Source organism: Hemiscyllium ocellatum, chromosome 5 (genome assembly GCF_020745735.1).
Source record: "Hemiscyllium ocellatum isolate sHemOce1 chromosome 5, sHemOce1.pat.X.cur, whole genome shotgun sequence".
Classification (NCBI taxonomy): Eukaryota; Metazoa; Chordata; class Chondrichthyes; order Orectolobiformes; family Hemiscylliidae; genus Hemiscyllium; species Hemiscyllium ocellatum.
The window spans coordinates 139,475,803-139,597,698 of record NC_083405.1 but is presented as its reverse complement, the minus strand read 5'-3'; the positions used below and the strand labels follow the sequence as shown (position 1 = coordinate 139,597,698).

At 45.2% G+C, this 121,896-nt stretch overlaps 1 protein-coding gene across 5 annotated transcripts; it reads right to left on the bottom strand.

The window, feature by feature from the left end:
* Positions 1 to 13,112: 13,112 nt before the first annotated feature.
* LOC132815902 (protein rapunzel-like) lies at positions 13,113 to 64,363 on the bottom strand. 5 transcript variants are annotated; one of them, XM_060825271.1, is made up of 4 exons: positions 64,305 to 64,363; positions 56,679 to 56,748; positions 32,982 to 33,078; positions 13,113 to 14,521 (listed from the first exon to the last, which is right to left on the bottom strand). In XM_060825271.1, the coding sequence occupies exon 4, from the start codon at positions 14,470 to 14,472 to the stop codon at positions 13,288 to 13,290; it is 1,185 nt and encodes a 394-aa protein (XP_060681254.1). In that variant the 5' UTR covers positions 14,473 to 14,521; positions 32,982 to 33,078; positions 56,679 to 56,748; positions 64,305 to 64,363; the 3' UTR covers positions 13,113 to 13,287. The 5 variants fall into 5 exon arrangements, with proteins under 5 accessions (XP_060681254.1, XP_060681252.1, XP_060681253.1 ...); XM_060825269.1 differs by having other exon boundaries at positions 56,679 to 56,751; positions 64,305 to 64,355; XM_060825270.1 differs by lacking the exon at positions 64,305 to 64,363 and adding an exon at positions 63,625 to 63,693.
* Between the last annotated feature and the right edge of the window lie 57,533 nt (positions 64,364 to 121,896).

Genomic DNA, 121,896 nt, shown 5'->3' with positions numbered 1-121,896 from the left:
TGAAATATTCATTAGTATCGCGCCCATCTCTTGTCATTCCACAAATACATGACATCATTGATCTATCCTTCTCCTTAACCTTATCTGCTGAGGCTATCTCATATCCCTTTCAGCCATCCTGATTTCCCTCTTAAGAATGTTCCATACTCTATATACTCTTCAAGAGATTCACTTCATCCCGGTGTCTATACCTAATATATAACCCCGTCTTATTCTGACAGAGCCTCAATATCTTTATTCATCCATTATTCCCTCCTCTTACCAGCCTTCCCCTTCATCTAATAGGAACATAAAATCTCTGAACTCTCATTATCTCACTTTTTAAAATCTTTCACTTGCCAGTTATCCCTTTACCTGTAAACATTCCATGACTGAATTTTAAAACTCCTTGCTGCATAGGCATGAAGACACAAGGATAGGGTGCAGAGCAAGATAAATACAAGACCAGAACCTTTGGGAACCTTGGTCTACTCCAATCAACTTTTGAAAGTTCCTGTCTCATACCATCAAAATTTGCCTTACTCCAATTAAGAACTTGAACTTCTTTACAAGACCTACCTTTTCCATAGCTATTTTAAACCTAATAGAAATATGATCACTCATCCCAAAGTGCTCCTCACTAATAGATTAGATTACTTACAGTGTGGAAACAGGCCCTTCGGCCCAACAAGTCCACACCAACCCACCGAAGCACAACCCATCCATACCCCTTACCTAACACTACGGGCAATTTAGCATGGCCAATTCACCTGACCCGCACTTCTTTGGACTGTGGGAGGAAACCGGAGCACCCGGAGGAAACCCACGCAGACACAGGGAGAACGTGCAAACTCCACACAGTCAGTCGCCTGAGGCGGGAATCGAACCCAGGTCCCTGGCGCTGTGAGGCAGCAGTGCTAACCACTGTGCCACCGTGCCGCCCTTCAGTCATTTGCCCTGCCTTATCTTCTAAATGGTCCAGTGATAATGTCACTGGCCTATTAAACTAGAGTTGCAGACCAATTTTCTGGGAACGTGTTCAAATTCCACCAAGAATTAAAAATCTAATGATGATTATTAAACGATGGTCAGAAGTGTGCCTCAGGTTCACAAGCATCCTTTAGGGAAAATGTGGAGATGCTGATGTTGGACTGGGTAGACAAAATTAAAAATGCCACAATACCAGGTTATAGTTGAACAGGGTTATTTGGAAATACAAGCTTTGGGAGTCCTGCTCCTTCCTCAGGTAGCGAGTGATATGCGTGATCTTCTCGGAGATCCTTGCACTTTGAGACAGCAGTTTGTGATGTCAGTGATGTGGAGGTGCCAGTGATGGACTGAGGTGAACAAAGTTAAAAATCACACAACAGAGGGATCCAAGATGGCAGCGAACTGAAAGGTCTGCCCTATGAGCTCTGCACCACAACTCAGGCGAAGTGGTGCTTTTACCCTCTCCACCTAAGGTATTTTGGAAAAATCTGATAATTAAATATAGGTGGAATCGTTATTAACCCTTTCTTTAGCAAGGGAAGATGACGAGAAGGTTCGGGTAAATCTCAACACATAGGACATCCCCCCATAGCATCGGACACGGCCCCAACTATGACTGTGACCACAGCCGCAGCCTCCTCTGCAACTCCAATGGAATCACTCACCCAACAGAGTGAGTTTGGTGCAGAGTTCATGAAGCTCCAGGAGATGATCGAGGCGTTGGTCGAGGAAGTTGCACCACACTTGAACCAATCTCGGCCTTACTCCACAAGCATGACCAGGAGCTGGAAGGAGTCAGAAAGCGAGTAGAGGAGGTCAGACGGCGGACTGCAGCATCAGAGACCGTGACTGAGTCCCTGACAGGGTGGATCCAGGCCCTCGAGAAGCAAGTCCGAGCCGTAACAGAGCAGGTCGATAACCTCGAAAACAGAGGTTGGAGGAATGTGTTATTGGCCTGCCGAAGGAAGTGGAAACCAGTGGCAGTAAGTTTTGTTTAACACTGGCTGCTGCGATTTCTTGGTTGGGAGGCCAAGATAGGCCAGGTGAAGGTCAACAGAGTTCACTGGGTTGCGGTGTGCAGGCCCCATTCGGGTCAGTGCCCCTGCCCATTCCTAATGTGATTCCAATGCTGCAGGGAGAAGCAGAGAGTAATGGAAGCTTTAAGATTGCAGGGGAAGAATCCACAGGCTTCAATCTTCAAACTATCCAAGGAAGTCCTTTGATGAGATAGAGTCATTTAGGTGTACAGAACACAAACAGATCCTTCGGTCTAACCCCTCCATGCTTGGCAGATATCTCAACCCAATCTAGTCCCACCTGCCAGCACCTGGCCTATTTTCCTCCAAACTCTTGCTTTTCATATACCCATCTAGATATCTTTTAAATGTTGCAATTGTACCAGCCTCCACCACTTCCTCTGGAAGCTTATTCCACACATGCACTATCCTCTGCAAGAAAATGTTGCCCCTTAGGTCTCTTATATTTTTTCCCTCTCACACGAAACCTATGCCCTCTAGTTCTGGACTCTCCCACCCCAGGGAAAAGACTTTGCCTATTTACCCTATCCATGTCCCTCATAATTTTGTAAACCTCTATAAGATCACCCCTCAGCCTCCGACGCTCCAGGGAAAACAGCCCCAGTCTGTTCAGCCTCTCCCTGTTGCTCAAATACTCCAGCCCTGGCAACATCCTTGTAAATCTTTTCTGAATCCTTTCAACTTTCATAACATCTTTCCGATAGGAAGGAGACCAGAATCGCATGCAATGTTCCAACACTGACCTAACCCATGTCCTGTACAGCCGCAACATGACCTCCCAACTCCTGTACTCAATACTCTTTCCAATAAAGGAAAGCATACCAAACACCGACTTCACTATCCTATCTACCTGTGACTCACTTTCAAGGAGCTGTGAACCTGCACTCCAAGGTCTCTTTGTTCAGCAACATTCCCTAGGACCTTACCATTAAGTGTATACGTCCTGCTAAGATTTGCTTTCCCAAAATGCAGCACCTCGCATTTATCTAAATTAAACTCCATCTGTCACTCCTCAGTCCATTGGCTCATCTGATCAAGCCCTTCCTGATGAAGGGCTTTTGCCTGAAACATTGATTTTCCTGCTCCTCAGATGCTGCATGACCTGCTGTGCTTTTCCAGGACCACTCTGATCTAAACTCTCATCTGATCAAGATTCCGTTGTAATCCGAGGTAACCTCCTTCGCTGTCCACTACACCTCCGATTTTGGTGTCATCTGCAAACTTACTAACTAAACTCTTAAGCTCACATCCAAATCACTTATGTATAGTGAAGAGAAGACTGAGGGACCTCGGTATTCAGTAATCTGTAAGGTACCCAGCAGTGCTTTGTTTAATTATGATGGGTCTGTATGCTTATTTGATTCTTCGGATAAAGCAAAAAATGTTCTGGACACTTTGAAATAGTCCAGAATATGGACAATAATTTTTAAAATCTCTTTTGCACTTCTTTTGTAAAGAAAGTCTTTTCTTTTTCCAATGTTAATTGGGGTTATTGTATAGTTGGGGATGGATGGAGTGCTCCCTCCTAACTTCTTAGTTAATTTTACCTTTCTTTTTGTTTCTATTGCTTTAGTTGGAGTGTGGCTCAAACTGGAAGGAGCTATTTGTGTTTGGTTTAGTTTTTTGATTTTTCATAGATGTGGTTTTTGAAAGTTCTGTTAGTTTGTTAGGTGTAGTAGTTTTAGTGTGTATAGTTTGTCGGCTGTATGAATCAATCTTCAGTTATACTCAGCAACGTGTAAATTGAGTTCTTCCTCTCGGGAGTTTAAAGGTTGTTGTAGAGGGTCATGGCTGATTGTGGTCTCAAATGATGTGCCTGCAACATTAAGGAGAGTCACTCGCCAATCAAGAGGAAAAAGGTACTCTCGATTCTTAAAAAGAGAGGGTTCATGGTGCCCTGTTGCAGGAACCTCATCTTGATGATGAGGAGCATCTGAAATTGCAGCAGGATGAGTTTGATTGGGTGTCTTTTTCATTCTTCAACACTAGGAGTGGTGGGGTGGCCATCCCCTTTTGGAAGAATCTTCCATTTAAAATACAAGATCATGTTAAAGATGAGCCTGGGCAGTTTGTAATTCTTAAAGCCCCAGTATATGGTGAAGAGTATGATATTAAATTCCTGATAGACGCAATCTCCAAATTAATTGCCCTTGCATCACGGCATATGATTATAGGGGAGTTTTTAATTGTCTCATGGCTCCAACAGTGGATAGAATGCCCAAAGACCTCCCCCCACTCCTTACGGGACTTACGAGACTTACGGATACATCTCGTAACTCGTCTATTCTCTGGGAGACTACTAAGGTTTATGCTAGGGGGATAATTATCTCATACTCTGCCAGTCGGAAGTGAAGGTAGAGCAACAGTGCCTCCTTGAGGCACAACTGCAGACAGCTGAGATGGCATATTTTGATAGGCCATCGATGGGTAAGTTGCAGCAGGTCACAGCTCTTCAGTCCATTTTGAATTCCATGCTCACACAGATGGAGAGGGAGGAACTTTCCTTTGGGAGACAAAGATTGTTTGAGCAAGGTGAGAGGCCAGGCAGATATCTGACATAACTGACTAGGAAAAAGGACACCCCCCACCCCAATCTATTACCTCAATCAGGGGAGGGCTTGGAACTCTTACTTGTGATTCTAAATAGATCAATGCTGCATTTCAGAGCTTTTACTCCCAGTTATACCAGTCAGAAGGCTGTGAGGACAGATGGGCTAAGATGGAGCCGTTTTTTAAGAACCTGGATCTTTCAGGAGTGACCTCTGAAGAGTGTCTCTCCTTACTGGCCCTTTAGCAGTGCAAGAGGTACAGGAGGTGGTGAACAGCTTCAAAGTGGAAAGGCACCGGCCCTGATGGTGTCCCTGGTGAATTCTACAAAGTATTTATAAATGTATGGTCAGGCCCGATGCCAGTCATGTACAAGTACTCGTACAATCATGATTGCCTCCTCCATGCATGAGAGAGACTAATATCTCTGTCATCCTCAAGAAAGAGAAGATCCCCGAGGACTGTGCTTCTTGTAGACCCATCTCGCTTTTAAATTCTGATTTTAAAATTTTGTCCAAGACTCTCGCATTAAGGCTGGAAATTGTGCTGCCTTCATTGTCAAAAATGACCATAAGATCTAGGAATGGAAGTAAGGCCATTCAGCCCATCGAGTCCACTCCGCCATTCAATCATGGCTGATTGGCATTTCAACTCCACTTACCCACACTCTCCCCGTAGCCTTAATTCCTTGCGAGATCAAGAATTATCAGTCTCTGCCTTGAAGACATTCAATGTCCCGGCCTCCACTGCACTCCATGGCAGTGAATTCCACAGGCCCACCACGCTCTGGCTGAAGAAATGTCTCCTCATTTCTGTTCTAAATTGACCTCCTCTAATTCTAAGGCCTAGACTCCCTGTCTAATGGAAACAAATTCCCAGCATCACCCTTTCTAAGCCATGCATTATCTTGTAAGTTTCTATTAGATCTCCCCTCAACCTTCTGAACTCTAATGAATACAATCCCAGGCTCCTCAGCTGTTCATTGACTAGACGGGTTTTATAAAGGGCCGCAGATTCTCTACCAATGTTAGGAGATTACTTAACATGGTCCAAGCGTGTCAGCAGTGATCAGTTCAGGGATTAGTGATCTCTTTGGATGCAGAGAAGGCATATGATCGAGTGAAATAGCCATATCTTTTTTACACCCTGGAACAGTTTGGTTTAGGTGAAGTCTTTATTAGGAGGGTAAGGGTCCTTTCTAGTGGTCCTCTGGCTGTGGTTCCACCAATGGAGTAAGATCCATTTTAGTATATAATGGGGCAGTCAGCAAGGTTGTCCCCTCTCACCTCAACGTTTTACATTGTCTCTGTCAGCAGCTCAATCACCAATCTGGAAGGATCCTAACAAAACTGCCCCAGAAGTGGGATCAAAGATACATAGAACACATTATACATGGATGACATTCGTATTTTTCTGTCAAACCCAGTAGTTTCTGTACCCCATTTGATACAATGTGTAAATTTATTTGACTCCTTTTCAGGCTATAAGATTAATTTTTCCACATCGGAGTCTCTGCCTATGGGAAGTCTTCGAGGAATATCTGATGTTGAGGGTGAATCATGGTTTCCCTTTAAGTGGTCACGGGGTCGGGAGGGGGGGAGTTTCTTTATTTAGGTATTTTTGTTATTCCCGTCTTCGCTCAATTATTTAAGACTAATTTTATCCCATTACTTGACAAGATTAAACAAGATCTTCAAAGATGGGAGGTTCTTCCAGTATCTTGGTTGGGCCGAATAGCCTTATTAAAATGAATGTCCTTTCTCATTTGCTATACCTTATGCGAATGCTTCACTTGTTTTTTTTTCCCCCAGGCAAATATTTCAGAGACTTAATGGCTGGTTTAGCGCTTTTATCTGGCACAATAGGCAGTTCCTTATTAAACTCATCAGATTGCAAGCAAGTGACCCAAGAAATGGGGATCATGGACCTCCCTGATATCAAAACATTTCAACTAAGCTGCCTTTTATCTTTTGTGAATGACTGGGCTTGTGAAAACCCAACATCAATATGGTTGGATATTGAATCCTCCCGGGCATAGTGTCCTCTTTTTGGCCTGTTGTTTTTAGATAAAATGAGGACAGTTGTGAAGTGCTGACATAATCCAATAATTATTAATACTGTCAAAGTGTGGAGAGCAATGTAGCAGCGTGAGGGTAATATGTCTAAAACTTCTTTTCTCACCGTTATAGTTGGTATGCCAAGGTTCCGGCCGGGAATAATGGACCCAGGGTAGCTAGGGGAGTTTCCTGTTTGAATGACTTATTTGAGGGCAGAACATTGATGTCCTTTGACCAAATGAGCCACATGGATGGATTATCTAGCAGAGACCTAATCATTCTTTTCAGATTAGGGACTTTATTCAAGAAGGAAACACGCTCTTGACTGACTCCTACAGATCGGAGACAGAGAAGGAGGTGCTCCATGCCAAGAGCACTCTCTCAGTTAGTACACTTTATCATCTCTTGGAGATAGTCCCTCAGATGATATTGAGTGACTATGAGAGCTCGGAGTGAGATTTCCTCTGAGAGGCATGGGAGGATACTTGTGAAAGTGCGAGAAAGATTTTGATTTATAATGCAACTGAAGATTCTTCAGAGGGTCCATCTGTCCAGAGACTGTTTATTGTTATAATTTTATATAAAAAAAATCTTTTCTCAATAAATTTTTTTTTAAAACCGCACAACACCTAGTTATAGGCCAACAGGTTCATTTGGAAGTACAAATGTTCAGGTGCTGCTCCTTTGTCAGGTAACTTGGGTCTTGAGCTACCTGATGAAGGAGGAGCAATCCAAAAGCTTGTACTTCCAAGTACACCTGTTGGACTATAACCTGGTGTTGTGTGATTTTGTACTTTATCCTTTAGGGAAGAAAATCTGTCAACCTTACCTGGTCAGGCTACATGTTACTCCAAAGCTACAGCGATAAGAGTGACCCTTAACTATCCTCTGAAATAGACCAGCAATAACTCAGTTTAAAGACAATTTGGCATAGCCTCACTCACTGCAGCCCATGTCCAATTTAAAAGAATTACAGAAGTGCTGTATTTGCAGACAGGTGATGGAGGAGGGGTGGAATCACTGTACAAATATATATTTGATGGTGGGGGCCAGTAGAAGGTGAGAGGGAGAAAGGAGTGAAAGGAAAATTGATATTAGTTGAGAACTTTGATTGGAAAATGAATATAAGGAATGGACCTCACTGGTAGTGAAGGACATTCTGATATTCTCAGAGGAGAGTTCTGAAGTACTCCCGTAATGACCAGGATGTCACATGTCACAGCAGGAACAGCCTCACATTCTCCCTGGTGGCGTTGAAACTGTCATAGCAATAACACAAGTAAGTGCTAAGATCACTGTTAAGGCATTAAGATTAAGGAGATGAGCAAATACAAAGTTTAGATAGATTAGCCGCAGTAACTTAAACTTCAGCTCTTACTCCATAGGAACAGGTGTAGGCCATTCAGCCCATCGAAACTGCTCCACCAGTTATAGAATCATACAGCACAGAAACTGACCTTCGATATAACGCGTCCATGCTGCCCAGGCTTCTCAATCTAAACTAATCCCACTCACCTTTGTTTGGCCAATGTCCTTCTAAACCTTTCCTATTCATGTACTTAGCCAAATGCCTTTTAAATGTTGCAACTGTACCTATATCTACCACTTCCCCAGGCAGTTCATTCCATACACAAACCACCATTTGTGTAAAAACGCTGCCGTTCACAATCCTTTAAAATGTGGACCCTTTGGCCCAACACGTTCACACCCACTCTCTGAAGAGTAACCCACCCAGACTTATTCCCCATCTCTATTATCCTATATTTACCCCTGACTAATGCACGTCATCTGCACATCCCCTGAACACTATGGGAATTTAGCATGGCTAATTCACCTAATCTGCACATCTTTGGACTGTGGAAGGAAACTGGAGCACCCAGAGGGAACCCGCATGGACACTGGGGAAACATGAAAACTCCACATGCACAGTCGCCCAAGGCTGGAATTGAACACAGCTGGTTAGATCACAGCTGGAGTACTGTGTGCAGTTCCGATCACCACATTATAGGAGGGATCTGATTACACTGGAGGGGTTGCAGAGGAGGTTCACCAGGGTGTTGCCTGGGATGGGGCATTTCAGAGATGAAGAGACGCTGGATAAGCTCAGGTTATTTTCTTTGGAGTGTAGAGGCTGTGGGGGACCTGTTAGAGGTGTACAAACCTGATGGCCTCTTCCAAACTGTACGTTTCTATGGATGGAGAAACAGTTAATATTTCCCAGAACAATTTGGTTAAATCTGAACTGCCCTCTGAGATGGCACAGAGAACCCCTCAGCAATTAAGGAGGGACAACAAATCTAGACCTTGTCAGTGACACCCATATCCCATGATAGAGCAAAAGAAAGTGACTGAAGATGTAGTGTACACAATGGGGATTAGTAATCATTGCAAAGCCTGTTGTCTGAATGAGTTTATTCAGCAAATCACAGTGAACAATCACAACTAACTTTATTTCAACAGTTCCAAGCACGTTTCTGAAGTTTGGATGATAATATTTCATTTGAAAGAGTACAAGAGATCGTAGTTTAATCCACTGAGTGTCCCTGTCACTGAGGGAACTTTAACATTGCAGACTAATTAACAGAGATCAGATTATTGCAGATCCATTAATCATAAATGAAAGCATCACCATTGTCTAAATTAGTTATTGCAATCATAGAGACAGAGTAAATAAGAAAAGGACAAGGCCATTCACCCTTCAAGCCTGCTTCACTATTGAGTATGGTCATGGCTGATTATCCGACTCAGTCCCCTGTTCCCAATTTCTTCTCATACCCTTAGATCCCTTTAGCCCTAACAACTATATCTAACTCCTTTTTGAAACATTCAGTGTTTTAGCTCAAACGCTTTCTGCGTTAGAGAATTTCTCAGGCTCCCCACTTTTCACCCCATTGCATCCTAAATGGTGTCCCCAGTGTCCTAAGTCTGTGACCCCTGGTCCATGACTCCCTGGTCATCAGACCCATCCTTCCTGTGTTTATTCTGTCTAGTCCTGTTAGAATCTTGTAGTTTTCAATGGGATCCCCCTCATTCTTCAAAATACCAGTCAATACAGAAAAATAAACCAAAGATCTGTCGGGGGTGGACGTCAGAAATGAAAACAAATTTCTAGAAAAACTCAGCAGGTGTGATAGCATCTGAGGAGAGAAACCAGAGTTAACATTTTAGGTCCAGTGACCTTGCTTCAGGACTGGCAGTATCTTAAAAAAAGGTGGTACATATGCTGAAGACGGGGGGTGGAGGAAAGGTGGGAGAGGATAGATGCAGACAGAGCACGGAGGGAGAGAAACACAGGCAAGCACAGGGAAAAAACTGTAAGCCAAGAAAGAAGAAAAATTGATAATGGGGACCATAACTGGGTGAAAATGAGTGTGATGGGTGAGTAAAAGACATGGAAGATGATGTTCAGGCTGTAGAATTATTGAACTCGATATTGAGTCCTACAGGCTGCCCAAGTGGAAAATGAGATGCTGTTGTTCCAGCCTGTACTGAACCTCACTGGAACCCTGCAGCAAACCCGGGAAAGAATGTAGGCCGAACCGGTCCAGTCTCTCTTCAGATATCAGTCCTGCCATCGTAGGAATCAGAAACCCCAGGAGGGGCAGCCAGCATCACGGAGAAGATGGGGTGAGGGTCCTGTGACAGTGTCACTGAGAGGAGGGGGTGGGGTCCCTGTGACGGTGTCACTGAGAGGAGGGGAGTGGGGTCCCTGTGACGGTGTCACTGAGAGAAGGGGGTGGGGGTCCTGTGACAGTGTCACTGAGAGGAGGGGGTGGGGGTCCTGTGACAGTGTCACTGAGGGGAGGGGAGTGGGGTCCCTGTGACGGTGTCACTGAGAGGAGGGTGTGGGGACTCTGTGACGGTCGGTGTCACTGAGAGAAGGGGAGTGGGGGTCCCTGTGACAGTGTCACTGAGAGAAGGGGGTGGGGGTCCTGTGACAGTGTCACTGAGAGGAGGGGGTGGGGGTCCTGTGACAGTGTCACTGAGAGGAGGGGAGTGGGGTCCCTGTGACGGTGTCACTGAGAGGAGGGTGAGGGTCCTGTGACAGTGTCACTGAGAGGAGGGGAGTGGGGTCCCTGTGACAGTGTCACTGAGAGAAGGGGGTGGGGGTCCTGTGACAGTGTCACTGAGAGGAGGGGGTGGGGGTCCTGTGACAGTGTCACTGAGAGGAGGGGAGTGGGGTCCCTGTGACGGTCGGTGTCACTGAGAGGAGGGGTTGGGGGTCCTGTGACAGTGTCACTGAGAGGAGGGGGTGGGGACCCTGTGAAGGTGTCACCAAGAGGAGGGGGTGGGGACCCTGAGACAGTGTCACTGAGAGGAGGGTGTGGGGACCCTGTGACAGTGTCACTGAGAGGAGGGGGTTGGAGACCCTGTGACAGTGTCACTGAGAGGAGGGGATGGGGGTCTTGTGACAGTGTCGCTGAGAGGAGGGGAGTGGGGTCCCTGTGACGGTGTCACTGAGAGGAGGGCGGGTGGGGGTCCTGTGACAGTCAGTGTCATTGAGAGGAGGGGGTGGGGACCCTGTGACAGTGTCACTGACAGGAGAGTGTGGGGACCCTGTGATGGTGTCACCGAGAGGAGGGGGTGGGGACCCTGTCACAGTATCACCGAGAGGAGGGGGTGGGGACCCTGTCACAGTATCACCGAGAGGAGGGGGTGGGGACCCTGTAACAGTGTCAGTGAGAGGAGAGGATGGGGACCCTTTGACAGTGTCACTGAGAGGAAGGGGTGGGGACCCTGTCACAGTATCACCGAGAGGAGGGGGTGGGGACCCTGTCACAGTATCACCGAGAGAAGGGGGTGGGGACCCTTTGACAGTGTCACTGAGAGGAAGGGGTGAGAAGCCTAGTAGATGAGCAGAGAGACTGAATGCGGACCTGAGTGGGACTGGGGCAAAAACAGGAATAGGATTTCTCTCATCTATCCTTAAGAACAAATGGAATTTAAGAAGAAGATTTTCTATTCTGTTAATGTACGCCTGGGAAGCCGAGGCTCATGGTTATCCCATTCCTGAAATCCGAGATGCACCTCATACACTGAGTGAATATGAACAGCAAGTGCCTCTGACTGGAGCAGTGTGAGCCCTTCGGAGACAGGAGCAGCCAGGTGGACCATGGGGCTTTCACCAGATGGAAGAATTGTGGGTCATACATTTCAGGATGCGGTCACCCCCTCCCTCACTCTTCCAGCTTAAGGAAATGTCAGGACAGGGTTAATAGGTGACTGCCAGAAGAAGGGGAAGGTGAGGACTGCAGATGCTGGCGATCAGAGCTGAAAATGTGTTGCTGGAAAAGCGCAGCAGGTCAGGCAGCATCCAAGGAGCTTCGGAGACAGGAGCAGCCAGGTGGACCATGGGGCTTTCACCAGATGGAAGAATTGTGGGTCATACATTTCAGGATGCGGTCACCCCCTCCCTCACTCTTCCAGCTTAAGGAAATGTCAGGACAGGGTTAATAGGTGACTGCCAGAAGAAGGGGAAGGTGAGGACTGCAGATGCTGGCGATCAGAGCTGAAAATGTGTTGCTGGAAAAGCGCAGCAGGTCAGGCAGCATCCAAGGAGCAGGAGAATCGATGTTTCGGGCATGAGCCCTTCCTCATTCCTGAAGAAGGGCTCATGCCCGAAACATCGATTCTCCTGCTCCTTGGTTGCTGCCTGACCTGTTGCGCTTTTCCAGCAACACATTTTCAGACAGAAGAAGGGGATCAGGCACATCAGGAGGGAATTCCCCAAGTGTAGTTCAAATGCAAACCAAAATGGTGAGTGATGGTTCATTAGTAGAGCCCAGCCAGAGCCAATGCCATGGCAAGTAGACATAGGTCCTGCAAGTAGACATAGGGAGTTAGGTTGGAAATTGGAAGGCACATCTTCAAAGATAGTAACCTCTGGAGCATGGCAACTTAACAAATTGTTCAGATGAAGAGTTGAGATGGGATTGGAGGTTAAAATGTGAGTAAGTGAGCCTGGAAGGCAGAGAAATTGTAGGCGAGAGAAGAAAGAAGTGAGTTTAACAAGCTAAATGGAATATATTTTAATACAAAGTGTCTGAGGCATGTAGCAGTGACCTGAGGGCACAGACAGGCACATGAGAGGATTATGTCATACCTGTAACTGAGACCTGGCTGAAAGATGGACATGACTGGCAGCTCAACATTACTGGTTATAGGGCACATTCCTGATGAAGGGCTTATGCCTGAAATGTTGACTTTCCTGCTTCTTAGACACTGGCTGACCTGCTGTGCTTTTCCAGTTCCACATTTTTTGACTCTGATCTCCAGCATCTGCAGTCTTCACTTTCTCCTGGTTATTGGGCATTCCAACAAGATAGAGAGTGGGACAGAAGAGGAAGGGAGTTTCACAATATTGATCAAAGAATCAATTATCACAATGAGGAGGGAATGCCATCTTGGAAAGATCATCAAATTGAGCCATATATCTTTTTACCAATAACACAAAGGGACAAAATGAACAAACACTCTGTTAGGCATTTAATATTCAGGGATAGATAAATGGTCAAATGTGTAATCAAACTTCAGAGAATAACTTCAGAATTCATTGGTTTGTGGTGAAATAGGTGGCAATGAATTATCAAGTAATGTATCCAAAATCAATCCCTCATGCCCTGAAGCACAGCAGCATCAACTCAGGGGAGGAGGAACTGGAAAACTCAGGAGGATGTTTATGTGGAATGGACACACAGGGTGACACCAGAATAATTTTCCCAGAAATGACAACTTGCAGGAATGTTACTGTGGTTCCACAGACCATTGTAGCGTCTCACTACATGTACAACATGCCCAGAGGGAAGGTGTTTGTCCACATGTTCTGCAACAGCTTTTGCATCAGACCAGCCATCTTTCCCCTCCATTAACTGCTTTATGTGACTTTCATTAATTGGTTTTGGATCAATTACATAGGAGACAACAGCATTAACCCCATTGTGTCTGAAAAAGTGAAACCGATTGGGGCCAATGACACAGTGACTGCCGAAGCCACTGACAGGGTTATAGACCCGTACAGACCATTTAACCCAGTCATATTTCTTTGTTAAATCATTGAGAATGTAACTTACACATTCACTGTTATCTCTTCCACCCTTTTCATTTATCATTTTCTCAACATCTATTTCTGCCTGCTCAGCAAACTCATTGATGCACCGATCTATCATGGATTTCATTTTATTCTCTACTTTGTCCATTTTCTCATTCCACTCTCTCTTTAATGCCTCTACATCAGTCCCAGTGATAGCGGAGTGACCCACCAGCGCAATCAGGCCAATGCAGAAGAGCTCTTTGAGACTGCAGCAGAGTTTTTCCATCAAACGCCGGTTCCTCTGGTCATATTCCATGGCAGTTTCCAGAATGGGTTTACCAAAGATGGCAGAATACCCCATCACAGCATCATAGAGTGTGTGAAGGTTCTGGTCACCTTTAGTCTCATTGAAGTGTGTGAGGAATTCTTCTTTCTCCTTCTCCCGGTATTCCGGTTTTGTGTTCAGGATGTCCATGTACTTCCTGAATTGGTTTCTCAGATTCTCCTCAATGGGGAAGTACTGATTATTAACTGTACTTTGTTCAATAGCCTGAAGCACTTGCTGAATCTGACCTGAAATGACATCCAGCTGGTTCCTGACTATCTGGAACTGCTCCTTCATATATCTCAGCTCCTCACTCTCCACATTACCCATAGCAAGTTTAACAATTGCTGCTGCTACACCAAAAACAGCTCCTACTGCTCCAGCAGCAGAGGCGAATTTTTCGAAACTCTCAACAACTGACATCGTATTTCTCACTGCAACCATTGCAGTTGCAACCTCGGTGCTGGCTTTTGCCAGTTCCAGGGAATCTACTGCTGGTCCTGCCATACTGATGGGCTGAGCACTGTATTTGGATGGTCGTTTCCTTCAGTTGTCCCTGAAAAAAAATGGATTAAAGTTTATTTATGACTCCACAATGCATCAGGGAGAGTGAAAACTTTAAGAACTGGGAGTACAATGGGCCATTCAGCCCCTTGAATCTGCTCCACCTTTTAAATGAACACAGCTGACTTCATTCTCAGCCTCAACTTCACTTTCCTGCCTGCTCTCCATAACGATACATCCCATTAATAAATAAAAAATTATCTGTCCCCTCCTTAAATTTACCAAGGTCCCAGCATCCACCACACTCGGGGGGGGAGGGAATTCCACAGAATCATGACCCTTTGAGCAAAGTAATTCCTCCCTATCTCAGTTTTAAATCTGCTACCCCTTATCCTAAAGCTATCACCTCATATTCTAGATAGCCATGTGAGGAAATATCCTCTCTGCAGCGACTTTGTCAATCCCCTTTGTCAATCCCTTATAGACCTCAGTGAGATCGCCTCTCATTCTTCTAAACTCCAGAGAGAACGGGCCTAAACTGCTCAATATCGCTGCATGATTGAAAACTCCTGACGTCTGGAATCAATCTAGTGACCCTTCTCTGAACTGCCTCCAATGTTCCTCAAATAAAGGGACCAAACTCTCCACAATGCTTCAGATGCAGTCTCAGTAATACCTTGTACATTGCAGCAACACTTCCCTACTTACACACTCCATTCCTTTAACAATAAATGGCAACATTCCGTTGGCCTTCCTTATTACCTGCTGAAGCTGAATCCCAGTAGGAAGGTTATGGAATGCTTTGCCTGCTACAGTAGTAGATTCGCCAAGTTTAAGTGCATTTAAGTCGTCATTGGACAGGCAGATGGACGTACATGGAATAGTGTAGGTTAGATGGGCTTCAGATTAGTATGACTGGGCGGCGCAGCATTGAGGGCCGAAGGGCCTGTACTGCGCTGTAATGTACTGGCTTTGTGCATGGGAAGTCATGTCTTACAAACTTGATTGAGTGTTTTGAAGAAACAAAGAGGATTGATGAGGGAAGAGCAGTAGATGTGATCTATATGGACTTCAGTAAGGTGTTCGACAAGGTTCCCCATGGGAGACTGATTAGCATGGTTAGATCTCATGGAATACAGAAAGAACGAGCTATTTGGATCCAGAACTGGCTCAAAGGTAGAAGATAGAGGATGGTTGTGGAGGGTTGTTTCTCAGACTGGAGGCCATATAGATCAGTGCTGGGTCCACTACTATTCGTCAGTTGACACCAAAATTGGAGGTGTAGCAGATAGCAAAGAAGGTTACCTCAGATTACAACAGGATCTTGACCAGATGGGCCAGTGGGCTGAGGAGTGGGAGATGGAGTTTGATTTAGATAAATGCAAGGTGCTGCATTTGGGAAACCAAATCTTAGCAGGACTTATACACTTAATGGTAAGGTCCTGGGGAGTGTTGCTGAACAAAGAAACCTTGGAGTGCAGGTTCATAACTTCTTGAAAGTAGAGTCACAGGTAGATATGATAGTGAAGAACGCATTTGGTATGCTTTCCTTTATTGTTCAGAGTATTGAGTACAGGAGTTGGGAGGTCACGTAGCGGCTGTACAGGACATTGGTTAAGCCACTGTTGGAATATAGCGTGCAATTCTGCTCTCCTTCCTATCGGAAAGATGTTGTGAAACTTGAAAGGGTTCAGAAAAGATTAACAAGGATGTTGCCAGGATTGGAGGATTTGAGCTACAGGGAGAGTTTGAATAGGCTGGGGCTGTTTTACCTGGAGTGTTGGAGGCTGAGGAGTGACTTTATAGAAATTTATAAAATCATGAAGGGCATGGATAGGGTAAATAGACAAGGTCTTTTCCCTGGGGTCGGGAAGTCCAGAATTAGAGGGCATAGGTTTAGAGTGAGAAGGGAAAGATATAAAAGGGACCTAAGGGGCAACTTTTTCATGCAGAGGGTGGTACGTGTAGGCCAGAGGAAGTGGTGGAGGCTGGTACAATTGCAACATTTAAAAGGCATCTGAATGGGTATATGAATAGGAAGGGTTTGGAGGGATATGGGCCAGGTGCTGGCAAGTGGGACTAGATTGTTTTGGGATAGCTGGTCGGCATGGACCAGTAGGACTGGAAGGGTATTTTCTGTCTCTATGACTTGATGACCCTGCCAAGCCCCTTAAGAATCCTGTATGTTTCAATGACATCACCACTCATTCTTCTAAACTCCAGTTAGTAAAGTCCCGACCTGATAGAGTCCCAATCTCCCATTCCAGGGATCATCCTCGTGAACCTTCTCTGAACTACCTCCAATGAAATAGTATTTTTCCCTAAATAAGGGGACCACAAGTGCTCACAGTATTCCAATTGTGTTCTCACCAGCACCTTGTAGAGTGCAGGAAGAGTTTCTGAAACTTATACCGTACCCACTTGATAGAAAGGCCAACATTCCATTTGCTTCAGTAAGGTGTTTGATAAGGTTCCCCATGGTAGGCTGGTGAAGAAAGTGAAGGACAAAGACAAAGAACAAAGAAAATTGAAAGCCCAGGAACGGGCCCTTCGGCCCTCCAAGCCTGAGCCGATCCAAATGTACTGTCTGCACCTGTCAGTCAATTCCTAAGCATCTGTATCCCTCTGCTCCCCACCTACTCATGCATCATGTCCAGACGCATCTTAGATGAATCTCCCGTGCCTGCCTCTACCACCTCTGCTGGCAACGTGTTCCAGACACCCACCACCCTCTGTGTGAAGTACTTGCCGCGTGTATCCCCCTTAAACTTTCCACCTCTCACCTTGAAAGCGTGACCTCTCGTTGTTGAATCCTTCACCCTAGGAAAAAGCTTCTCTCTATCCACCCTGTCTATACCCTTCATGATTTTGTAAACCTCAATCAGGTACCCCCTCAATCTCGTTTTTTCTTGTGAAAATAAATCTAACCTACTCAACCTCTCTTCATAGCTAGCACCTCCCATACCAGGTAACTTCCTCGTAAACCTTCTCTGCATTCTCTCCAAAGCGTCCACATCCTTTTGGTAATGTGGTGACCAGAATTGTACACAGTATTCTAAATGCGGCCAAACCAATGTCTTGTACAATTTTAACATGGCTAACCAGCTCTTATACTCAATACCCCGTCCGATGAAGGCAAACATACTGTATGCCTTCTTGACCACTCTATCCACCTGTGCAGCAACCTTCAGGGTACAATGGACCTGTACTCCCAGATCTCTCTGCCCATCAACTTTTCCCAAGGCTCTTCTGTTCATTGTGTAATTCACTCTCGAATTAGACTCGCCTAAATGCATCACCTCACATTTGTCTGGATTGACAGCAATCTGCCACTTTTCCGCCCAACCCTCTAGTCTATCTATATCCTCCCTCTGGGGTCAGTATTCGAGAAACCCCTTCATCTACTACTCTCTGTCTCCTGTTGATCAACCAGCTCTTTATCCACCTAGCTAGAACACCCTGCAAACCATGTGACTTCACTTTCTCTATTAGTCTACAATGGGGAACCTTATCAAAAGCCTTACTAAACTCCATGTATATGACATCAACAGCCCTTCCTTCATCTATCAATTTGATCACTTCCTCAAAGAACTCTATTAAGTTGGTAAGGCATGATCTCCCCTGCACAAAACCATGTTGCCTATCACTGATAAGCTCATTCTTTTCTAAATATAAAGAGATCCTATCTCTCAGTGCCCTCTCAAGCAACTTCCCCACCACCGACATCAGGCTCACTGGTCTGTACTTACCCTGAATATCCCTACTACCCTTCTTGTGCAGAGGGACAACATGAGCGACCTTTCAGTCTTCCGGCACCTCACCTGTATTTAAGGATGCCTCAAAGATATCTGTCAGGGCCCCAGCTATTTCCTCTTTCGCCTCCCTCAGCAACCTGGGATAGATCCCATCTTGTCCACCTTAATAACCTCTCACATCCCCAACACATCTTCCCTACTTATGCCAGCGTGATCCAGACTAATCAAACTTCTGTCTCTAATCTCAAGATTCATCATGTTCCTCTCCTCAGTGAACACTGATACAAAGTAATCATTCAGAATCTCACCCATTCTCTCAGATTTGGCACACAGCCTTCCTTCATTATCTTTTAGTGGACCAATCCTTTCTCTAGTTACCCGTTTGCTCCTCATATAAGAATAAAGGCTTTGGCATTTTCCTTTATTCTGCTCACTAAAACTATTTCATTACCCCTTTAGCCTTGTCCTAAGACTTGTCCTACTCTTCCAATATTCTTCCAGGGCCCGTTCTGTTCTTAGCTGCCTGGACCTTATGTACGCTTCCCTTTTCCTCATGGCTCCTCGTACAATTTCTCCTGTCATCCATGGTTCACGAATCTCGCCCTTCCTAACCTTTGCTTTCAGCGGGACATGCCTATACTGCACAACTTTAATCTATCTTTGAAAGCCTCCCACATCTCAAATGTGGACTTCCCTTCAAATAGCTGTGTCCAATCCACATTTCCCAGCTCCTGCCTAATTTTGATATAATTGGTCTTGGCCCAGTTTACTACTCTTCCCTTAGGACCTCTCTCATCTTTGTCCTCGAGTATTCTAAAACTTACAGAATTGTGGTTACTGTTCTCAAAGAAATCCCCACCACAACTTCTACCACCTGGCCTGGCACGTTCCCCAGTACCAGGTCCAATATGGCCCCTTCCCTCGTCGGACTATTGACATACGCTCTAGAAAACTCTCCTGGATGTTTCTTACAAATTCTACTCCATCCAGGTCTCTGACGCTACGTGTATCCCAGTCAATGTTGGAAAAATTAAAGTCTCCCATCACCACTACCCTATTGCTTCTAAATCTATTCATAATCTGTTTACCTATTTGTTCTTCTAACTCACACTCACTGTTGGGAGGTCTGTAATACAACCCCAATAATGTAACTGCACCCTTCTTATTTCTCAGCTCCACCCATAATGCCTCACTACCCAAGACTGCCATAGTGTCCTCCTTTAGCACAGCCGTTATATCGTCCCTGACCAGCAATGCAACTCCTCCCCCCCTTTTACTTCCCTCCCTGTCCTGTCTGAAGCGTCTATGTCCTGGAACATTTAATTGCCAATCATCATGCCCTTCCTTCAATCATCTGAAGTCAGCATGAGGTCCAGGATATTCTCACTAGATGGAGAACTGGCTGGGCAACAGAAAACAGAGAGTAGTAGTAGAAGGGAGCTTCTCAAAATGGAGACCTCTAACCAGTGATGTCCATAGGGATCCATGCTGGGACCACTGTTGATTGTGATATACATAAATGATTTGGAGGAAGGTGTAGATTGCATCATTAGCAAGTTTGCAGATGACACTAAGATTGGTGGAGTAGCAGATAGTGAAGGGGACTGTCAGAGAACACAGCAGAATATAGACAGATTGGAGAGTTGGGCAGAGAAATGGCAGATGGAGTTCAATCCAGACAAATGCGAGTTAATGCATTTTGGAATTTCAGAGTGAACTATACAGTAAATGGAAAACCCGTAGGGAAAATTGATGTACAGAAAGATCTGGGTGTTCAGGTCCATTGTTCCCTGAAGGTGACAACGCAGGTCAGTAGAATGGTTAAGGAGGCATATGGCATGTCTTCCTTCATCGGACAGGGTATTGAATACAAGAGTTGATGTCATGTTATAAGAGTACAGGTCATATTATAGTTGTATGAGACTTTGGTTCGGCCACATTTGGAATACTGCATACAGTTCTGGTTGCCACAATACCGAAAGGAGGTGGATGCTTTGGAGAAGAGGTTCACCAGGATGCTGCTGGTAAGGAGAGTGCCAGCTATGAGGAGAGGTTGAGTAGATTAGGATTGTTTTCATTAGAAAGAAGGAGGAGGTTGACAGGGGACCTGATTGAGGCCTACAAAACCATGAGAGATATAGACAGGGAGGATAGCAAGAAACATTTTCCCAGAGTGGAGGACTCAATTACAAGGGGTCACGAGTTCAATGTGAAGGGGAGAGGTTTAGGCAAGATATGCTTGGAAATTTCTTTATGCAGAGGGTGGTGGGTACCTGGAATGCATTGCCAGTGGAGGTGGTAGGGATGGGAACAACAGCATCAATCTAAGATGTGTCTAGACAGATACATGAATGGACAGGGAGCAAAGGGATGCTGAGCCTTAGAAAGTAGGCGGCAGATTTACATAGAGGATCTGGATTGGCACAGGCCTGGAGGGCTGAAGGGTCTGTTCCTTGGTGAACGTGGTGGGTGAACTTGCAGCATGGGTTGGTACCTGGGACTTCGATGTTGTGGCCATTTTGGAGACATGGGTAGAGCAGGGACAGGAATGGTTATTGCAGGTTCCAGGATTTAGATGTTTCAGTAAGACAGAGAAAATGGTAAAAGGGGGTGGAGTTGTGCGGCATTGTTGGTCAAGGACAGTATTACATTTGCAGAAAGGATGTTTGTGGACTCGTCAACTGAGGTAGTATGTGCCGAGGTTAGAAACAGGAAAGGAGAGGTTACCCTATTGGGAATTTTCTTTCGGCCTCCAAATAGTTCCAGAGATGTAGAGGAAAGGATAGCAAAGATGATTCTTGGTAGGAGTGAGAGAGACAGGGTAGTTGTCATGGGGGATTTCAACTTTCCAAATATTGACTGGGAATGGGTCAGTTTTTGTCCTGTGTGTGCAGGAGGGCTTCCTGACACAGTATATAGACAGGCCAGCAAGAGTGAAGCCACATTAGATTTGGTACTGGGTAATGAGCCAGGTGTTAGACTTGGAAGTAGGTAAGCACTTTGGTGATAGCGATCACAATTCTGTTATGTTTACTTTTGTGATAGAAAGGGATAGGAGTATACCACTGGGCAAGAGTTACAGCTGGGAGAAAGGCAATTATGATGCAATGAGGCAAGATTTAGGAAGCATAGGATGGGGAAGGAAACTGCAGGGGATGGGCACATTAGAAATGTGGAGCTTATTCAAGGAAAAGCTCCTGTGTGACCTAGATATGTATGCACCTGTCAGGCAGGGAGGAAGCTGTAGAATGCGGGAGGCGTGGTTTACGAAGGAGAGTGCAGGTTCATAGCTCCTTGAAAGTGGAGTCGCAGAGAGATAGGATAGTGAAGAAGGTGCTTGGTATGCTGTCCTTTATTGGTCAGAATATTGAGTACAGGAGTTTGGATGTCATGTTGCGGCTGTACAGGACATTGGTCAGGCCACTGTTGGAATATTGTGTGCAATTCTGGTCTCCTTCCTATCAGAAAGATGTTGTGAAAGGGTTTGGAGGGATATGGGCCAGGTGCTGGCAAGTGGGACTAGATTGGGTTGGGATATCTGATCGGCATGGACGGGTTGGACTGGAGGGTCTGTTTCCATGCTGTACATCTCTATGACTCTATGACTCTAAGTGGAATCTCTGGTCAAGAGGAAGAAGAAGGTTTATGTTAGGATGAGATGTGAAGGCTCAGTTAGGGTGCTTGAGGGTTACAAGATAGTCAGGAAAGACCTAAAGAAAGAGCTCAGAAGAGCCAGGAGGAGACATGAGAAGTTGTTGGTGGATAGGATCAGGGTAAACCCTAAGGCTTTCTATAGGTATTTAAGGAATAAAAGAATGACGAGAGTAAGATTAGGGCCAAACAAGGATAACAGTGGGAAGTTGTGTGTGGAGTCATAGGAGATAGGGAAAGCACTTAATGAATATTTTTTGACAGTATTCACTCTCGAAAACGACAATGTTGTCGAGAAGAACACTGAGGTACAGGTTACTAGACTAGGTGTAATTGAGGTTCACAAGGAAGAGGTATTAGAAATCCTGCAGAGTGTGAAAATAGATAAGTCCCCTGGACTGGATGGGATTTGTCCGAGGATCCTCTGGGAAGCCAAGGAGGAGATTGCCGAGCTTTTGGCATTGATTTTTAAATTTGTCTACAGGAATAGTGCCAGAAGACTGGAGGATCGCAAATATGGTTCCCCTGTTTAAGAAGGGGAGTAGTGACAACCCAGGTAACTATAGACCAGTGAGCCTTACTTCAGTTGTGGGTAAAGTACTGGAAAAGGTTACAAGAGAAAAGATTTATAACCATCTAGAAAAGAATAATTTGATTAGGGATAGTCAGCACGGTTTTGTGAAGGGTAGGTCATGCCTCACAAACCTTATTGCGTTCTTTGAGAAGGTGACCAAACAGGTAGATGAGAGTAAACCGGTTGATGTGGTGTATATGGATTTCAGCAAGGCGTTCGATAAGGTTGCCCACAGTAGGCTATTGTACAAAATGCGGAAGAATGGGATTGTGGGAGAGACAGCAGTTTGGATCAGTAATTGGCTTGCTGAAAGAAGACAGAGGGTGGTGGTTGATGGGAACTGTTCATCCTGGAGTCCAGTTACCAGTGGTGCACCGCAAGGGTCAGTGTTGGGTCCACTGCTGTTCGTCATTTTTATAAACAACCTGGATGAGGGTGTAGAAGGGTGGGTTAGTAAATTTGCTAACAACACCTAAGGTCGGTGGAGTTGTGGACGAAGGATGTTGTAGGTTATAGAGAGACATAGATAAGCTGCAGAGCTGGGCTAAGAGGTGGCAAATGCAGTTTAATGCGGACAAGTATGAGGTGATTCACTTTGGTCGGAGTAACCGGAATGCAAAATACTGGGCTAATGGTAAGATTCTTGGTAGTGTAGATGAGCAGAGAGATCTCGGTGTCCAGGTACACAGATCCTTGAAAGTTGCCACCCAGGTTGACAGGGTTGTTAAGAAGGCATACAATGTTTTAGCTTTTATTAATAGAGGGATCGAGTTCCGGAACCATGAGGTTATGCTGCAGCTGTACAAAACTCTGGTGCAGCCACACTTGGAGTACTGTGTACAGTTCTGGTCACCGCATTACAAGAAGGATGTGGAAACTTTGGAAAGGGGCAGAGGAGATTTACCAGGATGTTGCCTGGTATGGAAGGAAGGTCTTATGAGGAAAGGCTGAGGGATTTGAGGCTGTTTTCGTTAGATAGAAGAAGGTTAAGAGGTGGCTTAATAGAGACATATAAGATAATCAGAGGGTTAGATAGGGTGGACAGGGAGAGCCTTTTTCCAAGTATGGTGATGGTGAGCACGAGGGGGCATAGCTTTAAATTGAGGGGTGATAGATATCGAACAGATGTCAAAGGTAGTTTCTTTACTCAGAGAGTAGTAAGGGTATGGAATGCTTGGCCTGCAACGGTAGTAGATTTGTCAATTTTAAGTACATTTAAGTCGTCATTGGACAAGCATGTGGACGAACATGGAATAGTGTAGGTTAGATGGGCTTCAGATTGGTATGACAGGTCGGCGCAACATCGAGGGCCGAAGGGCCTGTTCCTCTGCTGTCATATTCTTTGTTCATTGCCTACCCTATTACCTGCTGAACTTGGATGTTCGCTTTTTGTGATTCATGGATGAGGATTCCCTAATGCCTCTGTTCTGCAGCTTTCTGCAGTCTGTATCCATTTAAACAGGATGGCTCAATGGTTAGCACTGTTGCCTCACAACACCAGGGTCCTAGGTTCGATTCCAGCCTCAAGCAACTGTCTTTGTGGTGTTTGCACATTCTTCCTGTCTCTGTGTGGGTGTACTCTGGTTTCCTCCCACAGTCCAAAGATGTGCAGGTTAGGTGAATTGGCCATGCTAAATTGCCCACAGTGTTAGGTCCATTATTCAGAGGGAAATGGGTCTGGGTGGTTACTCTTTGGAGGGTCGGCGTGGACTTGTTGGGCCAGAGAGCCTGTTTCCACACTGTAGGGAATCTAATCTAATCTCAATAACATTCAGTTCCTCTGTTCTTCCTACCAAGTGCATAACCACACATCGTCCCACATTATATTCCATCTGCCAAGATTTTGCTCACTCGTCCAACCTGCCAATATCCCTCTGCAGACCCCTCCTGTGTCATCTGCAAACTTGGCTACGGTACATTCACTTTCCTCATGCCAGTCAATAAGACAATTGTGGTCCCAGCACTGATCCTTGGGGTACTCTACCAGTTTCTGATTACCATCTGGAAAATGCACCCATTATTCCAACTCTGTTTTCTATTCATTAGCCAGTCATCTCCACGCTAATGTACAATCCCCAGCGCTGAATATTCTTCTCTTGTTAAGGAGCCTAATGTGTGGCATCTTTGAAAATCCAAATGTTATCACATTCCCTGTTTCCCCTTTATATATCCTGTTCCTCACCAGCTCAAAGAATTCTTGTAAATCTGTCGGGGTAGATAGATTGTAGAATTGAGGGGTTGGCTTATGAGGAGAGATTGAAGAGACTGGGACTGTACTCATTGGAATTCAGAAGAATGAGGGGGGATCTTACAGAAACACATAAAATTCTGAAGGGAATAAATACGAAAGGAGCAGGGAGGTTGTTTCCACTGGTGGGTGAAACTAGAACTAGGGGGCATAACCTGGAAATAAGGAGGAACAGATTTAGGACTGAACTGAGGAGGAACTTCTTCACCCAGAGGGTTGTTAATCTCTGGACTTGCCTGCCCAGTGATGCCGTTGAGACTACCTCACTGAATGTTTTTAAGGTGAAGATAGATTTTTGAACATTAAAGAAATTAAGGGTTATGGCTTGTGGCAGGTAAATGGAGCTGAGGCCACAAAAAGATCAGCCATGATCTGATTGAATGGTGGAGGGGGCTTGAGGGGCCAAATGGCCTCTTTATGTTCTTCCATATGATTTCCCCTTCATGAAGCTGTGCTGACTGTGCTTGATCATAATTTGATCCTGCTCTTTGAGCCTGCTCCACCACTCATCACGATCATGGCTGATCATCCAACTCACTAGCCTAATCCTGCTTTCTCCCCATAGCCTTTCATCCCATTCATTCCAAGTGCTATATTTAGCTGACTCTTGAATACATTCAATGTTTTGGCATCAACTCCTTCCTGTGGTAATGAATTCCACAGGCTCACCACTCTTTGGGTGAAAAGATGTCTCCTTATCTCTGTCCTAAATGGTCCACCCCGAATCCTCAGACTGTGACCCCGAGTTCTGGACGCACCCACAATTGGGAACATCCTCCCTGCATCTACCCTATATAGTCCTGTTGGCATTTTATAAAACTCTGTGAGATCCCCTTCACTCATCTGAAAACATCCGAACCATATGTCAGTCCCACCTTCCCCGTAATCAGCCTGAGAAACCTTTAATGCACTCCCTCAAGAGCAAGAGCATCCTTCCTCAGAAAAGGAGACAATACTCGAGGTATGGCCTCACCAAGGCCCTGTGTAACTGCAACCACACATCCCCGCTCCTGTCCTTGAAACCTCTCACATGAAGACCAACATCCCATTTGCCTTCTTTACCACCTGCTGCACCTGCACGCTGACCTTCAGTGAGTGGTGCACAAGGTCACCCAGGTCCCACTGCACACTCCCCTCTCCCAGTGTACACCCATTCAGGTCGGAATCTGCCTTCTTGTTTTTACTTCCAAAGTGAATAACCTCACACTTATCCAAATTATACTGTCATTGATTTGCGCACTTACCCAACCTGTCCAGATCATGCTGAAGGATCTCTACATCCTCATCACAGTTCACCCTCCCACCCAACTTGGTATCATCTGCCATCTTTGAGATGTTACATTTTGTTCCCTCATCCAAATCATTAATATATATTGTGAATAGCTGGGGTCCCAGCCCTGATCCCTGTGGCATCCCACTAGTTACTGCCTGCCAATTTGAAAAGGACCCACTAATTCCTAATCTTTATTTCCTCTCTGCCAACCAATTTCTATCCATGTCAATGCACTTCCCCTAATCCCACACACTTTAATATTGCTCAATAATTTCTCATGCGGGACTTTTCAAATGATTTCTGAAAGTTCAAATATATAACATCGACTCGGTCCCTCTTGTCAACTCTACTAGTTACATCTTCATTGAATTCCAACAGATTTGTCAAGCATGATTTCCTCTTCATAAATCTTCGTGGCCTCTGTCTGATTCTGCCACTGCTTTATAGTTGCTTCTCTATTACATCCTTGGTAATGGATTTGAGAATTATCCCCACAACTGATGTTAGGCTTACTAATCTATAATTCCCTGATTTCTCACTTCCTCCCTTTTTGAATATTGAAGTAACATTAGCTATCTATGTTTTTCTAAATGCTCTCTTATAATAGATTCTACCTTTTTGCCAATAACAGATACCAAATCAATTGGCCTAGAGTTAGTTATATTTTGTCTTCTTTTCTTTTTAACTGAATGTGTTATTGTTGTTTATTTGTCTAATTATGGTGGACTGACACTTTAAGCAGGAGAAGGTGAGGATTGCAGATGCTGGAGATCAGAGTCAAGAATGGGGTGCTGGAAAAGCACAGCAGGTCAGGCAGCATCTGAGAAGCAGGCTGCTGCTCACTTTAAGCGTCACAGGCTCATATAGTATAGAAACAGACCCTTTTGCCCACAATGTCTTTGCTGAGTGATACCAAACTACATTAATCCCATTTACCTGCATGACTTCATCCATAGCCTGGCATTTTAAATGCTAATTCAGATGCTGTCCCTGTCCTGAATGTGTTTGACGAGCTTTACTCTGTGATTAATCCGTGTTGTACCTATGGGAGAGTTTGATGGGGATTGTGTAGAAAGAGCTTAACTTTTAGTTCAAAAGAGTAGAGAAAGCTTTTCTAGCTAACCCTGTGCTGGACTGGTCTGTTAAATGTTTGATGGGGACAGAGTAGAGAGAGCTTTAGCTGCAAATGTGTTGCTGGTCAAAGCACAGCAGGCCAGGCAGCATCTCAGGAACATTTTTTACTCTTTTAGAGAGAGCTTTACTTTGTATTTAACCCTGTGGTGTACAGGTCTGGGAGTTTTACTGTGTCTGAATTGTCTGTTATTAAATTAGAGCGTGCTGAAACTGAGCAGACAGTGAGGCAATGGCCCCGTGCTATTCTTGCTGGGTTTTTAATCCAGATAATGTTCCAGGGACGTGGGGTCGAGTCCTGCCATAGAAGATGGAGGAATTTGAATTCAATTTTTTAAAAAATCTGGGATTAAGTGTCTAATGATCATGAATCCATTGTCAGAAGAACCCATCTGGTTCAGCAATGTCCTTTAGGAAAGGAAACTGGCCTACCTGTGAGTCCAGACCCACAGCAATGTGGTTGACTCCTCGTTGCCCTCTGGGCAGTAAATGCTGGTCTACCCAGGACACCCACACCCTGAGAATGAAGAAAGATAAAAACACTTTATTTGTGAACAGGCCCTCACTGGGGGTAGAGACTGAGCATGGAGCCACTGTGTTTCAGACAGGTCCTGGGAGGTTGGGACTGAGTGCAACACGATTCATTCCTGAACATGTGCAGAGGGGGCTGCCTGACAGAGAGGAGGGGGGTTGTGCAGATGGGAGAGGCACAGAGTGGGGAGGGTCAGGGGTACAGAGGGAAGGGGAGGGGGTGAAGAGGTCATAACAGGGCTGGTGAGGGGGACACAGAGCAAGGCAGTCTCCAGACAAAATCACTCCTTTCAAAGTGAGGGGTATCCCGGCCAGATGACAAATTTCAGATCACTGGGCGATTAAGAGAAACACACACACATTCTTTCAGTTGTTCTGGAAACGGTGGCTATGTAATTGCAGTAATGATGTGGTCACATGGGGGTGGCTTTCCCCAGTCTGATGGTGACAGGACACAGGACTGAGAATCAAACCATAATCAAACATCGCAAGGTGCTGACCATTTCAAAACAAAGTACAACACTGAGCCTCACTGTGCAATGAGGCAGACTTGATAAGGGAGCTTAAGATAAAGGAACCCTTAAGGAGCAGTGATCATAATATGATTGAATTTACTCTGCAATTTGAGATGGAGAAGATAGAATCAGTGGTGATGGTATGCTATCTGAATAAATACAACTCCAGAGGCATGAGGGAGGAGCTGGGTAGAATTGACTGAGAGAGGAGCCCAGCAGGAAAGACAGTGGAACAGCAATGGCAGGAGTTTCCGGGGGTACTTCAGGAGACACAGCAGGGATTCATCCCGAGGAAAAGGAAGCATGGTACAGGGAGGATGAGGCAACCGTGGCTGACTAGGGAAGTTCAGGGTCAGCATAAAAACAAAAGGGAAAGCAGATAATGTGGTGAAGGGCAGTGGGAACCCAGAGGATTGGGAAGCTTACAAAGATCAACAGAGGGCAACAAAACAAGAAATAAGGAGGAAGAAGATTAAATATGAGGGTAAGCTAGTCAGTAATGTCAAGGAAGACTATAAGAGTTTCTTTCAACATAAAAAGGGCAAAAAGAGGAGCAAAAGTGGACATTGGACTGCTGGAAAATGCTGCTGGAGACATAGTTGGGAACACAGAAATGCTTGAGGAACTGAATACTCATTGCATCAGTCTTTATGATGGAAGATCTGAGTAATATCCTAAAGATTCATGGGAGTGAGGGGCAGAGCTGAGTCTAGTGCCATCACCAAGGAGAAAGTGCTAGAAAAACTGAATGGCCTGAAGGTGGATAAATCACCTGGACCAGATGGACTCCACTCCAGAGTTCTCAGGGAGATAACTGAAGAGATAGTGGAGGCATTGATGGTGATCTTTCAGGAATTGCTCGAATCAGGGAAGGTCCCAGATGGCTGGAAAATTGTTAATTTGACAAGGTGCTGTGCAGGAGTCTACTGAGTAAGATAAGGGCCCATGGTATCAGAAGCAAGATGCTGGCATGGATAGAGGATTGGCCTTCTGGCAGAAAGCAGAGAGTGGGGATAAAAGGGTGCTTCTCAGGATGGCAGCTAGTGACAAGTGATGTTCCACAAGGCTCAGTTTTGGGACCACAACATTTTACTTTTTACATTAATGATCTGAATGATGGAACTAAGGGCATTCTGGCTAAGTTTGCAGACAATACAAAGGTAGGTAGAGGGACAGGTAGCACTGAGGAGGCAGGGAAGCTGCAGAAGAATTTGTACAGGTTAGGAGAGTGGGCAAAGAAACTGCAGATGGAGTACAACGTGAGAAAGTAGTTTGGGAAGAAGAATAGAGGCATGGACTATAGTTTTAATGGGGAGAAAATTCAAGTCTGAAGTGAAAAGAGACTTGGGAGTTCTAATCCAAGATTCTCTCAAGGTAAATTTGCAGGTTGAGTCAGTAGTTAGGAAGGCAAGCGCTATGATGGCTTTTGTTTTGAAAAGACTTGAATGTAAAAGCAGGGAAGTACTTCTGAGGCTCTGTAAGGCTCTGGTCAGACCACATTTGGAATATTGTGTGCAGTTTTGGGCCCCATATCTCAGGAAGGATATAAATGGTCCTGGAGTGTGTTCAGAGGAGGTTCACGAGAATGGTCCCAGGAATGAAAAGCTTCAAATATGAGGAACTTTTGAGGACTCTGGGTCTATACTTGATGGAATTTATCAGGAAGTGTGGGGGGGGGGGGGGGGGGGGGGGCGGAATCAATGACACGGGCTGTGGGGACCATGTCATTGAGCATATTTAAGACTGAGATAGGTTCTTGATTGTCGAGGGGACCAATGGTTACGGGCAGAATGGGGTTATGAAATTTACCAGCCAAGATTGAATGGCAGAACAGACTTGATGGGCTGAATGGCCTAATTTCTGCTCCAATGTCTTGTGGTCTAATGAGGACAGAACAGGTCAGTCAAAGGCTCAACAGCTTCAGTCTTCATAATATTTAATGTTTGTGCTCCCCCAGTCCGGGATGTCAGAGAAGCAGTTTGATCATTTCACAGCGGTGCAGGGTTGGAGAGGGCTGGTGGAGAGGTAGAGCTGGATGTCATCAGTGTAGAGTGACAAATAGCAGCCATACTTTGGGATGGTGATGTCAAGGAGCAGCCTGGAGATGAGGAATGAGAGAGGGATAAGGGTGAATCAAGAAGGAACATCAGAGAGAAGGATCTGGAAGCTCAATGCTTTCTAGACTCATGGTCTGTCACCAGAATCATAGAATCCCTACAGTGTGGAAAGAGGCCATTCAGCCCATTGAGCCTGCCCTGAGCTTCTGAAGAGCATTCCACCCAGATCCAGCCCCTAAGCTATCCCTATAACTGTTGAAGAAATTTCCCAGACTCAGACCTTTAGCATTGACAAAACTTCACTTTATGATAATGGGAGGCAGACACTTTTCCTGAAGACGGACCAGTGCTCTCTCCAAAGCAGTATAGATCACTACAGAATAATATAGTATACGTTGTTAGTCACTTACAAACCACAAGATATGACACAGCCTACATGACTATAGACCATGTACACATCAAGCTCAGGCCTTGAGCATAGATTCTAGGGAATTAGCTACCACTGCTTTCTGGGTTGTGTTTTAAGAGCAACTTCTGTTGTCTGCTGGGGCCTTGTAGTTTTGCTTGCAGAGAAGGGGAAGTCAGCAAAGCAAGGAGCTAGAAGCTAAAAACAGCTTCCACAATAACCCACCCAGCCCGCACATCCCTGAGCACACGAGCAGTGGGTCCAGAATGGCCGTGGAGTAAAACATTTCAACCGGAGCTTGTCCATTCCGATTGTTCTTTTTCTTTCTTTTCTTGTTTTCCTTTTTGTATTCCTATTTTTCTTCTCTTCTGGCCTCAGATGACTGAGAAAGGGACAGAGACCTCAATCATGATGAAGCATCTTCTCAGCCTGGTGTAGTGTCCTCCTGGTCCAGCATGGCCTCAGCGTGTTCTCCCGGTCTCAAGGGAATTCCACAGCGATGTCCCAGCCTCATGAACCTGGTGGTGCAGCTTGACATGGCCTGGGACTGGTGTCGGGTACAGTCTGGAAATTCGGTGTCAGTGTGCTGTGTTGGCAGGGTGTTGTTCTGAACTTTTATTTCTGCAATGCTGGATATTTTATTTCTCTATGTTCTAAGATCTGGTAACTGAAGAAGCTTAACATGGGTACCTTTATACCAAAGTTGGCACTGTAAGTGGCAACTTATTAACTTTTCACATTGAGTACATGTGACAATAAAACAAATTCAATTCAATTTAGCATGGCCAGTCTACCTAACCTGCACACCTTTGGATTGTGGGAGGAAACCAGAGCACCTTGAGGAAATCCACGCAGACACGGGGAGAACATGCAAACTCCACACAGACAGTCATGAAAATGTACAGTACGTCCATGCCGACCAGGTATCCCAACCTAATTTAGTCCCATTTGCCGGCACCCGGCCCATATCCCTCTGCACACCTTCTGTTCATTTACCCATCCAGATGCCTTTTAAATGTTGCAATTGCACTAACCTCCACCACTTCCTCTGGAGGCTCACTCCATATACATACCACCCTCTGCATGAAAACATTGTCCCTTTCGTCTCTTTTATATCTTTCCCCTCTCACCCTAAACCTATGCTGTCTCGTTCTGGACTCCTCCACCCCAGGGAAAAGACTTTGTCTATTTACCCTATCCATGCCCTTCATGATTTTGTAAACTTCTATAAGATCACCCCTCAGCCTCCGACGCTCTAGGAAAAACAGCCCCAGCCTGTTCAGCCTCTCCCGATAGCTCAAATTCTCCAACCCTGGCAACATCCTTGTCAATCTTTTCTGAACCCTCTCAAATTTCATAACAGCTGGAATCGAACCTGGGGTCCCTGACGCTGTGTGACAGGACCACCAGCATTTACTCTGTTAGCGCTTATCTTTTACACATAGCGAAAGAAACATTTTCAGTCTAGTTTTATATTTTTGGCTGATTTCCTCTTATACTCATTTCTGTACTAATTTTTCTCTCTTTCGCAATTTTTGTTTTTCTATGTCTGCCCCTGCATCTCTACTGACTGATCCCTTAACCTCATCTGGCTAACTCTGCTTTCAGAGTTGCCCTTGCTTAAATTTAAAATACTAGTCTTGTATCCACACTTCTCTCCCTGAAAGTGTACATGAAAATAAACCATATTTTTGTTGCTGCTTTCAATAAGTTTTTGTTTTAAAATACAAACCTTAATTAATAATTAAAATCGACCATTTTGTTGCAGGATTCCTTTAGCCATTACAAAGCCCTTCAAGTGTCTCTGGGTTAATTATATCCAACCCTGAATGTAGCTTCGTTTGCTGTGAAATCACCAATTCATAAAGTCACTTCAGGATACTTCAAAACACTAGGTTTTAACCAGGGGAGTATTCTAGATCCAACCATCTTCAGCTGCTTCATCAATGACCTTCCCTCCATCATAAGGTCAGAAGTGGGGATGTGCACACAATGATAAGCACTGTTTGTGACTCCTCACATACTGAAGCAGGCTGTGTCCAAATGCAGCAAGACCTGAACAACATCCAGGCTTTGGGCTGACAAGTGGAAAGTAACATTCCCATCACACAAATGCTCGACACTGACTGTCTCCAACAAGAGAGAATCTAACCCCCGTCTCTTGACAGTCAATGACGTTACCATCATTGAATTACCCCACTATTGATATCCTGGAAGTTACTATTGACCAGAAACTCTACCGGACATGCCATATAATAACATAGTTACTGAGGTTGATCATGTAAAGATTCTATTTCAGACGGACATATGGACTCAAATGAGAGGGAATCACATAATTGAACAGATTGATAAACTGAATTAAATATACAACCTGTTCCTTTTTGAACTCCAGTGGACGCAGTTGATCAGTTCTGTGGAGCTTCTCTTGTCGGCACTCTCCAAGACTGCTCTTCTGTCTATAGCACTGACTGCAGAACAGAGAGATAGAGCACAGTCTTTTTATACCTTTTTGGATAAATGCAAATAGGAAAGGAATTACATGTCTGCTTCAATATATTTTTAGCTGAAAATGTGTTGCTGGAAAAGCGAAGCAGGTCAGGCAGCATCCAAGGAGCAGGAGAATCGACGCTTCGGGCATGAGCCCTTCTTCTTCTTCCTCCTCAACATATTTTTAACCTATTTATGCAGGTGTGAGATATCAATGTTTCTAAGATATCTGAACTCTATATCCACTGTACAAATTCAAACTGAGTCACGTGTATTCTAATATATTATTGATATGTTAATCAATTTCTCAGTTTCTCAGAATGTATCAGATCTACTGATAAATAGCAATTACTTTAATCATTCACTTTGAAGAACAATTAAACAAAGTTCTTCCACAACAATCTTCACATTCTCTCAATACAGCATTAGAGAATAATCCGAAGAACAACACACATGATTTTCTTAATGCCAAAGAGCAGAAATCTCTGATCTGTGGATATTTTCCCAGGGTAGACACCATTCCCTCTCACTCAGGGTCATGTCTGTTTCAATCCCTTTCAATCAGATGCTGGTCATGCATGAACAGTTATCAAGCACAAAAAGCAACAAGCAAGCCCATGGGAAAGTGGGAATGGTCAGTGCTCCCAGAGTGCAGATGGTCAGTATTCCTGGAGCACGGATGGTCAGTGATCCCGGAGCAAGGATGGTCAGTGATCCCAGATTGGGGATGGTCACCGAGCCCGGAGTGCAGATGGTCAGTATTCCTGGAGCGCGGATGGTCAGTGTTCCCAGAGCGGGGATGGTCAGTGATCCCAGAGTGGGGATGGTCAGTACTCCCAGAGTGGGGATGGTCAGTGATCCCAGAGTGGGGATGGTCAGAGATCATGGAGCATGGATGGTCAGTGATCCCAGGGTGGGGATGGTCAATGATCCCAAAGTGGTGATGGTAATTAATCCCGGCAAGGGGATGGTAAGTGACCCTGATTGGGGATGGTCGCCGAACCTGGAGCGGGGATGGTCTGTGATTCCAGAGCATAAATTGTCAGTGATCGCGGAATGGGGATGGTCAGTGATCCCGGAACCGGCATGGTCAGTGATCCTGGACCCAGGGTGGTCACCGAACCCGGAGTGGGGATGGTCAGTGATCCCGGAGCGGGAATAGTCAGTGATCTGGAGGGTGGATGGTCAGTGATCCCAAAGAGGGGATGGTCACTGCTTCTGGAGCAGGAATAGTCAGTGATCTGGAGGGTGGATGGTCAGTGATCCCAAAGAGGTGATGGTCAGTGATCCCAAAGTGGGAATAGTCAGTGATCCGGAGAGTGGATGATCATTGATCCCAAAGAGGGATGGTCAGTGCTCCTGGAGCGGGGTTCGTCACCGAAACTGGAGTGGGGATGGTCACTGAGCCCAGAGTGTGGGGATTGTCAGTGATCCCCGAGCAGGGATGGTCAGTGATTCCAGAGTGTGGGGATTGTCAGTAACCCCAGAGCAGGGATGGTCAGTGATCCCAGAGTGTGGGGATTGTCAGCGATCCCAGAGCAGGGATGGTCAGTGATCCCAGAGTGTTGGGATTGTCAGTGATCCCAGAGCAGGGATGGTCAGTGATCCCAGAGCAGGGATGGTCAGTGATCCCAGAGTGTGGGAATTGTCAGTAATCCCAGAATGTGGGGATTGTCAGTAATCCCAGAGCAGGGATGGTCAGTGATCCCAGAGCGGTGATGGTCACTGAGCCCAGAGTGTGGGGATTGTCAGTGATCTCCGAGCAGGGATGGTCAGTGATTCCAGAGTGTGGGGATTGTCAGTAACCCCAGAGCAGGGATGGTCAGTGATCCCAGAGTGTGGGGATTGTCAGCGATCCCAGAGCAGGGATGGTCAGTGATCCCAGAGTGTTGGGATTGTCAGTAACCCCAGAGCAGGGATGGTCAGTGATCCCAGAGTGTGGGGATTGTCAGTAACCCCAGAGCAGGGATGGTCAGTGATCCCAGAGTGTGGGGATTGTCAGTGATCCCAGAGCAGGGATGGTCAGTGATCCCAGAGTGTTGGGATTGTCAGTAATCCCAAAGAGGGGATGTTCAGTGATCCTGGAGCCGGGATGGTCAGTGATTCTGGTACGGGGATGGTCACCAAGCCAGAAGCGGGAATCGTCAGTGATTCCGGAGTGGGGATAGTCAGTGATCCTGGAGCAGGGATGGTCAGTGATCCCGGAGCAGGGATGGTCAGTGATCCTGGAGCAGGGATGGTCAGTGATCCCAGAGTGGGGATGGTCACTGAGCCTGGAGTAGGGATGGTCATGGATCCCAGAGTGGGGATGGGCAGTGATGTTGGAGTGGGGATGGTCAGTGATGCTGGAGTGGGAATGATCAGTGATCCCAGAGCGGGGATGGGCAGTGATGCTGAAGTGGGGATTGTCAGTGATCCCGGAGTGGGAATGGGCAGTGATCCCGGACTGGGGCTGGGCAGTGATTCCAGAGCGTAGATGGTCAGTGACCCTGGAGTGATGATAGAAAAGCACAGTAGGTCCGGCAGCGTCCCGGAGAGGGGATGGTCAGGGATTCCGGAGTGGGGATGGGCAGTGATTCCGGAGTGGGGATGGGTTGTGATCCCAGATCTAGGATAGGCAGTAATCTGGGATTATGGATTAGCGTGGTGCTGGAAAAACAGAGAAGGTCGGGCAGCATCCTGGAGCAGGGATGGTCAGTGATTCCAGATTGGGGATTGGCAGTAATCCCGGTGCGCGGATTGACAGTGATCCCAGAGTGGGGATGCCAAGTGATCCGGCAGTTGGGATGGTCAGTGATCCCGGAGGGGCGATGGTCAGTGATTCCGGAGCAGGGATGGTCACCGAGCCCGGAGCGCGGATGGTCAGTAATCCCGGAGCAGGGGTGGTCAGTGATCCCGGAGCAGGGATAGTCAGTGATCCAGGAGTGGGAATGGGCAGTGATCCCGGAGTGGGGATGGGCAGTGATTCCAGAGCGTAGATGGTCAGTGATCCTGGAGTGATGATGGAAAAGCACAGTAGGTCAGGCAGCGTCCCGGAGAGGGGATGGTCAGTGATCCCGGAGTGGGGCAGGTCACTGATTCCGGAGTGGGGATGGGTTGTGATCCCAGATCTGGGATAGGCAGTAATCTGGGATTCTAGACTAGAGTGGTGCTTGTAACACAGAGAAGGTCGGGCAGCATCCTGGAGCGGGAATGGTCAGTGATTCCAGATTGGAGATTGGCAGTAATCCCAGTGCGCGGATGGGTTATGATCCCAGAGTGGGGATGCCAAGTGATCCGGCAGTTTGGATAGTTAGTGATCCTGGAGGGCAATGGTCAGTGATTCCGGAGCAGGGATAGTCACCGAGCCCGGAGCAGAGATGGTCAGTGATCCTGGAACGGGGATGGTCAGTGATCCTGCAGCTGGGATGGTCAGCGATTCCGGAGTGGGGATGGTCTGTGATTCCAGAGCATAAATTGTCAGTGATCCCGGAATGGGGATGGTCAGTGATCCTGGAACCGGCATGGTCAGTGATCCTGGGGCCCAGGATGGTCACCGAACCCGAACTGGGGATGGTCAGTGATCCCAGAGCAGGAATAGTCAGTGATCCGGAGGGTGGATGGTCAGTGATCCCAGAGGGGCGACGGTCAGTGATTCCGGAGCAGGGATGGTCACCAAGCCCGGAGTGGGGACGGTCAATGATCCTGGACCGGGGATGGTCAGTGATCCTGGAGCGGGGATGGTCAGTGATTCCGGAGTAGGGATGGTCAGCGATTCCAGAGTGGGGATGGTCAGCGATTCCAGAGCGGAAGTGGTCACTGATCCCAGAGTGTGAATGGTCAGTGTTCCCGCAGTGGGGATGGTAATTAATCCCAGCGAGGGGATGGTAAGTGACCCTGATCGGGGATGGTCACTGAAACTGGAGCGGGGATGGTCTGTGATTCCAGAGCATAAATTGTCAGTGATCCCAGAATGGGGATGGTCAGTGATCCCGGAACCGGGATAGTCAGTGATCCTGGACCCAAGATGGTCACCGAACCCAGAGTAGGGATGGTCAGTGATCCCAGAGCGGGAATATTCAGTGATCCTGAGGGTGGATGGTCAGTGATCCCAAAGAGGTGATGGTCAGTGATTCCGAAGTGGGAATAGTCAGTGATCCGGAGGGTGGATAATCATTGACCCCAAAGAGGGATGGTCAGTGCTCCTGGAACGGGGATCGTCACTGAAACTGGAGTGGGGATGGTCACTGAGCCCAGAGCGTGGGGATTGTCAGTGATCCCCGAGCAGGAATGGTCAGTGATCCCAGAGTGTGGGAATGGTCAGTGATCCCGGAGTGGGGATGGTCAGTGATCCCAGAGTGTGGGGAATGTTTAGATTAGATTACTTACAGTGTGGAAACAGGCCCTTCGGCCCAACAAGTCCACACCGACCCGCCGAAGCGCAACCCACCCATACCCCTACATTTACCCCTTACCTAACACTAGGGGCAATTTAGCATGGCCAATTCACCTGACCCGCACATCTTTGTGTGGGAGGAAACCGGAGCACCCGGAGGAAACCCACGCAGACAGGGGGAGAATGTGCAAACTCCACACAGTCAGTCGCCTGAGGCGGGAATTGAACCCAGGTCCCTGGCGCTGTGAGGCAGCAGTGCTAACCACTGTGCCACCGTGCTGCCCGAATGTCAGTAATCCCAGAGCAGGGATGATCAGTGATCCCAGAGTGTGGGGATTGTCAGTAATCCCAGAGCGGTGATGGTCACTGAGCCCAGAGTGTGGGGATTGTCAGTGATCTCCGAGCAGGGATGGTCAGTGATCCCAGAGTGTGGGGATTGTCAGTAACCCCAGAGCAGGGATGGTCAGTGATCCCAGAGTGTGGGGATTGTCAGCGATCCCAGAGCAGGGATGGTCAGTGATCCCAGAGCAGGGATGGTCAGTAACCCCAGAGTGTTGGGATTGTCAGTAATCCCAAAGAGGGGATGTTCAGTGATCCTGGAGCCGGGATGGTCAGTGATTCTGGTACGGGGATGGTCACCAAGCCAGAAGCGGGAATCGTCAGTGATTCCGGAGTGGGGATAGTCAGTGATCCTGGAGCAGGGATGGTCAGTGATCCCGGAGCAGGGATGGTCAGTGATCCCGGAGCGGGGATAGTCAGTGATCCTGAAGCAGGGATGGTCAGTGATCCCGGAGCAGGGATGGTCAGTGATCCCGGAGCGGGGATAGTCAGTGATCCCAGAGTGGGGATGGTCACTGAGCCTGGAGTAGGGATGGTCATGGATCCCAGAGTGGGGATGGGCAGTGATGTTGGAGTGGGGATGGTCAGTGATGCTGGAGTGGGGATGATCAGTGATCCCAGAGCAGGGATGGGCAGTGATGCTGAAGTGGGGATTGTCAGTGATCCCGGAGTGGGAATGGGCAGTGATCCCGGACTGGGGCTGGGCAGTGATTCCAGAGCGCAGATGGTGTTAGGAAGCATTATTAAGGTTAGGTTGTGTTCAGAAACTTTATTGTTAGGTAGTGCTCACGTAAGGTAGTATTAGCAAGTCTGGAAATTGTTAGCTTCACTAGACAACAGTAAGCCATTATGTTACACTAAGAACAGACTGAAGAGCTGATGGCATAATGAGGCCCCAGGGAGGGTGAACAGATAACAGGACATTGAAACCGTGTTAGATTGCACGTAGCTCATACTGAGGTAACCGAATGTTATCAGTTTTGGGACCAATCCCATAAGAGTATACCGCTTCCTACCAAATAAGGATGTAGCACTGGGATGCGAGGGGCTAAAAGCTAGACAAAGAGAACAATAGATCAGAAGGCGCTTTCTCCAGTGAGCTGTAAACATCTCACTGTATTTTTGTGTACGTCTCTCTCTCAGTAAACAGCTTATATTTTGAATCAGATCCAGTGTTTCTCTCCTTCAAACGAACACGGGGACGGTAGCTCCGTCCTAACAGTTTTGGTGACCCCGAACGTGTGGAGGGAGTGGAGACACGCCTGTTGGCAGGGATTGAGAGGTCGCCGAACGGCCGGCCACTTCTAATCAGGCTCGGAGGCGCCTTTTTCAAAAAAGATCTCCAGTAGGGATTTGAGTACGCTAAATTCTTATTTGCTCGGCGTCTCACAACTCTTTGCCAACCAAAATTGTGGGCTTGGCGGCCCGAGAGAGAGTCGGACCATTTATTTATGAAGAAAAGTCCCCTAGGTGGAGGGTCATCCCGGCCGTGCGGTTTCTGAAAGTCCTAGGGGTGGTGAGTATTATTGTTTTCAAAAAAAGTCCTCTAGGTGGGCACTGAAAGTCCTAGAGGTGGGTAGTGTTTTAAAAAAAAAGTCCTCTAGGTGGGCACTGAAATTCCTAGAGGTGGTTAGTGTTTTAAAGAGAAAAAGCCCCCTAGGTGGGCGCTGAAAGTATTGTGATGGGTAAAGCTTAAGCTTCCCTCCGCGCAAAACGAAGTCGGGTTAAGCGTAGGCTTTCCCCCGCGCAAAACGAAGTCGGGTTAAGCGTAGGCTTCCCCCCTGCACTAAGGACTGGGGAGTAAAATATATACTTCCCTTGACCGGAGGACGAGCGCTGATCGGGACTGGTTTTGTCAGGAGTCAAGGTGGTGCATTCGTGCGCCCGACACCCAGGAGTTCCGTGGTGGAGAGAGATCCAAAAGACAGAGGACTGGGGACAGTGACAGACACAGATTTACGGACAGAGCGACTGTGTGTGTGTGTATGTGTGTACAAGTATTGTGGTGTTTGTAAAAGTGTGTGGGAGAAGAAGAGTTTGTGTGTGGAAGTCTGTGAGAGAAGTTTGCATTGTTGCCCTAGAGAGAGAGAGAGAGAGAGTGAATGCTGATGTGCCGGCAGTGTGTTTGTGTGAAAGAGAGAGACTGGCTGAAGGCATTCTCAGCTAACAAGCTGTTTAACACTTTGTGCTTTGGCTTGAATTCATCTGTTTGGTAATAGTTTTATGTTTAAAACTTGTTGTCTGTCATTTGATTCAGTGTGCTATTTTTGATTATAATTTCATGAATGCTTAACGTGATTTTCTTTCAGGATAGAATTTTAATAGATATTGAGAGAGGGAGAAAAGATTAGGTGGTATCTGATAAGGTTGATCCCCATTTTTTTTTGGGAGAAATTTTTATGTTTAAATGAAAGTATTAAAGGGTGGACAGGAGGAAAATTTATTTTTGACAACAGCTTACAGTGGGAAACGACGGAGATAGTGACAAAGAAAGATAGAAACAGAAACAAGGGGGGGACAGGCTTTTAAATCAACTATGCAAGTGAAAGAGTAATGAGGTGTTATGAAAGAAGACCCCAGAGGGCAGGAGAGGCAGAAAAGAGTTTTTGGATCTCGGCAAAGAATAAAAAAAATGTAAGGAATACTAGATTTATTGTACTCCGAGGAGTACAGGTGGGGATTGCGAGGAATCTCTCATTTCCATGACCCTAAGATTATGCATTTTTTGAAAAAGCCTGATGAGATGCGGTTTATGCACTTTGTATAAACCTTCTTGTAAATACAGATATACATAATGTACATATTTAGAATAACAAATGATGTGAATACCAAGCAAAACTTATTACTATTTGTATTGGCAATTTTTGTGAATTTGAATATGTTCTAGTAGAAAAAGAGTTTTCCATCCAACTCTTCCAATGTTCTTATAAATATAGAAGAGACAGCAGGTAATCGTGCTCAAAATTTATCACACCAGGTAACACGTCGCAAAACAAATTAATATTCAAAAAAAATCTTGTTTAGAGTGCATCTTATTGGATAGGGTCCAAAAAGCTTGAAATATCTATATTGTAGGAATAAAGACAATAATGCAACTAAATTAATATGGAATTTAGTAATCTGGGATGAAATACAAACTGATTTTAATAATTAGTGTTCTAAATTACTAATTGTTGATTCAATTTCAATATAAAATATTAAAGCTGCAGTCACTGCAGATAAGGATTATAAGCGAAGCAATTTCTAGTCCAGAGACTAGAGTATTCGTATTGTGAGATTTGGCTATAGCTCAGACGCTCTATTTTGCGTGAGTAAAGTTTTTAAAACATTACAAGACAAAAAAAAACTTTGATCTTTGGTATAATTCCTGAACCTATAAAGTTCCCTTTTATTCCTCCCTGTGTCAATTCATAGCAAGTACAATTTCCAAATAAATTGTGAATATGTTTTAATGTATAAATACTGCATGGTCTGGGCAGTCATTGACTTCCAAATTTATTTCTCTCTCTGGTTTCCATTGCCACCGGGGTGGAATTGCTTGTGGTTTATAATGATTTTTTTTTCAAGGGGTTTCTGTTTGCACAGCCGGCAGTTTGATTGCTTTTCTCAAGTGGGTGTGAATTTCTGTGATTTTTTTTCTCTCAATGGACTGCGGCAGCCAGGTGTGTGTGTGTTTTTTTTCTATTGGACGAGGAACTCCCATTCAGCAATGGAGGGCTCTGATTGGCTAGGGAACTCCCATTGAGTTTAATTCACAGTTGTATAAACGACATTGAGATATTTTTAAAATTATAACAATATAGAGCCAAAATATGTAGTGCCCTGGACCCAGTATTATGTTGACAGTGACTTCATGGTCAAGTTGCAGACAGAGTTAATTTTTCTTTTAACCAAAATAACAAACTGAAGCTTCAGAACAAACAGAGATAGATAAAGCAAAAGGGAAGGTGAAGGAGACTAAGGGAAGAGGAACCAAGAGAAGGACGGATAGAAGGATTGCGAGAAATAAGGGTTAGGGGTAAGGGGATTCACAAAGGACTGTGCAAAAAGAGAGAGAGCGCGAGTATAGCTAGCAAAACATTTAACCCTTTGTGATTGAATGCACATTGGTTTGTTGGTGATTGAATGAGTAAGTTTTGTTTCTAGAGCTTGAGTTCCAGGACTGCTGTTTAAAGTGATTTCGTTTTATGTTAACTTAACATGATTTAGATGCATCTGTTTGCTTGGTGATTGAATTCTTGTTTTTTGTTTCTAGAGCTTGAGTTCCGGGACTGCTGTTTAAAGTGATTTCTTTTTATGTGAGCTTAACATGATTTTTTAAGGCTAATAACTTCTGTTCTTTTATGAGTCATGACTCCCTAACTACTTTTCTTACTAACCTCTTTTATTTTTACATAAAAGCAATATATGAAGGACAGTCGAAGTTTCGTTCGACAGTGGGTAATTGTAAAAAATGAAAGTTTCCATGGTTATTATCTGTGACCTTGGATTTGACCATTGTGCATGCGTTAGAAGTTTTTAACTTGAATTGACAAATTGTTGTAAGACAGCTCTGATTATTTTTACGACCTAAAGTATTTTAATTGAGTAATGATTGACCAGCAGTACTTAAGAAAACTACTTTTGGATCTAAAATGGGGAACTAAAACTGAGTGATCACAATGGTCTTCAAAATTGGTAACTGTATGCATTTTACATTTTGAAAATTGAATACTGGATAAATGGACGTAAATATAAATATGCTTACAAGTTAGTTACAGGCATTAAAGTAAGACAAGCATGAATTGGTAAATTGGTGTTTAAGGATATGGGAATCTAAGGACATTGCAATATTTCTTAGAAGAAAGGAAAATGGAAGAACGTAATGATTTGTCCCCTTTGGAAAGTACCGATAGAAAACGAGGAGATAAGGTGAGTGTGTGTTCCCCTCACTAGTGGGGAGGTCGGAACATATAAGAGGAAATAACGGTCTTGGTTGAGAATTTGATAGGATTTTCAGAACAGATTAATCTATGATAAAAACCCAGTATGTATATGTGGGCTGGTTTAATGTCTACTTTAAATATACTATTTACTAGGAAAAAAAAAGGAAACTTATATGGGGATACTGGAGCGCTCGTCTGTTGAAGGCATGGTGTTACGGAAAGTGAAACCTGCTGCTGTTCTTTCCTCCCTCCCTCTCCAGATGGTTTTCTACTTCAATGCGTTTTGTTATTTTTTCTATTTTCTCGATCTTTTGTTTGTGTTAACAAGACATTTGCACCATCCGGAGTTGTTCGCAGTTTATCAAAATAATCAAACAGCATTTTTTTTTTCTCTCTCAATTTAATATTTAGTTTTGTTGGTGAAGTTTAGTAGGTCTCTATGTCTGTCTTTTCTAAGACCTGCAGGCATGCATTTTTTACATGATCATCGTGCTACAGCTTTAGCCTCAGTAATCAATGATTTTGAGATGCCAATATTCTGCCATCGGTTTTGCTTAGATTCTGAGCTGAGCTTATTGCGTGGAATGGGTGTTGAAGCTCTATCTGTTCAAGCTTCGCACTCTACAGTGAATGACATCATTATGGTATCAATTTTGCTAAATGGTTTATTTGCACAAGGTTGATTCGAAATTTAGTTCTAGAGGGAAATGGGATTTTCTGAAGAGGAATAAATTTTAAGTCTTAAGGATGCCTGGATGATAGAGTAATATTATATTTTTGTATTACAAAGTCTGGATTTAAATTTCTGGTTGTTATATAGTACTTTTCACAGCTATTCACTAACAGGAGGGATTCAGTCCTGGTCACACAAATTTTGTGCCAATTCCTAATACAACTGTGGTCAAACACCTAATTTTAATTCCACAATTCCAAACCTGGTTATGACGGTTCTAGGAAAGATGAGATAAGAAATCAGATAGATTTTTCCATATTGGTAATATAACACTGTGTACTAAAATGTTGCATTTATATTCCTACAGACTTCAAGTCAAGCACTTTCTCTTCATTTTTTCAATTATGCAGATCTGATGGTGGCTAAAACCTTTTTAATACTTTGAACAGGTCTTCGTTAATAAGCATCTGGACACATACCTAGTAGGCTGTACAAAGACAGCTATGATTAACTTTAGCCTTTTCATTCACTAAATTTTAGTTGTGGTTAAGAGTAAGAGACTTATTCCCCTTGTTCATTATTAAGTACTGGATATGAATTTAGTACAAGATTTCAAAAAACTGGAAGATGACCCTACCCCTGTTGATGGAGGAGCTTATGGGTCTGTAATTAATTTGTGAATGGATAATGGGTATGGGTTACAGTACAAATACCAGACACTAATCTCTTCTGAGATTCAACAACAGATCACAGGTGAATCTTGCCTAGTTTAGTAAATTAGGACTATCTTTCAGAAAGGAAGTGTATTTGCAGTTTTTTGAGAAGATATGTAGCTCAGGTTCTAAGTTTAATCACTGAGCTGAAAGGTTTGTTCTTGAACATTTTGTCATCACGCATTGTTAGGAGGGGCACAGAAAGTGTTTGTAAAGACAGAAAGGGCGAGTGACAGGAGCAGAACGCGTAAATGATGGTAGCTGCGGTTGATGAGGTAATTAGGGGAAGAATGCAGCCAAAAGTGAGCAACCGGAGCAGCGAGTGATAGCATGTAGGGCAGGGAAGAAAGGGAGTAGGGAGAGACATGGAGGAGCATTTGATAGAGAGTTTGAGCGACAGGGGCAGAGACGAAGGTCTCCACAGGCAGGATGCCATTATTGTGGAAGGATAGGGCATTTTAGAGGAACAGGAGAGGACCGGTTAAACTAATCTACCTCATAGCGTGCAAAGAAGGAATTGCAGCGGCTGTCAGCCTGGCCCCAGACCAAGCTGAGTTTTGAAATCAACAGAAGAGGTGGGAAGTATAAAATGGAAGCTGTGGAAATCGTACAAATGCATTTATGGATTGAATTTAAATTTGTCTTACTAAATTAGATCTAGCAATGTTCTATCAGTGCCACAGTTAAACTTTCAGATATGTTTCATGTCAATAAATGCCAATAATTTTCTATGAGTGATTCTGTGGTATTTGAGCAATTATTATAGCTATGTTTAAAGTCAATTTTAACATTGGAAGTCAAGTTTTGGGAAACTTTATAGGCTTAGAAATTGAGCAGGATAAGTTGGAATTGACTTTGAGACAACAGCCTTAAGCTTGTTTGCATTCTGATAAATTCTGCTGGGTCATCACAGAAAGGTGGTTTTGTATCTGAAAGAAGAAAGTTGTTAGCTTGTTTGACCAGTTCAGTTGGGTGTGCAGCCAGTTTTGATGTGTTGGAAATAGGTACTATAATGAAATACGCTATAATTGAGGATGTTTAAGGACCTGTACTGCACTGTATTTTTCGATGTTCTATGTTCTAATATTCAGAGATGTTTGAAGTAGGAACAGAATCATGATAATGCACACGCTAATTGTATAGACGACAAATGAGAAAAGGTTTTGGGGCGCATCCTGGACTAGTTGTTAATCAGCAGTTTGCACCAGGAACGTTTCCAGTTTTGGTTCTAGGTGGTTAAACAGAAGAGTGAATGACTTGAAGGTTGAAGGTTCAACTCTTAGCACATGGTAGTAACGACCAGATTAGGTTCAGATCAAAAAAATGGAGTCTGAAAGATAAAGTCATCGGGATGTTTATTTTAGTGACAACATTTAAAAGAAACAGTTTGAATAGTGAGATAACCGTGGAGAATGTTTTAAAACCAGTTGAACAGAGAGCAAGGTAATATAGTCTGACTGAAGAAAATACATTTAGATTTGAGCTTTCAAGAATAAATTGACTAAAGCAAAAGCAACAGAAGGAAAATAAAGGAATGAGAAAGTGGCATTTGGAATGATAAAATCAAGAATATAATGTAGTATAAAAGCATAGTCAAAACAGATGAGGTAATCTTAAGGTGAAAAGTGGTCATTTTTTTTACTTAAACATCGCCAGTACTTTTATTATCATTAAATATTTTCGCTGTGCTGTTGCAGAGGAAAGTGTAATGATGATCTGTTAGAGCTCTTATAAAGGATAGTGATGGCTACACTTGTGGAATAATCCATGAAAAAACTGTATTTGAAAGGAAAGTTGTGTTCAGGAGTTAGTCCATTTAAAAATGAGATGAGGATTGGAGGTCACTGTTTCAAAGGCCACAGATCTGAACATTTTTTTCGTCCTTATGGAAAATGGGGAACCTTTGGAACTGTTCTGCAAAATGTGGTGTTAAATATAGATTCTGTATCAGCAGGGAGGGAAATCTTCTGTGCCGTACTTTTCTATTTGGGTCCTAAGATACGTGGGATTACACAGTAAATGGATCCTCCATCGCCTGAATAGCTGAGCATTTGGGAACCATTATCAGGATTGGAGACAGTCAGCATAGATTTATGAAAGGGAAGTCAAGCTTGACAAATTTACTGGAATGTTTTGAGGATGTAAATAATGAGGTTACCGAAAGGGAGCCAGTGGAGGTGGTTTATTGGGAATTTCTGAAGACTTTTAACAAAGTCTCATTAAGGGATTAGTGCGTAAAATTAAAGAATGTGGGAATAGATTTAGTTTATTGAGGTGGATATAAAATTGGTTGGCAAGTGGAAAGATTAGGAAGAAACAGGTTATTTACTGAATGGGAGGCTGGGAAAGAGGGACAGTATCAAACAACACTGGCCCGGATGGCAAGCTCACTAAAACCTTGATAAAACTCCGAGCCTTAGCCACTGAGCTGAAGCAACAGCCGGGGGTAAAAAACCCAGTGATAGATTGGCTGAATAGCACATTCGGTAGATGGGGAACTGTGCTGGGACAGCTGGCCCTTGGTTTATGCATCTCTGTTGCTATCTTTATTACCTGTGGTTGTTGTTGTATACCATGTATCAGGACGCTTGTGACACGAACGATCGACCATGCCCTGACGGGAAAGGATAACCCCCACCCGCATACCAGGCAGCGGCGCTGGAGGAGCCTGTGATGGGGGCACCCCATGGAAAGATTACGGGATCGGTATCAGAGGGAATGGAGGAGATATGCCTGAGAGAGAAGCACGGGACAACTTATGATTTTACTTTATAACTGTATCTCTCATTTCTAATCCTTCCCATATTAGGGCCTCAGAATGTGAGGGCTGAGGTGCAGAGACCCCCTAGTTGTGTATTTTTTTCTCTCTCTCTTTCCCGTTCAAATTGACAACAGGTAAATTTGTGCTTTTATGCTGCAGTTAGAGATTGTGAAGTGCTATATGCCTCGAGACTCAAGAGACTATTGTTCACTCAAGAGATTCCTAGCCATCATCTGGTATTCCTAAATGGCTTCGATTGGTCTCGACGGCCACTGTTCACAATGATAAGCCAGTGACCACTGCCCGTGTCCGTACTTGACAGCTGTAAAATGGATGTGGGTTTTTATTGGTCAAGTGAAGGTGACTGGTTAGCCAATGACGGGTAAGATTCCTCGAGTGAGGGACAACCTAAGACAGGCACAGTCGTGCATTGACCTTCAGAATAATGGCCTGTGGTCATGTGGTTTTAGCAGATGCCTGGCCTTTGTATCCGTGTCGGGAATCTGGTCAAGTTTCTGGCTTGCAAAGCAGCTTGATATAAGGAAAATCGTGGACCCAGCAGTTTGACATTGTATTCACTGTATTTTTGACAAAGGAAAATGCCAGTTTTGTGTCATCTTCCAGAACCGACTTAACAACAAACCTTTGGGAAGGAAGGAGAGCTCATTGAATCCTATTGCAAAAAGATTTGACACTATGTCAGTAGTTTGAAAATTTATTTTAAGATGTCATGGTGTAATACGACCGAGTTTACTGGGAGGTTGTACAATTGGGTGTTCTTTGGACAGCAAACCTTCATTCTGCAGGCGTCCTAACTCATCCACTTTGTGTTTTCCTCTGGTTCTCTTTGCTTTTGTTATCATACTCAGTAATCATTTTGTTGGTTTTGAGGTGGCTTTTTGTATATGTTTACAACTTTTGAGTGCTTATGTCTGTTATGTATTATTTCACTGCTTCTCGTGCCTTAACGATTGTATGCGAACTGGAGAGGCGCATAGAGTAGGGATTTTGCGGCGCGGAATGCTTTGTGTAGTTGTATGCTGCTTAGGGACTCCTATCCCCTATAACTATGTCTCCCTAGAGTCAGACAAGCCCGGTTTAGCTAAATGGTCGGTCTTGCAAAGGAGCGACGGAGGGGCGCTCACCGACCATCCGGGTCCTGACTGCTGCGCGCGAATTGCTGTATGTTGTGTGGCCTCGTCTGAGGCCAAGGGAGGGAGTGTTAGGAAGCATTATTAAGGTTAGGTTGTGTTCAGAAACTTTATTGTTAGGTAGTGCTCACGTAAGGTAGTATTAGCAAGTCTGGAAATTGTTAGCTTCACTAGACAACAGTAAGCCATTATGTTACACTAAGAACAGACTGAAGAGCTGATGGCATAATGAGGCCCCAGGGAGGGTGAACAGATAACAGGACATTGAAACCGTGTTAGATTGCACGTAGCTCATACTGAGGTAACCGAATGTTATCAGTTTTGGGACCAATCCCATAAGAGTATACCACTTCCTACCAAATAAGGATGTAGCACTGGGATGCGAGGGGCTAAAAGCTAGACAGAGAGAACAATAGATCAGAAGGCGCTTTCTCCAGTGAGCTGTAAACATCTCACTGTATTTTTGTGTACGTCTCTCTCTCAGTAAACAGCTTATATTTTGAATCAGATCCAGTGTTTCTCTCCTTCAAACGAACACGGGGACGGTAGCTCCGTCCTAACAATGGTCAGTGACTATCCTCACTCCGGGATCACTGACCATTCCCGCTCCAGGCTTGGTGACCATCCCCGTACCAGAATCACTGACCATCCCGGCTCTGGGATCACTGAATATCCCCTCTTTGGGATCACTGACCATCCACCCTCCGGATCACTGATTATTCCTGCTCCAGGATCACTGACCATGCCCACTCCGGGTTCGGTGACTATCCTGGGTCCAGGATCACTGACCATCCCGGTTCCGGAATCACCGACCATCGCCCCTCCGGGATCACTGACAATTTATGCTCTGGAATCACAGACCATCCCCACTCCGGGTTTGGTGACCATCCTGAGTCCAGGATCACTGACCATCCTGGTTCCGGGATCACTGATAATTTATGCTCTGGAATCCCAGACCATTCCCGCTCCAGGTTCGCTGACCATCCTTGATCAGGGTCACTTACCACCCCCTTGCCAGGATTAATTACCATCCCCACTGCGGGAACACTGACCCTTCACACTCTGGGATCAGTGACCATCCCTGCTCTGGGATCACGGACCAACTCCGCTCCGGAATCGCTGACCATCCCCACTCCGGAATCACTGACCATCCCGGCTCCGGGCTCGGTGGCCATCCCTGCTCCGGAAGCACTGACCATCGCCCCTCCGGGATCACTGACCATCCCAACTGCCGGATCACATGGCATCCCCACTCTGGGATCACTGTCCATCCGCACACCGGGATTACTGCCAATCCCCAATCTGGAATCACTGACCATCCCCGTTCCAGGATGCTGCCTGACCTTCTCTGTTTTTCCAGCACCACTCTAATCTAGAATCCCAGATTACTGCCTATCCCAGCTCTGGGATCACAACCCATCCCCACTGCGGAATCACTGCCCATCCCCACTCCGGAATCAGTGACCATCCCCACTCCAGGATCACTGACCATCCCCACTTTGCGATCACTGACCATCCCCTCTCCGGGACGCTGCCAGACCTACTGTGCTTTTCCATCATCACTCCAGGATCACTGACCATCTACGCCCTGGAATCACTGACCATTCCCAATCTGGATAGTCAGTGATCCTGGAGCAGGGATGGTCAGTGATCCCGGAGCGGGGATAGTCAGTGATCCCAAAGTGGGGATGGTCACTGAGCCTGGAGTAGGGATGGTCATGGATCCCAGAGTGGGGATGGGCAGTGATGTTGGAGTGGGGATGGTCAGTGATCCCCGAGTGGGGATGGTCAGTGATCCCGGAGTGGGGATGGGCAGTGAGGCTGGAGTGGGGATTGTCAGTGATCCCGGAGTGGGAATGGGTAGTGATCCCAGAGTGGGAATGGGCAGTGATTCCAGAGCGTAGATGGTCAGTGATTCTGGAGTGATGATGGAAAAGCACAGTAGGTCAGGCAGCATCCCGGAGATGGGATGGTCAGTGATCCCGGAATGGGGACGGTCACTGATTCCGGAGTGGGGATGGGTTGTGATCCCAGATCTGGGATGGGCAGTAATCTGGGATTCTAGACTAGAGTGGTGCTGGAAAAACAGAGAAGGTCGGGCAGCATTCTGGAGCAGGGATGGTCAGTGATTCCAGATTGGAGATTGGCAGTAATCCCGGTGCGCGGATGGGTTGTGATCGCAGAGTGGGGATGCCAAGTGATCCAGCAGTTGGGTTGGTCAGTGATCCCGGAGGGGCAATGGCCAGTGATTCCGGAGCAGGGATGGTCACTGAGCCCGGAGCGGGGATGGTCAGTGATCCTGGAACGGGGATGATCAGCGAACCTGGAGCGGGAATGGTCAGCGATTCCGGATTGGGGATTGTCTGTGATTCCAGAGCATAAATTGTCAGTGATCCCGGAATGGAGATGGTCAGTGATCCCGAAACCGGCATGATCGGTGATCCTGGACCCAGGATGGTCACTGAACCCGGACTGGGGATAGTCAGTGATCCCAGAGCAGGAATAGTCAGTGATCCGGAGGGTGGATGGTCAATGATCCTGGAGGGGCGATGGTCAGTGATTCCGGAGCAAGGATGGTCACCGAGCCCGGCGTGGGGACGGTCAGTGATCCTGGACCGGGATGGTCGGTGATCGTGGAGCGGGGATGGTCAGCGATTCCGGAGTGGGGATGGTCAGCGATTCCAGAGCGGATTTGGTCAGTGATTCCGGAGTGGGTATGGTCAGTGATCCCAGAGCGGAAGTGGTCACTGATCCCAGAGTGTGAATGGTCAGTGTTCCCGCAGTGGGGATGGTAATTAATCCCAGCGAGGGGATGGTAAGTGACCCTGATCGGGGATGGTCACTGAAACTGGAGCGGGGATGGTCTGTGATTCCAGAGCATAAATTGTCAATGATCCCGGAATGGGGATGGTCAGTGATCCTGGACCCAGGATAGTCACCGAACCCGGAGTGGGGATGGTCAGTGATCCCGGAGCGGGAATATTCAGTGATCCGGAGGGTGGATGGTCAGTGATCCCAAAGAGGGGATGGTCTGTGCTCCTGGAGCAGGAATAGTCAGTGATTCCGGAGTGTGGATGGTCAGTGATCCCAGAGCGGAAGTGGTCACTGATCCCAGAGTGTGAATGGTCAGTGTTCCCGCAGTGGGGATGGTAATTAATCCCAGCGAGGGGATGGTAAGTGACCCTGATCGGGGACGGTCACTGAAACTGGAGCGGGGATGGTCTGTGATTCCAGAGCATAAATTGTCAGTGATCCTGGAGTGGGAATGGTCCGTGATCCCAAAGAGGGGATGGTCAGTGCTCCTGGATCGGGAATAGTCAGTGATCCGGAGGGGGGATGGTCAGTGATCCCGGAGTGGAAATAGTCAGTGATCCGGAGGGTGGATAATCATTGATCCCAAAGAGGGATGGTCAGTGCTCCTGGAGTGGGGATCGTCATCGAAACTGGAGTGGGGATGGTCACTGAGCCCAGAGTGTGGGGATTGTCAGTGATCCCCGAGCAGGGATGGTCAGTGATTCCAGAGTGTGGGGATAGTCAGTCACCGCAGAGCAGGGATGGTCAGTGATTCCAGAGTGTGGGGATTGTCAGTAATGCCAGAATGTGGGGATTGTCAGTGTTCCCCGAGCAGGGATGGTCAGTGATTCCAGAGTGTGGGGGTTGTCAGTAATCCCAGAGCAGGGATGGTCAATGATCCCAGAGTGGGGATTGTCAGTATTCCCCGAGCAGGGATGGTCAGTGATTCCAGAGTGTGGGGATTGTCAGTAATCCCAAAGCATGGATGGTCAGTGATCCCAGAGTGTGGGGATTGTCAGTAATCCCAGAGCAGGGATAGTCAGTGATCCCAGAGTGCGGATGGTCTGTGATCCCAGAACAGGGATGGTCAGTGATCCCAGAGCGGGAATGGTCAGTGATCGAGGAGTGGGTATGAGCAGTAATCCCGGAGTGGGGATGGGTTGTGATCCCAGATCTGGCATGGGCAGTAATCTGGGATTCTAGGTTAGAATGGTGCTGGAAAAGCAGAGAAGGTCGGGCAGCATCCTGGATCGGGGATGGCCAAGTGATTCCAGAGCATAGATGGTCAGTGATTCCAGATTGGGAATGGTCAGTGATTCCAGAGCATAGATGGTCAGTGATTCCAGATTGGGAATGGTCAGTGATTCCAGAGCGTAGATGGTCAGTGATCCTGGAGTGATGATGGAAAAGCACAGTAGGTCAGGCAGCGTCCCGGAGAGGGGATGGTCAGTGATCCCGGAGTGGGGATGGTCACTGATTCCGGAGTGGGGATGGTCTGTGATTTCAGAGTGGAGGGATTGACAGTAATCTCAGAGCAGGGATTGTCTGTGATCCCAGAGTGGGGATTGTCAGTGATCCCGGTGTGGGAATGGGCAGTGATCCCAGAGTGGGGATGAGCAGTGATCCCAGAGTGGGGGGATTGTCAGTAATCCCAGAGCAGGCATGGTCTGTGATCCCAGAGTGGGAATGGTCAGTGATGCTGGAGTGGGGTTTGTCAGTGATCCTGGTGTGGGAATGGGCAGTGATCCCGGAGTGGGAATGGTCACTGATTCCGGAGTGGGGATGGGCAGTGATGTTGGAGTGGGGATGGTCAGTGATCCAGAGGGTGGATGGTCAGTGATCCTGGAGCAGGGATGGTCAGTGATTCCGGAGCGGGGATGGTCAGTGATTCTGCTACGGGGATGGTCACCAAGCCTGGAGCGGGAATGGTCAGTGATCCCAGAGCACGGATGGTCAGTGATCCTGGAGTAGGGATAGTCAGTAATCCCGGAGCAGGGTTGGTCAGTGATCCCGGAACTGGGATAGTTAGTGATCCCAGAGTGGGGATGGTCACTGAGACTGGAGTAGGGATGGTCATGGATCCTGGAGTGGGGATGGGCAGTGATGTTGGAGTGGGGATGGTCAGTGATGCTGGAGTGGTGATGGTCAGTGATCCCGGAGTGGGTATGGTCAGTGATCCCGGAGTGGGGATGGGCAGTGATGCTGGAGTGGGGATGGGCAGTGATTCCAGAGCGTAGATGGTCAGTGACCCTGGGGTGATGATGGAAAAGCACAGTAGGTCAGGCAGCGTCCCGGAGAGGGGATGGTCAGTGATTCCGGAGTGGGGAAAGTCACTGATTCTGGAGTGGGGATGGTCAGTGCTCCTGGAGCAGGAATAATCAGTGATCCGGAGGGTGCATGGTCAGTGATTCCAAAGAGGGATGGTCAGCGCTCCTGGAGCGGGGATCGTCACCGAAACTGGAGTAGGGATGGTCACTGAGCCCAGAGTGTGGGGATTGTCAGTGATCCCAGAGTGTGGGGATGATCTGTGTTCCCAGAGTGGGGATGGTCAGTGATCCCAGAGTGGGGAATTGTCAGTAATCCCAGAGCAGGGATGGTCTGTGATCCCAGAGTGGGAATGGTCAGTGATGCTGGAGTGGGGATGGGCAGTGATCCCGGTGTGGGAATGGGCAGTGATCCCAGAGTGGGGATGGGCAGTGATCCCGAAGTGGGTATGAGCAGCGATCCCTGAGTGGGGATTGTCAGTGATCCCGGAGTGGGGATGGGCAGTGATCCCAGTGTGGGAATAGGCAGTGATCCCGGAGTGTGGATGGGTTGTGATCACAGATCTGGGATGGGCAGTAATCTGGGATCCTAGATTAGAGTGGTGCTGGAAAAACAGAGAAGGTCGGGCAGCATCCCAGAGCGGGGATGGTCAGTGATTCCAGATTGGGGATTGGCAGTAATCCCGGTGTGCGGATGGACAGTGATCCCAGGATGGGGATGCCAAGTGATCCGGCAGTTGGGATGGCCAGTGATCCCGGAGGGGCAATGATCAGTGATTCCGGAGCAGGGATGGTCACTGAGTCCGGAGCGGGGATGGTCAGTGCTCCTGGAACGTGGATGGTCAGTGATCCTGGAGCAGGGATGGTCAGCGATTCTGGAGTGGGGATCGTCTGTGATTCCAGAGCATAAATTGTCAGTGATCCCGGAATGCGGATGGTCAGTGATCCTGGAACCGGGATGGTCAGTGATCCTGGGGCCCCGGATGGTCACCGAACCCGGACTGGGGATGGTCAGTGATCCCGGAGCGGGAATAGTCAGTGATCCGGAGGTTGGATGGTCAGTGATCCCGGAGGGGCAATGGTCACTGAGCCTGGTGTAGGGATGGTCAGTGATGCTGGAGTGGCGATGGGCAGTGATGCTGGAGTGGGGATGGGCAGTGATGCTGGAGTGGGGATTGTCAGTGATCCCGGTGCAGGAATGGGCAGTGATTCCGGAGTGGGGATGGGCAGTGATTCCGGAGTGGGGATGGGTTGTGATCCCAGATCTGGGATAGGCAGTAATCTGGGATTCTAGATTAGAGTGGTGCTGGAAAAACAGAGAAGGTCAGGCAGTATCCTGGAGCGGGGATGGTCAGTGATTCCAGGATGGGGATGCCAAGTGATCCGGCAGTTGGGATGGCCAGTGATCCCGGAGGGGCAATGATCAGTGATTCCGGAGCAGGGATGGTCACTGAGCCCAGAGCGGGGATGGTCAGTGCTCCTGGAACGTGGATGGTCAGTGATCCTGGAGCAGGGATGGTCAGCGATTCTGGAGTGGGGATCGTCTGTGATTCCAGAGCATAAATTGTCAGTGATCCCGGAATGCGGATGGTCAGTGATCCTGGAACCGGGATGGTCAGTGATCCTTGGGCCCAGGATGGTCACCGAACCCGGACTGGGGATGGTCAGTGATCCCGGAGCAGGAATAGTCAGTGATCCGGAGGTTGGATGGTCAGTGATCCCGGAGGGGCAATGGTCACTGAGCCTGGTGTAGGGATGGTCAGTGATGCTGGAGTGGCGATGATCAGTGATACTGGAGTGGGGATGGGCAGTGATGCTGGAGTGAGGATTCTCAGTGATCCCGGAGTGGGAATGGGCAGTGATCCCAGATCTGGGATGGGCAGTAATCTGGGATTCTAGGTTAGAGTGGTGCTGGAAAAGCAGAGAAGATCGGGCAGCATCCCAGAGTGGGGATGGTCAGTGTCCCCACAGTGGGGATGGTCAAGTGATTCCAGAGTGTAGATGGTCAATGGTTCTGGAGTAGGGATGGTCACTGATCCTGGAGTAGGGATGGTGACCAAACATGGAGCAGGAATCGTCAGTGATCCCGGAGTAGGCATGGTCAGTGATCCTGGTGCGGGGATGTCAGTGATCCCAGAGCGGGGATGGTCAGTGATCCCAGAGTAGAGATGGTCAATGATCCTTGTGCGGGGATAGTCAGTGTTCCTGGTGCGGGGATACTCAGTGATCCCGGAGCAAGGATGGTCAGTGATTCCAGAGCGTGGATGGTCAGTGATCCTGAAGCATGGATGGTCAGTGATCCCAAAGCAGGGATAGTCAATGATCCCGGAGTGGGGGTGGTCAGTGATCCCGGAGAGGGGCTGGTCAGTGATCCTAAAGCTTGGATGGTCAGTGATCCCGAAGCGGGGATGGTCAGTAATCCTGGAGTGGGGATGGTCAGTGATCCTGGAGTGGGGATGGTCAGTGATCCTGAAGTGGGGATAGTCAGTGATCCCAGAGTGGGGATGGTCAGTAATCCTGGAGTGGTGATGGTCAGTGATCCTGAAGCATGGATGGTCAGTGATCCCGAAGTGATGATAGTCAGTGATCCCGGAGTGGGGATGGTCAGTGATCCCGAAGTGGGGATAGTCAGTGATCCCGGAGTGGGGATGGTCACCAAGCCTGAAGCAGGGATGGTTAGTCATCCCGGAGTGGGGATGATCACTGAGCCGGGAGTGGGAACAATGCCCACCAGACCCAGAGGAACGATGGTTACTGGTTGGGAATCGTTGGAGCGCGGTCAGACCATGTGGAAGACCTTTAAGAAAGACTGTAATGTCGATATTTTGAGCTTTATTTCTTGTCTACCAAACTTATACTCTTTTATGTATATCTGTAATGTCGTGTAACTTCGTTCCTTATTATTTTCTATGATTTTCTATTTTCTCTATCTCAGTACTTTGTACCTAAAATGGTGCCGTGTGTTGACAACATTGTGCACCTTTCACTGTACTCCTGTTTAGATTAGATTACTTACAGTATGGAAACAGGCCCTTCGGCCCAACAAGTCCACACCGACCCGCCGAAGTGCAACCCACCCATACCCCTACATTTACCCCTTACCTAACACTACGGGCAATTTAGCATGGCCAATTCACCTGACCAGCACATCTTTGTGACTGTGGGAGGAAACCGGAGCACCCGGAGAAAACCCACGCAGACACGGGGAGAATGTGCAAACTCCACACAGTCAGTCGCCTGAGGCGGGAATTGAACCCAGGTCCCTGGCGCTGTGAGGCAGCAGTGCTAACCACTGTGCCACCGTGCCACCCCCGTGTTCTTGTGTAATTTGAGTTCACCTGACAATAAACATACCGGTAGTTCTAATTCTCGTGACCATAACATAATCAAGTTCAAAGTTTGAAAGCAAAAGGCATGAATCAACTCCTGGAAATGTTGATGTAGGTAAGGTCAACTGTAACAAGATGAGACAGAGACTGTCCACGGTAAACTGAGAACTGAAAACACAGATTGCCAACTTGGCCAGACAGCAAGGGATGCTAGGTACCTTGGCGAAGTAAAACTCTGAAATCACAAATCCCACTCACCAGATGCAGTGCACAGTTCGTCTGGATAGACACTCCCAACAACTTATCCCTGACAGAAAGGCACCGGGTCCTGCTATACAAGAAACAAACAGTAGCATATCATCCAAATGATTGACAATGTTTCAGACTATTAAGTTAAAAATCACACAACACCAAGTTATCGACCAACAGGTTTTTTTGGAATCACTACGTCGTGCTTCCACCTAATGAAAGAGCTGCACTCCGAAAGCTAGTGCTTCCACATAAACCTGTTGGACTATAGCCTGGTGTTGTGTGATTTTTAACCCTGGTTTACTTGCATACGTACTGATAATGAGACGTAGTTGAGCACGGGATGTGATTGAACTTGAACTGAATAGAATTAGGTTCATTGTCACATGTATTCACATGAGTACAGTGAAAAATTTACAAGTCTACACTTACAGTGACATTTTAGATACAAAGATACCTAGGCGCAGATTCTTCAGGACAAATTCATCAGGAAAAAGATGAGAAAATAAAGAAATAAAATGTCTAGCATTACAGACCTTCAAAAATACTAAATCATACCAATAAGTCAGAACAATAAAGAGATGAAATGTTCAGATTATTATCATTGAAACAGATGATGTATATTGTTTTTTTTCCTCTATTTCCTAAGTAACCTCAGTTCTTAAATTACTCCGTTCTTACACTGGATTAAAATCTGCTTCGGCAGCACTAGATGGTAAAGACGATTGTATTACCCTGGTGAAAGCTGGCTGAGCTAAGGTCAATGTTGATGTTCTCTCTCCTGACGTTCCTGCTTCATGTACTGATGTTGCCTCTGGAGTGTCAGCTCCTCTGGTTCAAGTCTCCCTTTTAAATACTGTTCAAAAATTCCCAAATGCATGGGCTCACTGTCATTTACTATGTCAGCAAGATAACTGACATGTCAATTCCTGCAATGTAGTTAGAGCAGTTTGATACCGCAATGTAATTTACATACTTTAGTTCCTCCGTGTACATTTGTTTCTGTTCGAGGAAAAGGTGTTATGTAAGGCAGTATCAGATATTGTAGTTTTCCAATTGACTGATAAATCCCATCAAGTCTACACTGCCTCCCCAAAGAGTAACCCACTCAGACCCATTCCCCTACACTATTGTCCGAGATTTAGATTAGATTAAATTACTTACAGTGTGGAAACAGGCCCTTCGACCCAACAAGTCCACACTGACCCTCTGAACAGCAACCCACCCAGACCCATTCCCCTACATTTACCTCTTCATCTAACACTACGGGCAATTTAGTATGGTCAATTCACCTAATGTGCACATTCTTGGACTGTGGGAGGAAACTGGAGCACCCGGAGGAAACCCACGCAGATATGGGAGAATATGCAAACTCCACACAGACAGTTGCCCAAGATGGGAATTGACCCCGGGTCCTGATGCTGTGAGGCAGCAGTGCTAACCACTGAGCCACCGTGCCATTGATGAGTGCATGTCAGGTGTCAACATCCAGATCTAAGGCAAAAGTGGCCCCACCATCCAAACAGAGTTAAAGATGTTGGAATATAATTTGAAGACCAAGTCATTATCTAAAGCAATATTTGTCTCTCAACTGGCCATACCAAAAACAGAATCTTATAATATTAAAGTCCATTTAACCCAATCACTTTCCCCCCATGATTCCATGCCCTTTCCTTTCCCCATAAAATTTCAAGTTGCTGTTTTTCTAAATATTCATCCACCTCTTAAAAATAAAACTGGCGTGCATTCTTCTGCAACGGTTTAACAACACTCCACCTAAACCTAATTCCGCTAACCTCACATTGACCGTGTATATTGAAGTAATAATCTTGTCTAAGAATTGACCCTCCCCCAGTTCTTTGTTCCAAAATCCTTCATTTTTCATACAAATTGTGATAGTTTGGAAGAAGGATTGGTGATAACAGTCTTTCCTTTGTGAAAATACCTTATCAAATTATCTCAATGTCAGGAATACCAATAGGTGGGCAGTGAAGAAGATTATCTAAGATTACAAAGGGAACTTGATCGATTTGGTCATTGGGTGAGAAGTGGAAGAGAGAGTTTAATTTGGACAAATGTGAGATATTGTATTTGGTAAAGCAAACCAAGACAGGACTTATACAATTAAAAACAGAGCCTTGGTTAGTGTTGTAGGACAGAGAGCCCTAGGGGTTCTAATAGAATCATAGAGATGTCCAGCATGGAGACAGACCCTTCGGTCCAATCCGTCCATGCCGACCAGATATCCCAACCCAATCTAGTCCCACCTGCCAGCGCCCGGCCCATATCCCTCCAAACCCTTCCTATTCATATACCCATCCAAATGCCTCTTAAATGTTGCAATTGTACCAGCCTCCACCACTTCCTCTGGCAGTTCATTCCATACATGCACCACCCCACCCTCTGCGTGAAAAAGTTGCCCCTTAGGTCTCTTTTATATCTTTCTCCTCTCACCCTAAACCTATGCCCTCTAGTTCTGGACTCCCCGACTCCAGGGAAAAGTCTTTGTCCACTTATCCTATCCATGCTCCTCATAATTTTGTAAACCTCTGTAAGGTCACCACTCAGCCTCCGAAGCTCCAGGGAAAACAGCCCCAGCCTGTTCAACCTCTCCCTGTAGCTCAGATCCTCCAATCCTGGCAACATCCCTGTAAATCTTTTCTGAACCCTTTTAAGTTTCACAACATCCCTCCGATAGGAAGGAGACCAGAATTGCACACAATATTCCAACAGTGGCCTAACCAATGTCCTGTACAGCCGCAACATGACCTCCCAACTGCTGTACTTAACACTTTGACCAATAAAGGAAAGCATACCAAACACCTTCTTCACTATCCTATCTACCTGCGACTCCACTTTCAAGGAGTTATGAACCTGCACTCAAAGGTCTCTTTGTTCAGCAACACTCCCTAGTACCTTACCATTAAGTGTATAAGTCCTGCTAAGATTTGCTTTCCCAAAATGCAGCACCTCCGATTTATCTGAATTAAACTCCATCTGCCACTTCTCAGCCCATTGGCCCATCTGGTCCAGATCCTGTTGTAATCTGAGGTAACCCTCTTCGCTGTCCACTACACCTCCAATTTTGGTGTCATCTGCAAACTTACTAACTGTACCTCTTATGCTTGCATCCAAATCACTTATGTAAATGACAAAAAGTAGAGGGCCCAGCACCGATCCTTGTGGCACTCCACTGGTCACAGGCCTCCAGTCTGAAAAACAACTCTCCACCACCACCCTCTATCTTCTACTTTTGAGCCAGTTCCGTAACCAAATGGCTAGTTCGCCCTGTATTCCATGAGATCTAACCTTATTAATCAGTCTACCATGGAGAACCTTGTCAAACGCCTTACTGACGTCCATATAGATCACATCCAGTGCTCTGCCCTCATCAATCTTCTTTGTTACTTCTTCAAATAACTCAATCAAGTTTGTGAGACATGATTTCCCACATGACTCTTTAAAGTTTGTGTCCAGATCAGAGCGGTGTTGGAAAAACACAGCAGGTCAAGCAGCATCCGAGGAGCAGGAAAATCGGTGTTCCGAGCAAAAGCCCTTCATCAGGAAAGGCCTTAAGGTGAGGGGAGAGATTTAAAAAGGACAGGAGGGCTGTCTTTTTACAAAGAGGGTGGTTTATGTACGGAATGAATCAGACAGACTCCCCCTCTGTATGAGTCCTCTGTCCCCAGAAGAGGGGAACTCCCACAAACAAACCCCAACCCCAATCTGTGCTGCATCTATGGCTGAACCAGCAATTTCATTCGAGACTGCCGGGCACCTAAGACCTGAACCTGGCAATAGGAAGGAGCCAACACCCAGGGTACCATCCTGGCAGCAACAGCTGGAGTGAGAACAGGCTGTGGCTTATACATGGAGGATGACAGGGACAACCCTGTAATGGATATAGCACCAAGTGTACAAGCTGCCACACCGTGGCCAATCAGGAACAGCTCCTGATGCTGTGAAACACCTGACTGCACACAAGGGGACAACCCCCCACCCTTCTACACCCTACATATGGCACATATTTCTCTCGTTGTACTTTTTGTGATTTCTTGGGAACACTGTAGAGATGTGTTCACTTGTCGTTGCTGGTAGAACAGAATGACAATGAGTTCACAGGCAGTTTCTGGGGAGGTTTACCAGGATGTTGCCTGATATGGTAGGAAGATCGTATGAGGAAAGGCTGAGGCACTTGGGGCTCTTTTCATTGGAGAAAAGAAGATTTAGGGGGGACTTGACCTGCCCTTCACAAAACCATGCTGACTATCCTTGATCACATTATTCCTATCCAGATGTTCATAAATCCTATCCCTTACAATTCTCTCTAAGACTTTGCCCACAACAGAAGTGAGACTCACCGGCCTATAGTTACTAGGGTTATCCCTACTCCCCTTCTTGAACAAGGGAACCATATTTGCTATCCTCCAGTCTTCTGGCACTATTCTTGTAGACAACGAGGACATAAAAATCAAGGCCAATGGCTCTGCAATCTCCTCCCTTGCTTCCCAGAGAATCCTAGGATAAATGCCATCAGGCCCAGGAGTCTTATCTATTTTCACCCTTTCCAGAATTTCCAACACCTCTTCCTTACATACCTCAAAGCCATCCATTCTAATTAATTGTGACTCAATATTCACATCGGCAACAATGTCCTGTTCCTGAGTGAATACTGACGAAAAGTATTCATTCAGTGTCTCCCCAATCTCTTCAGCCTCCACACGCAACTTGCCACTACTATCCTTGACTGCACCTATACCTACCCTAGTCATTTTATTCCTGACATACCTATAGAAAGTCTTTGGGTTTTCCCTAATCCTAGCAACTAAGGACTTTTCATGTGCTGCTCTTAGCTCTCTCTTCAGATCCTTCCTGGCTATCTTATAACTCTCAATCGCCCGAATTGAACCTTCATGCCTCATCTTTACATAGGCCGCCTTCTTCCCTTTAACAAGGGATTCCAATTCCTTATTAAACCACGGCTCCCCTACACGACCCTTTCCTCCCTGCCTGACTGTTACATACTTATCAAGGACACTCAATAGTTGCTCCTTGAACAAGCTCCACATATCGATTGCGCCCTTCCCTTGAAGCCTACTTTTCCAAGCCACGCATCCTAAGTCATGCCTCACTGCATCATAATTTCCCTGCCCCCAGCTATAACACTTGCCCTGCAGTGCACACTTATCCCTCTTCATCACTAGAGTAAAAGTCACCAAATTGTGGTCACTGTCCCCAAAGTGCTCACCTACCTCCAATTCTAACACCTGGCCTGGTTCGTTACCCAGAACCAAATCCAGTATAGCCTCCCCTCTTGTTGGCCTGTCTACATATTGTGTCAGGAAACCCTCCTGCACACATTGGACAAACACCGACCCACCTAACGTACTCGAGCTATAGCTTTCCAGTCAATATTTGGAAAGTTAAAGTCCCCCATAACAACCACCCTATTACTTTCACTCTTCTCTTGAATCATCCTCGCAATCCTTTCTTCTACGTCTCTAGGACTATTAGGAGGCCTGTAGAAAATTCCTAACAGGGTGACCTCACCTTTGCTATTTCTAACCTCAGCCCAAACTACCTCAGATGGCGAGTCTTCATCCATCGTCCTTTCCACCGCTGTAATACTATCTTTGACAAGCAATGCCACACCTCCCCCTCTTTTACCTCTACCTCTGACCCTACTAAAACATTTAAACCCTGGAACCTGCAACAGCCAATCCTGTCCCTGTTCTACCCATGTCTCCGTAATAGCCACAATATCAAAATCCCAGGTACCAACCCACGCAGCAAGTTCACCTACCTTATTTTGTATACTTCTTGCATTGAAGTATACACACTTCAAGCCACTTTCCTGATTACAGGCACCCTCCTTCAAGATTGATGCCATGTTCCTAACCTCCCTACACTCCAGGTCCTGCACCCTAAAGCTACAGTCTAGGTTCCCATGCCCCTGCAGAGTTAGTTTAAACCCCCCCAAAGAGCACTAGCAAACCTCCCCCCAAGGATACTGGTGCCCTTAGGTTCAGGTGTAGACCATCCTGTTTATAGAGGTCCCACCTTCCCCAGAAAGAACCCCAGTTATCCAGATACCGGAATCCCTCCCTCCTGCACCATCCCTGTAGCCACGCATTTAACTGTTCTCTCTCCCTATTCCTTGACTCTCTATCACGTGGCACGGGTAACAAACCAGAGACAACTCTGTTTGTTCTAACTCTGAGCTTCCAACCTAGCTCCCTGAAAGCTTGCCTAACATCCTCATCCCTCTTCCTACCTATGTCGTTGGTGCCAATGTGGACCACGACTTCGGGCTGCTCCCCCTCCCCCTTAAGGACCCAGAAAACACGATCAGAGACGTCACATACCCTTGCACCTGGGAGGCAACATACCAAACGTGAGTCTCTCTCGCCCCCACAAAACCGCCTATCTGTGCCCCGAACTATCGAGTCCCCAATAACTATCGCTCTGCACTTCTCCACCCTTCCCTTCTGAGCAATGGGGACAGGCTCCGTGACAGAGTCCTGAACCCCATTGCTTACCCCTGGTAAGTCCCCCCCCCCACAAGTATCCAAAACAGTATACTTGTTCTTGAGGGGAACGGCCGCAGGGGGTCCCTGCACTGGCTGCTTCCTCCCAGTCCCCCTCACTGTCATCCATCTGTCTGCAATCTTTGGAGTTACTACTTCCCTAAAGCTCCGATCTATGACCCCCTCTGCCTCCCGAATGATCCTAAGTTCATCCAACTCCAGCTCCAGTTTCCTAACAGGGTCTTGGAGGAGCTGGAGATGGGTGCACTTCCTGCAAGTGTAATCAGCAGGGACGACCATGGCATCCCTCACCTCAAACATGTCGCAAGAGGAACATTGCACTGCCTTCACTGCCATCCCTCTAAAAGTAACTTTTTATAAAAAAAAACTAGGTCTAAACAATAGAACAAGCAAATTGCAGCACTTACCTGCTTATTATTAGGTTAGAGGAAGAGGGCGGGTGGGAGACACTACCTCTGTAGTGCCTCGGGTTCCTCTCCTGCACGCTTTTATAGGGGGAAAAACCTACCCAGGTAAGCTTGCGCTACACCAGCTTCCGGGTCCGCTCCGCACTTTTTTGAAAAAAGCTTTCAAACTTACACCCTGTTGGATTTTGGCTCAATCTACCAACTTACTTTCTTCTATGTGTGAGCCCAGTCCTGCGTGTTCTTCAAATGAAGCAATAGGAGAAGATATTTAATCTCACACTCTTAGTTTTATTCTAGCAGTAAATGGATAAAATATACAGAGCTCTGGATCTAAACCTTTCTGTCCCTGACAAACTATAAAATGTGTCAGTTCAAAAAGAAAAGACGTATTCCTGCCCTTGACCCAGTCTTTTATACAATACAAAATGTCATGCAATCACTAAGGTGGGATTATCTTCTCATTGGCTGTTGATCTGACTCCATTTTCCGCCTCCTCGCATTCCCAGATGTCCGACCCCACATGACCTCCTTCGGCCCGCGAAACAGAGCATCACGTGACCTCCGAATGCCGAGGACAGCCCCACTCGCAGCCAGCCCTCAATTCTCGAGTAATCCATATATTTACAACCCTTAAACAACGTCACCGAGTCTACAAGCAGCCACTGCCAAACAGCCCTTACCTGCTCCGCTGAGTGAGTGAGCCTATGTTGACTACATTTGGACAGTATGCTGGGATAGTTGACTAAACTCTGACTATTACCAAGTAAAACCACAAATGCAAAATAAGCAGAACTTCAACCATTGCAGAATTAACTACACCCACCATATCTGAAGGAATCATCTGGTGAGACAGCCACACACTTTACGCTTTTATCTGCATCAACACCCACAATTCAAAGAACAAAGAAATTTACAGCCCAGGAACAGGTCCTTTGGCCCTCCAAGCCTGAGCTGATCCAAATATACTGTCTAAACCTGTCGGTCAATTCCTAAGCATTTGTATCCCCCTGCTCCTCACCTACTCGTGCATCTGTCCAGACGCATTTTAAATGAATTAATGGTTCGGCTGATCTCGAATTGTGCAATGGCCTCTAGTCATGTAGGCTGTGTCATGTGATTATTTTGTGGCTTTGTATTCAGCTGTAAAGAAACTGTACAAAATCCTTGCAAGCGTCTGTAATCAGTGAGAAGCTAGATCTGACCGCGTTGTGGTCACATGCTTATGCTTCTTCCGTAAGCTTTTGTTAAATAACCTAAGGCTGATTCACTGTTAAAATTCATACATAGCAATACTTTACCTATTGACAATAAAATGGTCTAAGACCAGGAGTGAGGGCTAACCCAGCTTGTAAGGCCATTCAGTCCATTGAGAATGCTCCATCATTCAATCATGTCTGATAGATTTCTCAACCCCATTCTCCTCCTTTCTCCCCATAACCCTTCATCCCCTTGATACTCAAGATCCTATCGATCTCAGTCTTAAATATACACAATGACCTCACTCCCACAACCTTTTGTGGCAGTAGGGTCCATTGATTCCCCACTCTCCGGCTGAAGAAGTTGCTCTTTATCTCCGTTCTAAAAGGCCTTCCTTTTACTCTAAGGCTGTGCCCTTGGGTCAGAGTCTCTCCTGCCAGTGGAAACATCTTCCCAAAGTCCACTCTGTCCAGGCCATTCAGTATTCTGTATGTTTCAGTTAGATGCCCCCTAATCCTCCTTAACTTCATCAAGTATAAACCCAGAGTCCTCAAACATTCCTCATATGTTAAGCTTTTCATTGCTGGGACCATTCTCATGAACCTCCTCTGATCCTGAACCAGGGCCAGTACATCCTTCCTGAGATATGGGGCTCAAAACTGTGTACAATACTCCAAATGTGGCCTGACCATAACCTTATAGAACCTCAGAAGTACATCCCTGCTTTTATATTTGTCATGACACGGGGTGAACCCTTCTCCACTCCTGTAGCCCTGCACTCCTGTGCTCCCGTACCCCTGCATTCCCGTACCCCTGCACTCCCATACCCCTGCACTCCCATACACCTGTACCCCAGCACCCCTGCACTCCTGAACTTGAGTATATTAGATTAGATTACTTCCAGTGGGGAAACAGGCCTTTCGGCCCAACAAGCCCACACTGACCCTCCGAAGTGCAACTCACCCAGATCCATTCCCCTACATTTACCCCTTCACCTAACACTATGGGCAATTTAGCATGGTCAATTCACCTAACTTGCACATTTTTGGACTGTGGGAGGAAACCGGGGCACTGGGAGAAAACTCACGCAGACACGGGGAGAATGTGCAAACTCCACGCAGACAGTTGCCTGAGGCGGGAATTAAACCCAGGTCTCTGGCGCTGTGAGGCAGCAGTGCTAACCATTTTGCCACCATGCCGCCCATTTGTGATAATAAATTCTAAATCCTCGATACAAATCCAAATGCACTCCATAAATTTGCCTTCGGTGCCACCTTTACCCATCTGCTTTGTCCAGTCAATGTGCCAAGTGAAAATAACCATGATAATTACAATGCTGTTTTTACACATCTCCATTATTTCCCAATTTGTACTGTATCCAGTGAGATAATTCTTCGGGGACATCCAGACGACTCCCACCCATAAGTTCTTACCTTTGCTATTCCTTGTTTCCAGCCAAACTGATTCCATTTCACAACTGATTTCACATATATCACTGATTACCCCTGCATGTGACCTGACTTGATGGAAACTGTCCCAGCCACCTTTCATTTTTACCTGATCTTCTGGAATATTGAAATTTTGATAAATGTGAGGTGCTGCATTTTGGGAAAGCAATACTGAGCAGGACTTATCCACTTAATAGTAAGGGCCTAGGGAGTGTTGCTGAACAAAGAGACCTTGGAGTGCAGGTTGATAGCTCCTTGAAAGTAGAGTCACAGGTAGATAGGATTGTGAAGAACGTGTTTGGTATGCTTTCCTTTACTGGTCAGAGTATTGAGTACAGGAGTTGGGAGGTCATGTTGCAGATGTACAGGACATTGGTTAGGCCACTGTTGGAATATTGCATGCAATTCTGGTCTCCTTCCTATTGGAGGAATGTTGTGAAAATTGAAAGGATTTACAGGGATGTTGCCAGGGTTGAAGAATTTGAGCTTTCGGGAGAGGTTGAAGAGGCTGAGGCATGGATAGAATAAATAAGACAAAGTCTTTTCCCTGTGGTGGGGGAGTCCAGAACGAGAGGGGTTGGGTTTGGGGTGAGAGAGGAAAGATATAAAAAGAGATGTAAGGGGTAACTTTTTCACTCAGAGGGTGGTGCGTGTATGGAAAGAGCTGCCAGAGGAAGTAGTGGATGCTGGTACAATTGCAACTTTTAAAAAGTATCTGGATGGGTATATGAATAGGAAGGGTTTGGAGGGATATGAGCAGGTGCTGGCAGGTGGGACTAGATTGGGTTGGGATATCTGGTCGGCATGGATGGGTTGGACCGAAGGGTCTATTTCCGTGCTGTAATCTCTATGACTCTGTGAACATGGAAAGCGGTGCTCCCAGTCCTGGTCAGCTGCATCCAGGTCTCTAATTGCTATCAAGTCATATTCATTTATTTCTGCACATTAATTTGGAAAGTGCAATGGACCAATCAGAAACTTACATTTGAATATGTCTGTTTTTGAGATTTATGAAGCAGAAATTGCTTGTGGCAGATGTTAAAAAAAGTATGATGGTCAACAAAGCAATTCCTAACATTTAAACATCGATTTAGCAGTTTACAACAAAATACATTCATTAAATGCACAAAAAGGAAAGTGTTAACAAGTTGCTAGCGAAAAAAAAATCAAGGAGTTCTTGCATTAAAGGAAAGGGCTATAAAATGAACAAATAAATGTTACACCTGAGGACTGATATAGGGCTTGTGCCCAAAACGTCAATTCTCCTGCTCCTCGGATGCTGCCTGACCTGCTGTGCTTTTCCAGCACCACTCTAATCTAAACCCCACAATGTTTAGACTGATTCTAATCTAAAAAGTGAGTTAACAGAGTCTTACATGGATTCATGCAGTTTTTGAGCAAAGTAAAATAATGTAACTCATTCACCCCATAAACTTATATATGTATGTGTGTGCGCATCTGTGTGTGTGTATGTGAATGATTGTGTGTTGTCAGGGGAAGTTGTGAGTGTCTGTGAGAGAGTGTGTGCATGTGAGTGAGTGTGAGTATAAATGGGTATAAGTGTGAGAGGGTGCCTGTGTGAGTGTGTGTGAGGGCGCGCGTGTGTGTGTGTGGGAGTGTTTGTGTGTGTGAGTGTGTGAGTGTATGTATAGGAGTATCTGTGTGTGTGTATAGTGCAATGGTGGTCATCTGTAATGTGACATGAACCCAAGTTCCTGGTTGAGGCCCTCCCTATGTGTACAGAACTTAGCTATCAGCCTCTGCTCGGCCACTTATCGCTGCTGCCTGTCCCGAAGTCTGCCTTGGAGGATGGTCACCTGTAGATCTGAGGTCAAATGTCCATGACCGCTGAAGTGGAACATTCCTGTCTGTTGATTATTATGCGGTGCCCATTCATCCGTTACCGTAGCCTTTACTCGGTTTCCCCAATTTTCCTGGCAAGGAACCAAGGGATCAGGTAAAATGTGTTTGCTTTAACGCAAGGAGTATCAGGAATAAAAGTGACGAACTTAGAGCATGGATCAGTACCTGGTGCTATGATGTTGTGGCCATAACAGAGACATGGGTTTCTCAGGGGCAGGAATGGTTGCTGGATGTTCCAGTGTTTAGAGCATCTAAAAAGAATAGGGAAGGGGGAAAAAGAGGAGGGGGTGTAGCACTACTAATCAGAGAGGGTATCACAGCTACAGAAGCTTCCATTGTCGAGGAAGATCTGCCTACCGAGTCAGTATGGGTGGAAATTAGGAACAGCAAGGGAGCAGTTACCTCTTTAGGGGTTTACTACAGGCCCCCCAATAGCAGCAGGGAGATGGAAGAAAGCATAGGTCGGCAGATTTTGGAAAAGTGTGGATGTAGTTGTTGTAATGGGTGACTTTAATTTTACCAATATTGATTGGAACCTCCTTCGAGCAGAAGATTTGAATGGAGCTGTTTTTGTAAGGTGTGTTCAGGACGGTTTCCTAACTCAGTACGTTGACAGGCCGACGAGGGGAGAGACCATTCTGGACTTGGTGCTCAGAAACGAGCCGGGGCAGGTATCAGATCTTGTGGTGGGAGAACATTTTGGTGATAGTGACCACAACTGCCTCACATTCTACATAGCTATGGAGAAGGAGAGGATTAGGCAAATTGGGAGGATATTTAATTGGGGAAGAGGAAACTATGATGCGATTACACATGAGTTAGGAAGCATGGCCTGGGAGCAATTGTTCCATGGTAAAGGCACTATAGACATGTGGAGACTGTTTAAGGAACAGTTGTTGCAAGTGATGAGTAAATATGTCTCTCTGAGACAGACAAGAAGTGGTAAGATAAAGGAACCTTCGATGACAAGAGCGGTGGACCTTGTCGTCAAAAAGAAAAAGGTAGCTTACATAAGATGGAGGAAGCTAGGTTTAAGCTGAGCTCTACAGGTTTACAGGAGAAAGTGAGGTCTGCAGATGCTGGAGATCAGAGCTGAAAATGTGTTGCTGGAAAAGCGCAGGCAAGCAGGCAGCATCCAAGGAACAGGAAATTTGACGTTTCGGGCATAAGCCCTTCATCAGGAATGAGGAAAGTGTGTCCAGCAGGCTAAGATAAAAGGTAGGGAGGAGGGACTTGGGGGAGGGGCGATGGAGATGTGATAGGTGGAAGGAGGTCAAGGTGAGGGTGATAGGCCGGAGTGGGGTGGGGACGGAGAGGTCAGGAAGAAGATTGCAGGTTAGGAAGGCGGTGCTGAGTTCGAGGGATTCGACTGAGACAAGGTGGGGGGAGGGGAAATGAGGAAACTGGAGAAATCTGAGTTCATCCCTTGTGGTTGGAGGGTTCCTAGGCGGAAGATGAGGCACTCTTCCTCCAACCGTTGTGTTGTTATGGTCTGGCGATGGAGGAGTCCAAGGACCTGCATGTCCTTGGTGGAGTGGGATGGGGAGTTAAAGTGTTGAGCCACGGGGTGGTTGGGTTGGTTAGTCTGGATATCCCAGAGGTGTTCTCTGAAATGTTCCGCAAGTAGGCGGCCTGTCTCCCCAATATAGAGGAGGCCACATCGGGTGCAGCGGATGCAATAGATGATGTGTGTGGAGGTGCAGGTGAATTTGTGGCGGATATGGAAGGATCCTTTGGGGCCTTGGAGAGAAGTAAGGGAGGAGGTGTGGGTGCAAGTTTTGCATTTCTTGCGGTTGCAGGGGAAGGTGCCAGGAGTGGAGGTTGGGTTGGTGGGAGGTGTGGACCTGACGAGGGAGTCACGGAGGGAGTGGTCTTTTCGGAATGCTGATAGGGGAGGGGAGGGAAATATATCCCTGGTGGTGGGGTCCGTTTGGAGGTGGCGGAAATGACGGCGGATGATACGCTGTATATGGAGGTTGGTGGGGTGGTAGGTGAGAACCAGTGGGGTTCTGTCCTGGTGGCGGTTGGAGGGGCAGGGCTCAAGGGTGGAGGAGTGGGAAGTGGAGGAGATGCGGTGGAGGGCATCGTCAATCACGTATGGGGGGAATCTGCAGTCCTTGAAGAAGGAGGCCATCTGGGCTGTACGGTATTGGAACTGGCCCTCCTGGGAGCAGATGCGGCGGAGACGAAGGAATTGGGAATATGGGATGGCATTTTTACAGGGGGCAGGGTGGAGGAGATGTAGTCTAGGTACATCTTCCACCCCGACCTCAAATTCACCTGGACCGTCTCAGACTCCTCCCTCCCTTTCCTAGTTCTCTCTGCTCTTGCTGCAATTAAAATTTAATCTGGACAAAAGCGAGGGGATACAGTTTGGAAGATGTAATGCAGGAGAGAAAATACAGTAAATGGCAAAACCCTCAGAAACATTAACATACTGAGGGATCTGCACTTAAAGGTCCACAATTCCCTGAAAGTGGCAACACAAGTGGGTAGGATGGTCAAGTAAAAAATGAGGTCTGCAGATGCTGGAGATCACAGCTGAAAATGTGTTACTGGTTAAAGCACAGCAGGCCAGGCAGCATCTCAGGAATAGGGAATTCGACGTTTCGAGCATAAGCCCTTCATCAGGAAACTGAAGGTAGGATGGTCAAGAAGGTATACAACAGGCGAGCTTTCATCGGTCAGGGCACAGACTATAAACACTGACAAGCCATGTTGCAGCTGTAGAGAAACTTAATTCGGCCACATTTGGAATATTGTGTACAGTTCTGGTCACCACACAATCAGAAGGATGTGGAGGGTACAGATACAGAAGTTGCCTGGTTTGGAAGGTATTAGCTATAAGGACAGATCGAACAAACTTGGTTAATTTTCACTTGAACATTGGAGGCTGATAGAAGTTTACAAAATTATGAGAGGGATGGATGGAATGGATCGTCGGAGTCTTTCTCCCAAGATAGAAATGCCAATTACTCGAGGCAGAGTTTGAAGGTAAAAGGGGGTAAGTTTAAAGGAGATGTGAGAGGCAAGTCTTTTTTCCACAGAGGGTGGTAAGTGCCTGAGGAGGTGGTGGGCCGGATACAACAGCAACGTTTAAGAAGCATCTTGAAAACTACACGAGGAAGTCAGGAATACAGGGAGAGGGACCGCACGGAGGCAGAAGGCTTTCAGTTTAGAAAAAGGTCTGGTGTCGGGTGTGCTGGGTGGGCCGAAAGGCCTGTATCTGTGCTGTACTGTGCGTTGCTCTTTGCATTTACCTGTTCACCTGCTGGAATCAATGAGAAATGATGGAATTACTGGATATTTAGGTAAGAATGATCTGACCAGGCAGACCCAACACATGGCATATCATATCCATAAACACTTTGGTGATCGTGACCACAATTTGGTTATGTTTACTTTAGCAATGGAAAGGGATAGGTATATAGAGCAGGGTAAGAATTACCGCTGGGGGAAAGGCAATTAGGCAAAATTTAGGATGAATAGGATGGGGCAGGAAACTGCAGGGGATGGACACAATTGAAATATGGAGCTTATTCAAGGAACAGCTACAGCATGCCTTTGATAAGTACGTACTGGTCAGGCAGGGAGGAAGTGGTTGAGCGAGGGAGCTGTGGTTTACTAAAGAAGTTGAATCTCTTGTCAAAAGGAAGAAGAAGGTTTATGTTAGTATGAGACATCAAGGCTCAGTTAGGGCACTTGAGTCACAGAGTCAAAGAGATGTACAGCATGGAAACAGACCCTTAGGTCTAATTTGTCCATGCCAACCAGATATCCCATCCAAATCTAGTCCCATTTGCCAGCACCCAGCCCATATCCCTCCAAATCCTTCCTATTCATATACTGTGGGAAAAGATTTGCTAACCCACAATAGGCCCAGAAAAGCAAATTGGCCAAATTATACCAGGACACCCAGAATTCCTGAGCAGCTCACAAACTGGGTCAGACAGCACGCAGACAATGGAATACGCTTTAAGGTCCCATGGACATGACTGAGATCTCAAAGCCCAAAAGGCATTTCACAACCCAGCAATACCAAAGCCACACAAAGAGCAGGACAAACAGAGAGGCACCACAGGACAATGGAAGCATCTCACCACTTCAGAAAAGTCTTTCACACCTACCCATGAAGATGAATGGAACCATGATACTGTCACTGAAGTGATGAGGTGGTTCCATTGTCCTGTGGTGCCTCTCTGCCTGTCCTGCTCTTTGTGTCAGATAGCTCAAATCCTCTAATCCTGACAACATCCTTATAAATCTTTTCTGAAACCTTTCAGGTTTCACAATACCCTTATGATAGGAAGGAGACCAGAATTGCACGAAATATTGCAACAGTGGCCTAACCAATGTCCTGTACAGCCACAACATGATCCCCCAACGCCTGTACTCAATACGCTGACCGATAAAGGAAAGCATAACAAATGCCTTCTTCACTATCCTATGTACCTGTGACTCTGCTTTCAAGGAGATATGAACCTGCACTCCAAGGTCTCTTTGTTCAGCAATATTCCCTTGGACCTTACCATTAAGTGCATACGTCCTGCTAAGATTTGCTTTCCCAAAATGTAACACCTTGCATATATCTGAATTAAACTCCATCTGCCACTTCTCAGCCCTCTGGCCCATCTGGTCCAGATCCTGTTGTAATCTGAGATAACCTTCTTCGCTGTCCACTACACCTCCAATTTTGGTGTCATCTGCGAACTTACTAACTATACCTCTTATGCTCACAATTTTTTCACGCAGAGGGTGGTTCATGTATGGAATGAGCTGCCAGAGGAAGTGGTGGAGGCTGGTACAAGTGCAACAGTTAAAAGACATCTAGATGGGTATATATAGAATTGGCTCGCCCATAGAAGACAGAGGGTGGTGGTAGATGGAAAGTATTCAGTCTGGAGCTCGGTCACCAGTGATGTTCCACAAGGATCTGTTCTGGGACCTCTGCTCTTTATGATTTTTGGCAATGACTTGGATGAGGAAGTGGAAGGGTGGGTTCGTGAGTTAGTAAGGAGATAAAAACAATGACTGCAGATGCTGGAAACCAGATTCTGGATCAGTGGTGCTGGAAGAGCACAGCATCACTGATCCAGAACCTAGTGAGTTAGTAAGTCTTACCACGGCCAACGTGAGGAAAACTCTATGCAGAGTCAACCCATGTAAGGCTGCTGGACCCGATAACATCCCTGGCAGAGTGCTCAGAGAATGCTCTGACGTACTGGTGGATATCTTCAACCTCTCCCTGAGCTGCACCATAGTTCCAATATGCTTCAAGGTCTCTACCATTGTCCCCATGCCAAAGAAGTCTTCAGCGTCCTGTCTCAATGACCACCGCCCCATTGCGCTAACACCCATAATCACGAAGTGTTTTGAGAGGCTCGCAATGAGGCATAGTAAGACCCTGCTGCCCTCGGCACTCCAAGCCTGAGCCAATCCAAATCCACTGTCAAAACCTGTCGCCCAATTCCTTAGCATCTGTATCCCTCTGCTCCCCACCTACCCATGAATCTGACCAGATGCATCTTAAATGAAGCTACCGTGCCTGCCTCTACCACCTGTGCTGGCAACGCATTCCAGGTACCTACCAGCCTCTGTGTAAAGTACTTGCTGCGTGTATCCCCCTTAAACATTCCTCCTCTCACCTTGAAACCGTGACCTCTCATTATGGAATCCTTAAGTTCGGAAATAGCTTATCTCTATCCACCCTGCCTATACTCTTCATGATTTTGTAAACCTCAATCAGATCCCCCCCCCCTCAATATCCTTTTCTCTACTGAAAAAAAACCTAACCTACTCAACCTCTGTTGATAGCTGGCACCTTCCATAGCAGGCAACATCCTCGTAAACCTTCTCTGCACCCTCTCCAAAGCGCCCACATCCGTTTGGTAATGTGGTGACCAGAACTGTACACAGTATTCTAAATGCGGCCGAACCAATGTCTTGTACAATTTTAACATGACCTGCCAGCTCTTATACTCAATACCCCGTCCGATGAAGGCAAGCATACGATATGCCTTCTTGACCACTCTATCCACCTGTGCAGCAACCTTCAGGGTACAATGGACCTGCACTCCCAGATCTCTCTGCCCATCAACTTTTCCCAAGGCTCTTCTGTTCATTGTATAATTCGCTCTAGAATTAGTCTTGCTTAAATACATCACCTCACATTTGTCTGGCTTGACAGCCATCTACCACTTTTCCGCCCAACTGTCCAGTCTATCTATATCCTCCTGTATTCTCTGACAGTCCCCTATGGTTTCTGCTACTCCACCAAACTTCGTGTCATCTGCAAACTTGCTGATCATACCAACAGTGCCCTCTTCCAGATCATTTTTATATAGTACAAACAACAGTGGCCCCAACACTGACCCCTGTGGGACACCACTGGTCACCTTTCTCCATTTCGAGAAACTCCCTTCAACTACTACTCTCTGTCTCCTGTTGCTCAACCAGTTACTTATCCCCGAGCTAGAACACCCTGCACATCATGTGTCTTCACTTTCTCCATTAGTTTACCATGGGGAACCTTATGAAATGCCTTACTAAAGTCCACGTATTTGACATCAGCAGTCCTTCCTTCATCTTTCAACTTGGTCACTTCCTCAAAGAACTCTATTAAGTTGGTAAGGCACGATCTCCCCTGCACTAAGCCTTGTTGCCTATCACTGATAAGGCCATTCCTTTCCAAATATAAAGAGATCGTATTCTCCAGTAGCTTCTCTCGCAACCTTCCCACCACTGACGCCAGGCTCACTGTTCTGTAGTTACCCGGAATATCCCTACTACCCTTCTTGTACAGGGGGAAAACATGAGCAACCCTCCAGTCCTCCGGTACCTCACCTGTATTAAAGGATGCTACAAAGATATCTTTCAGGGCCCCAGCTATTTCCTCTCTCACCGCCCTCAGCAACCTGGGATAGATCCCATCCTGCCACGGGGATTTGTCCACCTTAATAACCTCTAGCCTGTCCAACACATCTTCCCTCCTTATCTCAATGTGATCCAGACCAATCAAACTTCTATTTCTAATCTCAACATTCAACATGTTCCTCTCCTCAGTGAACACTGATGCAAAGTAATCATTCAGAATCTCACCCATTCGCTCAGGTTTGACACACAGTTTTCCTTCGTTATCCTTTAATGGACCAATCCTTTCTCTAGTTACCTGCTTGTTTCTTATATAAGAATAAAAGGCTTTAGGATTTTCCTTAATTCTGTTCACTAAAGCTATTTCATTACCCCTTTAGCCCGCTTGATTCCTTGTTTAAGACTTGTCCTACTCTTCCGATATTCCTCCAGGGCCCATTCTGTTCTTAGCTGCCTAGACCTTACGTAGGCTTCCCTTTTCCTCTTGGCTGGTCATACAATTTCTCCTGTCATCCATGGTTCACGAATCTTGCCCTTCCTATCCTTTGCTTTCAATGGGACATGCCTATCCTGCACCCTGTTAACCTATCTTTGAAAGCCTCCCACATCTCAAATATGGACTTCCCTTCAAATCCACATTTCCGAGCTGTGTCCAATACACATTTCCGAGCTCCTACCTAATTTTGATATAATTGGCCTTGGCCCAGGTTCGTACTCTTCCCCTAGGACCACTCTCATCTCCGTCTACGGGTATTCTAAAACTTACAGATTGTGGTCACTGTTCCCAAAGAAATCCCCCATCGCAACTTCTACCACCCTGGCCTGGCCCGTTCCCCAGTAGCAGGTCCAATATGGCCCCTTCCCTCGTTAGACTATTGACATATTGCTCTAGAAAACTTTCCTGGATGCTTCTTACAAATTATACCCCATCCAGACCTCTGACGCTATGTGTATCCCAGTCAATGTTGGGAAAATTAAATTCTCCCATCACCACCAACATATGCCCATACACCTTTCCATAATCTGTTTACCTATTTGTTCTTCTATCTCATGCTCACTGTTGGGAGGCCTGTAATACAACCCCAACAATGTAACCGCACCCTTCTTATTTCTCAGCTCCACCCATAATATCTCTCTGCCCAAGATCTCCATAGTGTCCTCCTTTAGCACAGCCGACCAGCAATGCAACTCCACCTCCCCTTTTACTTCTCTCCCTGTCCTGTCTGAAGTGTCGATGTCCTGGAACATTGAGTTGCTAATCATCATGCCCTTCCTTCAACCAAGTCTCTGTGATTGCAATAACATCACACTCCCAGGCCCCAATCCAAGCCCTAAGTTCACCTGCCTTACCCACTATACTCCTTGCATTAAAGTAGATGCACTTCAGGCCACCAGTTCTTTTGTGTTCATCTGGTCTCTGCCTACTCTTCCCTTTATTAATGCTAACTTCACGATTCTTACAGTCTCCAGTTTCCATCTCGCTGCCATTTTGTTTTCTCTTCTGGTTCCCAGCCCCCTGCCACATTAGGTTAAAACTTGCCTAACAGCAGGAGCAAATACTCCCCCAAGGACATTGGTTCCACTCTGGTTCAGATGTAGACTGTCCATTTTGCAATAGTCCCACCTTCCCCAGAATCGGTCCCAGTGTCCAACAAATCTGACCCCCTCCCTCCTACACCATCTCTCAAGCCACGTGTTCATCCTGCCTATTTTTTCATTTCTACGCTGGCTAGCACGTGGCACTGGTAGTAATCCTGAGATCACTACCTTTGAGGTCCTCCATTTTAAGTTCTCTCCTAGCTCCCTGAATTCTGCTTTCAGGACCTCATCTCGTTTTTTACTTATATTGTTGGTGCCAATGTGCACCAAGACAACTGGCTGTTCACCCTCCCCTTTCAGAATGCTCTGCAGCCGATCGGTGACATCCCTGACCTGAGCCCCTGGGAGGCAACATACCATCCGGGAGTCCCGTTTTCAACCACAGACCCGCCTATCTACTCCCCTCACAATACAATCCCCTATGACTATGATCCTATGAATCTTTTTCCCGCCCTTCTGAACAGCAGTGCCTGCCACGGTGCCATGATCTTGACAACTGCTTCCTTCCCCAATGAGCCATCTCCCCCAACAGTATCCAAAATGGTGTACCTGTTTTGGAGGGAGATGACCACAGGGAACACCTGCACTGCCTTCCTGCTCTTTTTCTGTATTTCGGTCACCCATTCACTGTCTCCCTCAGCAAGTCTAATCTGCAGTATGACCAGTTCACTAAACGTGCTAACCACGAAGTGTGAGAGGTGACTTGGGAGAGGTGTACAAGACGATTAGATTACTTACAGTGTGGAAACAAGCTCTTCGACCTAACAAGTCCACACTGACCCGCCGAAGCGCAACCACCCAGACGCATTCCCCTACATTTACCCATTCACCTAACACCACGGGCAATTTAGCATGGCCAATTCACCTAACCTGCACATTTTTGGATTGTGGGAGGAAATGGAGCATCCGGAGGAAACCCACACAGACACGGGGAGAATGTGTAAACTCCACACAGAGAGTCGCCTGAGGCGGGAATTGAACCTGGGTCTCTGGCGCTGTGAGGCAGCAACGCTAACCACTGTGCCACCGTGTCGCCATGACAAGAGGCATGGATAGAGTAGCTAGCCAGAGACTTTTTCACAGGGCGAAAATGGCTATCACAAGGGGGCATCATTTTAAGCCGATTGGAGGAAGATTTAGGGGAGATGTCAGAGGTAGGTGTTTTACACAGAGAGTGGTGGGCGTGTATGGAATGGGTTAGTGATCAAACTTCAAGGACACTGGACAAACGAGTGACAGGACTGAAGGTGTTATATCGAAATGCACACAGTGTCAGGAATAAGGTAAATGAGCGTGTGGCGCAGATTGAAATTGGCAGGTATGATGTGGTGGGCATCACGGCGATGCAAGGGGCTGCAAGGGGATTAGGATTGGGAGCTGAATATTCACAGATATCCTTCCTATCGAAAAAATAGGCAGGTGGGCAGAGGGAGAGCGGTTGCCTTATTAGTACAACATGAAATTAAATCAATAGTAAGAAATGCAGTAGGGTCAGGTGATGTCGACTCTGTGTGGGTAGGATTGAGGAACTGCAAGGTGAAAAAACCCATAGTTGGAGTTATGTACAGACCTCCAAACAGCAGTCAGGAGCTGGGGCGCAAGATACTCCAGGAGATAGAATAGATGTGTAGGAAAGGCAAAGTTACAGTGATCATGGGGGATTTCAGTGTGCAGGTGGATTGAGAAATCAGGTTGGCAGTGGATTGCAAGAAAAGGAATTTGTGGAGTGTCTACAGGATGGTGTTTTGGAGCAGCTTGTGGTGGAGATCACTGGTGAGGATCTGAAATCTGAATACAGGCTGAAATAACTAGTTTATGCCAGGAACAACTATTTAATATATGCTCTTACGAACATAGGCAGCAATTAAATGGCTTTTTAATGCAAGTAACATGACAAAATGGCTTCTCAGCTGCAAATTGTCAATTCTGCTTAAAAGCTGCATAAAATAGCTTTTAACCCTGCTAAAAGCTGCATTCCTGAACTGACCATAGTCTGTCTCAACAAAGATTAGCAGACAATGCTTCTTTTACATCATAGATATAATTAGACTAGATAAGACATTACTGGCTTTTACTGGTAGAGGAATTGAGTTCCGGAGTCCTGAGGTCATGTTGCAGTTGTATAAGACTCTGGTGCGGCCACATCTGGAGTATTGTGTGCAGTTTTGGTCGCCATACTATAGGAAGGATGTGGAGGCACTGGAACGGGTGCAGAGGAGGTTTACTAGGATGTTGCCTGGTATGGTAGGAAGATCGTATGAGGAAAGGCTGAGGCACTTGGGGCTGTTTTCATTGGAGAAAAGAAGGTTTAGGGGTGACTTGATAGAGGTGTACAAGATGATTAGGGGTTTAGATAGGGTTGACCATGAGAACCTTTTTCCACGTATGGAGTCAGCTATTACCATAAGACATAAGACTATAAGACATAAGACCATAAGACATAGGAGTGGAAGTAAGGCCATTCGGCCCATCGAGTCCACTCCGCCATTCAATCAACTCCACTTACCAGCGTTCTCCCCGTAGCCCTTAATTCCTTGAGACAACAAGAATCTATCAATCTCTGAATCTATCAATCTACGAGGGGGCATAGCTTTAAATTAAGGGGTGGTAGGTATAGGACAGATGTTAGGGGTAGATTCTTTACTCAGTGAGTCGTGAGTTCATGGAATGCCCTGCCAGTAGCAGTGATAGACTCTCCCTCTTTACGGGCATTTAAACGGGCATTAGATAGACATATGGAGGATAGTGGGCTAGTGTAGGTTAGGTGGGCTTGGATCGGCGCAACATCGAGGGCCGAAGGGCCTGTACTGTGCTGTATTTTTCTATGTTCTAGCCTAACTGACCTTGAAATGCAGGTGCAGAAAATAGTTTCATGAGATAGGGGTGCTTGGATGTGGAAAGCAAGGTTCATTCCCAGGAAATATCATTGGGCTAAGTTGCTATCAGTAAAGCCATTTTATTAAATTTGATTAGTGATTGAATTTGCTCTCTAGTATAAAAAAGATATAAAACTGTCTTTGTCTTAAGTCATGTGTGCAGTTTCTCCGAAGAACACAAAAGTGTTTAACCTCTGTGTTGTTGGACAATCTGTGCCCAGCCGTGAATAAAGTGTGAAAGCTTACAGAACCAGACTGAATTGCTAGTGTTCATTGACCGATCACGGAACAGAGAGATCCCCCCACCACCCCCCCAAACAGGGGGGACCAGATCTTCAACTGGTGCTGTGACTTGGATTTGGTATGGATGGATTGTGGGCAGCGGGGAAAGAGCCTTGAGTTCTCCACTATTGAGATTAGAGGAATCGGCCAGCCAGACATGAGTACTTTCTCCTTTGCTTTTCCTCTCATTCGTGGTTGACTCGCCCCCCTCGCTGCTTATCATCTCAGACCAGCCCGAGAAGAATCAGTCCTGATCATATTTCACTTAAAAATAAAAGAAAGAGTCAGGCACCTGGGAACAGAGTCAGGGACTGTGATTTGGTCGGACTGGCACTGTCTAAAGTGATTCCTAAATTGTTCTGTGGAAGGCGAAACAAAGATGCATCACAATATATTATAATGAAACTGTCAGGGTTTTGGAATGGCGTGAATGTTTTGCAGAAATCATTAGTCTTGTTGTTCATTGTCAGGTTGCTAATTATTAAAAGTTTTAGGTCGAGATTATCTTCTCTGTTTTATCTCATAGGCTTAGCTTGTCTTGCTTTGCTGCTTTGTCTTGTTGGCCTGCTATGGTTTTGTTCTGTTGGTGTTTGTTCTTTGTTTATGAAGTATGGAGGGTAGTTGCTGCTTTTGTTGTGTTAAAATAAAGTTAGCCAGTCATACAATTCTCACGCAATTGGTCAAACAGCTATGTGCCACAGCCAAGATTTATAAGGGTAAAACTCCCGAACTTTGACTTCTGGAATGTGTGTGCATGCAAAAGAGAGAGAGAGAGAGAGAGAAAATCGGCGCTGATTCCCTGCAGCTTGCAGAAAGCTTTACTCTTTCAGATTTAGTTTGGATTCACATTTGCTTCTTGGTGAGTGAATGTTGTGTTTTGTTTCCTGGAGCTCGAGATCCTGGACTGTTTTGGATTTTGGGAATTTAACATGATTTCTTTTAAGGTTAAGGATCCTTCAGTGATTATGAAATGAAATATTAACCCCTGTTCTTACAGGCCATGACAGCCCTACTGTCAGTTTCTAACTAATCACTTTTATCAAACATATGAGGAATGGCTGAGAATCCTGGGATTATATTCATTGGAGTTTAGAAGATTAAGGGGAGATCTAATAGAAACTTACAAGATAATACATGGCTTGGAAAGGGTGGACGCTAGGAAATTGTTTCCGTTAGGCGAGGAGACTAATACCCATGGACACAGCCTTAGAATTAGAGCGGGTAAATTCAGAACAGAAATGCGGAGACATTTCTTCAACCAGAGAGTGGTGGGCCTGTGGAATTCATAGCCGCAGAGTGCAGTAGAGGCTGGGATGCTAAACGTCTTCAAGGTAGAAATTGATAAATTCTTGATGTCACAAGGAATTAAGGGCTACGGGAAGAATGCGGGTAAGTGGAGTTGAAATGCCCATCAGCCATGATTGAATGGCAGAGTGGACTCGATGGGCCGAATGGCCTTACTTCCGCTCCTATGTCTTATGGTCTTATGCTTACATGAAAGCCAATCCTATTCAACTTTAAATCAGTTTAATATGGAGGAAGACAACATTATAATCATTTTAAAAAATGTGTCTTCTCCTTTAATTCTGCATCTTTTGACGTCAATATAAACCTGCTCTCAAATTCCCCATAATTTCATCCTACTGCCAAAGATCATGGTCACCCCTCTCACCCCTATGTGTTAGACTAGTGAAAGAATTGACTAAAGGAAGTAAAGTAGTAGCACTAACCCTGGACCTCAGGTATAGGAGCATTCTGTTCCAGGATGAGAACAGGTTTCTGCACAATTTTATTTATAATCTAAGCCTAACATTGAGGAAAATCACTTCAGACTTTTAACATTTGCTCATTGAGTGGAAGAATTGCATGAACCTTGTTTAATTTAGTTACATTTTGTAAAACTGGAAATATAAAGGTAGATCCAAAATATCCCAAACCAACAGCATTGTTTTCATAAAATGATACTAGCAGATTTAATTTTTGTTTCAGACTCGTTTGCTTCCATTTAATTTTAAGACTGCTGTGTTTCATTGGTGATTATGGTGTGCCAGTTGTTGCTTTATTTTATATCAATTCCCCTCCCTCAATGGCAGTTGAAGTTTCAGTTCCATATTAGGTTGTGATAAATCATTTGCAAAATTAATATCATCTCGTTAATATCTGTGTCTTTGGCCATTATTCATGCATTAGAAGGGTTTTGTTGTTACTATCTGAGTAGACAACACCTTTTTAAGGCAGCTGCAGTCATTTCACCATCTACAGCATTGTAAATGAGCAATGACTGGTTAGAACTGCTTCAAGGACCTAACCTGGGTTTTACATTAAGGGACTAGAACCAGGTAATTATAGTGGATTTCAGAGTTGGAAACTGTATACGTTTTACATCTTAAATATTAAATACTGACTAAATGGATTTTTTATATTGATGACTTTTAAAATGTCTTAGTCACTTGTTCAGTTTCCACCTCTGAATTACAGATAATGATTAGTTTATATATTATTTTTTTAATAATCAACTGTATTATTCCCGAATCGCAATAAGAATTAATTGGCAGGATCGCTTGGTTTTATTCCTTTTCACATTGTCACTGATCTGTCTCATTGCCTCACGGTTAGTTTGAAGCATGGCTGCATTAACTCGTTGCTAACTAAAGAATGGAAAGATACCTTACTGGCCAGTTGAAGGAGTTCTGCAAGTGGTTGGACTTTGGAGACATGTAAAGCAGATGGAACTCCCAAAAGCTGGGAGGTGACTATTTTCCAGAGTTCGATAGATTCAGGGTCGGTTCCTGAGGATTGGAGGGTGGCTAATGTTATACCACTTTTTAAGAAAGGTGGGAGAGAGAAAACAGGAAGTTATAAACCAGTTAGTCTGACCTCAGTGGTGGGAAAGATGCTGGAGTTATTATAAAGGATGAAATTACGGCACATCTGGATAGTAGTAACAGGATAGGACAGAGTCAGCATGGATTTATGAAGGGGAAATCATGCTTGACTAATCTTCTTAAACTTTTTGAGGATGTAACTCTGAAGATGGACGAGGGAGATCCAATAGTTGTAGTGTACCTGGACTTTCAGAAAGCTTTTGATAAAGTCCCACACAGGAGGTTAGTGAGTAAAATTAGGGCACATGGTATTGGGGGGAAAGCACGAGGTTGGATTGAAAATTGGTTGGCTGACAGGAAACAAAGGGTAGTGATAAACGGCTCCATTTCGGAATGGCAGGCAGTGACCAGTGGGGTACCGCAGGGATCTGTGCTGGGACCGCAGCTTTTTACAATATATGTTAATGATATAGAAGATGGTATCAGCAATAACATTAGCAAATTTGATTATAATACAAAGCTGGGTAGAGATTACAGGGTGAAAAATGAGGTCTGCAGATGCTGGAGATCACAGTTGAAAATGCGTTGCTGGTTAAAGCACAGCAGGTCAGGCAGCATCCAAGGAATAGGAAATTTGACGTTTCGGGCATAAGCCCTTCATGCCCGAAACGTCGAATTTGCTATTCCTTGGATGCTGCCTGACCTGCTGTGCTTTAACCAGCAACACATTTTCAACAGAGATTACAGGGTGACCTGGACAAGTTAGGTGAGTGGGCAGATGCATGGCAGATGCAGTTTAATGTGGATAAATGCATGGTATCCACTTTGATGGCAAGAACAGGAAGGCAGATTACTACCTCAATGGAATCAATTTAGGTAAAGGGGCAGTACAGAGAGATCTGGGTGTTCTTGTACACCAGTCAATGAAGGCAAGCATGCAGGTACAGCAGGTAGTGAAGAAGGCTGATAGCATGCTGGCCTTCATAACAAGAGGAATTGAATATAGAAGCAAAGAGATGCTTCTGCAGCTGTACAGGTCCCTGGTGAGACTACACCTGGAGTACTGTGTGCAGTTCTGGTCTCCAAATTTGAGGAAAGACATTCTGGCTATTGAGGGAGTGCAGCGTAGGTTCACGAGGTCAATTCCTGGAATGGCGGGATTACCTTACACTGAAAGACTGAAGCGACTGGGCTTGTATACCCTTGAGTTTAGAAGACTGAGAGGGGATCTGATTGAGACATATAAGATTATGAAAGGATTGGACACTCTGGCAGCAGGAAACATGTTTCCGCTGATGGGTGAGTGCCGAACCAGAGGACACAGCTTAAAAATACGGGGTAGACCATTTAGGACAGAGATGAGGCGAAACTTCTTCACTCAGAGAGTGGTGGCTGTGTGGAATGCTCTGCCCTAGAGGGCAGTGGAGGCCCAGTCTCTGGATTCATTGAAGAAAGAGTTGGATAGAGTTCTCAAAGATAGTGGGATCAAGGGTTATGGAGATAAGGCAGAAAGAGGATACTGATTAGGAATGATCAGCCATGATCATATTGAATGGCGGTGCAGGCTCGAAGGGCTAAATGGCCTACTCCTGCACCTACTGTCTATTGTCTATTGTCTATTGACTGTGAATGGGTATATGAAAAAATAAAAGGGACATGAGATGAAAAAATAGAAGGGACATGAGAAACAGTGTGAGGCCACTAAGGTTGAGGAATATACAAACAGGGTTAAAACAACAATACTGTAAAATAGAGAACTTAGATTCCACTCGAAACCTGAGCCTATGTCTGGCATACCAACCCGATTTGATAATGGGGATTTTGTTCCTGCTTAACCCCTAACATCTCCTGATTGGCCCCAGCACACCGCACCCTACCACCCCCTCCCACCCTTATTACAAACTTTTCCTTCTATCATAGCCGATATCATGAGGATGAGTGGCCTGTGCCATCCTAAACTGGGTCCCATCCCAGGAATTAGAGTTATGTTAATGAAGCATGCCCCCGACTGCAAGAACAAACCGGCCCAATTTGCTCAATACGTCCCAGGGTGATACGCTGGTAAACGCAGCAAAATTCTGGGAGAAGTGGTATGCAAATGAAAAATAATCAAGAAGCCCAATTATCTTTGTTTAACCCTCTGCTTTTGCAATGTTTTCCACCTGGAGTCACTGACATGATCCAGACAAACAGTATGAACTAGTCCAGGAATTTGTAGTCGCAAATGAGGTGAGCGGTGGGATGGTCAGAAACGGACTGAACCACTATGCAAGTTACAGGTAAAAGCGATTATATCCAGTGCCCTCGCAATCCCAAATGCCATGCGACAGCACTGACAGAATTGACTGGGACCAGGTTACCCACTGGGGGCATAACCTACCTCAGGTGCCCATCCAGTGACCACTGATGAGCAAACTTTTCCCGAGGGGACCCTGAAAATAGGGACAAGCTAGGCCCTGCATTACACCTTTGAGACTGGGAACAGGACAGCAAAATCCCCCGGGGCCAAATGGTTGGCCCTTGCTTTAACCTCTGTTGCTGTGCCTGGCTGTGAATAAAGTGTGAAATCTTACAGAACCAGACTTAATTGCTACTGTTTATTGACCGATCGCGGAACAAAGAGAGACACCCCATCTTCCCCCACCGCCCCACCCTCTCCCCCACCAACCCCCAGGGGAGTCCAGATCTTTGTAGGGAACTGACAATACTGGATTTAGTGTTATGCAATAGGCAGATTTGAATAGGGAGCTTAAGGTCAAGGAACTCTTAAGGAGGCAGTGATCATAATATGATTGAATTTACTCTGCAATTTGAGAGGGAGAAGATAGAATCAGTGGTAATGGTATACTATCTGAATAAATACAACTCCAGAGGCATGAGGGAGGAGCTGGGTAGAATTGACTGGGAGAGGAGCCCAGCAGGAAAGACAGTGGAACAGCAATGGCAGGAGTTTCTGGGAGTACTTCAGGAGACACAGCAGGGATTCATCCTGAGGAAAAGGAAGCATGGTACAGGGAGGATGAGGCAACCGTGGCTGACTAGGGAAGTTCAGGGTCAGCATAAAAACAAAAGGGAAAGCAGATAATGTGGTGAAGGGCAGTGAGAACCCAGAGGATTGGGAAGCTTACAAAGATCAACAGAGGGTAACAAAACAAGAAATTAGGCAGGAGAAGATTAAATGTAAGGGTAAACTAGTCAGTAATGTCAAGCAAGACTGCAAGAATTTCTTTAGATATGTGAAGGGCAAAAGAGAGGCAACAGTGGACATTGGGTTGCTGGAAAATGATGCTGGAGAGATAGCAGTGGGGAACACGGAAAATGCCTGAGGAACTAAATGAGTACTTGCATCAGTCTTTATGATGGAAGATCTGAGTAATATCCCAAAGATTCAAGAGAGTGGGGGGGGTCAGAGCTGATTATGGTGGCCATCACCAAGGAGGTGCTAGAAAAACTGAATGGCCTGAAGGTGGATAAATCACCTGGACCAGATGGACTACACACCAGAGTTCTCAGGGAGACTGCTGAAGAGACAGTGGAGGCATTAATGGTGATCTTTCAGGGATGGCTGGAATCAGGGAAGGTCCCAGAGGACTGGAAAATGGCTAACATGACACTCCTGTTTTAAGTAGAGAATAAGGCAAAAGAGGGAAAATTACAGACCGAATAGCCTAACCTTGATCATGGGTAAAATCCTGGAATCTACTGTGAATGATGAGATTTCTGAATACTTGGAAGTGTATGTTAGAATAGGGCAAGATGGAATGGTCTCATCAAGGGAGGACATGCCTGACAAGTCTGTTGGAATTGTTTGAGGAAGTAACAAGCAGGGTAGAATAAAGGGAGCCAATGGATGTAATCTACCTGGATTTCAATAAGGCCTTGACAAGGTGTCACACAGGAGGCTGGAAAAGCACAGCAGGTCAGGCAACATCTGATGAGCAGCAAAACCAACATTTCGGGCATAAGTCCTTCATCAAGAATGGCTTATGCCCAAAGCATTAATTCTCCTACTCCTTGGATGCTGCCTGGCCTGCTGTGCTTTTCCTGCTCCACACTCTCGACTCTGATCTCCAGCAGCTGCAAGTCCTCACTTACTCAGCAGCTTCCTGTGTGGTAGAGGAGAAAGATAAGGGCCCATGGTGTTAGAGGCAGAGTGCTAGCATGGATAGAAGCCTGGCTGGAAGCAGAGAGTGGGGATGAAAGGGTCCTTCTCAGGATAGCAGCAGGTGACAAGTGATGTTCCACAAGGCTCAGTGTTAGGGCCACAAGTTTACACTTTGCACATGAATGCTTTACATGAAGGAACGAAGAGCATTCTGGCTACATTTGCAGTCAATGCAAGAGGGACAGGTAGCATTAGGAGGTGAGGAGGCTGCAGGAGGATTTGGACAGATTAGGAAAATGGGCAAAAAAATGGTAGATGGAAGTACAATGTGAGGTCATGCACTTTGATAGGAAGAGTAGACCCATGGACTGTTTTCTAAATGGGGAGAAAATTCAGAAATCTAAAGTGCAGAGAGACTTGGGAGTTCTACAATAGGATTCTCTCAAGATAAACTTATAGATTGAGTCAGTAGTCAGGGAGGCAAATACTATGATGGCTTTTATCTTGTACACCTTTATGACTCTGTGACTCTTTGTACCAAGCAGGATAGATCAAGGGAAAGCAGTGGATCATAGAGTCATAGACATGTACAGCATGGAAATAGACCCTTCAGTCCAACCTGTCCATGCCGACCAGATATTCCAACCCAATCTAGTCCCACTTGCCAGCGTCCAGCCCATATCCCTCCAAACCCTTCCTATTCATATACCCATCGAAATGCCTCTTAAATGATGCAATTGTACTAGCCTCCACCACTTCCTCTGGCAGCTCATTTGATACACGTATCACCCTCTGTGTGAAAACGTTGCCCCTTAGGTCTCTTTTATATCTTTCCCATCTCACCCTAAATCTATGCCCTCTAGTTCTGGACTTCCTGACCCCAGAGAAAAGACTTTGTCTATTTATCCCATCCATGCCCCTCATGATTTTGTAAACCTCTATAAGGTCACCCCTCAACTTCCGACTCTCCAGGGAAAACAGCCCCAGCCTGTTCAGCCTCTCCCTGTAGCTCAAGTCCTCCAAACCTGGCAACATCCTTGTAAATCTTTTCTGAACCCTTTCAAGTTTCACAACATCTTTCCAATAGGAAGAAGACCAGAATTGCACACAATATTCCAACAGTGGCCTAACCAATGTCTGTACAGCCGCAACATGACCTCCCAACTCCTGTACCCAATACTCTGACCAATAAAAGAGAGCATACCAAACGCCTTCTTCACTATCCTATCTACCTGCAACTCTACTTTCAAGGAGCTATGAACCAAGGTCTCTTTTGTTCAGCAACAATCCATAGGACTTTAACACTAAGTGTATAAGTCCTGCTAAAATTTGCTTTCCCAAAATGCAGCACCTTGCATTTATCTGAATTAAACTCCATCTCCTACTTCTCAGCCTGTTGTCCCATCTGCTCAAGATCCTGTTGTAATCTGACAAATACATTAAAGATAAAAAGGGTAACTAGGGAGAGTATAGGGCCCCTCAAAGATCAGCAAGGCAGCCTTTGTATGGAGCTGCATAAAATGGGGGAGATACTAAATGAGTATTTTGCATCAGCATTTACTGTGGAAAAGGATATGGAAAAATATAGATTGTAGGGTAATAAATGGTGACGCCTTGCAAAATGTCCATATTACAGAGGAGCAAGTGCTGGATGTCTTGAAATGCATAAAGGTGGATAAATCACCAGGACCTGATCAGGTGTACCCTAGAACTCTGTGGGAAGCTAGAAAAGTGATTGCTGGGCCTCTTGCTGAGATATTTTTATCATCAATAGTCACAGGTAAGGTGCCGGAAGACTGGAGGTTGACTAACGTGGTGCCACTGTTTAAGAAAGGTGGTAAGGACAAGCCAGGGAACTATAGACCGGTGAGCCTGACGTCGGTGGTGGGCAAGTTGTTGGAAGGAAACCTGAGGGACAGGATGTACATGTATTTGGAAAGGAAAGGACTGATTAGCGATAATCAACATGGCTTTGTGCGTGGGAAATCATGTCTCACAAACTTGATGGAGTTTTTTGAAGAAGTAACAAAAAGGCTTGATAAGGGCAGAGTGGTAGATGTGATCTATATGGACTTCAGTAAGGCATTCGATGAGATTCCCCATGGGAGACTGATTAACAAGGTTACATCTCGCGGAGTAGAGGGAGAACTAGCCATTTAGATACAGAACTGGCTCAAAGGTAGAAGACAGAGGATGGTGGTGGAACATTGATTTTCAGACTGGAAGCCTGGAGTGCCACAAGGATCGGTGCTGGGTCCTCTACTTTTTGTCATTTACATAAATGATTTGGATGTGAGCATAAGAGGTACAGTTAGTAAGTTTGCAGATGACACCAAAATTGGAGGTGTAGTGGACAGCGAAGAGGGTTACCTCAGATTACAACAGGATCAGATATATTTGAATTTTCAAAATTTTCAAATATTAGGCAACTGAATAAGATAAGAGCCCATGGTGTTAGGGGGTGCTATTTTTGAACAAAGAACAAAGAAAATGTACAGCCCAGGAACAGGCCCTTCGGCCCTCCAAGCCTGAGCCAATCCAAATCCACTGTCTAAACCTGTCGCCCAATTCCTAAACATCTTCATCCCTCTGCTCCCCACCTACCCATGCATCTGTCCAGATGCATCTTAAATGAATCTTCCATGCCTGCCTTTACCAACTCTGCTGGCAACGCGTTCCAGACGCCCACCACCCTCTGTATGAAGTATTTGTCACATGTGTCCCCCTTAAACATTTCATTTCTCATCTTGAAAGCATGACCTCTGTTAGTGAATCCTTCAAACTGGGAAAAAGCTTATCACTATCCACCCTGTTTATACCGTTCATGATTTTGTAACCTCAATCAGGTCCCCCCTCAATCTTCTTTTTTCTAATGAAAACAAACCTGACCTACTCAATCTCTCTTCATAGCTAGCACCTTCCATACCAGGCAACATCCTCGTAAACCTTCTCTGCACCCCCTCCAATGTGTCCACATGCTTTTGGTAATGTGCCGACCAGAACCGTACACAGTACTCTGAATGTGACCGAGCCAGCACTGTGTAATATTAACATGACCTGCCAGCTCTTATACTCAATACCCCGTCTGATGAAGGGAAGCATACTATATGCCTTCTTGACTACTCTATCCACCTGTACAGCCACCTTCAGGGTATAATGGGCCTGAACTCCCAGATCTCTCTGCCCATCAAGTTTTCCCAAGGCTCTTCCATTTACTGTATAATTCGCTCTAGCATTCGACTTCCCAAAATGCATCACTTCACATTTGCCTGGATTGAACTCCATCTGCCACTTCTCTGCCCAACTCTCCAGTCTATCTATATCCTCCTGTATTCTCTGACAGTCCCCTATGCTTTCTGCTACTCCACCAGTCTTCATGTCATCTGCAAACTTTCTGATCATACCAACAGTGCCCTCTTCCAGATCATTGATGTCTATCACAAACAACAGTGACCCCAGCACTGACCCCTGTGGGACACCACTGGTCATCTTTCTCCATTTTGAAAAACTTCCTTCATCTACTACCCTCTGTCTCCTGTTGCTCAACCAGTTCTTTATCCACTGAGCTAGAACACCCTGCACACCATGTGACTTCACTTTCTCCATTAGTTTACCAGGGGGAACCTTATCAAATGCCTTACTAAAGTCCATGTATATGATATCTACAGCCCTTCCTTCATCTATCAACTTGGTCACTTCCTCAAAGAACTCTATTAAGTTGGTAAGGCACAATCTCCCCCCGCACAAAACCTTGTTGCCTATCACTGATAAGCCAATTCCTTTCCAAATATAAAGAGATTTTATCCCTCAGTACCTTCTCCAGCAACCTTCCCATCACTGACACCAGGCTCACTGGTCCGTAGTTACCTAGGATATCCCTATACCGTTCTTGTACAGGGGGACAACGTGAGCAACCCTCCAGTCCTCTGCCACCTCACCTGTATTTAAGGATGCTACAAAGATATCTGTCAGGGCCCCAGTTATTTCCGCTTTCACCTCCCTCAGCAACCTGGGATAGATCCTGTATTCCTGATGAAGGGCTTTTGCCCGAAACATCGATTTTCCTGCTCCTCGGCTGCTGCCTGAACTGCTATGCTTTTCCAGCACTACTGTAATTCAGAATCTGGTTTCCAGCATCTGCAGTCATTGTTTTTACCCTGGGATAGATCCCTCCCGAACTTGGGGATTTGTCCACTGTAATAACCTCTAGCCTACCCAACACATCTTCCCTACTTATGTCAACGTGATCCAGACTGATCAAACTTCTATCTCTAATCTCAACATTTGTCATGTCCCCCTCCTCAGTGAACACTGATGCAAAGTAATCATTCAGAATCTCACCCATTCTCTCAGGTTCGACACACAGCCTTCCTTCGTTATCCTTTAGTGGACTAACCCTTTCTCTCGTTACCCGCTTGATTCCTTCTTTAAGACTTGTCCTACTCTTCCGATATTCCTCCAGGACCTGTTCTGTTCTTAGCTGTCTAGACCTTACGTACGCTTCCCTTTTCCTCTTGGCTGGTTGTACAATTTCTCCTGTCATCCATGGTTCACAAATTTGATTGAAGAACTCTTGGAAGACAGAGTTGGGATAATGGGGGCATTTTCCAGATGGCAATCAGTAACTCATGTACCACCCCAAGGATCAGTGCTGGGACCACAGTTACTCAGAACATTATCTTATTGACTGGCATGAGGAAAGTGAATGTACTGTAGCCAGGTTCGCAGATGACACAGGAGGGATCTGCAGAGGGATATTGGCAGGTCAGACGAATGAATCTTGGCAGATGGAATATAATGTGGGACAATGTGTTGTTATGCACTTTGGTAGGAAGAACAGAGGCACTAAATATTATTTAAATGGATACAGACTGCAGAAAGCTGGCATTAGGAATCTTCCATGAATCACAAAAAGCGAGCATCCAAGTTCACCTTTCTAAACTGAAAGCCTTCTGCCTCCGTGCGGTCCCTCTCCCTGTATTCCCGACTTCCTCGTGTAGTTTTCAAGATGCTTCTTAAATGTTGCTGTTGTATCCGGCCCACCACCTCCTCAGGCACTTACCACCCTCTGTGGAAAAAAGACTTGCCTCTCACATCTCCTTTAAACTTACCCTCTTTTACCTTCAACCTATGTCCTGAGTAATTGATATTTCTATCTTGGGAGAAAGATTCCGACGATCCATTCCATCCATCCCTCTCATAATTTTGTAAACTTCTATCAGCCTCCAATGTTCAAGTGAAAATTAACCAAGTTTGTCCGATCTGTCCTTATAGCTAATACCTTCCAAACCAGGCAACTTCTGTATCTGTACCCTCCACATCCTTCTGATTCTTGCCGCAAGAACAAACCACTATAAATACCGGAAGAAACATCAAAGCAGCGCTTCACAGGAGGCTCCAACAGCACTGATGATGTTCCCTAGCCAGGGAACGAAACGTTTGCAGCAAAAACTGCCAGCTCGGCGAGCAGAACCACAACAACGGACACCCGAGCTACAAATCTTCAATCAGATTTTAAACCCAGGCTTGGGCCAAATGGAAGAGAATGGAAGGTTTGTTCAAAATCAGTTCTGCTGATTTCCCTTCCACCATCGTTCCCATGTGATATTCTACCCTGTACCATATTTGTTGAAAGACCAAAAGCTGTTGTTGAATTGATTTGTTTTATTTCATGGCAATACAGGAAGTCAGAGCTGGTGTAAATCTTGTCAAGACTGACTCCTGTAGCTCACAGTTTCTGGAAGAGGTTGAACTCAGATGCTCCAGTGCATTATTCTGATGGTTTCATCTCTGCTGTCTATAACCCTAGGAAATAGAACAGAAGGGAACACTGAGTTCTCCCCAATCAACTAGATGTTACTTCTTACTGTCGAGGGTATGGTGCTGGAAAAACACAGCAGGTCAGGCAGCATTCGAGGAACAGAAGAATCGATATTTCAGGCAAAAGACCTTTATCATTCATTCCTGCTCCTTGGATGCTGCTTGACTTGCAGTGGTTTGCCAGTGCCACACTCTCAACTTTAATCTCCAGCAACTGCAGTCCTCCCTTTCACCTAATTACTTCTTACTGACCATCCCATTGGTGTCTGTGCTTTGAGAGAGGGTTCTCAGCTCTTCATTGGGGTTTATGCCTGAAACGTTGATTCTCCTGCTCCTCAGATGCTGCCTGACCTGCTGTCCTTTTTCCTAGTCAGTTATGTCAGATATCTGCCTGGCCTCTCACCTTGCTCAAACAATCTTTGTCTCCCAAAGGAAAGTTCCTCCCTCTCTATCTGTGTGAGCATGGCATTCAAAATGGACTGAAGAGCTGTGACCTGCTGCAACTTACCCATCGATGGCCTATCAAAATATGCCATCTCAGCTGTCTGCAGTTGTGCCTCAAGCAGGCACTGTTGCTCTCAATCGACAAAGGTGCAGGAGTAGGCCATTCTGCCCTTTGAGCCTGCACCACCATTCATTATGATCATGGCTGATCATCCTCAATCTGTATCCTGTTCCTGCCTTATCTCCATAACCCTTGATTCCGCTGTCCTTGAGAGCTCTATCTAACTCTTTCTTAAATGAAACCAGAGGCTGGGCCTCCACTGCCTTCTGGGGCAGGGCATTCCACACAGCCACCACTCTCTGGGTGAAGAAGTTTCTCCTCATCTCTGTCCTAAATGGCCTACCCCGTATTTTTAAGCTGTGTCCTCTGTTTCAGGACTCACCCATCAGCAGAAACATGTTTCTTGCTGCCAGAGTGTCCAATCCTTTAATAATCTTATACGTCTCAATCAGATCCCCTCTCAGTCTTCTAAACTCAAGGGTATACAAGCCCAGTCACTCCAATCTTTCAACGTAAAATAATCCCGCCATTCTAGGAATTGACCTCGTGAACCTACACTGCACTCCCTCAATAGCCAGAATGTCTTTCCTCAAATTTGGAGACCAGAACTGCACACAATATTCCAGGTGCGGTCTCACCAGGGCCCTGTACAGCAGCAGAAGAACCTCTTTGCTTCTATACTCAATCCCTCTTGTTATGAAGGCCAGCATGCTATTAGCCTTCTTCACTACCTGCTGTACCTGCATGCTTGGCTTCATTGACTGGTGAACAAGAACACCCAGATCTCTTTGTACTGCCCCTTTACCTAACTTAACTCCATTTAGGTAGTAATCTGCCTTCCTGTTCTTGCCACCAAAGTGGATAACCATACATTTGTCCACATTAAACTGCATCTGCCATGCATCTGTCCACTCACCTAACCTGTCCAGGTCACCCTGTAATCTCCTAACATCGTCCTCACATTCAACCCTGCCACCCAGCTTTGTATCATCAGCAAATTTGCTAATATTATTGCTGATAATGTTGCTAATGTTACCATTAATACCATCTTTTATATCATTAATATATATTGTAAAAAGCTGCGGTCCCAGCACTGATCCCTGCGGTACCCCACTGGTCACCGCCTGCCATTCTGAAAGGGGGCTGCTTATCACTACCCTTTGTTTCCTGTCAGCCAAACAATTTTCAATCCAAGTCAGTACTTTGCCCCCAATACCATGCACCCTAATTTTGCTCACTAACCTCCTATGTGGGACTTTACCAAAGACTTTCTGAAAGTCCAGGTACACTACATCCACTGGATCTCCCTTGTCCATCTTCAGAGTTACATCCTCAAAAAATTTCAGAAGATTAGTCAATCATGGTTTCCCCTTCATAAATCCATGCTGACTCTGACCTATCCTGTTACTGCTATCCAGATGTGTCGTAATTTCATCCTTTATAATTGACTCCAGCATCTTTCCCACCACTGAGGTCAGACTAACTGGTCTATAATTTCCTGATTTCTCTCTCCCACCTTTCTTAAAAAGTGGTACAACATTAGCCACCCTCCAATCTGCAGGAACTGATCCCAAATCTATCGAACTCTGGAAAATAATCACCAACGCATCCATGATTTCCCGAGCCACCTCCTTCAGTACCCTGGGATGTAGACCATCAGGCCCCAGGACTTATCAGCCTTCAGACCTAACAGTCTCTCCAACACCATTTCCTGGCAAATATAGATTCCCTTCAGTTCAGGTCCTTCAGCCACTGTTACCTCAGGGAGATTGCCTGTGTCTTCCCCAGTGAACACAGATCTGAAGTACCAATTCAATTCTTCTGCCATTTCTTTGTTCCCCGTAATAGATTCCCCTGTTACTGTCTTCAAGGGCCCAATGTTAGTCTTAACCATTTTTTTCCTTTCACATACCGAAAAAAAGCTTTTACTATCCTTCTTTATATTTTTGGCCAGTTTACCTTCGTACCTCATTTTTTCTCTGCGTATTTCCTTCTTACTAATCCTCTGTTGCTCTTTAAAAGCTTCCCAGTCCTCCGTTTTCCCACTCATCTTTGCTATGTTATACTTTTTCTCTATTGACTTTATATATTTCTTAACTTCCCTCATCTGCCACGGCCACCCATGCCTCCTCCTGGGATCTTTCTTCCTTTTTGGAATAAACTGATCCTGCAACTTCTGCATTATAGACCGAAATATCTGCCATTGTTCCTACACTGTCATCCCTGCTAAGGTATTGCACCATTGAACTTTGGCCAGCTCCTCCCTCATAGCTCCATAGTTCCCTTTATTCAACAGAAATATTGTCACTACCGATTGTACCCTCTCCCTCTCAAATTGCAGATTGAAGCTGATTGTATTATGGTCACTACCTCCTAATGGCTCCTTCACTTCAAGGTCCCTGATCAATTCTGGTTCGTTGCACAATACCAGATCCAGAATTGCCTTCTCCCTGGTCGGCTCCAGCACCAGCTGTTCTAAGAATCCATCTCGGAGGCACTCCACAAAGTCTCTTTCTTTAGGACCCATACCATCCTGATTCTCCCAGTCTCCCTGCATGTTGAAATCCCCCATAACAACTGTAGTAACATCTTTGCGACAGGCCAATTTCAGCTCCTTATTCAACTTACACCCTATATCCAGACTACTGTTTGGGGGCCTGTAGATAATTTCCAAGAGGGTCTTTCTCCCCTTAGAATTTCTCAGCTCTATCCATACTGACTCTATATCCTCTGATTCGAGGTCCCCCTCCGCAAGGGACTGAATATCATCCCTAATCCAACAGGGCCACCCCACCTCTTCTGCCCGTCAGTCTGTCTTTACGATATCACGTATAGCCTTGAATATTCATTTCCCAGGCCTTGTCCACTTGAAGCCACGTCTCCGTTATCCCCACAATATTGTAGCTGCCAATTTCCAAAAGAGCTTCAAGCTCTTATTTCTAAGACTTCGTGCATTCACATGTATTAATTATTTATTGCCCTTACCCTTCCTATCAACCCCTACTTCACACAACCTTACAGCATGATCCCTTTTTGAGTTTTCATTGATACAGTTCTTTCTTGAATTCCCTTGATCTAACTTTCCCTTCAATTTCCTTCTTAAGCATCCAATTTGTCCCCTCCCCCCGCGACTTAGTTTAAACGTAGCGGTGTTGCAGTAGCAAACCTGCCTGCCAGAATGCTGGTCCCTAACCTATTAAGGTGCAAACTGTCTCTTTTGTATAATTTATGCTTACCACAAAACATACCCCAGCGATCCAAGAATTTAAATCCTTGCTTCCTGCACCAGTTCCCCAGCTACACATTAAAGTCCATTATCTCCCTGTTCCTGTCCTCTCCAGCCCAAGGAACTGGAAGCAAACCGGAGATAACCACCTTGGACGTCCTGCTTTTCAGCCTTCTTCCTAGTTCTCCGAAGTCCCGCTGTAGTATGTTCCTCCTCTTCTTCCCGACATCATTTGTGCCGACATGTACCACCACCTCTGGCTCTTCACCTTTGCCCTTGAGGATTTCCTGCACTCTGGCTGTGATGTCTTTAACCCTGGCACCAGGAAGGCAACACACCATCCTTAAATCCCGCCTATTGCCACAGAAACCCCATTCAGTTCCTCTCACTATGGAGTCCCCTATCACCACAGCTCTGTGCGATGTCAGACAGGCCTGACCACCTCACGGACTGGCAGTGTCATCTGTCTCTACTGTTTCCAAAAGATTCAACTTGTTCCTGACAGGTACTTCCCCCGTGATCTCTTGCACCTGTCTCCTCTCTGCCTTCCTCATCATCTTCTCCCTTCTGCTCTCTTCTGGTATGAACACACCCACTCAAATAACAATCACTTATCTTCCCAACCAGCTCTGCGCTCCGACTTCACTTCCACCCAGCTCCTGCCGCTCTCTCTCCTTTCACTTCCGACTGGCAGCGTACGAGATAATTATCCCCCAGCATAAACCTTAGCAGTCTCCCAGAGAATAGACGAGTTACGAGGTGTATCCGAATTAATTGCCAAGAATGCTTTAAACTCATTAGAGAAATACTCAATGAACTTACTGTCCTTGCGAATAAAGGGGTCCATTTGCAGTGATGTGAACCTACTTCATTGCCCATAATCTTGACCACTAAATATACTGCTGCATGATGGGAAATGGTGATATTCCCAATTGTGCAGGACATTACCAAGTTTAAAGAAAACACGGGGGCTAGGAAAAGATCAATCCTAGTATGGCACTTGTGCCGATTAGAAAAAAAATGAAGTCCCTATCTGTAGGGTGGAGACACCTCCAAACATTACACCAGTCCCAATCCACACATAAATCACCAAGTTGCTTAAATTGCAGAGAAAGTTTTTGGGGGGGTCTTTGGGCAGTCGATCCACCGTTGGAGCCATGAGACAATTAAAAACTCCCCCTATAATAATATGCCGTGATGCAAGGGCAATCAATTTGGAGATTGCCTCTATCAGGAATTTAATATCATACTCTTCACCATATACTGGGGCTTTAAGAATTACAAACTGCCCAGGCTCATCTTTAACATGATCTTGTATTTTAAATGGAAGATTCTTCCAAAAGGGGATGGCCACCTCACCACTCCTAGTGTTAAAGAATGAAAAAGACACCCAATCAAACTCATCCTGCTGCAATTTCAGATGCTCCTCATCATCAAGATGAGGTTCCTGCAACAGGGCAACATGAACCCTCTCTTTTTAAGACTCAAGAGTACCTTTTTCCTCTTGATTGGCGAGTGACTCTCCTTAATGTTGCAGGCACATCATTTGAGACCACAATCAGCCATGACCCTCTGCAACAACCTTTAAACTCCCGAGAGGAAGAACTCAATTTACACGTTGCTGAGTATAACTGAAGATAGATTCATACAGCCGAAAAACTATACACACTAAAACTACTACACCTAACAAACTAACAGAACTTTCAAAAACCACATCTATGAAAAATCAACAAACTAAACCAAACACAAAATACAAAGGGCACTTTATAGGGTCTCTATCCCCTGCCCACAGGGGGCACTTATGCATCTCCCATACACCTCCATAGCTCCTTCCAGCTTGAGCCACACTCCAAACTAAAGCAAAAGAAAGAAAAAGGTAAAATTAACTAAGAAGTTAGGCGGGAGCACTCTATCCCCAACTATGCATTAACCTCAACTAACATTGGGAAAAAAACCAACAACATTTTCTTTAGAAAAGAAGTGCAAAAGAGATAACAAATAAAAAATGATTGTCCATATTCTGGTCTATTTTAAAGAGTCCAGAGAGTTTTTTGCTTTTTCCACAGAATTAAATAAGCATGCAGACCGAGGTCCCTCAGTCTTCTCTACATCATACATCAATGATTTGGATGTGACCTTAAGAGGCATGGTTAATAAGTTTGCAGATGACACCACGATTGGAGGTGGAGTGGACAGCGAAGAAGATTTCCTTGGATTACAACAGGATCTTGATCAGAAGAACCAATGTGTAGAGTAGTGGCAGATGGAGTTTAATTTAGGTAAATGTGAGGTGCTGCATTTTGGGAAAGCAAATCTTAGCAGGAATTATACACTTAATGGTAAGGCCCTAGGGAGTGTTGCTGAACAAAGAGACCTTGGAGTGCAGGTTCATAGCTCCTTGAAAGTGGAGTCGCAGGTAGATAGGATAGTGAAGAAGGTGTTTCGTATGCTTTCCTTTATTGGTCAGAGTATTGAGTACAGGAGTTGGGAGGTCATGTTGCGGCTGTACAGGATATTGAATAGGCCACTGTTGGAATATTGTGTGCAATTCTGGTCTCCTTACTATTGAAAGGATGTTGTGAAAGGGTTCAGAAAAGATTTACAAGGTAGTTGCCAGGGTTGAAGGATTTGAGCTATAGGGAGAGACTGAACAGGCTGGGGCTGTTTTCCCTGGAGTGTCAGAGGCTGAGGGGTGACCTTATAGAGGTTTATAAAATCATGAAGGGCATGGATAGGGTAAATAGTTAAGGGCTCTTCTCTGGGGTTGGGGAGTCCAGAACTAGAGGGCATAGATTGAGGGCAAGAGATATCAAAGAGACCTAAGATGCAACTTTTTCATGCAGAGGATGGTACGTGTATGAATGGGCTGCCAGTGGAAGTGGCAGAGGCTGGTACAATTACAACATTTAAAAGGCATCTGGTGGTATATCAATAGGAAGGTTTAGAGGGATATGGGCCAGGTGCTGGCAAGTGGGACTAGATTGGGTTGGCATATCTGGTTGGCACGGACAAAGTGGACTGAAGAGTTTGTTTCCTTGGTGTACATCTCTATGACTCTATCTCATCAAAGGACTTCCTTTCATGGATCATGGCCGCAGAAATGTCCTGGAAGAACATTATCTTGGATCGTTTGTAGATTGAAGCCTGTGGATTCTTACCCTGCAATCTTAAAGCTTCCATTACTCTCTGCTTCTCCCTGCAGCATTAGAATCAGATTAGGAATGGGCAGGGGCACTGATCCGAATGGGGCCTGCACACCGCAACCCAGTGAACTCTGTTGACCTTCACCTGGCCTACCTTGGCCTCCCAACCAAGAAATCGCAGCAGCCAGTGTTAAACAAAACTTACTGCCACTGGTTTCCACTTCCTCCTGCAGGCCAATAACACATTCCTCCAACCTCTGTTTTCGAGGTTATCGACCTGCTCTGTTACGGCTCGGACTTGCTTCTCGAGGGCCTGGATCCACCCTGTCAGGGACTCAGTCACGGTCTCTGATGCTGCAGTCCGCCGTCTGACCTCCTCTACTCGCTTTCTGACTCCTTCCAGCTCCTGGTCATGCTTGTGGAGTAAGGCCGAGATTGGTTCAAGTGTGGTGCAACTTCCTCGACCAACGCCTCGATCATCTCCTGGAGCTTCATGAACTCTGCACCAAACTCACTCTGTTGGGTGAGTGATTCCACTGGAGTTGCAGAGGAGGCTGCGGCTGTGGTCACAGTCATAGTTGGGGACGTGTCCGATGCTATGGGGGATGTCCTGTGTGTTGAGATTTACCCGAACCTTCTCGTCATCTTCCCTTGCTAAAGAAAGGGTTAATAACGATTCCACCTATATTTAATTATCAGATTTTTCCAAAATACCTTAGGTGGAGAGGGTAAAAGCACCACTTCGCCTGAGTTGTGGTGCAGAGCTCATAGGGCAGACCTTTCAGTTCGCTGCCATCTTGGATCCCTCTGTTGTGTGATTTTTAACTTTGTCCATCTCAGTCCATCACTGGCACCTCCACATCACTGACATCACAAACTGCTGTCTCAAAGTGCAGAGGATCTCCGAGAAGATCACGCATATCACTCGCTACCTGAGGAAGGAGCAGGACTCCCAAAGCTTGTATTTCCAAATAAACCTGTTCAACTATAACCTGGTATTATGGCATTTTTAATTTTGTCTACCCAGTCCAACATCAGCATCTCCACACCTTCCCTAAAGGATGCTTGTGAACCTGAGGCACACTTATGACCATCGTTTAATAATCATCATTAGATTTTTAATTCTTGGTGGAATTTGAACACGTTCCCAGAAAATTGGTCTGCAACTCTATTTTAATAGGCCAGTGACATTATCACTGGAACATTTAGAAGATAAGGCAGGGCAAATGACTGAAGTATTAGTGAGGGAGCACTTTGGGATGAGTGATCATATTTCTATTAGGTTTAAAATAGCTATGGAAAAGGTAGGTCTTGTATAAAAGTTGATTTGATTTTTATTTATTTGATTTTAATTGATTTTAATTATTTGATCTTAATTGGAGTAAGGCAAATTTTGATGGTATGAGACAGGAACTTTCAAAAGTTGATTGGAGTAGACCAAGGTTTCCAAAGGTTCTGGTCTTGTATTTATCTTGCTCTGCACCCTATCCTTGTGTCTTCATGCCTATGCAGCAAGGAGTTTTAAAATTCAGTCATGGAATGTTTACAGGTAAAGGGATAACTGGCAAGTGAAAGATTTTAAAAAGTGAGATAATGAGAGTTCAGAGATTTTATGTTCCTATTAGATGAAGGGGAAGGCTGGTAAGAGGAGGGAATAATGGATGAATAAAGATATTGAGGCTCTGTCAAGAATAAGATGGGGTTATATATTAGGTATAGACACCGGGATGAAGTGAATCTCTTGAAGAGTATATAGGGTATGGAACATTCTTAAGAGGGAAATCAGGATGGCTGAAAGGGATATGAAATAGCCTCGGCAGATAAGGTTAAGGAGAAGGATAGATCAATGATGTCATCTATTTGTGGAATGACAAGAGATGGGCGCGATACTAATGAATATTTCATGTCAATATTTATCATGGAGAGGGACATGGATGCTCAGGTACTCAGGGGAATAAATAGTGATGTCTTGCAAAGAGTGCACATTACAAAAGAGGTGCTAGAGGTTTAAAACATATAATTTAGTCACAGCAGAGGATGAAGGTGGTTTAAATGTAGAATGAACGACAAGTGGAGGCGGTGGATGCAGGTAGAGTTCCAACATTTTCTTCTATTTATTCACATGATGAGGGTGTTACTGCCTAGGCAGCATTTATTGCCCATCCCTACTTGCCTAGAGGGCAGTTAAGAATCAGCCACATCACTGTTGATCTGGAGTCACATGTAGGCCAAAACAGGTTAGGATAGCAGTTTCCTTCCCTAAAGGGCAGGTGTGAACCTGACAGGGTTTTTCAACAACTGGCATTGGATTCATGGTGACCATTACACTCTTAACTCTGATTTTTAAAATTTAGTTCAAATTCCAGCCATGGTGCACTTAAAACATGGGTTCCAAGAACATTTTGAGTCTCTGGATTAACATAATAGCAATAGGTCACTGTCTCCTCAATATTTAAAGAACATTTGGATAGGTACGTACATAGGAAAGGTTTCAAGAGATATAAATACAGGCGAGTGGGGATAGTTTAGTTTGGGAAATTAGTCAGCATGGCTTAGTTGGTTCATAAGACATAGGGGCAGACATGAAGCCATTTAGCCCATTGAGTCTGATCTGCCATTCAATCATGGCTGTTAAATTTATCAAACTCATTTCCCCGTTTTCTCCCCATAAACCTTGATCCTCTGACTATCAAGAATCTAATCATCTCGGCCTTCAATACCTTTCAATACAATGACCTGGCCTCCACCTGGCAATGAATTGGCTGAAAACATTTCTCCTTGTCTCCATTTTGAATAGTCTTCCCTGTACCCCAAGGCTGTCCCTTTGGGTCCTACCCTCCCTTGCCAATGGAACCGTCTTCCGGAAGCCCACTCTGTCTAGGCTATTCAGTATTCTGTAAGCTTCAATTAGATCCCCCTGTCTAACAGTTGGGAGGTCATGTTGCGGCTGTACAGAGTATTGGTTAGGCCACTTTTGGAACATTGCATACAATTCTGGTCTCCTTCCTATCAGAAATTTGAAAGGGTTCAGAAAAGATTTGCAAGGATGTTGCCAGGGTTGGGGGACTTACATAGAACATAGAACATTACAGCGCACTACAGGCCCTTTGGCCCTCGATGTTGCGCTGACCTGTCATACCAATCTGAAGCCCATCTAACCTACACTATTCCATGTACGTCCATATGCCTGTCCAATGACGACTTAAATGTACTTAAGGTTGGCAAATCTACTACCATTCCTGATGAAGGGCTTATGCTCGAAACGTTGAATTCCCTATTCCTGAGATGCTGCCTGACCTGCTGTGCTTTAACCAGCAACACATTTTCGGCTGTGATCTCCAGCATCTGCAGACCTCATTTTTTACTCGAAGAAATCTACTACCATTGCAGGCAAAGCATTCCATACCCTTACTACTCTCTGAGTAAAGAAACTACCTCTGACATCTGTCCTATATCCATTACCCCTCAATTTAAAGCTATGCCCCCTCGTGCTCACCGTCACCATTCTTGGAAAAAGACTCTCCCTGTCCACCCGATCTAACCCTCTCATTATCTTATATGTCTCTATGAAGTCCCTTCTCAACCTTCTCTCGAACAAAAACAGCCTCAAGTCCCTCAGCCTTTCCTCGTAAGACCTTCCCTCCATACCAGGCAACATCCTGGTAAATCTCCTCTGCACCCTTTCCACAGCTTCCACATCCTTCTTATAATGCGATGACCAGAACTGTACACAATACTCCAAATGCATCCGCACTAGAGTTTTGTACAGCTACAGCATAACCTCATGGTTCTGGAACTCGATCCCTCTATTAATAAAAGCTAAAACACTGTATGCCTTCTTAACAACCCTGTCAACCTGGGTGGCAACTTTCAAGGATCTGTGTACCTGGACACTGAGATCCCTCTGCTCATCTACACTACCAAGAATCTTACCATCAGCCCAGTACTTTGCATTCCGGTTACTCCGACCAAAGTGAATTACATCACACTTGTCCGCATGAAACTCTCAGCCCAGCTCTGCAGCTTATCTTTGAGCTATAGGAAGAGGCTGAATAGGCTGGGGCTGTTTTCCCTGGAGCATCGAAGGCTGAGGGTAACCGTATAAACCTAGAGATTCGTAAAATCATGAGGGGCATAGATAGGATAAATAGTCAAGGTCTTTTCCCTGGGATGAGGAGTCCAGAACTAGAAGGCATAGGTTTAGGGTAAGAGGAGAAAGATATAAAAGGGACCCTAAGGGGCAACATTTTCATGCAGACAGTGGTGCATGTATGGAATGAGCTGGCAGAGAAAGTGGTGGAGGCTGGTACAAATGCAATGTTTAAAAGGCATTTGGATGGGTTTATGAATAGGAAGGGTTTGGAGGGATATGGGCCAAGTGCTAGCAAATGGGACTAGATTAGGTTGGGATATCTGGTCAGCATGGAAGAGTTGGACTGAAGGGTCTGCTTCCGTGTTGTACATCTCTATGACTATGAGTATGTGTATGAATCCAGAGTCCTCAAATGTTACTCCCAAGGTTTTATAGAGCTGTGGTCTGACCACTGCTTTATAAAACCTCAGGAGTACATCCCTGCTTTTAAATCTAGTCCGCTCAAAATAAATGCCAACATTGTACAGGTAGACAACTCTTTATCCAAAATCCTGAAATCCAAAAAGCTCCAAAATCTGAAGGTTCTTTTCGTGCAATTTTTATCTCATTAACAAGATTGTTTGGCATGCAAACAGTTAACCCAACTCCACACTCACTCGATGCATGTCACACAGATGCGATGTGGGGAGGGGGTGTAGCCCAGCACTGGCAGGCCTCAATTCTGTCTCAGGGCCCGTAGTACTCACTGTGATTCTGCAGTTCAGTAAGATTTTTTAAAATTTCACCATTGAACTGGCACTTATTCCGAAATTCAAAAAATTCCGAATTCCGAAAACCAGCTGGTCCTGAGCATTTCGGATAAAAGATTGTGTACTTGTATTTGCCTTCCTAACTATGGAACTCAACTTGCAAGTTTACCTTAGGTTAATCCTGGACTAGGAATTCCCAAGTCCCTTTGCATTTCAGATTTCTGAATTTTCTCCCTACTTACAAATAGCCTATGCCTCTATTCTTATTACCAAAGCACATGACCTCACACTTTCCCACGTTGTATCCATCTATCACATTTTTGCCCACTCTCCTAACCTGTCCAAATCCTTCTGTGGTTTCCCTGCCTCCTCAATACTACCTGTCCCTCCAACTATCTTTGTATCATCTGCAAACTTAGCCAGAATGCCCTGTGAAGCGCTTCACAGGAGGCTCCCAAGCACTGAGGATGTCACCTAGAAAGGGGACGAAACGTTTGCAACAAAAACTCCCAGCTCGGCGAACAGAACCACAACAACTTATTCAATTCCTCCACTATTTCTTTGTTCCCCGTTACTACTTCTCCAGTGTCATTTTCTAGTCGCCAATGTCCACTTTTGCCTCTCTTTTGCCCTTTATATATCTAAAGAAACTCATGTAACTCATGTTATATTACCGGCTAGCTTAACCTTCTATTTAACCTTCTCCCCTTTATTTCTTTTCTCGTTGTCCTCTGTTGGACTTTGTAGGCTTCCTAATCCTTTGACATCCCACTGCCCTTCACCATATTATATACTTTCTCTTTTGCTTTTATGCTATCCCTGACTTCCCTAGTCAGCCATGGTTGCCTCATCTTCCCTCCCGAATGCTTTTTTTAGGAATGTGTTTTTGCCGTGTCTCTAGAATTACTCCCAGAAACTCCCACCATTGCTGTTACACTGGTTTTCCTGCTACCTTCCTCCCCCGGTCAATTCTGGTCAGCTCCTACCTTATGCTTCCAACTGAAATACTGTTACACCTGATTCCACTTTATCCCTCTATGACACTACCTCCCAGAATTTGCAACCTTGATGTCTCATTTGTTAAGCATCTAAACCCATCTGCTGCAGAATCTCTTATCCATAACTTTATTAACCACAAGTCGCAAGGTTCCAATGTAGTTCTGGTAGAAAGGGGACTTTCGCAGCAAGTGGTGAAGGAATTAGCAAGTGGAACATATTACACCCTTGTTTCACAAACATTCAGAGGGCAGTCGAGAGTAGGTCTGGAGTTGCATGGTAGCCAGACAAGGGAAGGACGGCAAATTTCCTTCACTGACAGACACTAATGTGTCACATGAATTTTTCCTGACATTTAGCAATGGTTGTACGGTCATCAGGAGATTCTTAATTCCAGATTTGTGGAAATAAATTGAATGTAAATGATGGGATTCGAACACTTGTCCTCTAAACATTAGCTGAGCTTCTGGATTAATAATCTCATGATCATATCACAAGGCTATCACTTCCACTGTTTCAATTGCTCATCCCAAATGCCAACTCACCTGTTGTTTCCAGAAGTTTCTTCTTTCATTCCACAATTTAGTGAGGTGTATGTTCGTGAGCAATTTGTTTTGCACACTAGAATAACCAGTCTTTTACCTTTGCAGGATGAAAAATGTGCACGTCATATTTTGGAGAAGAATAAAGCCCTTCAGTGTGAACAATTGTTGTGAACGTGTTTCTTCCAATCCCCAGCTATCTCTTTGACTCACCAGAGACTCATTTTCTGTTACTTATCAATCATTACTCAGTCACTCTAAAACATAAAGCAGAGTTCGCATTCCAAGAGTTAGATGACATTGAGAATCATTGTACATGATGATGTTGAGAGAGAAAAATTTCAAGTTGTCAGGTGTATGTTGATTTTAACGAATGTAGAGGGTCTTTTAAGATATAGGTTTAAGCTAAGAAATTACTTTGAGTTTTGTAGCTGACCATAAAAGGAAAAAAGAAGCAGGAGAGGCATTTTGCAGTAAGCTCATAGTTTGTAGGTCCGTTTTTTGACTATCAAGGTAGTAAAGGATGATCTCAGAAGTCAGAATGTTCGATAAGAAAAGAGGAACTGGACAAAATAACAGGAAGGCTGTAATGAACAAGAACAGCCAAATCAGGCAGATTTAAAGAAAAACAAGTGAAGTAATTAATAATTATGATAGGCTTAGACTTGGGTGCAGGGAATTACCAAATGAAGGAATAACGGGCGCAAGCAATAATCAAATTAGATTACTTACAGTGTGGAAACAGGCTCTTCAGCCCAACAAGACCACACCGACCTGCTGAAGCGCAACCCACCCAGACCCATTCACCTAAACTACGGGCAATTTAGCATGGCCAATTCACCTAACCTGCACATCTTTGGACTGTGGGAGGAAACCGGATCACACAGAGGAAACCCACTCAGACACGGGGAGAATGTGCAAACTCCACACAGTCAGTCACCTGAGGCGGGAATTGAACCCGGGTCTCTGGCACTGCTAACCACTGTGCCACCGTGCTGCCCTGGTTATGTTAGGTTTATTGCTCAGTGTAGGGGTGTTGAGAGACCCCTCAGAAAAGTATAAAAAGCTCTGTATTTTACTGTCAGGTGTGTCTCTCCTCGTAGAGCCACCCATCATTAAAGATGTTTGAATAAATGTGCTGCTTCGGAACTCTTTGACTCGGACTGAAAATTATTGATTAAGTGAGGTTCGTTTCTCACAATGTGATTTCTTCAACAGGATCCCTGATGAGTGATTTTCATCAGTGATGGCCAATTAGCTTACTAGACACTGAGCATCTTGAAATGTTGGAGTGGGAGAAGGATTCCTTAAGATTCTGTTCTTTTGTTTATCTTGGTCTGCACACTATCCTTATGTCTTCATGCCTGTAGGGCATTTTCTTTATTCAGTCACAGGATGTGGGCACTGCTGGCTGGGCTCAGGATTTATTGCCCATCCCAAGATGTCCCTTGAGAAGGTGGTGGCAATCTGCCTTCTTGAACCGCTGCACTCCTTGTGCTGTAGGTAGATTCACAATGTTTTTAGGGAGGGATTTCCACGATTTTGACATAAGGACAATGAAGGTTTAATTGTTTGTGTTCCCATGTATCTGAGCCAAAGGCTGCCCCTTCGTCACTCCCATCTTTCATTTGGCAAATGCCCTCCTCAGGCACCATCTTGCTCTTGAATCAACGTGTTCACATTGAGCTGATCTCAGTAAAAGAGAAACGTGAGCCCTGATGTTGTGCTATTTCCATCATTCAGGTGAACATTCAGAAACATAAAGTCAAAGTTGCCTCCTCTCCCATTCCCAATGAGCCACGTGACTCCCCCAACACGAGGGACAAATCTTGGCGCCGTTTCTTTCAAACAGCTCGCCTCCACCCGCCCAACCGTCAGCAGCTTTGCTCTGATTGGTGCAGCGAGCGTCACGTGTCACCCAACAACCAACGGCAGGGGAAAGGGCGGGAACGGTTGAGCTATAAATAGAGACGGTGCGCTCGCTGCTCGAGCTTTGTGAGGAAGTGGAGGGTGAGGGCAGGAGATAGTTATAGACGGAATTAAAACAATATAAACTCAAATACTGGGGCGAGTGTCAGAGCAACATGCTGCGTGTTTTCATTGAATTGCTCATCATAAATCAAAGGTAGACTTTTATTCATGAATTTTAATGTTCTGTTTCAGAAATGGATATTAAAATAAGATTTGAGCACATTAAAAATCCACTCATCATTTGTATTTCTGATATTCTAAAGTAAAGCTAGTTTTGAATAATATTATTATGTTAAGATTTAAGAAAACTGTTGCATTTCAGTTGGTACAAAGCAATTCAGTCCATAAATTGTCATTTTATATTTTTAAACTTTGTCACAATATGTATAAAGTGTTCCTTCAGAAAAGCATTAGTTGAGGATAGTTACATTAGTGAGAAAGATCCTGAGGTGGTTGTAGTGATTGTAACAAGGTCAGGGAGAAAGTGAGGACTGCAGGTGCTGGAGGTCAGAGTTGAAGAGTGTGGCTGACCAGGGGCTGATGCTCCTGGGTCTGGCCAAACTGACCATAAACAGGTCTAGGCAGTGGAGGGTGTCATTAGGGCCGACTGCTTGCCCCTCTTCCACGGTTACATTAGAGCCCGGGTGTCTCTGGAAAAGGAACATGTGGTGTCCATTGACACCCTGGAGTTGTTCAGGGAGAGGTGGGCGTGGCACGGAGTGGAGTGTATTATTGTACAGTCCAACTCTGTTTTGATTTAATCCCTGCTCCACCTTCACTTTGATCACGCAGCATTGCCCTTTAATGTGAAGGGCACTGCTTGTCACTGGCCACTTGGATGTTTCTTTCCTTCCTGGTGATGGAAACTGAATTAAGGTTTGTACACCTTGTGTCTTTCACTGTGTCTCACACCTGTGCACACACAACATGGGAGCTGGGGGAAAATAAGCACTACCACTGTTAGGTGGTAGTGTGGGGGGTAAAAACAATTAACAGGAGTGTCAGTTATCCTGTGGAAAAAAAGGCTGAAGGATAGAGCACTGAAACTAAGAGTTGGGGGTGGGGAGAGCAGAAGTTGAGTGAGTAAGGCTCCTGACATTGAGAAGCCCCATGTAAAACTAGAACTGAGAAAGTGAACTCTGAAGTGGGAGACAGGTCATGGCTGAGTGCACAAAATCCGAGTAAGATCACAGAAGATTTGAAATGGAAATTAAAAGGAAAGGATGGGGTTGTCAAGATTCAGTGGATCAGTCGCATTAATATGGTCAGAAGGGAATGTTTGTGGTCTCCAGGATTTGATGTGACCACAAACATTAGTTTGTGAGACAAGTAGCAGATAGAATTTAATACGGGTGAAGTAAGGTATTGTGTAATGGAATAAAAGACAGGAGGACTGTAGTGGTAGTGTTCTACCTCTGAGCCAAGAGGCTTGCGTTTTTGTCCCTCCTGCTCCATAGGTGTATCCTGAGATCTCTGAATGGGAGAAGGGATGAGGAGAGGCAATGTATGCTTCATGGTACTGGGAATGCATAAAATTGTGAATTTTCAGAAAAGGGATTTGAACATTACCGAATTGTAAAGGGTTAATCCTGTCACTTTTGGGAGTTGCAAGGTGAAAAGTTTAGAAGTAGCCATGATGTATTGGCTACTTACAAAAAAGCAAGTGAGTGTAGAAAGCAGCATCATCAAGGTTTTGAGGTAAAGATGGGAGTGTTATTGTTTTAATTACTGTGCCAACCGAAATGGAAACCCAACTGCTTGTGCTTGCTGTTATCCTCCAGACTGAGGTAATGGGTCTTTTTTGTGCACCTTGAAGCTGTTGGCAGTCACTGAAGACGCTGCTGTCCTGTCTCTCGGGCTGTAAGAGAGAAAGCTTGGAACTGTCAAAGCTTCACACACAACAGAAACAGAACCTTGGCTCCAAATTGTCCATGCTAACCAGGCTTCTCAAACTAGTCCCAGTTGCCTGTGTTTGGCCTACATCTCTCTCAACCTTTCCTATTTACATACCTGTTCTAATGTCTTGTAACTGTATCTATCACTTCCTCTGATAATTCATTCCATAAATGCATCACCCTCTGGAAACGTTGCCCCTCGGGTCCCTTTTAAATATATCTCCCCTCACGTTAAACCCATGCCGTCTTGTTTTGAAGTCTTCCACGCTATGGAAAAGACCTTTGCTATTCACCTTATCGATGTCCCTAATGACTTTATAAACCTCTATGAAGTCACCTCTCAACCTCTTATGCTCCAGTGAAAAAATGTTCCAGCCTATCCAGTCTCTCACTAACTCAAACCCTCTCGTCTGCAACATCCTTGTGAATCTTCTCTGAGACACTTCTAATTTAATATCCTTCCTACAGCAGGGCAATCAGAACTGCACAAAATACTCCAAATGTAGCCTCACCAACAACTTGTACAACCTTAACATGATATCCCAACTCCTATACTCAAAGGCCTGAGTAATGAAGCAATGATAAATGTCATCTTAACCACCCTATCTCCCTTTAACACAACTTTTAAAGAACTGTGTCTTGAACCCCTGGGTGTCTCCATTTGACAATGCTACCAGGGCCCTACCATAATTTGTATGCTATAGATCCTGCCCTTGTTTGCTGTACCAAAATGCAACACCTCACATTTATCCAAATTAAAGGCCATTTGCCATTCCTCAGCTCAATGGCCCATTTGCTCAAGATCTCTCTGTAATCTTTGATGGTCTTCTTCACTGTCAACAGTACCATCTGCAAATTTATTAACCATTCCTTCTAAATTCTCATCCAGATGTTTTGTATAAATAACAAAACAAACAGTGGACCCATCACCAATCCCTGCAGATCACCATGGCACAGGCTTCTAGTCTGAAAAACAGCCCTTCATCATCACCCTCTGTCTCCTACTATTGAACCAATTTTGTGTCCAATCTACAGGCTTTCCCTGACTCCTACGTGATCTGACTTTACTATTCAGTCTACCACGTGGATCCTTGTAAAAGGCTATACTGAAGTCCATGTGGATAACGTCAATCATCTTGCCCTCAGTCTTTTTGATTACATCCTCAAAAAAGCTTAATCAAGTTTGAGAGACTATTTCCCACACACAAAGCCATGCTAACTATCCGTAATTAGTCCTTGCCTCTCCAAATGTGTGTAAATCCAATATCTCAGAATCTACCGCAACAAATTACCTATGCTGATGTCAGACTGACCAGTCTATAGTTCCCAGTCTGCTGCAAAAAGCCTTTCTTAAATAAACGTACAACATTAGCCATCTTCCAGTCCTCCAGCAACTCATTTGTAGCTTTAGATGATACAAATATCACTGCTAGGAGTCCCACAATTTATTTCCTAGTTTCTCACAATGTTCTGGGATACACTTGGTCAGGTTCCAGAGATTTATTCACTTCTGTGAGTTTTAAGACTTCCAGCACCACCTCTTCTGGAATGTGGACTGTTTTTAAAACATTAGTATTTATTTCCCAAAGCCCCCTCACCTCCATCCTCTGGCAGCTCATTCCATACACGTACTACCCTCTGTGTGAAAACGGTCTCTTTTATATTTTCCCCCCTCATCCTAAACCTATACCCAGAAAAAAGACTTTGTCTATTTACCCTATCCATGCCCTTCATGTTTTTGTAAACCACTATAAGATCACCCTCAGCCTCTGACGCTTTAGGGAAAACAGCCCAGCGTGTTCAGCCTCTCCCTATAGCTCAAATCCTCCAACCTGGCAACATCCTTGTAATTATTTTCTGAACCCTATCAAGTTTCACAATATCTGTCCAATGGGAGGAGACCAGAATTGCACGCAATATTCCAAAAGTGGCCTAACCAATGTCCTGTACAACCGCAACACGACCTCCCAACTCCTGTAGGAAAGCATACCAAATGCCTTCTTCACTATACTATCCACTTGCAACTCTACTTTCTAGGAGCGATGAACCTACATTCCAAAGTCTCCTTATTCAGGAACACTCCCTGGGATCTTACCATTCATTGTATAAGTCCTGCTAAGATTTGCTTTCCCAAAATGCAGTCCGTCGCATTTATCTGAATTAAACTCCATCTGCCTCTCCTCAGCCTATTGGCTCATCTGATCAAGATCCCATTGTAATCTCAGGTAACCTTCTTTGCTGTCAACTCCACTTCCAATTTTGGTGTCATCTGCAAACTTACTAACTATACCGCTTATGTTCACATCCAAATAATTTATATCAATGACAAAAAGTAGTGGAGCCAGCACCGATCCTTGTGACACTCCACCATGTCTCTCTGCCTTCTACCTTCGAGCCAGTTCTGTGTCCAAATGGCTAGTTCTCCCTGTACTCCCATGAGATCTAACCAGTCTCCCATGGCGAACCTTGTCGAACGCCTTACTGAAGTCCATATAGATCATGTCCGTATGCTGCCCTCATCAATCCTCTTTGTTACTTCTTCAAAAAACTCAATCAAGTTCATGAGACATGATTTCCCATGCACAAAGCCATGTTGACTCTCCCTAATCAGTCCTTGCCTTTCCAAATGCATGTAAAACCTGTCCCTCAGGATTCCCTCCAACAACTTGCCCACCACTGACATCAGGTCAGTGGTCTATAGTTCCCTGGCTAGTCCTTACCACCGTTGTTAAACAGTGGCACCACGTTAGCCAACCTCTAGTCTTCTGGCACCTCACCTGTGACTATCGATGATACAAATATTTCAGCAAGAGGGCCAGCAATCACTTTATAAGCATGGGTTTTTCATGATTAATACTCCTGGTGGGGATGGGAGCACTTAGACCTTTTCCTTCAGAATTTTGCAGGTGAATATACAAGGCTTAAACCACGGTCCAAAGATGTAGAAGAGTCAACAATGACCTTGAAGCTGCGAGTGTTTCTGTCACAGAGTATCTTGCCATTTGTCAATTTATATGCAAGATTTTCCTTGGTACGGAAACGAACAGTCCATAGTTTCCCAAATTGTGGGTTGATTTTGCAAATCCATCTAATCCTAGATAAGTCACAAATTGTAGAGTAATTTTAATTTCAAATTGGAAAAGGAGATGGGGCGAACATCTTTGCTTCTAAGATTTTCTTTTCCAGAAATCTAAAGAAAAATTAACCTGCTTGGAACCATAATTTGTATCTGATCTGGGTACCCTCACTTAACGCAGTAGTTTTATTTGCAAGCACATCTCTAACATAGCTGTGACGTAGAGGTGTTGGTCTAAAAGCTGTTTCTGTTTCAATTGCTGAGCAATTTAGTATGGTCAATTCACCTAACCTGCACATCTTTGTGACTGTGGGAGGAAACCGGAGCACCCAGGGGAAACCCACGCAGACACACGGGGAGAATGTGCAAACTTCACACAGACAGTTGCCTGAGGCGGGAATTGAACCCAGGTCCCTGGTGCTGTGAGGCAGCAGTGCTAACCACTGAGCCACTGTGCTGCCCAGGTATTAAAGTGTGGGTTCTATTACAGTCTGTGGTTTTCCAATTGCCTGTCATGTCTCTCTCTCTCTCTCTGTCTGTCTCTCTCTTGCTCTCTCTCACTCTCTCTCTCTGTTTGTCTGAAAGTTCCCTTTTCATGTGAAACAGAAGACCAAAGAAATGACCCAGGAAAGTACAGAGGAAGATACCAAGGGAGAAGTGACAATTGGGGGGGGGGGTTTATCTGATCACTATATTGTTGTAGAGTGGGAAGTAGATACATTGATCAGACAAAGGAGGATTACCATGTAGATAATTGTTATTTAATGTTCTTGTGTTTCTTGGAGTTAAAGAATAAATTGTTCATCTTTTTCTTTAAATAGTGGAAATTTGATAGTTCTTTGTCATTCATACTTTACCAGACTACGAGGTGAGGTGATTTTTTTTCTGTGTGCTTGGTTTAAATTAGCAGAAGGGTTTACACCATATTGTAACAGTTTGAGAGCTCATGTTCGTGATTTGAACCATTTAGATGGATCCTTTCTGACATTTGGACAGGTTTGAATAAATTTGGGGTATGAAAAGCCCACTAGATTTAAACACTTGCAGATTAGTGTCCAAGATCTTTAAATAAAAACTAGGAGAGACAATTTGTTTTATCATGTGGTTGGTTAAATTAGGAGTGAGAGAAATAGCTCTTAAAGTCACTAAAGAGGTTCTGGGGTTTGAAGATAATTCCCAAATTTGCCAAGAAAGTTTAGTAGGTAAGAAAAATACCTAACTTTTAGAATTAGCAAAGAAGTTAGATTTGGGTTTAACCAAGGACAAAAGTAAAGCTGAAATTGTAAGGGAATCATTCAAACACTTAGGTGTGCAGAGAAATATACAAATGCAGTAGAGTTAGAAAAACGTAAATTACAATTGAGGAAAATGGAGTTAGAAGATAAACAAAGGGAGAAAAAGAGAGAAGAGAGGGGGAAAAGAGAAGGTTCTTAGCAGAGCAAAGGGAGAGAAAACAAGAACAAAGGGAGAGAGAAAGAGAGAGAGAATTAGAACTTGAGAAGTTATGACTTAGCAAATTCAAGTAAACAGGGTGGAGATTAAAAGAGAAGCTAGTGATCTATACAAATATGCCAAAACTCTGCCACATTTTGATGAGACAGATGTCAAAGTCTTCTTTATTTCATTTGAAACTTTGGCTCGGCAGATGGAGTGGTCCAAGGATTTATGGGTAAACTGGTAGGTAGATTTCGTGAGGCATTTGCCGCACTGTCAGATGAGGGGTCAAGAGATTATAAAGAGATTAAACAGGCTGTTTTAAGTACTTATGAATTGTTTCCTGAAGCATATAAACATCAGTTCAGAAACACAAAGAAGGAATGAGGTCAGACTTATGTTGAGTTTGAAAGAATTAAACATAGACATTTTGATAGGTGGGTGCAGGCCTTAAATATAAGTAAGACCTATGAGGCTCTAAGAGAGATTATTCTGCTGGAGGAATTTAAAAACTCACTTCCAGAGATGGTAAGAATTCACGTGGATGAACAGAAAGTTCAGAAAGTGAGAAGAGCAGCAGAATTGGCAGATGAAAACACGGTGCATAAGACAAACTTCCGGCCAGAATTTCATCCAGTGAGGGATAGAGATTAGGAGAAGGAGAGATACTACACTAGGAATCAAAGAGTAGAGAACACTGGTAAGGGTTTACCACAGGTTAAAAAAGAAGCCCAAGAGTGTGGACAGGAGGTGAAAGGCCTCAGGTGTTTCCACTGTGGTAAAGTGGGACACATAAAGTCACAGTGCTGGTCGTTAAAGAAAGGCACTGTGGGTAAAGATTAGTGAAAGTAGTAAAGGAGACCCCAGGAACAGCCGAGGAACTGCAGGGGAGTGCACAGCCAAGGCAGTGGCTGGATATGGAATTACTGCCTGATCACTATAAAGAATTCGCCTCTGTGGGTAAAATTTACTCAGAAAGAACTGGGGGAAAAAGACAAGAAGTTATAATTTTGAGAGATACAGGATCTAACCAGTCTCTAATAGTAAGCGATGAACGAATTTGCACTCTTTCTGATCTGCTACCCAAGAGTGTGGTAATTTGTGGGATAGCTGGACAGAAATTTAGTGTTCTCCTATGTAAGATTAGGACTGGCGAAGTGACATTGGGAGTGATTGACAGAGTGTCAGTTCCAAGAATCCAGTTCATTCTGGGGAATGATTTAGCAGGATCCAAGGTGGGATTGACACTACTTGACATGAAAAAACCCAAGGAAGTCCAGGAAACTGAGGAGTTAAAAGAAAAACACCCTGGTATTTTCCTAGATTGTGTAGTAACAAGATCCCATTATCACAAGTCACAGCGTGAAACAGAAACTAAAGAGAAAGATGAAGAGGTTGAGGTTCTGTTAGTAGACATCCTGTTTGATATAATGATGCAGGAAAAACCTGAACAGGCAGTGTGCCAGACAGAAGTGTTTACTTCTGAAAGGCTAAGGGGCTTGCAACAGAAAGACAAGATGATAAAAGATCTATACGTTGATGTGTACTCCGAAACGGAGGCAGAGGATAATCCTGAGGGTTATTATCAGAGGGAGAAAGAACTGGAGAAACAGGTGTTTGTTTACTGCCACGCAGAGAGAGGAATCAAATCCAGATGTTGTGGATTTTTATGTTACTCAAAATATTTTATAAACTGAAGAAGTCCTTGCGGAGTTGGATAGGTTAGTAAACTATCTGTCTCTGGAGCAAAGAATGCTGTTGAAAGGTTTGTTACAGCAGTATGAAGACATATGTAGGAATCAGATGGGGAATACTAATGCTATTGTACATGAGATAGACATAAGGAATGCTGTTTTGATAAAACAACATCCCTGTTGGCTTAGTTCTTTCAAAGCCAGACAGGTCCAGAAGGAGGTGGATGCCATGCTCAACGAGGATATCATCAAACCGAGCCACAGTGAGTGAAGTTCGTCAATCATCTTAGTTCCCAAACCAGACGGGGACTCACCTATTTTGCATGGATTATTTGAAGGTCAACGCCATAACAAAATCATACTCATATCCAATACTGAGATTGGAGGACTGTATCAAGAAAGTTGGATAAGCCAGTACATTACCAAATTGGACTTTCTGCATGGTTATTGACAGATACCTTTTCTCAGAGAAAGCGAAATAAATTTCTGTATTTGTCACCTCAAATGGGCTATGTCAAGTAAAAGTGATGCCCTTTGGAATGAAGAATGCACCCGCCACATTCCAAAGACTCATGTACAGAGTTAACAAACTGTGCAGTCTATGTGGACAATGTAATGATCTTTAGTGAGTCCTGGAAAGATCATTTAATACAGTTGACATGGCTCATTGACTGATTAAGAGAATCAAAACTGGTAATTAGATTCCCTACTGTATGGAAGCAGGCCCTTCAGCCCAACAAGTCCACACCGACCCTCTGGGGAGTAACCTTCTAGACCCATTCCCCTACATTTACCCCTGACTAATGCACCTAACACTATAGCCAATCCACCTAACCTGCCCATCTTTGGATTGTGAGAGGAAACCAGAGCACCCAGAGGAAACTCACTCAGACACGGGGAGAATGTGCAAATTCCACATAGACAGTTGCCTGAGGTGGAATTGAACCTGGGTCCCTGGTGCTGTGAGGCAGCAGTGCTAACCACTGTGCCACCCCTCCCCCCACCCCGTTTTATTTAAGTAATAAACGTAAACAAAACTGAATTTGTGAAAGCAAAGCTTATGTTCTTGGGACATAACATCTCATGGAAGGTTGATCCCAAGGAGTGCAAAGGTGAACTTTGAAGAAAAAGGTTCTTAGATTTTTGGGACTAAGCAGATGCCGTCGGACGTCTGTTCCAAACATCAGCAGCATAGTCGCACCATTAATGGATTTGCTGATGAAGAATACAACATTTCAGTGGACAGAACAATGCCAGAAGACAATTGACAATTTAAAAACAATATTAACCACCGCACCAGTTTTAGCTGCACCAATTAGTGTCATAGAGATGTACAGCATGGAAACAGACCCTTTGGTCCAACCTGTCCACGCCGACCAGATATCCCAACTCAATCTAGTCCCACCTGCCAGCACCCAGCCCATATCCCTCCCTTCCTATTCATATCCCCATCCAAATGCCTCTTAAATGTTGCAATTGTACCAGCCTCCACCACATCCTCTGGCAGCTCATTCCATACACATACCGCACTCTGCGTGAAAAAGTTGCCCTTTAGGTCTCTTTTATATCTTTTCCCTCTCACCCTAAACCTATGCCCTCTAGTTCTGGATTCCCTGATCCCAGGGAAAAGATTTTGTCTACTTATCCTATCCATGTCCCTCATAATTTTGTAAACCTCAATAAGGTCACCCGTCAACCTCCGACAACCCCAGCCTGTTCAGCCTCTCCCTAGAGCTCAAATCCTCCAACTCTGGCAACATCTTCGTAAATCTTTTCTGAACCCTTTCAAGTTTCACAACATCCTTCCGATAGGAAGGAGACCAGAATTGCACATAATATTCCAACAGTGGCCTAACCAATGTCCTGTACAGCTGCAACATTACCTCCCAACTCCTGTACTCAATACTCTGACCAATAAAGGAAAGCATACCAAACGCCTTCTTCACTATGCTATCTACCGGCGACTCCACTTTCAAGGAGTTGTGAACCTGCACTCAAAGGTCTCTTTATTTAGCAACACTCCCTAGGACCTTACCATTAAGTGATAAGTCCTGCTAGGATTTGCTTTACCAAAATGCAGCACCTCCGATTTATCTGAATTAAACTCCATCTGCCACTTCTCAGCCCATTGGCCCATCTGGTCCAGATCCTGTTGTAATCTGAGGTAACCTTCTTCGCTGTCCACTACGCCTCCAATTTTGGTGTCATCTGCAAACTTACTAACTGTACCTCTTATGCTTGCATCCAAATCATTTATGTAAATGACAAAAAGTAAAGGACCCAGCACCCATTCTTGTGGCACTCCACTCGTCACAGGCCTCAAGTCTGAAAAACAACTCTCCACCACCACCCTCTGTCTTCTACCTTTGAGCCAGTTCTGTATCCAAATGGCTAGTTCTGCCTGTATTCCATGAGATCTAACCTTGCTAATCAGTCTCCCATGGGTAACCTTGTTGAATGCCTTACTGAAGTCCATATAGATCACATCTACTGCTCTGCCCTCATCAATGTTCTTTGTTACTTCTTCAAAAAACTCAATCAAGTTTGTGAGACATGATTTCCCCATGCACAAAACCATATTGACTATCCCTAATCAGTCCTTGTCTTTCCAAATACATGTACATCCTGTCCCTCAAGATTCCCTCCAACATTTTGCTCACCACTGAGGTCAGGCTCACTGGTCTATAGTTCCCTGGCTTGTCTTTATCACCCTTCTTATACAGTGGCACCATATTTGCCAAACTCCAGTCTTTTGGCACCTCACCTGTGACTATCAATGATACAAATATCTCAAGAGGTCCAGCAATTGTGTAGTAACAAGATCCCATTATCATAAGTCAAAGTTGCCATCAATGCTAGTGACACAGGAGTTGGAGCTGTACTGCAGCAGGAAAATGATGATGGAATTAAACTGCCAGTTGGTTACTTTTCAAAGAAATTCAACGCCCACCAGAGAAAATACTGTACAATCGAAAAAAACTTTTATGTTTAGTACTGGCCTTACATTATTTTAATGTTTATGTCAAAATGTGTCGGAGACAGTTGTGTACACAGATCACAATTTATTTAACTTCTTGGAACACCTTAAAGACAAGGATATGAAACTATTTTCATTGAAGTCTTATATTACAGACTTCTAATTTACATATCGTATATGTTGAGGGTCGTAAGAATGCAATAGCAGATACGTTATCGAGAATTTAGAGTATCGATAATTTAATATGAAGTTTGGTTAAAGTCATATGTATGTCATGGTAATGTGACTAAGGAATAGAAGGTGTAGGTGTGTACTGTGCCCTTAAGAGAATGAGGAAGCTGGCACAGACCCAGAAAGGCTCAGAGTGTGTTGAAAATGTTTAAAATGTTGCATTTGTTTGTGAAACAAATAACTGGAGATGCGTTGCCACGGTACACAACAAGTTCAAATTTGGCCAATCAGTTTAAATTATGCCCCAAGATACCAATATCCAATTGAATTTGAATTTTAATATTTTGATAACATCAAACCAATGAGACAGTCCAAGGTTTTGGGGTTTATAAAACTCAGTATTTTGAACAGTTAGTCAGAGCGGCATGGAGCACCAACGAAAATACGGCCTGTAGAGTCTCTCTGTCTCTGAAAGGTACCTTTTCATGTGAGATTTATGAAGCAGAAGACCGAAGATGCGACCCAGGAAAGTACAGAGGAAGATACCAAGGGAGAAGTGACAACTGGTTGGTTTTGAAATTTGATTTTTTGCTTTGTTAATCTTAATCAGGGGTTTTTATCAGATCAGTATATTGTTGTACAATGGGAGGTAGATAAATTTATCAGTCAAAGGAGGATTACAGTGTAGATAGTTGTTGTTTAATGTTCTTGTGTTTCTTGGCGTTAAAGAATAAATTGTAAATTTTTTTTCTTTAAATAGTGGGAATTTGGTAGTTTTTTGCCATTCATACTTTGCCAGATTACGAGCTGAGGTGAGTTTTCCTGTTTGCATGGTTTAAATTAGCAGAAGGGTTTACACCATATTGTAATACAATGCTTGAGTATATTGACAGAGGAACCTCGATTTTCTGAATCCCGCCCTCTCTCTCTCCCCACATTTTCCCTGGAATTCTGCATAGGGCTTTACCCTAAACCCCCCTTCCCAGACAATCTCTCCAGCATTGTCCTGTACAGGATAAACGTGGAACCTGTGAAAAAGTTGCAGCAAAAAGTTTTGTGTGTGTGTGGGGCTGTGTGCGCCTTTTGGAGACTCACCCCACAAAGGCAGCAGCAGCAGCAATCTTGTTAGTTCCAATCCAGCTGCCCCGGAGAGGGAGCAGGGGTGGACGGGAGGGGTGGTGTTGGATGGGTTGGGTGTGTGTGGGGTGAAGTTGGATGGGGTAAGGGGCGGGGGGGGGGGTGGCAGTGTTGGACGGTGTTAGGGAGCGGGGGTTGGTGTTGGATGGGTTGGTGTTGGGAGCAGGCAGGGGTTGGGGGACGGGGTACGGTGTTGTGGGGTGGCCAGAGGGCAGTGTTTAGGATTGGGGACGAGCAGGGAGTGGAGTTGGACAGGGTTGGAGGGCAAGGGTCGGAGTTGGGCTGTGGGTGGTGTGTGCGGGGGTGCGGTGTTGGGGATGGGGATTCGCGTGCTGTGCTGCTGCAGTCTCCCGAACGGGGAGCAGACTTTAAAAATTCTGAGCCCCTGAGGAAATGCATTTAATCGATTAACCGAATTAGTTGGTGTTCATGGATGTGGGTTGTTAGCTGTCTTCCTGTTTGTCCTATGTAGTGTTTTGTGCAGTCCTTGCATGGGATTTTGTACACTACGTTGGTTTTGCTTTCATGGATGCGGGTTGTTAGCTGTCTTCCTTGTTTGTCCTATGTAGTGGTTTGTGCAGTCCTTGCATGGGATTTTGTACACTACGTTGGCTTTGCTATGAACACCAACTAGCCACGAAACGACACGACCAGCTATCCCTAGTAGCCATACACTCAGATGACAAACAACATGAATTCGATTGGGACAACACCACTATTATAGGGCAGGCCAAACAGAGAATAGCCAGGGAATTCCTAGAGGCATGGTACTCATCCACAAATTCCATCAACAGACACATCGACCTAGACCCTATATACCGGCCACTTCAGTGGACAGCAACTGACAACCGGAAGCGGCAGATTCAAACCACTATAAATGCCGGAGGAATCAGCACAGAAGCGCTTCACAGGAGGCTCCCATGCACTGAGGATGTCACCTAGAAAGGGGACGAAACGTTTGCAACAAAAACTCCCAGCTCGGCGAACAGAACCACAACAACGAGCACCCGAGCTACAAATCTTCTCACAAACTTTGTTCAAATACACTCTTTTATTCCCCCTTTTCTGCTTTTAATCGGAATTCAAGCTGTTTCGTTTCTGTTGCCCTTTCCTTGTATTTTGCCTCTAATTCAGCTGCGTCATTTTCAATTGAATTTTAGCCATCTCTAAAGATTCTGATGGTGTTTCCAGCAAATGTAAATGCTGAGCTACTGTTTTAATTATCACTCCTTTCCTCACAGAAGGATGCAGCTCCAACTCCAGCTTGGCTGCTAATTCCAGCAGCTTCGTCTTGATCACTTTTTGTAAAATCCCCAAGGTCACTTCTTTCAACCCCAGAAAACTCTTAATGACTGAAAAAGCCATTGAAATCCCAAACACTGTTTAAACCAATGAAATCAACCCAGACTAAAAACACTAACACCTACTACTCGCTATCTTTGAGTCTAACAACTCTTATCTCAATTTGGAACTACAGAACAAATCCTGCAAAGAGCCCTCAATCTGTTATGGATCAGGCCAGACCCCTCAAAACTATTCAAGAAGGCAGCCTAGACCCTGAGGGGCCAAATGGCTTGTATCTGCACTGTAGAGAATCTATGATCTATCCTACGAACACCTTTCAGATTTGCCTCTCTATTTCGTCTGAATACCCCATAACCAGGTATGTTGAGTTACCAGGAGAAAGTGAGGATTGCAGATGCTGGAGATCGGAGCTGGAAAAGCGCAGCAGGTCAGGCAGCATCCAAAGAGCAGGAGAATTGACGTTTCGGGCATAA

Bases quoted from the DNA above. Each gene is read 5' to 3' on its own strand.
- LOC132815902 (XM_060825271.1), bottom strand. From the start codon at position 14,472: ATGGCAGGACCAGCAGTAGATTCCCTGGAACTGGCAAAAGCCAGCACC.